Source organism: Rattus norvegicus, chromosome 5, assembly GCF_021556685.1.
Source record: "Rattus norvegicus strain SHRSP/BbbUtx chromosome 5, alternate assembly SHRSP_T2T, whole genome shotgun sequence".
NCBI lineage: Eukaryota > Metazoa > Chordata > Mammalia > Rodentia > Muridae > Rattus > Rattus norvegicus.
The window spans coordinates 129,515,481-129,622,220 of record NC_141538.1 but is presented as its reverse complement, the minus strand read 5'-3'; the positions used below and the strand labels follow the sequence as shown (position 1 = coordinate 129,622,220).

Below are 106,740 nucleotides of genomic sequence, written 5' to 3'. Positions count from 1 at the left end.
CGGGTGCTCCTCCACCAAAAGCCCATGTTGGAAAGTCTCTACCTAGCAGGGATGGTGACTTTCCCACAGCAACATAGAGGAAGGTGCCAGTCTTCCTTGGTGCATATACTCTAGCCCCTCCCCGAGGTGACAAATAATTAGGAAAAACCGAGGCATACAACAGATGGTATGAAGTGTCTGGAAATTCAGGTGACCCTCCTTGCCCCTCCAAGAGGAGATGTAATCGGTCAATGAGCCCTGCTGGGATGATCCACTGCAAGTGGGTACAGCCAATCCTCCAAAGATGGCAGCTGTTTGGCTCAGAGAATAATCATGTGAAACAGTTATTTTCAATAGGAGGCTAGATCAAAGAGCATTCAGTGGATAGTCTTTAATGGTGTGAATTTCACTTCCACTTGGAGACGCTCTATCATGTGATACATAGAATATGACTACATTTACAAAAGATACCATTAATCCACTTGCTTTCCCCCACTCCTCATTCCAAAAGTCAGTGGCAGTTTTTGTCTACACTCTGCTCATAGGACTGATTTCTTGTCTTTTAAAGTCTAATTACCTATTCAAACGCATACTTGGAGTTGCCCCCAAAGAAGCTTATGTGATCCCAATGCAAGTAGGTTTCCGAAAAGTCTGACTTGGCATCCTAGGATACTAAGGACAAAGATAAGTTTTGCTAGTCTTCAAAGGATCACTCTGAAGGTATATCTGGTAACCTCATTAAAAACTGAACTCTCAGGCTAGATGGTGGTGGTGCATGTCTTTAATCCCAACGCTTGAGAGGCAGAGGCATCTCTGCTAATTCAAGACCAGCCTAGTTTACAGATTGAGTTCCAGAACAGCAGGAAAGCTAGAGCTATTCACAAAACCCTGGGGGGAAAAAAGGTGTGTGTGTGTGTGTGTGTGTGTGTGTGTGTGTGTGTGTGTGTGTTTTGAATTCTTACATTGGGAATGTACAAAGAAACAGAGAGAGATGAGGGAAAGAAAGCAGTAACCCCATCATACCTAGTGTTTACAATGCCTAATTTACTAAAGGGTATAAAGATATTATCTCATTTAGCACTTACAGTATCCCTGTGTATGGAATCTGAGATAGAGAGAGATCAGGTGATTTTCCAAAAGTCACACTTCTGGTAAGAGGCTGAGCCGGAATTCAAATCGACACACTGTTCCCAAAGACTGTTCTCTCTCTTTCTTCCCCTCTCTCTCACTCCACTCCCCTTCCTTTCTTTCTCCCTGCCCCTCTCTTTCTGGAATCTAACTGATTAGTTCAGTAGGACAGGCTGTCCTGGGACTCACTATGTAGACCAGGCTGGCCTGCTACTTGTAGTCATCCTCCTCACTCTGCTCCCCAGATGTTGCAATTACAATTTCACACCACCACACCTGGCTTCCAGACACTGTTTCTTAACCGTTTTACCTTTCTTGTGAAGTTAGAGTTGATGCTGTAAACTGTAACTATATAGAGGGGGAAGTAGAGTCTAAAGGAATTGTCGGCAATTCCAGTATAATGTTGAGTATTGATCTACCCTGAAAGCAAACCAACCTTTTCCCCATTGGGTGTCCACATTATTTCTGATGTCTTTATGGTATATCTTTAACTCTGATACTAGATTTATTGGTTCTTCTCTTTCCCTTGCCTTAAAATCACTATCCTTGTTACTACCTGGTAAAGCACACGCTAAGCTTAATATTTGTTGAATGAATATTAAGCTAAGCGACTAAGTGACTCAGGATTCCTGTGAAACTAGGTGTAGTAGCAAGCATTTGCAATCCTAGAACCTGGGAGGTGGAAACAGGAGGATCAGAACTTCAAGGCCAACTCAACTATAGGAAATCTTGTTCCATAGGTAGATAGGTAGGTAGGTAGATAGATAGATAGATAGATAGATAGATAGATAGATAGATAGATAGATAGGTGGGTGGGTGGGTGGGTGGGTGGGTGGGATGGGATGGGATGGGATGGGATGGGATGGGATAGGATAGGATAAGATAGGATAGAATAGATAGATATTCCTAGGGAATTATGCCCTGAGTTTTGTGTCAATCCACCCTGATAAAACTTACACTAGAAAATTACTTTGCTGAGTAAATGGTGTCAGTGCACACCTTTAATCCCAGCACTCAGGAGTCAGAGGCAGTTGAATCTCAGAGTCCAAGGACAGCGATGTCTACAGAACAAGTTCCAGTACAGCCAGTGCTACACAGAGAAACAAACAAAGTATTCTGCTATTTAACTGATCACCTGTGTCTTATTTATTCACAACACCTAATGTGTGCCCCACGCTTAGCAGATATCTCTGAACCAATGGATGAACACATCCACAGTACACTGACAACCTTGCACAGTGCAGGAGGCTATGGAGTCAGAAAAGCTGAGTTCAAATCCCGGCTTTAGTGCCCTGGGACAGCATTCTCCATGAGTCTAAATTTCTTCTTGTGTAAATTAAGGGCAACCCAATCTTTCTCATAAACATATTGTGAGAACTAAATATGATAACACTGCCTGACTCACAGTGAGTGCTTGGAAGTGTTATCTCTGAAGTGATGAGAGTGTGGAAGGTACCATACACTCGTTATATCATTTGTTTTTAAATGTGTGGGAGGTTGTCTAGTGCTCAGACTTACCCAACACAAACCGACGATGAGGTCTTCAGCTCTAGAAGGCATAAGAAGCTATTGGGAAGATGGTTTACAGTAAACGTAGCTTTGGAAGCCGTGTTCTGAGGAGTGTTGATGATTACTTGACATTGCAACCCCGTCTTTGACTTTGGGAAGGGGCTTTCTTTCCCTAGAACTGGTCGCACAGTTTCCAGTGCTTGTCATCTGATCTGCATCAACGTCTAAACCATTCACAAGTTCCTTCTGGGATCAATCCCCAGATTAACATCTCCATTCTCATTCTCACCCTTCTTGTCTTCTCAGCCTGAAATGCCTCTTCTTTTTCTTACTCACTCCTTCCCATCCATCAACACTTAGCTCAAGTCTATGCGTCCCTGGTTCTCTCACAAGCACCTGCTTAGAAACTATCTTAGCTTTTGAAGTGACAGCTCTTCTTTGGCTCTGAGGAAAGCAACTTTCTCAGCACTGCTTCCCAAAGGAAATGATGTTCGTGAAAAACAGGGTCTTTAACAAGCTGAGATCCCCAAAAGATGTCATCTTAGTAACCTGGAGGGCTGAGGTCACTAATGTCCTGATTCTGATTCCTGATGCTGCGTATTGTGAGCTTCTGGTGTTTATGACCCTGAGGACTTTATGTGGTTTGGGTACTATAAATGTACAGTGTAGCAGTGTTGGGAGTTCTGTTTGTTTGTTCAGGGCTGCGGGTGTGCGTCTGATTCTTCTCTTCTCGAAGGGCTTCATTCAGCGAACAGACACAGTTTGAAGAGATTTATTTAACATAGCAGCAGATGTTAACCTGTAACGCTAGGCACACCAGGTGCTACAAAGAGGACCGAGGTGGGCTGCCCCACAGGGAGCAGCATCAGGGTGGCTTCTGCGTTGTGGATTTTAAGGAGATTATATAAATATTTATGAGGTGGGTAGCATATTCATGTGGTAAGGTGATGCTTACCAAATCGTGTCCCAAATCGTGATTGACCAGTTTTTTTTTTTTTCTTTAAAATATTTTTCACCATGATTCCTACCAAGGGATGTGTCTGTCGAAACCCTAACGAAAGTGATAGAATAATGACCTCAGGTCTTTTGAGGATTCCCATCGTCCTTAGAGTGAAGGGAGAAAGAGAAATATGTGCAGAGAGAAAAGAGGAAAAAGAAGAGAAGTAGGAGGAAGGAATGGGGGAAAAGAGAAGGAAAGGGAAGAGGGGGAGAGAGGGGGAGGGGGAGGGGGAGGGAAGAGGGAGAACACCAAAATCTCTGGATTATATGTAATGTGGGTGAAAGCTCTGGTGTCTTAGTTTCTGGGAGAAGAACTCAACTATCTTCAGGGATGCATAACAAAGGGACACTCACTCCTCTTAGCAGCCATGTCAGCAAGATGCAACCAGTTTACCTCGGTTACCTCCTACCTTCCTCAACTCCCTGTCTATTCAGACAGGGACAGTCTCCTTCCTGGAATGGGAGGAGGCCTTCTTGGAAGCTGTCCTTGCAATTTAGCTGTGATTAGCTGTAATAGATACAATCGTACACTCAAGGACCACATGTCTTGCAAATGTGCCTGGGCTTGGAGGAGGGGGCTGTCAGGGAGCCAGTCAGAGCCTGCCAAGATAGGTGGAACAATCCTCTTCTCTGGCCAGCTTGGCTGTCTCACACCTAGCCCCAAGCCTTTTACTTCTCACCCCTGCTCTCACCTGTATTAATCTTAACATTCCTTTGAAGCGTAATCTTTTGTTTTCCCTGTGTTCTCCTTTGGTTTCTGTTGAGAGGGGAGAGATGGGTAGCTTAGCTTGACGACTTACAAGGAAACATATACATTAAGCTAAATATATTTTTGCAAGTCGTCAAGGAAAGCCAAGGCAGGAACCTGAAAAACGTGAACTGAGGCAGAGACCATGGAGGAACACTGCTCTGGCTTGCTTCCCTTACCGTGCTCAGTTTGCAGTCTATTTCTATACAACAAAGGACCACTTGCCCAGGGGTAGCACCACTTACAGAGCCACTCCCAAACTAATAAGTAATCAAGAAAATACCCATGGATTGGTCTGTAGGCCAATCCGATGGGTGTAATGTTTCAACCCGGGTTCCATTTCCCCAGGTGACTCTAGTTAGTGTGGAGTTGGCAGCACACAAGCTAACCTGCACACACAGGCTAACCATACACACAGGCTAACTGCACACACAGGCTAACCCACACACAGGCTAACTGCACACACAGGCTAACCCACACACAGGCTAACCCACACACAGGCTAACTGCACACACAGGCTAACCCACACACAGGCTAACCCACACACAGGCTAACTCACACACAGGCTAACCCACACACAGGCTAACCCACACACAGGCTAACCGAGCACACAGGTTAACCCCCACACAGGCTAACTGCACACACAGGCTAATCCACACACAGGCTAATCCACACACAGGCTAACCCACACACAGGCTAACCCACACACAGGCTAACCTACACACAGGCTAACTGCACACACAGGCTAACCCACACACAGGCTAACCCACACACAGGCTAACTGCACACACAGACTAACCCACACACAGGCTAACCCACACACAAGCTAACCCACACACACTAAACTAATAGGGACACACATAGGGACAGTTGCCCCTGAATTTTCTATCCACAAAGGGGAAAAACACGGACCAGTCAAAACAATGGTTTATGAACAGTTTTGATTGTTTCATGTGGTTCCTGGAAAGGGACCTCATTTTTGAGTACTCGGAGAGTACTCAAAAAACCCCGTCAAAGGGTTTTTCACTAAGAGTATACTCAGTTTGTGTCTTATTGAATCTCGGCCAGCTGATGCCTCTTGATTTTCTTGCTGAGGGAGACCTGGGGCTTGTTTACCCGTTCCATTGTGATCACTCACCAAGTCTGAGGCAATAAGAATCAAGGACCCTGTGACCCTGCTGTGGACTGAGCTGAGCCACCCACTAAATTCATGGGTATGAAAGGAGAATTATACGAATTCTAGGTTTGGAGATACAAAATTAAAAGAATAAACCCCAAAAGGCCACAGACCGAGGGCTAAGCCCTACAGCCAGGACTAGCAGGCCATAAAGATAAGGGAGCACAGGAAACACTGTCTAGGCAGGACTGGCAAGCCATAAAGATAAGGAAAGGAATGCAGAACAGACCAGGAGTACCGGATCTGACTCACAGGCCACCTGGCAGGAAGAGATAAGCCCCAGCCCCCGACATCCAGGATGCCCCAAACCTGCCAATGTGTGTAGCTATACCTTATTACCTCATCATGTGAAATAGCCAATCATATGTGAACATGTCTATGTGCCTCGTTTGAATCCACCAATCCCCGTAACTATGCATCTGCTTCTGTATGCCCGCTTCTGCTTCCCCAATCCCTATAAAAGCCCCATGCTGGGAGCTGCTGGGCGCGCAAGTCCTCCGAAGAGACTGTGTGCCCGCAGGTACCTGTGTTTTCCAATAAACCCTCTTGCTGATTGCATCCGATTGGACTCGGCTCGGTCATTGGGCGCTTGGGACTCCTCCTGAGGGAAAGGTCCTCTCCGGGGGTCTTTCATTATGGGGGCTCGCCCTGGGATTTGGAGACCCTCCGCCCAGAGATCACCGACCACCCACCGGGAGGTAAGCAGGCCGGTGTTTGTCTTGTCTGTTGTGTCTTGTCCTGTGAACGATCGATCAATAGGCTCAGATCTGGGGACTATCTGGGCGGGCCAGAGAAGGAACTGACGAGCTCGGACTTCTCCCCCGCAGCCCTGGAAGACGTTCCAAGGGTGGTTGGAGGAGAGGGAGATCCGGATCCGTGGCTCCTCCGTCCGTTTTCGGAGGGATCCGCACCCTTGATGACTCCGTCTGAATTTTATTGGAGTAGAGGATCCAAGACCCTCGCTGACTCCGTCTGAATTTTTGGTTTCAGTTTGGTACCGAAGCCGCGCACCGCGTCTGTTTGTTACTTGTTTGACTGTTGGAATTGTTTGTCTTCTTTGTGACCTGACTGTGGTTTTCTGGACGTGTTGGTGTCTGTTAGTGTCTTTTTGACTTTTGTTTCGTGTTTGAATTTGGACTGACGACTGTGTTTAAAATCTTGGACTGACGACTGTGTTTGAAATCATGAAACTGTTTGCTTTGTTCGTCAAAGAGTTTTACTTGGTCCTGTTGGTGCTTAAGTTAAAAGTTGAAAATAATTTGCTTGAGAGAAATTGTTTTCTGCCAGGAGTTTTATCTTTCTCTCTTGAGCCTCCTCCCCAAGGAGAGATGCCCCAGGTTGGGGGGCAGAGAAGCCCCTAAAATAGTTTCAAAAAGAATCTACAACTGTGAAGAACTTTGTTTTGCCAGTCAGGATTAATGTTTTCTTTTCCATGGGCCTATATAGCCCACTGAGACAGTTTGGTAAAGGGCTGCTACTAAAGTCCTGAAAGCCCCAGGTGAACTGGTTACAATTCTTTTGTCAGCTGCTTAGTATCTAGCACCCAGGTTCTAACCATCTCTCCATCCTTTTGTTATTAGTTCTTACTGGAAGCCTAGTGTCATTTGGAGGCTGGTTCTCTTGAGAGGCAAAGCCACCAAGCTGACACTGAAGAGAGGTACTCCTTAAGGGAAAATCTAAGTCCAGAGAGACAGCCGGTAACAGACAGGCTGCCTTTTTTGGCCTTTTTTGTCCAAGAAAGCCTCCTGGTTTAGCTGTGTGACTAAATGCTGTTTGCCTTCTTCAGTGGACCTCTATTCTCAAGATTCTCTTGTTTTCTCGCCATCCCATTTGAGATGCTTGTTAGTAACTGTTACAGGTCTTCTTTACCACTGAGGAAAGACAGAATCCTGCTAGAGGCCAGAAAAAATGTTCCAGACATGGGTGGAAGGCCCTCACTCCCGACTGACTTCAATACGCCTGAAGGTAGGGAGTGCTCCGGGTCTGCCCCCAGGCTCCAAGGGTGGGTCTCCTAGGGGCTGGAAAATGCCCCACCAATCTGGCTAAGATAAGGAAAGGGTATGAAGAGAAAGTTACAGAAATTTGAAGGGTTAAGCTAAGTTGCTGAGAGTTAGTATAAGTTACAGAGAAAGTAAGGTTAAACAAAGAGAAAGAGAAAAGAAGGTAAAAAGAGCAGGAAGCTAGGGAAGAAAAGAGACTAAAAGAAGAGGAAGCTAGAGAGCTAAAGAGAGATAAAAGACAAGAGAGGAACATATACTGGCCACAGTAGTTAGGGAACCTAGGAAGACAGTACCTGGCAACAGAAGAGAATTCCTGGCTAAAGATCAGTGTGCCTAATGCAAAGAAAAAAAAGACACTGGGTCAGGGACTGCCCCAGAAAGAACAAGAGGGGACACTGGAGAGCCTCTCGGTCCTGGAGTGCTGGCTGTGTGCAGAGATAGGAGGGAAGCCTGCCCAGTTGTTTTATGGATACAGGGACCCAATGCTCTGTGCTCCTATGCTCCAGTGAGCCAGTATCCAAAGACCTTGGGTACAGGGGGCTACTGGCAACAAACAATACTTATGGACTGCCCGAAGAACAGTGGACCTTGGCGTGGGCCGGGTAACCCACTAGCTCATGGTCATCCCTGATTGCCCCTATCCCTTGCTCATGAGAAAATTGCTCTCCAAAATGGCTTGCATGGGGTAAAATGGCTGGGTGAGGCCATGTGTATGCATATCTACAGACTGTGAATGTGGAGCTTAAGACCTGTCTCAGTGCACCAGTACCTGATGCTGGGAGATGTGTGGATCAGTGCTTTTCTGCCTGGAACACGTCACTCCTGCCAGCCGGGCACTAACAATTATCACCCAATCCAGGACTTAAACTGTGATAGAGTGGCTGATGTTTTGCCTTTGAATAGAACATCCCAAAAGATGGGACCACTGGTCAGCTGCGATGGACTAGATTCTCCACTGGTTGGGGACAATCTGGTCACCTTGCTGCCCAATCCTGACCTGGAGCCACTGCAACATGAGTGTCAAGCACTGGCAGAAGCCCATGGGTGGAGGAAAGACCTCTGCGACTGGCTGATTGACCCCTGCTGAAAGCCGAGGCTACCTTGTCTACAGACGGGAACAGTTCTCTTCATGAATGAAGGTCAGAGACAAGTGGGTGCTGCCATGGTGGACAACACAATGTCATCTGGGATGGCTGAACCTCAACCCCCCCTCCCCCGTACATCAGTGCCGCAGATGCCTTTGCCATCTCTTGGATGCCTTGGTGAAGCCAACAACTGTGAGTACTATTCATTGCCCAGGACATCAGGAAGGAAGAGATTCAGTGGCATGGGGCAGTAACAAAGCAGATAAAGTGGCTCGGGAAATGGCTATGCAGGAGCCTATCCTGGTTGCAGGCCTGCAAGAGACAGCCACTGGGAACTGGGATTGGACTAAGGGATGGCCTCACTTAGAAAAGGCCCAAATTGCTTAAAAGATAAAGGACAATGGCACACTTGAGGGGAAAGCTATACTCCCCAGAGAACAAAGAAAAGACTCACTTTGCCAAATACAGAAATGGACTCATTTAGGAGATAAAAAGTTTGTCCAAGTAGTTAAGTGTATGTAATAGACTTTAAGATTTTAGCCAGAGAGGCAGTAGAAAGTATAAGGTATGTCAATAAGTGAATGCTTAGCAAGCAAACAGGGCAAAGAGACCTAGAGAGTTTAGTGAAAAGTCGAAGTGAACTTCACTGAGATAAAACCAGAAAAATATAATCACAAGTATCTCCGAGTGCTTGTAGATACTTTTTCAGGAATAGAAGCTTTCCTCACCAAACGAGAGACGGCCTCTGCAATCATCAAGAAGATACTGGAAGAAATCTTCCCCCGATTTGGAATGCCCAAAGTAATCTAGTCAGACAACGGCCCTACTTTCGTTGCCAAGGTAAGCCAGGGTGTGGCCAAGTATTTAGAGGTCGATTGGAAATTACATTGTATTTACAGACCTCAAAGTTCAGGACAGGTAGAGTAAATAAATAGAACTCTAAAAGAGACCCTGACTAAATTGACCATGGAGACTGGCACAGACTGGGTGGCACTCCTTCCCTCTTGCTCTCTTCAGAGCAAGAAATACCCCTTCCAGATTCAGCCTTACCCACTTTGAGATCTTATATGGGGCCTCAGCCCCCCTGACTGTATTAGATGATGTTACTGAACCAACATGTCATAGTGCCATAGTAATAATGATTTGTGTGCCAGGCTAAAAGACCTACAGGTGATACAGAAAGAAATCTGCTCACAGCTGACAGCAGCCTATGCCCCGGAGGCCCCTGAGTTCCAGGTCGGAGACTGCAGCTACACTGAGCCCAGACATTCGAGCCTCACTGGAAAGGACTGTACCTGGTGCTGCTGACCACCCTGACAGCTGTCAATTCTCAGCCCTCACCAGCCGTGTACTAGCTGTTGGGGCTGAGAGCTGGGACCTAGAGGGAAATTCAGTCATGTTTGTCCTGGGTTCTATCAAGATAGGTGTGGGATAGGCTTGATTTCTATTACAAATGATGTAACATTGCATATGTTAGTACTCCTAACACTTCTTGGGACTGTGCCTCAGGAATCACAATCTGTATAAGTTTAGAAGTTCTAAAAGCTAGTCATGACCTTGGTGTGTAGGTTTAGATAGTGTCCAGATTGGAATCCTGATGCTAAAGACTTAGTAAGAAAAAAAAAAGAGTTGAGAATTACTTAAGGCTATCTAGGTGCTGCAAGGGCAGCACAGGACATCTGCCATTGCCCTGCAATGCAAGGCTTATAGAGAATTCAGAACTGCCATTGACTCAGATATAAAAAGAGTGAAAGACTTTTTAGCTGACCTCCAAGAATACCTAACCTCCCTCTCAGAGGTAGTCCTTCAGAATAGGAGAAGATTAGACCTGATATTCCTTAAAGAAGGAACCTGTGTGCTACACTGAAAGAATGTTGCTTCTATGCAGACCATTCAGGAGTAATTAAAGACTCCATGAATAAACTTAGAGAAAGGTTAGACAAAAGACAGAGAAGCGTATCAGGGATGGTTCGAGAGCTGGTTTAGTAGATCTCCTTGGATGACTACCCTGATATCTTCCCTTATCCTTCTTAATTTTGCTTCTGCTTCTGATTATAGGTCCATGTGTGTTAGAGAAACTAGTTAATAGGTTTGACTCCTACAAAAAGATAGAGACGCTCAACAAGGTTAGTTTGAGTCTTGGTTCACTCGGTCTCCCTGGATGACTACCCTACTCTCTGCTATATGGCTGGGCCATTACTAATAATTTTCTTGGTTTTAGTTTTTGGACCCTACGTGACAAACAGGTTAATTGCTTTTGTTAAAAATCGAGTGGGTGCTGTGTGGTTGATGGTTCTGAGACAATAGTACCAGTCAGTTAGGACAACTGGTGAGACCAAATACGAGACTAGATATCAAAATTCTAAGATTAGAATTATTTAGTAGAAGGAGAAGGGAATGAAAGGAGAATTATACGAATTCTAGGTTTGGAGATACAAAATTAAAAGAATAAACCCCAAAAGGCCACAGACCGAGGGCTAAGCCCTACAGCCAGGACTAGCAGGCCATAAAGATAAGGGAGCACAGGAAACACTGTCTAGGCAGGACTGGCAAGCCATAAAGATAAGGAAAGGAATGCAGAACAGACCAGGAGTACCGGATCTGACTCACAGGCCACCTGGCAGGAAGAGATAAGCCCCAGCCCCCGACATCCAGGACGCCCCAAACCTGCCAATGTGTGTAGCTATACCTTATTACCTCATCATGTGAAATAGCCAATCATATGTGAACATGTCTATGTGCCTCGTTTGAATCCACCAATCCCCGTAACTATGCATCTGCTTCTGTATGCCCGCTTCTGCTTCCCCAATCCCTATAAAAGCCCCATGCTGGGAGCTGCTGGGCGCGCAAGTCCTCCGAAGAGACTGTGTGCCCGCAGGTACCTGTGTTTTCCAATAAACCCTCTTGCTGATTGCATCCGATTGGACTCGGCTCGGTCATTGGGCGCTTGGGACTCCTCCTGAGGGAAAGGTCCTCTCCGGGGGTCTTTCAGGTACGTATTATCCCAAGCCCCCAAATGACTGGAGTGGGTGGTGGGACCTTTGAGGGCACAATCAAGGTAAACGAGGTCATAAGAATGAGGCTCCAGTGCCCTTGCAAGAACAGACAGAAACGATTCTGACACTAGAAACTGAACCCAGCATATCCACATAGTCAATAGATTACTGAATTAAATCTCTAGCCACCCATTCTGGTAAGAGGTTAAGCTTTTCATGGGCAGGCGTTTATGGAAAATTGCTAGTAGACACTCCACCCCTAGCCCCTACGTGCCTTTTTTTTTTTTTTGAAACAGGGTCCTGTGTGTCCCAGGCTTGCCTCAAACTCCCTATAGCTGAGGCTGGCCTTGATTTTTCAGGCTCCATCTCCTAGTTTATAGAGTGCTGAGGTCCAAACCCAGGATTTCCTAATTCTAGGTGTTTGGTTTTATATCCTGGGAGAAGGAAATGAGGTGCATATTTTACCTATCAAAGCAGCCCGAGCATCCAGGTTCTCTCCCAGCATTTCTCAGTCCCTACTTGGTATACCCCCAACCCTGAACTTTCCTGCCCAGAGGCTGGGCTACCCTTCCCCCAGAGGCTCTTCCCTATATAATCCGGACATTTTGGTGTTCTCTCTCTCCCCTCCCCCTCCCCCTCCCCCTCTCCCTCTCTCCCCCTCTTCCCTTTCCTTCTCTTTTCCCCCATTCCTTCCTCCTACTTCTCTTCTTTTTCCTCTCTTCTCTCTGCACATATTTCTCTTTCTCCCTTCACTACACCCTGCCCCTTTCCCCATGGCAACTTCCCTGGCCTTGGTCCTTGGGGGCGGTGAACTTGCTTCAGGAAGTGCAGCTTCCCAATAAACCTGCCTTTAATATAATCTGAATTGGCTCAATTCACCAGCAGCGAATAAATAACTTATCACTGGGTACACACTTTACCAACTGAGCTACACTCCCAGCCTCTTATTTAAAATGTTTATTGTAAAATATTTTTTTAAAAGGTCTGGAGAATGGCTCAGTGGTTAAGAGCACCGACTGCTCTTCCAGAGGCCCTGAGTTCAAAGCCCAGCAACCACATGGTGGCTCACAACCATCTGTAATGGGATCTGATGCCCTCTTCTGGTGTGTCTGACAGCTACAGTGTACTTATATATAATAAATAAATAAATCTTTAAACAAAAAAGAAAGAAAAGACTGAGTCAGGAGGATTGCTCTGATAGTTGGAGGCCAGCCTGGGCTACATATTAAGATCCTGTCTCAAAAACAAAACAACAACAACAAAAAAGGGATAAATCTAGAAATTAAACATTCTGAAATTTAGAAAATATATATATATATATGTGTGTGTGTGTGTGTGTATAAAAGTATCACACACTTGTAAACCCATCACTAGGGATAAAAGACAGAAAATAAGGAGTTCAAGGCAAGCCTCAGCCACATAGGGAGTTCTAGGCTAGCCTAAGCTACGTAAGACTCTGACGCAGGGGAAAAGCTCATAAGGAGTGATCATAAGACAAATATGTGTCTATAAAGTGTTGGTGAAAAATAGGATATTATCATACTAATGGAGTCTCCCACGGGACTCATTTTTCCATATTATATTTCCCTTCCCACAGAGTCAATTCGTGCCCTGATTTTATAGTAATAATTTTCCTGCTTTTCTTTATATGATCTGTGTACCCCAAAACAATATTGTATTAGTCAGGATCCTGGCCAGAGACAGATGATACACTCACATTAGGGTAATGTTAAAGAAACTACTTACAAGCCTGCCAGCAGGATGTGATAAGATCATAAGAATAAATTGTTTTTCTGAGCTGACAACAGTGTTCTTATCTCTTATTTCAAGGGGAGAGAATAGGAGACAGGGAGGCAGGGGGAGGGGAGGAAGTAGTTACTGGCAATCAGAGACATTTGTGGTAGGAGGAGGAAGGGAACGAACCACACTACACAGGGCACAATAAAGCACCGGAGAGTGACAGCCACCTGCCATCCTCTAGTACTTCAGCCTTCCTAGGTCCCTCCCAGGAAACAAGCCTCACCAGAGTCAGAAATCAAAGGAGGCGATTGGCGAAATCTCTGCCTCCCTGGGCCCAAAGAAATATGGAGAGTGAATCCAGAGACAAGTGCAGGACAACTAGCAAATACATTGATTTCTCAGGCCAGTTGATGTTTATATAAATGGAATTATATAATATATGCTTCTGTGACCTGCCTCTTGGGCTCGTTCACAGTGGGAGTTCAGACATACAGCTATATAGTCCACTCTCAGTTCAGAATAATAGTCCCCTATATGAACTGCTGAGCCATTCTATAGCTGAAGGACTTTTGAGCCCCTTCTAGATATTTTAAAAAGATTTATTTATTTTATTTATATAAGCACACTGCAGCTGTCTTCAGACACCAGAAAAGGGCATTGGATCCCATCACAGATGGTTGTGAGCCACCATGTGGTTGCTGGGATTTGAACTCAGGACCTCTGGAAGAGCAGTCGGTGCTCTTAACCACTGAGCCATCTCTCCAGCCCTAGCTTTTTAATATTTAGAACTAATATTGCTGTGGGCTTCCTAATGTAGATCCTTTGGTACAAGAGTATATGTTATGTATACAATTGTTATGACTGCGAAAACATACTGAGATAAATCTCTAATACAACCACAATTGATATCTCAATATGCTCTAACGTTGGAATGAAAGCTAATTTTTTCCCATACTGGTAATCAATTATTATATAGCATTATCTTTTCACAATTACCTACGAATACCTTCTACAATGCAAATTTTGATCTTATCTTGCAGCAGGATTTTTTTTCTTTCTTTTTTTTTTTTTTTTTTTTCGGAGCTGGGGACTGAACCCAGGGCCTTGCGTTTGCTAGGCAAGCACTCTACCACTGAGCTAAATCCCCAACCCCAGCAGGCTTTTTAAAAATAGATTCTTTGTATATTTTTCTATACTTTTGACAAAAAGTGGGAGGTCGGAATTATTTATAACACACTTTGATATCTCCCTTCCTACTTCTTGTGTAAGCCCTTGTCTTGGCCCTTCCAGGAACAAGCTAAGCTCCATGAAAGAGCCTATTTGAATTTAATGACAATCAAACTGGATCTAGGCATACATTCGAGGCTATTTGATATTTATAAGTGTTTTTATTTTAAAGTATGAAGGCACATTATTTAAAAGTAAGAGGACACAAAAAAGTGAAGGTAAAAAAAATATTGTGAGAATATATGTCACTATTACCACCGCCATAGCAGAATATGGCCTTTTAGACTTTTTCCCTCCTCTTCTGGTGGGTTCTGGGGATTGAACGTAGGATCTTGTGTGTGCTGAACAGGTGCTATACTATTGAGCCACATCCCACACCCCTAGATCTTTCTTCTGATCTTATAATAATTGACAATTTATAACACCAAGTCCTCATCTTAAATGATGGCCCAGATTTCGCCTGTCTAAGCTCTGAATCTCTTTCTGTAAATTTATATCATGTTCTCCCTAATGGAATGTACGTCCTTGTTAGATCTAATCCAAGGGACTCTGTATCTTTTGTTGCTTCGTTGAGTTATCTATTGGTTTTTGAAGACAGGGCTTTTCCTGTGGGACAACTCTGACAGGCCTAGATTTGTAGACCAGGCTGGCTTCAAACTCGTAGAGATCTACCTGCTTCTACCTCCTGGGATTAAAGGCCTGTACCACCATGCCTGGCTGAATTATATCTTTTTAAAAATTGCTTTTGACCTAGCAGTGTGTGATGGCTTGTATATGCTCTGCCCAGGGAGTGGCGCTATTAGAAGTTGTGGCCCTGTTGAAGTAGGTGTGGCCTTGTTGAGTAGGTGTGGCCCTGTTGAAGTAGGTGTGGCCCTGTTGAAGTAGGTGTGGCCTTGTTGAGTAGGTGTGGCCCTGTTGAAGTAGGTATGGCCTTGTTGAGTAGGTGTGGCACTGTTGAAGTAGGTGTGGCCTTGTTGAGTAGGTGTGGCCCTGTTGAAGTAGGTGTGGCCCTGTTGAAGTAGGTGTGGCCTTGTTGAGTAGGTGTGGCCCTGTTGAAGTAGGTATGGCCTTGTTGAGTAGGTGTGGCACTGTTGAAGTAAGTGTGGCCTTGTTGAGTAGGTGTGTCACTTTAAGACCCTCATCCTAGCTGCCTGGAAGCCACTATTCTGCTAGTAGCCTTCAGATGTAGAACTCTCAGCTTCTCCTGCACCATGCCTGCCTGGGTGCTAGCATGCTCCCACCTTATGATAATGGTTTGAACCTCTGAACCTGTAAGCCAGCCCCAATTAAATGTTGTCCTTTGTAGGACTTGTCTTGGTCATGGTGTCTGTTTACAGCAGTAAAACCCTAACTAAGACATGGAACAACTCAGAAGTAAGCCACTACTTAGGACATATGAGACCTTGAGTTTCACATGATCCCCAACAATACAGAAAATAAAGGAGGAAAGGAAATTTGTTTCCTTATTACATCCTTAGTCTCTAACCCAAGGCCGAGCATGCAGTGTGTGCTCAGGGAGAACTAACTAAACGGGGGAGTAAACGCATGTGTCACTGCAGAGGGAATTAATGAACTACGCACAGGAGACATTCTTGCTATTTTGTTCTATCTTACCACAGTCTTTGGCTCTCAAAGTCTTCTTTTTGAAACATATCCCCTAGAGGAGTGGCAAATTAGACTATAGTTATATTTCAAGTATCTCAGTAGCAAGATTAGCTTATTAGTATCTATTATGTTGTAGGATCGATGTGAGCATGTGGCAATTTTTCCCTTTATTTGTACATGAGTATTACCTGCACGAATGTTTGTGTACTGTATGCTCGCAGTGCCTAAAGAGGCCAGAAGAGGGCACTGAAGTCCCTGTAATTGGAGTTACTGATAGTTATAAAGTAACTGCGTTGGGTTGACAGAAGCATCTCTTCCGTTCCAGAGTGTGCAAATTTTAATGCTGGGGAATGAATAACACTCTGTAAGATTGCATAAACACCAGTTATCTGAAAAGTGATGATGTGTGCACGTGTGTGTGGTGTGTATGTGTGTGTGTATTTGTGTGTGTGTGGTATGTATGTGTGTATGTGTGTGTATATGCGTGTAAGTGGTGCATATGTGTGTATGTATGTATGTATGTGTGTGGTGTATGTGTGTGTGGTGTGTATGTGTGTGTATGTATGTATGTGGTATATGTGTGTATGTATGTATGTATGTGGTATATGTGTGTATGTATGTATGTGTGTGGTATATGTGTGGTTTATGTATGTGTGTGTGGTGTATATGTGTGTATGTATGTGTGTGTGGTGTATATGTGTGTATGTATGTGTGTGTGGTGTATGCGTGTGTGGTATGTATGCATGTGTATATGTGTGTGTGTGTGTGTGTGTGTGTGTGTGCGTGTGCGTGTGCCTTTGTATGAATGTGGAGTTGTTGGTCCTCACCTTCCACTTATTTGAGATGAAGGCCTTGTCATTAAGTCATGCAAAGACAACCAAGTATTTACTTGCTTTCTTTCACCTTTATCAACATTTCTTCCTTCCTCCCCTCACCTCTCTTTCTTTCTTCAAGGTTTCATGTAGCTCATGCTGGCCTTAAACTGACTGATATTCCTGCCTCGGCCTCCTTGGTGCTGAAATTACAGACATATGCCATCATGCCTGACTCCATGAAACAAAATATATATGGCAATGCAATATCATGGAAATATCTCTTATATTCTAAGACTCTGGAACTTTTGCTGGATCTCACAGTCAGAGTTAAAAAATACCCTCAGGTCTCTTAAGACTAGCACCTTATTGTATATTCAAACTGTGACTAACCTACTTTTAAGAGAACACACTTTCATCTCCACACTTGGGAAATGGAAGCAGGTAGACCTCTGAGTTTGAAACCAGCTTGGTCTACATAGTGAGTCCCAAGACAACCAGAGCTACATAGTGAAAGGGGCAGGGAGGGGAAAGAAGGGTCAGGTTGGGTCAGTTGGAGTCAGGACCTATACAGTCTGGGGCTGACCAACAACTAATACACTCTCCTCTGACCTTGCTTCTGTGAGTGTCAGTGACAAGCACGGCTAATCAGTGCATCTGTCACTTTTCTGTTTCTGTGATCCATCATGTGCACCATGACCCAAAGCAACTTGAGAAGAATGGGTTTATTTGGGCTTACAGTTCCATAGGGATCTGTGAGTCCACTGAGGAACCAAAAGCTGGCAGTAAGAGATGGGCCTGGTTGTAGGAGCCGGAAGCTGAAAGATCCTATCTTCAACGTAAACAAAAAGCAGAGAGCAAACCAGAAGTAGAGTGAGGCCGTGAACTCCCAAAGCCCGCCTCCAGTGTGGTGCTTCCTTCTGGAAGCTTCTGCATCCTAAAGGTTCCACGGTCTCCTCAAAAAGGTCCTGGAATTGGGGGGCATTTATCATTCAAATCACCACACTGAGCTATCTAGCAGCTTGTTTCTTGAAAGATGTTCCAACAATATCAAACAAAATAGTGTGGTTGCCAAGTCAAAAGGAGCTGGAACCTGAACAACTGAGAGGAGGGGAGTATTCTGTTGTTTTTCTTACTGCCGGGATGGCAGTGCTTGGCCCTGGGCGTGTGTCCTGGTTATTGCAAAGAGAGCTGGGTCTCTAATGGCAGTGTATGCTCCTAGGCTCCTCAGCATAGGGAGGAAAGATAAAGCCCAACCCCAGCGCCAAGAAGTACCTCTTTCCTTGCTGCTTTGTAATTGCTCTCCACAAACACTTCCCCGAGTGCTACCCTGCTGAATAGCTGCAGATTTCACTACCATGCCTCACTGACCCCAAACCAGGATAGCTCTTCAATAAGTGCCTCAATTCCTGACCCAATCCATTGGAATTAAATTAATTCAGGGAGGATTCATATCAACTAGTACACTAACTGTACAGATTAAGGGAAGAGATTCGTGGGTTTCAAGTTCTGTATTTTCTATGTGACAGGGCAAATTAAAAATCCTCTCTGGATCTGAGGGTATGGCTGAGTTGATAGGGAGTTTACAGAGCACACACAAAGTCCTGGGCTCAGTCTCCTCTAGCACTGCATAAGCCAGGCCTGGGGACACCTGCCTGCAATTCCTGCACTTGGAAAATGGAGCAGGAGGATGGCCCTACATAGGGATCTTCTCTGTTATTCCTCCTAAATGAGAGTAATAATAGTGCCTATCTCCTAAGGATAATAATAGAATTGATCTCATCGGGTTACTGTGATCTTAAAGTGATGTATAAGTGAGAGACTTAGAGTAGCCTGGAACCTAGTGAGCACATTCGTGCTAACTAAAGCTGACTGTGGAGTCTGTGCCAGTCACTCATCTGAGAACTGACATAACCTAATTTTATCCTAGCAGAGGTATCATCTGAAAGGTAAGTGGCTTGCTCAAGGCTCAGCATAAACAGCATGAACACACAAGGCAAGGTCACTGCTACCATGAAACCTTTATGAAGCAAATAATTTTTTTCCTGGTGGTAAATGCAGTGCAGCAGCCAGAGTAAGATGGGGGGATGCAGCAGAGACAAAGGATTCTCTGAGGGAGCACTTCCCGGTCAGTGCCCTGTGCTCAGAGCTATCTTGGTTTACCTTGACACATTTTAATGTCACTCAATATTTTAGTAGAGCTATCAGATCCTCATTTCCTTTGTTCATGGGGCCCCCAGACCCTTAGGCACATTTGTCTACTGCTTGTTTGGTTTATTACAGGAGGAAAAGAGTGTACCTTGCAGGAAATGTGTTCTGCATCATTAGAAAATCCACAGTAACCCGGCAATTGCAATCTAGAACAGCAAGTTCTTTGGCTGTGAGCTAGAGGGACAAAGGGGTACAAAGGACAACATATGCTGACGTTCGGACCTTCAGTTTATCCTGTTTATCCTGATCAACAAGAGATTGTCCCTCCCCTGTTCACCGGCAGTCCTCAGTCTTTCTACTACTATTATTTAAATAATATTCTCCCTCCCTCCCTCCCTTCCTCCCTCCCTCCCTTCCTCCCTTCCTCCCTTCCTCCCTTCCTCCCTTCCTCCCTTCCTCCCTTCCTCCCTTCCTCCCTTCCTCCCTTCCTCCCTTCCTCCCTTCCTCCCTCCCTCCCTTCCTCCCTCCCTCCCTTCCTCCCTTCCTCCCTCCCTCCCTTCCTCCCTTCCTCCCTTCCTTCCTTCCTCCCCTGTTTCTCAAACTGATCCCTGGGGAACGACCCATTCCTGTGCGTCTCTGTCCAGGCTTTAAGTATATTCTGTGGAATAACCTGGCTACACAGCCAAGGATGCTCTTGAATTTCTGATCCCCTTTCCCTCCCTTACAAGTGTTAGGATTAAACGTATGCATCACCATACCCATCCTATGAGGTGCTGGGGATTGAACCCAGGGCTCTTTACATGCTAGGCAAGCACTCTACCAACTAGGCTACATTCTCTCCAAGCCCAACACTCTTCGTCTTCTGCACACAAAGGGCCTTTTCTGTTCTGTAGACTGAGGCTAGGATCAAGATATCCACAAGGTTGTCTCCACCAAAGGCTTGTGGTGGGGTGGGGCTGGGGAGTGTTTTCTCTCATGCACATCTCCAAGCTTCTGGCATTGGCAGCCCTGCTTTGCATTCCTTAGTTTGCTTTTCCATCACTCCAGTCTCTGCCTCCATCATCATACGCCATCTCCCTTGTTCTGTGTCCTTGTACATGAAGAATCTTTTTACTTACTCTGATAAACACCTAAGTCACCTAACTTGGTGATTATATATCCACAAATAACTTCTTTCCAAATAAGGCCGCACTCTCCAGTCCCAGGAATTAGGACTTACTAATTTCTAAGATAGCACACTTTATTTTTCTGCACAGTGAGGGATATACTTTTGCATGAGAGCACCTTTCTGCAAACTGGGGACATCCCCTCTGGATGGATACTGCCCCTCTGCTCATGGCTTACTGACCTGAGAACACCTATGTGTGAATTATACAAATATCCATTGTCCTAGAGCAGCAGTCACCCACCAGAACATAAGGTTTGTGCCTACAGCCGAGGCTAGATTTCCGTCCAGCCCTCTCCCACCTTCTTGACAGGATCTCATCTATTCAGCCATATGTACCTACCCTTGCCTGCTCTGCTTGCTCTGCCTGCTCTGCACTCAGGTGGCTGCTTTAGTCAACCTTCCCTCCATATCTCCTTCCAGTCTTACATGCAGTGTGGGAGAATCAAAACCCATTCCTGTTCTCCGTCTAGTTTTTGGCTGTAGTTTGTGGAATGATCTGATTCTGTAACTCCTAGAACCAACTGATTTTTTTTTCCTGTCTAACACCTGTTCCCTTCTCTTCTGGAACCCACGCCCTGGTTCCTCTGTGCCAGCCACTCCTCTCGTGTTTGAAGTTCATCCTGTTTGGATGCAACTAAACCCTATTCCAGTCAGAACAGCTCATCCTTCAGCATGGTGATCGATCCTAGACTAGTCATCCTAGTCTATTGATTCTATCCTACCCCATGATCTATAACTTTCGCTCGAACTGTGAAGCAGAGGCCCTTTGTCTCTGTGCAGATGGCTATATTGGTGGGGTGCGTCTGGAGCAATAGACAAGAAAGCTATGCCAGACGAGAGCGGAGCCGAGACACAGATAATTGTTACAACTTAATCGCTTGGTTCCAGCTATGCGCAATGCCAGATAGATATGCCTGCTAAACTGTCCATGAACTGACTGATTCTCCGTCTGTTGTGATTGGTAAGCATGGGTTTACATCTCTTGTAATTAAAAATTGTCTTTTTATTTTTATTTTATTTTTGGCCTTTTGAGACAGGGTTACTTTGTGTACCCTTGGCTGTCCTGGAACTTGTTCTGTATACAAGGCTGGCCTCTAACTCACAGAATTTGCCTCCCAAGTGCTGGGATTAAAAGTGTGCACCACCACACCCAGCTTTTTAAGTTATCTTTTTAAAATAAAAAAGTATACATATGTTTGTGGGCACACATGCCACAGAGCACATATAGAGGTCAAAGGGCAACTTTTGGGAGTCAGGTCTCTTCTACCTTGTGGGTTCCAAGGATTGAGCTGAGGTCATCCAGTTTGGGGCATGTAGTTTATCACTGAGGCATCTCTCCGGGCCCTAATTGAAAGAATTGCTACTGACTACAATATCCAGTGCGTCCATTGCCTGTACTCAATCCTTCTAGAGCCCCCATGTCCATCTGGGCGACCGAGGTCTACTTAGTGAGGAAGCATTAATTAGGCTAAGGAAACTCCCCATCACACCATTGGAGATCGGAATGAGAAGCAGGTGGCTAATGGGTAAGGAGAAAGCACCTTCCACATTTTTCTGAAGTGACCAGTTCTGTGGTTTTGCTTCACTTTCCTGTGAGCTTCACCACTTTTCCTGCTCAGGGTCCCCTCTGTGGGAGTTAATACTGATCTAGGATGCTGGAGGCAGATATGGATCCTTACTCTCTACCTCCTCTGCTCTCCTCAGCACTGGCTGTGAGCAGCATCCTGGCCGGCTCTCCAAGTGCACTTGCAGCATGAAACCTTTCCTAGTATTGTATCCTGACCACCACTGCCCCTTTCTGAGTCCATCAAGATCTTCTTGTGTTGCACTGTACTGAGCCTGTATCTATAATCCCCTTTAAGGTATCTGAAGAAAGCAAGAGTCTCCTTCCAAACTTCTTTTAGAGATTTATTTATTTGTGTGTGTGTGTGTGTCTGTCTGTCTGTCTGTCTGTCTTCTAGAATGTATGTGCACTTGTATGTGGGTACTCTCTGAAGCCAGCAGTGGGCATCACATCTCCTAGAGCTAGAGTTTCATGTGGTTGTGAGCTGTCCAACTAGGGTGCTGGGAACCAAACTGGGATGCTCTGCCAGAGGAGCAAGTGAGTGACTCTTAACTGCTGATCCATCGTCTGCCGGACAAACAGACAGAGGTACCATCCACAGACATTTAGAAATGGAAGCCTCTGCTTTCATACTGTGTGTGGCACTGTATGTCTATCACCTGTTTATATTTGTACTGAGAATACAGTGTGAGATTACACATTTCACAGTCACTGAAGAGAGGTGACAGTACGTAGAACACAGAATTTTTTTTTTTTTTCCTGGAGCTGGGGACCAAACCCAGGGCCTTGTGCTTGCTAGGCAAGCGCGCTACCACTGAGCTAAATCCCCAACCCCGAACACAGAACTTTTTAAAAAGATTTTTAAAAACTTTTAATTGGTTCTTTGTGAATTTCACATCATGTACCCTGATCCCACTTAACTCATCAATACCCCCTTGAACCTCCCCTAAAAGAAAAAAAGTCTCATTGTGGAAGCTATAGTATTCTCTTTTGTCCATGCTTCTTTGCTTGTAAATGTCCGTGGCAATGACTTGTTGGTCTGGCTTAAGGCCTCTGGTTTCTGCTACTCTATCAATACTGGAACCTCATAGGGATCCCTCTCAGATATCCTGTTGCCCTGTGTCATAGAGATCCTGTAGAACCTGCTCATTTATGCACTCTAGGAGTTCATCAATGGAGTAGATGTTGAAGTGGGCCAATGGAGCCCTGGATTTGGGTCTGAGAGATAACAGAGATGGTCAGTCCACCAGCTCTCATGCCCTTGGGGCTGGCTCACCCACAACCCCCACAGCTCTTCCCTGCTGCCCGGATGAGGTGCACGGTCTGCTCTCCCAAGTGCTACAGTCAATGAGGGACATGGCCAGTTCCCCCACTCTTTTAGTTCTGAGCCTAGCTCTCTCATCTGCCTTAGAGCAGGTGAGGAAAGAGGGAAAGGAGCAGGGTATCTCTCCCTTGTCTGCACTACCACCCAGCAGGCAAGAGGCAGGGCCAGCTCTCCTATGCACACGTCCTGGGCACAGCTCACCTTCAGCCCCCACATCCAGGGCCAGCTCTACTGTGTCACCAAGGCAAGGGGCAGGGCCGGCACAGAGTGCAGAATTTGAAAAGCAGCAAACATCTGCTTAGCTAGCGTCTGAGGCAGAGAGACGTGAGGGCTAATATTCCTTTCTCTGCTTGTTTCTATACAGGAACGACTCCAGTTTTTGCTAATTGCTCCTCCTGAGGAATTCTGTTCAGCCTGTTGTGGTGCATCTTCTAAGCCAGCACGAGACCAGCCTGGTCCCTAGCTGAATAAATTAACAGTGAAAATCAGGGGAATTGAAGATGACATGTTCTAGGTGAGGAGACATCTCTCTGTGACCAGTGTGGCCCCCAGTTCTGTGATATGAGGAAACCTCTGTGGCTCACTTCTGCCTGGGGATTTAATTTCTAGGATGGTGGAATTTTTCCCATGAGCACAGAGGAAGCAAGATGTAAAGCATACATGATATGATATGATGCCTGTCATCTCCGGCTCATCCAATAGGCAGAGTTTAGGGCAGGGCTACCTACTTGTATGGGGGAGACTCCAGCTTGTTCTGAAACCACTCAAGCAATTTACTACCTTCCATCAGTTTTGAGTAGGTTGTTTCATGGATACAGACCTCGGTTTTCCTCATCTGAGTACTGGGCTCAAAAAGCCTCCACAAGGTGGTGTCAACGACCATCAGGGTAACAAAGTGTTCCAGGCACTTGTGTGTGTGTGTGTGTGTGTGTGTGTGTGTGTGTGTGTGTGTGTGTGTGTGTGTGAGAGAGAGAGAGAGAGAGAGAGAGAGAGAGAGAGAGAGAGAGATTGATTTAGTCTAACTGTAGCCACTATGGAGTCTCCTGTCTGCTCCTTCACAACAGTTCACGGCACTGCTCACCTCTAGAACATGTATCAAGTTTCCATGAGGCAACTCACTAGGAGGAAGAGGGTCCTTCAGCTGCTTCTGCTGACTTTTATTCTTCCTCCTTTTCTTCTTCCTCTTCCTCATTCTCTTCTTCCTTCCCTCCCTCTTCTTCCTCTTCCCCCTCCTCTCCCTCCTCCTCCTCCTCTCCACTTTTAGCTTCAAGATACTTCTCTGAAGCCAATCAATGCCAAGATGTACTGACCCTGACAGTTCTAATTTGGTTTCTATGGCCAAACTATGTATTGGGAGTTTGCAGGGTGGCTTGAAGAGGGTGGAAGGACTCATTGGAAATGGGTTCTATGAGGAATTTGCTCAGTTTTTGTTCTACAGCGAATACTCCCTCCTCAACCTTACAGACCATGTAAGCCATTACTGTTTATTTTGTTCTGTCAAGACTGGATCTCATGCAATTTTATTTTTTTAAACATGGGTTCCTGGGATTGAACTCAGATAATTAGGCTTTCATTGCTAAGTGCTTTTACCTGCTGGGCTATCTCAGCCACCTGAAAGAGGATATGTTTGTTGTACCATTCAGTCAGGTGCCTGGTGGTAGTCCAGCCCTTCAGGGAGTCCAACAATGTCAAACAAAACAGCTGTTTATTGCCATGTTCCTTGACTCTTCCTTTTCCTGATTGATTCTTCTCCCATGACCCTGATCTAATTCCCGCCTCTACTTCCTACTCCAGGCTCTACTTCCTGTATTTTCCCTTCACATGTGGGACTCTCATCAGCCCTCTCTAGACTATGGTCCTTAGTGCCCTTGGGGAGATACCACATTCGATTTGAAATTGGATTCATCTCCCCACACTGCCTGACTGGGATAGCATGGTATAGTCAGCATCACACGCCTGGCACCTGTGTACCACATTCTGCACTAAGTGATTTTTGAGGAGTGGCAGTATCGGACTGTGTGGTTTTGTAGGAGGAAATGTGTCACTGTGGTCTTCTAGGCTCAGGCTCCACCCAGTGTAGAACAGTCTCCTTCTGCTGGATCAGGATGTAGAACCCTCGGCTCCTCTCTAGCACTGTGTCTATCCGAGTGCCTCATTGTTTCCCACCATGACACATGACTAGATCTTTGAACTATAAGCTAGCTCTCAATTGTCTAGCCGGGTCTCCTCTCTGATATTAAATTTAGATTTGCTATTTGAGATGTAAGGAAAATTAAATATTTTTCTTTATAAGAGTTGCCTCAGTCACGGTGTCTCTACATAGCATTGAAACCCTATGACATCATTCTGCCAGCCCTGCGAGGTGGATATTATTTTCATCTTACATATGAAGTAACCAAAACTCACAAAATTAGTGATTAAAAAATCAAGAATTGAATCTGTGAGGCTGCTAGCCCTCTCTACTTAACTGTTCTTCCACAGCACCTCCTTGGACCCATTCCTGTGGTCTGATGTTTAGAGAAATTGAAAGGTAATTTGCCACGTGCAACTATCTACTTCTTTGGTTTTCAGGCTTCTAGTTGTCCTCAGAAAGATTGTTCCGGACTTTGCGTGCCACACACGTATTGCTCAATATATTAAGTCTTCCTTGAATTGGAATGTATTTCTGGTTCTTAAACACAGCTGCCTGCTGCATCTTCTCAAGCATGGGAGTCTGTATTCCAATTTCAATGCCACAAAGATTTCTTTTCTCTTTCTTTGCTGCCCTTGAGGCACCTCTATCCTAGGTCAGTCAGGCCTGAGTCCCTCAGCCCCAGGAACCAGACCCATTAGCCTGACTGGGTGACAGAAGGCTGCACAGCTTTACATGTTTTTACCATAATATAGACTCAGGAAGGCTTTCATAATGAAAGGATCCTGCCAAGATTCACTTTTCTACTTGCAGCTCTTACAAAAAAAATGGGCATGGAATCAAAGTGCATTGGTGCCAAGAGGGCCCACAAACACCATCTGGTCCAAATTCCTGAAGCCCAGAGATACGGAGTGACTTAATCAAGGTACCCCAGACTGTTATCATCATTATCCAAATCCATTGTTGGACCTAGGGAAAGACACATCAGGAACCAAAGGGTGCCAGGAGTCCAGTCCTACTCCTCAGGGACCTGCTAGAGTCCAGTCCTACTCCTCAGGGACCTACTGGCTGCTCTGCTCTCTTTTACCACTTCTATCCAGGTCTCCTCTCTGAGATTTCCTATTTAGGGATTTGCTATTTGGCCACTTCAAAATGGTAAATGTAGGTAGGCTACAAGACAGACTCTACATACCCATTCTGGTCAGTGGTGGAGTCTCACAATGGTGGACGTCTGTGAGATGGAATGAAACAGGTACGGAGGAGTGGTGGTGGTATAGAGAACAGGTGGTAGAGATGGCAGCCATATTTCTTATTCAGATTATAGTCTTGATCAGAATCTCACCTGTTAGATTTCTTGAAAGACCTAGGTTTGTTTTGTTGCTTGTTTGTTTTTGAGACACAGGGTCTCATGTATCAAAGGTTGGTTTGTGATTCAACATATAATGGGGGATGACCTTGATCCTCCTGCCTCCACCTCCCTAGAGCTGGTGTTCTGCCACTACTACAAATTCCTGCAGTACTGCGGATAGAGGCTCTGTGCCTGCTAGGTAAGCACGCTACCAACTAAACTATAATGCCACCCCCATCCCCCAAACCTAGTTTGAAAAATTAGAAATTTGTACTTTCAAGTTGGGAGGATGTATGGGGAAGGGGGTTGAGAACCAGAGAAGAAACAATATACTTTTAGTCATAAGTTAGTAAGAGCCTAAGGCAAGGCATATTACTGAGGGCTGGGGAGATTACTCAGTTGGCAAAGTGTTTGATCCATAAGTATGAAAACCTGAGTTTAATCTTTAGCATGCGTGTAAAAGCTGGACACAGTGGTGCATACCTGTAAGCCCAGAGCCTTGGAGGATGGGGGCTTGCAGGGGCTCATTGGTCAGCTAATCTAACCAAAGGTGAGCTAGGCTCAGTGAGAGATTCAAAAGAAAGAAGGGGGGAGGAGGAGGAGGAGGAGGAGGGAGAAGGAGGAGGAGGAGAAAGAAGGAAGAAAGAAAGAAGAAAGAAGAAAAGAAAGAAAGAAGAAAAGAAAGAAAGAAGAAAGAAGAAAGAAGAAAGAAGAAAGAAGAAAGAAGAAAGAAGAAAGAAGAAAGAAGAAAGAAGAAAGAAGAAAGAAGAAAGAAGAAAGAAGAAAGAAGAAAGAAGAAAGAAGAAAGAAGAAAGAAGAAGAAGAAGAAGAAGAAGAAGAAGAAGAAGAAGAAGAAGAAGAAGAAGAAGAAGAAGAAGAAGAAGAAGAGCGATTGAGGAAGACACCTGGCATCGATCTCTGGCCTCCCTGTGTGTGGACATAGAGGCACACCCCCATATATATACTGAGGTGGGGGTAGGGGTGAGGGTGAGAGAAGGTCTCTGAAGCTGTCTGATACAATCAAAGGATGATATAATGACCAAATCTAGAAGCCTAGACAAGAGGCCTCTTTCTCTTTCTTGCTGCCTCTTCTCCCTCTCGCTCTCGCTCTCATTCTCGCTCTCGCTCTCGCTCTCCCTCTCCCTCTCGCTCTCCCTTCCCCTCTCCCTCTCCCTCTCCCTCTCCCTCTCCCTCTCGCTCTCGCTCTCGCTCTCCCTCTCGCTCTCGCTCTCGCTCTCCCTCTCCCTCTCGCTCTCGCTCTCGCTCTCGCTCTCCCTCTCCCTCTCCCTCTCCCTCTCCCTCTCCCTCTCGCTCTCGCTCTCCCTCTCGCTCTCGCTCTCGCTCTCGCTCTCGCTCTCGCTCTCCCTCTCCCTCTCGCTCTCATTCTCGCTCTCTCTCATGGCTTGTTCCTTCTTCATACAGACTAGAGTTTACGCATGTCGAGGGCAGGATACCACGGTCTTAGACTGTACATCCTCACATATTTGCCACTCGGAAGAAAAGCTAACAGCACCAACTTAAAAACAACTTTAGGGAAGCATTCTGATTGGCTTTGCTTTAATCACATGATCCACTGACAGGTTTTGCTAGAATCACGTAGTTTGGGTGAGGGAACAGTTGTACTTCCTAAGGCCAGACTGATTTTTCCAGAACAACTGAGAGACACCAAAGTTGACTATTATAGAAAGTTATTTATTAGAGGTCCTGTATCATATAGATTCAAGACTAGCAACAGAGTCAATTAAAAAATATACTATCTTTAATAATGGAAGTCTCTGGATTGCTTTTTTGTGTAATATAGAAACCTTAGTTGCACTCATTTGGGTTTTTTTTTAAAGATTTATTTAATTTTTAAAATTATGCATATGTATGCGTCAGGGAGGTGGGGTGTGCACACGTAAATGTGATTGCTCACAGAGGCCAGAAGATATCAGATCCCCTGAGAATGAAGTTACAGGATACTGAGCTGCACAACATGTGTTGGAAACTGATCTTGGGTCCTCTGGAGGAGCAGTGTGGTACTATGAATATGCTTGGCCCAGGGAGTGGCACTATTAGGAGGCCTTGTTGGAATAGGTGTGGCCTTGTTGGAGGAAGTGTGGGGGTGGGCCTTTAGACCTTCCTCCTAGCTACCTGGAAGACAGTCTTCTCCTGGTTCCCTTCGGAGCAAGAAGTACAAGTCTCAGCTCCTTCTCCAGCGCCATGCCTGCCTGGACACTGCCATGCGTTTTGCCTTGATAATGGACTGGACCTCTGGAGCTGCAAGCCAGCCCCATTAAATGTTGTCCAGGTTTCTCATTAGGAATGCCAACTCTGCTACAGTGAGCCCTACAGATGGTCCATGCCTCAGGGACAGGAAAGCAGCGACCTGCTTGATAAGGATCAAGACCCCTCTACTTAAGTGTCCTCTTCCAAAGTAGACTATTTGGACAACTAACAAACGATGCCTGCCCCATCCTGAGCCATTCTGACATTTCTCTTTGGGGATAGCTATAGAGAGACTGAATTTAAGATCCCAGGGTATTCTCCAGGCTTAGTCCTGGATAACTTAGAAAAAGTCCATGTATTAGATTGAAAATTTTCTGGCATTATTTTATAGCTTCTCCCAAAGGGGGTTCTCAGCCTTCCTCATGCTTTGACCCTTTAATACAGTCCCTCATGTTGTGCTGACCCTCAACTATCAAATTATTTTTGTTGCTACTTCATAACTGTAATTTTGCTACTCTTAAGAGTTATAATGTAAATATTTTCTATGTGACCTCCAGGAAAGAGTGGTTTGACCCTCCCCCCAAAGGGGTCATGACCCGCAGGCTGCATTGGGAGATGACATCTCTGTCTCTACCTCTTAAGACAGAGCTTAGCCGTGTGGTGGCATTAACCAGCCAGTGCATGCAGACAGAGGCTTGAGAGGCATTTCTGCATTAGAATATAATCTCTTGCTACCCAGAAAGCGTCTGCCCACCGATGGGCAAGTCTGGATTGATTTGTAGAAGATGAGACTACCTGGAGAGAGACCTTACCTGACTGCCATAATCATTTAAACTGGGACCCTAGACCCCCAACCCAAAATAAATCATAAAACACCCAGCTTTAGCTAACACAGTTTGTCACAGACATTAAAATGTTTGTTCTCTTAAGCCATGAAGTGTGTGTGTGTGTGTGTGAGTGTGTGTGTATATGTGTGTGTATGTGTGTTTTTTATGTGTGTGTGAGTGTGTGTGTGTATATGTGTGTGTATATGTGTGTATGTGAGTGTGTGGGTGTGTGGGTGTGGGTGTGTGGTGTGTGTGTGTTGGCGGGCGGATCAAACACAGGACCTTGATATCACTCTATTAACTATTTCACTGAGCTCGCATCAGCCAAAGCCATTAAGATTTTGTTTTGTTGTTTCTGTTTGAGACAGAGTCTCATTCTATAACTCAAACTGGCCTAGAACTCACTACGAAGCAATCCTCCTGCCTCAGCCTCGCACTTGCTGAGATTATAGGTGTAAGCCACTATTCCTAGATGCCAGTCAGTTTTGAAGTGATTGGTTATGTTTCTCAAAAATGAACAAACAACAACTGAACAATGAACTCTCAGTCATGTTGGGTACTCATCCCTCTCAATGTTTAAAAGGTTTGTATTCGATCATCTACCAAAGCTATAACTAAAAGATTAAAACTGAATTGAGGAGTGTAAAAGCAGCCCTCCATGGGTAGTGGAGAAATTTGGAGAATCTTTCCTGAAACAGCTTTGCAAAGGTGATTCAGGTTTCCTCATCGCCTGTTCCCATAGCATCACGTGCCTTTCCTTCACAGTACTTAATAATTTTGAACACCTCCTTCCCTCCCTCTATACATACATACACACTCACACACATGCATACATACATACATGGTTTTTCACTGAGACAAGATCTAATATAGCTTAGAATGGTCTTCCATTGCCTTTGTAGCCAAGAATGAGCTTGACCTTCTAATCCTCCTGCTTTCTCCTCCTAGTGCTAAGATTATAGTCATATGCCATCATGCTCAGTTTATACCGTGCTAGGGATCACATGTTCCATGCATGCGAGGCAAGCACTCTACCCACCGATCTACAGCCCTATAATTATATTTGAGTGATGGTTTGACAGTAGCTAGACTAACCAGGGAGCTACATACTTTACGAAGGCAAGGACTGTATCTAATTTGCCAGGGACATATTAAACATTGAGTTGCTTAATGAGTACTTCATGTAATAGATTTAAGTCTTTAAAAAAAAAACCAACTTAGCAGCATCTCTGTCATGGCCCAGTCTTTTGTCTACACTAACAAACCACAGGATGTTCCTTGACCCTTCAGCTGTGGCAGGAAGTCGGGTTTAGGCTTGGGATGAGGCATCTGGAATTGATAGGTACCAACCAGGACATTAACTTGCTGTACTTCCTTGTCTCTCTTCCAAACCTTTGGCAAAGTCAAACAAGCATTTCTTAGGTACCCGGGAAGCCTAGTACCCAGGGAAGAAGCCTAGTACCCAGGGAAGAAGCCTAGTACCCAGGAAGAACAGGGGCAGGCAATAGGAGTGGTGGGAGAGTCAGGCCTGCGGGATGCTTATTTTTTCCCATGCTTTAAAGCTAAATTCACAATGGAATTGGGGCACAAGGGTTTAACCAAAATACCTTGGGAGCTAGTTGGTACCCCTGCCCCTTCTGTTCTTCATGTGGGGTAGTGTGAGGAAGACAATTGTGAAGGGTATGACTCAGACAGAGGTAGTCAGATTCAAATGGTTCCAGGGGCTGCCTTGGGTACGTCGTCCATTTCCTTTCCTGACAAATGGACACAATGATGTCCCAAGATAAGATCTTCCAAGTGTCACCATATAACTACCGGATGAGCAGATGCTACTGGTTTTTATCTGTGACAGCTGTCCAGTGTTTAACATTACAAGGCCCTTAGTAGGTACTTGAAAGAGGTGAATTTCTTCTTTGAGCTGATCCAAGACCTGGCTGTGGCTCCATTACTCAGGGTGTTTAGAGGAAACTTAATCTTCTCGTCTGTGAAATAGGAGACTGGACAAGATCCCCTCTGAGCTACTTTCCGTATCTAATATTTGGTGGATCTGACTCTACAAGGTGCACCGTATCTAACTGCTGCTAGGACAAATGAACAATGCTACACTCTAATGAAACAATTAGAAGTCATGAATCCCTTTGTGTTTGCAGACACATATGCATTTAAAAGACATTCTATGTACTTCTGGCCCATTTTCACCTCCTTAAAGGACAATGATGTCTTAAAAAAAAACAAAACCCTTCTTTCCTTTAGTTTGTTTAGGAAGATAAAATCTGGGACAAGTTACCACTAACACATTTTATGCAGCTCCTACCTCGGTGGCTAATTGTGCTATTACCGTGATTGATGAACGCTGTGCTACAATCAGCAGGAAGTGGCTGCCTTCCATGAAACAGAAATGAGGTCATGGAGCAGGGCTAGGGAATTAGCATCTCGAAAGCAGGCCTGTTTGTCTGTCGCCTGTAGAAGAGCTTGTGCAAAAAAACGCTTGACTCTCTGTTGGGTGTGAAAAGGTGCTCGCTCCCTTGAACTGGCCGCTCCCTTGAACTGGCTCCTGAGTAATTTCTGAAGCAGAAGATTCAGCCTTTTCATGGGTACATAATACCGTTGAAGGCGCTAAAAACGCTCAGGCATTATGAAGACTCTGGTATGAATATTACACAGAGAAAACAGCTTCCATGACACCCTCTGCAGCCTTATAATGTATAAGGCATATGGGGAGCCTTGAGAAGGGACCGTAGTGGTTTTGTTTTTGTTGTTGTTGTTTGTTTATTTATTTGATTGTTTTTTCCCTTAGTCAAAGATGCCAATCAAGTTACATGTTGGAACATGGAGACTGTTCAGATCACTGCCTAGGAGCCAGACACGTGTTCAGGCACTGATTGAAAGTCAGCGCATGGCTGTAAGGATGATGGGCATTTCTTGCTTAAGCCCATGGGATCTGGTTGCCTCAGAAACTAACTCTGCTGTACACTGGATATCCATCACCTCAGATTAGTCCGAGTAGCTGAGCAATTTGTAAACACAATACAGACACACATCTTTTCTCAGGTGGACTTGGTCCTGACAACCTTGGCAGGATTCCAAGCGTCGGGATCACGTTCATCGAAAAGAACTGCTGTGCAGAATGTTGGTCAAAGCACAGACGTAGGGATGCACTCCCCACGTTTGAGCCCCCAAGCCACCGTTTGCTCATTATGTGACCTTATGCAAACCAGAGAGCCTTGTTTCCACATCTTCAAGTGAGGTTGACTAAAGTGTCTCCCTCACAAAAAATGTTAGGGAGATAAATGAGTTAATACGTGGAAATTGCTGGGAACAATGTCTAAGTGTAATGTCTAACAAAAACCCTGGTTAAATGGCAGACGTCCTAAATCTCAAACCTAAACTCTCTCTTCTACAGTTTATCAAAGAATGCAACACGTCCATGGAACTCATTCTATTTGGCCCTTTCATTGGGTCACTGGACCTGCTGTCAGCTGGTGTGCCTTTCCAGTACAAAGAGCTGCATTTGAATCACAGAAAGCTGAGGGACACCCCCCTTCAAACACACACTGACTACTGAGGTAACACATTAGCACAGGAGGCTGTGGACTCAAGCTATGGTCAGGAACAGAGACCTTCAGAGATGGTTCCATGTCAGTATTCCCACTAAAATACAGATATGTTCCAGTGTCCATAGCAGCTAGAACCAAAAGCTAACCAACGCTGGCCTCAGATTAATTTTTCTCTCCCCACTCAGGTTTTTTGATGAAGGGGCATTTACTAGAAGTTATCTATCTCTTTGATAGATGCTAGTTCCAGGATAAGAGGAGAGAGGTGTCACACCTGGGAATACAATTTTCCTCGTTCCCCGCCTCCCCAGGACTATGTCCCCTTAGATTAGTTCTTCCTGATCCCCCTCTTCCAGTTGGGCTGCTGAGGAGTACCTGGCAGGTTAGAAGAAATGAGCAAGTTGGGGGAAGACACTCTGCAGAGTGGCAAATGGATTCACCGGGAGGTCTGACCCTGGGAAAGAGTAGGCCATGGTTCTTGTTCTTAAATCAAGGAGACCCTGAGTAGGGATGGAAAGACTGCTGGCAGCAGATCTAGTTCAAATGGGGTGGGAAGATGGGGGATTTCCACACGTCCATTTTCAGTTTGAAGCAAAGAGAGGTCTTGGCTATGAACAGCTCTGGCACCCGCCCTGGAGACATGGTTGCTTTTTAAATAAAAATTGGACAGGGATCTGCAGCCCAGGCTGCTCTGGAACAGTCAATCCTCTGCTTCAACCTTCAATATGCTGGGGTTACAGGCCCGAGCCGCCACTCCCATCTGATGGAAGGTGTGCTTTAAAAGAGTTTGTGGGGAGCTAATGAAGTCCAGAGTGAATGTAAACTGTTGAACTAACCCAACCATCTCAAAGACCACAATGCTTTGGGGCCCATGGAATAACAAAGCCTTTCCCTGGTCCACTAAGGAAGTTGACAAGAGTGTGCTCATAGCTGCTAAGCCTGCTTCCCTACAGAGACCCTTCTAATGAGATCAGCTAACCTCTCTCCTCATTTGGCTGAGTACAATAAACCCACCTCCTTGTTCAGAACTGCATTTTCAGGTTGCTGGTGATAGTCTCCATCAGAGCCCACGCCTACCGTACTCCAACTTTTTTGTACTTGTGTCTGTGGGTTCTTCATTGCCAGTCACTGTAGGCAAGTCACGCAGGTCACAGCAGAAATTTGGTGGAGAGGACTGACAGCCACCTGTCAGAACTGGAAAGTCTGGGTAGGGTTAGACTAGATAGATTGGGGAATGAACTCATCAGCTTCAAACTGCAGATTCCAGGAGCCCAAGAATCAGTGTCAAATTTTATGACAGTCAAGAACCAGCTGGAGAAGCCGGGTGTGATGGTACACACCTGTATTCCCAGCACTGGGGAAACTGAGGCAGGAGATTAGCTTCAAATTCAGCCTAAATTAAATAGCACATTTGAGGCTGGCCTAAGGCTACACTGTGAGACAAAGAACAGACTAGAAAGGTGAGACCTGGGCCTGTCTGTGTTGCCTTTCCCCCTTCTGGTCCTGGTCTTTTAAATGGCAGGAGCCTTTGACATTTTGCAGAAGATAATCCTTTTCTTTTAAGTGTGTTTCTGACTCAGCCTCTGCTCCTTCTGCATCACTAGAATCTGAGCTCTCCAGAGATTAGCACTGTCCTGTCACCACAGCAACTACCCAGGCCCTGTGGGCATCCGTGGTAACAGGCTCCGGGCTTTGCAAACCAAAGCTGCGCTTGGGTTGAGAGAAACCCCACAGGGAGCCTGAGAGGAAACAAGCAGGTTATGCTTTGAGACATTTTCTTTAATAGTATCAGCTGTGCAGGTGGGCCTCACTTTACACACTGGTCAACCCCTAAGGAGTGCGTGTGGGAGTTGTATCTTGGTAAATGAAGGGAATTTTATTTTAAGGGCAGAAAAGGTTCTTTCCAAGTCTCTATGTTGAACCTCCTTCCTAAGAGGGAGTTTTCTGTTGTAAGAGGAGTCTTCACCCACACAGTAACCTGCAGTTAGTATCTGTAGCTGGGGCCATCTGCAGAGAACCACAGGGGCTGGCAAAGAACTCAGCTGGCTTGGGGTTCGGGGAGCAGACAGTAACAGAGAGAAGCAGAGGAGAAGTGGGCATGACATGGGGGGAACAGCAGGGCGGGCCTTGCCTAGCAAGAGCAGTTCTGCTGGAGCAGCGGCGGGGTGTCCGAGAGCCGTGTGGTCTTGGAGGCGCCCAGCACGGAGGGGTCTGTGTCCATTGAGTCAGACATCTTATCGCAGATGGCGTCCACCAGACGCTCGAAGGCCTGCCTCACACTGATGTTCTCCTTGGCACTGGCTTCAAAGAAGTCAAACCCTAGGGAGAAAAGATGATGATAAATACAGACTTCCCCATCTCTTCTGCTGGAACCGTTTTGTGTCCCCAGCCGAGTCCTTGCGATCAATAAAGCCAGAGCTCAGACATGAAGCAGGGAGGTCTAATTCCATGCACAGAGGGCTGTGCCTCACAGAGACACAGAGGACAGGTCAAGGGTTGCCCACACACGTTTTAAAACCAGGTAGATTTCAACTCTGCCAGTGATTATTCAATTCTGGGCAAATCGTTTTGTTCTGCTTACAAATTAACTTGCTAGTTTATAAGTGGGAATGCTCTTCTCTCTGCCTTATAGAATTACTTCAGTGTGACCTGTGAGGGACACAGCCCGGTGTCTGAGGAGGAACATGGGGGACCTCAGGTGCTGCCTGAGTGACGTGTGGATGGAATCAGAGAACTTCACATGTTCCAAAACGCTTAGCTAATCCATTACCTCACTTTCTGTTCAGGTGGCGGCCGGGGGACAGAAGGTAGGGAAGGAGTGGCAGTCAGTCACATACTCTTCAAATCTCCAGTGCTGGCATTGTGGCTCGGGGAGTAAGCTGGTGTGCCATTGTGCTTGAGGGTTTTTTTTCCCCTCTTCTTGGTTTTGTTTTGTTTTTAAGACAGGGTCTCAGTATAGCTCAGGCTAGCCTGGAACTCATGATCCTCTTCCCCCGTCTTCCAAGTACGCGGTGATCACAGGCCTGTGTCACTCACTATACAGAGCTTTCATTTTCTTTCTTTACAAATCTGCTTGCTTTTCTATCTGCTGGCCGTGGAGTCTGAATCTGGGCAAGCCACCATACTTGTCTGAATCACTTAGCCTCTCTGACTCTCAGACTTCTTGTTTGTCGGCGGGGGCGGGGATGGGGGGATAGCAACAGTCTCCCACAGAGAACAGTTTGAGGATGAAGTGAGACAATAGGTAAATTGTTGTACAAAGCTCCTCCTTCCTACTCTGCCAGCTACAGCAAAGCGTGAACCCCAGGCACAAACGAGGCTCCTTTCCCCTGGCCTCACAGCTTGAAGGCTCCAACTCCTTCTGCCAACCCCCTGCAGCTGAAAGCCTCTCCTGTGGCCTATTTCCTGACCCGAGAAAGGCAAGCCAAAGAAGCTCTTGCTAATTGCAGACATGTGATGAAGAAAGACACAGCTGCTGGCTCATTATCCCCCTGGCCTCAGGAACCCAGCCGCTTCAGAGACCCTTCAGCATACCGTTCTTCCTTAATGAATATCACACGAATAGATTCCTTGGTCCTTTGACTGGCTTGCCTAGGAAAGGGGCTAACAGGTAAAGGAGGAAATGAGTTTTCACCATCAGGGTGGATGAAGAAGACATGGTCAAAGCTAGGCCACACAAATCCGTTCTGAGGAATTAACGCTGACTGGGGATGTGCCACATTCTGCAGGTGGGCAGTGGGAAGAGGCCTGGAAGCCAGCCTACATTTCAGTGTATTTCTATCAGCGCGGGCAAGTAGCCTAATTGCTTCTGTCTTCTGCCTCACATGGCAGTATGGACGTGCTCAAGGCATGTGAAGTGACTGCAACGTGGATGAATGGCATCGTAACTCACCTTCCCCTATGTCCCCACACACTTTCAGCCCTTCCACTGTCTCCCAACTGTTGGGGAACCCCTCTTCCTCTTCAGCCTCTGGGGTCAACCAACACAGCAAATTTTTATTGACCACTGACATCTTGCCAAGTCTTTTGCTAAGTACTGGGGACTTGGGGAGAGCACACCTAGTTTTAGAGCTCACCAGTAAGAGTTTCAATCATTGCATATCTGCACAGTTCTTAACAGTTCGTAAACAGAGTCCTAAAACAACCCTCTGAGGGAAGTAGGTTATCACTTCTGCTTTAAGGGAAGGGAAACCAAGACTCAGAAGTGGGAGAGAAGCCAGGGATCTATCTCATGCCTCCTGGATTTACCCTCGCTTGGAACAGTGAAAAACACGCTATTAACATTCCTAGTCAAAATTTTGACCTCTGAAACCAGAGGTCAAAGGGGGATGCAGGAGAGGGAAGACATAGTAAGGGAAATAGTGGTAAAGCAAGCTATTAATGTTGGAACTGAACAAAATATATCCAACTTTTCGTTCTGCAGGACTTTGACAAAGGCCTCCCATTTCCCTCCACCATAATGCCTGCTACCATATGTGCTGGAAATCCATCTAACTGGAAGAGATGGAGAAGGGGCTGGGCCATTTGTTGGAGCTCCAGCCTGAATGATGGCTGAATGAAAGAGGTAGGATGGATCCTTGGAGGTGTGAAGGGTGAGATGCACCCAGCAGGGCTCATGATACTTCTGCCCAGCAAGCGTGCAATGGCACAGGCAGACAGACCTGTGCTGTCCCCCAGGAGCACTGCAGTGAGGCACATACAGTCCTACACTTGACAAGCTCCCATCCTGTGTAGAAGATGGATATAGTGATCTCGTGGTGGTAGGTGTTGGAAGAGTGGGAAGCCAAAGCATGCCGAGGCCACAAGGGAAGAACCTACCCAAGGCTGAGGCCCAAGCTAGACTCCTTGGAGACAGTGATGTCAATGCTGCTGTCAGCTCGACAAAGACATAGGACCGTGAGTGTACACATGCATGTCTGAAACAGCAGACAGGACAAATCCATGGGAACACAGGAAAGGGAGCTGAGAACCCTTTCTGTATTCGAAAAGGTGCTTGACAGCTTTTTATCCATCATGGTAGGACATGGTGAACAAGAGACCAGACCTGGTATGTCATGCCTAACAGTGTCTTTACTGTTATCTCAAAAGTACCCAAAGTCTGTGAATTCTACTTCAAGTTACCACCTCATGTGCCTAGTCAGCTCAGAACAACTCCCAGTGCACTCTCAATTACTGTCAGAATCCTGGAAGGCTCTTGATCAGTAAGTCCAGGTAGTAACCTTTTCCTCCGGTTCATTAATAAAGTGTTTCAGGAGCTGAGAGTCTAGTGTGGCAAAGGTGACAACCAATTAAGCAGACTGGTCAACCCTGGTCCTTTCCTCCCTCTAATTGGCTTCAGAACAATGGAATTTCTGCTGTCTTAAATGAAGTCCAGTTCTCAACTTAGTCTGAAATGTTTCCCATTTCCAAAATGATAGGTTTATCCAGATTGCCAAAGCCAGCATCAGAGATCCACAGACCGAACCCACACCTGCTTCTAATCTTGACCTCAGATTCTATTTGGAAATTCGCAACCAGCTAAACTCACATCATATCACAACCCTGCTCCTGAATGTTTCTTCACAACCATTATGTTCAACTCTCTTCTCCACCCCAGCTGTCCCTCTGCATCCCCATCATTTACAACCTTCATCTCATATACTCTTGCTTCTTCAGTTTGCTGAGAGACTTCCTGATTTCCTTCCTATCCTAGGCTCATTCTCTTTCTCAGGTATTTTGACTTGTCATAGGAACAATTACCCAACACCATGGCTTATTAACGTAGCTCAGGCTAGCCCCCAACTTGCAATCCTCTTGGTGCAGTCTCCCAAGCTCTGGGATAGCAAGCACTAGACACTAAAGTTAGACGCATATTTGCCTGTTTTGTTTTGATTTCGTGGTATTGAAAACTGAACTTGAGGCCTCACGCTAGACAGGCACTGTATCACTGAGCTGTATCCCCTGGTCTGTTAATCTTCTCTTCTTTTATTTCAGCTACACTCTTACATGAAACTTGAACTGTTTTGTCTTGGATTTGTGTCACTGGAACTAAAAGAGGTCTGAGCAATTTCATATCAGCCTCACAGGCTTAACACCCAAGGCTGTATTTTTTTTTTTTTTTTTACTTTTTATCACTGTGTTAACACCTGATTCAAACTACTTGTGAAGAAAACGATTTGTGTGGGTTCCTGATTCAAAAGATTTGAAGTTTGAAGAGCACACTCTAGGCTCTGTGGTAATGGCCGCCCTTTAGCTTTAACTGCATTATTTCATAGCCTCTGCAGATCAGGAAGTAGAGAACTGGGAAGGAACAGGTTTACTACTTTTATATCAACCTTTTCAATACAAGCATAGTGGTCAACACCTGTAATTCCCAGCACTTAAGAGATGGAGGGAGGAAGACCAGGAGTTCAGGGCCAGCCTTGGCTACATAGCAAAGAGCAAATTTGTGGCCAGACTGGCTATCTAAAATAAAAAGTTACCACTGTTTTAGAGCACAACCCTAACCCAATGGCCCAATTCTTCCCACATGTGTACTTCATAACAGTTCTGCCATTTCCCAACACTACCACCAGAGGACAAGTCTTTCAGCCAAGGTGAACATCCAAGCAACCACAGCAACCCGGAATGGCATGGATCCTTTTGCTGCTTTAGCTTCCTCTTCTTCCTCTTACCATGCCGCTGAGACATCAATGCTCTCCCATCCGGGCCTCTGCTCCCGATGCATCTCTCGCTCCCACTCCTGATCATCTTCATTATTCTGAAGAATTTCTGAACCCACACAGTCTTCTCTCTCTCTTCCCTATCCTATTTCACTGCTCAGAACATACAACGTTCCTCTCCCCTGCAATCCCATGACACTCGGCAGAATTCTTTCAGTTAGATTTCCAACCAAGAACATGGGAATGGTTCTTCACAGTCAAATAGGAAGCTGTTGGCTGTGAGGATGGTGACGGAATTGAGAATAGCAGAAGGGAGGTAACATAGAGCACACATCAATAGTTGAGAATAGTTATAAAATTACTAGAAGCAAATGAATTGAGGCCGTAGGAGCAAAAATCAGGAGGCGCAGACCCTGCTGATGTAGCCTGCTAAAAGAAAGGGTGAGATGCCCAAACTTCTGCCCTGTAGCTGGGCTCAACCAGACACCACATTCAGAGGAAACACATTAGTCCTCCCTCCCCAGAGGGGGACGCAGGGAAGTTAAACTTGTCAAAGATGCTGACATTTCCTTTCTATGGTTTTGTTTCTTGGGTCATCTTAGAGCAGGAAGCCCATTTGATTCTGTGCTCAGGACCCATCAAGCACTTATGGGCAAGAGCATCAGAAGTTGTAGGAGAGAATTCTACAGCCATTTCTACAAGCAATTTTCCATCTCTGTCCATTGCCAACTGGCTTGCAGTGTCTCGTTGTGGGAGGAGTATACCTCCAGTTTCTCCAACACTGGGCTTGATCATGTGACTTGCTTCATCAGATGGAAATGGGTAGAAGTCACATGATCCAAGTCCTGACGGACACTTTTTTTTTTTTTTTTTTTTGGTTCTTTTTTTTCGGAGCTGGGGACCGAACCCAGGGCCTTGCGCTTCCTAGGCAAGCGCTCTACCACTGAGCTAAATCCCCAACCCCCTGACGGACACTTTAAGAAGCTTTTTTACCCATCTTGGACTGGGTCCCAGAAGATTCCAGGAGGAACACAGTAACAACCAACAGCTGACTTGAAAAGTCATTGAGAAATGGACCTTTCTCCCGAAAGCTGACTCAAGTTGTGCATAACCACGAACTAAAGAAATCTCATGAGTGCTCCAACCAATGGTGCAAACATGAAGAGACATTATGGCAGGCTTTGGGGAGACACTGTGGTAGAGTGTGATAAGAGCATTATGAGTTTGGGTCCCAGTCTTTGCTAAGGGTCACACTAAATGAGCGCTGCTCCAGGGCAGTCTTTAAGAGTCAGCACCATGGTTGAAAACATCAAGACTAAAATCAAGAACTACAAAATTTCCCTGCTTTGACCACTGCTTCCCAAACTAGAACCAGGCAGAACGATCTGAACTTTCACCTCTGGGAGAAGGCAATGACCGCAAGAGGGTGATGTCTCTGTGTGTGAGTGGTACCTTTGTGTCATAGGTCTCAGCCGGGGATGCCTATAGAGCAGAAGATACATTCCCTGGGAAGATCTGACCTGGCTCTGCCCATTTCTCCTCTGTCCTTCTCCCCAGATAGTAAAGGGGTATATGATAGGGTCTTTAATCATGATGTAACCACTTATTAAAAGTCACTGGAAAAGTTAAATGAGAGTTTGAGCCAAAGGCTAAATTTGAATACCGCACCTGTCACCATTGCCGATGTGGCTTAGGAAGGTTTTATTGTCCTGGGGCTGGAGATGGAGCCTAGGTTGGTAATGTGCATGTCTAGCATGCTTGAGCTCCTGGATCAGTCCCAGCACTGAATAAAACCGGGAAGCGTGGCGCATGCCTGTAGTCCTAGCACTTGGAGAGTAGAGGTAGGATCCCTGGCTCTTTAGCAAGTTCAAGACCTTGGGACTTAGGAGACCCTGTCTTAAAACAAAAACAAGCAAGCAAGCACAGCCCGACACAAAACTCTCACTCCTCTGTAGGCATATCTACCTCCCTTAGTTCTGTCAAACATCATCCTAAACCAGGAACAAGAAAGGAACCGAGAAGCCCTCTTCTGAGGGGCACACGGAGTCAAACACCCTATGATGTTATACTTCCTGGGTAGGGGAAGAATTCTCTGTACTCCTAAAGATCTGCTTTCTTTGGTGTTTCTGAAACCTCATCCAAGTCCTAGGAGCTTGGAGAGTACAGAGGCCACAAACACCTTGGTTGCTGACCTTAGTCTTGGCTGAGTGGGCTGAGATAGGAGAAAAGAAGCCCCACAGGACAGAGGGCCGTGCTACTACTGGCCAGCAGACCACTGAATTACAATCTGGGAAGTCCAGCTCTGGACCAGACTCAGGATGCCACACACCCTCAGGCATCCTCCCAAGCATCCTCTTACAGCCAGATGCCATGTGGAGACTCAGACCAGAGAAGCCCCAGATTCATAGACCCTCAACTCCTACAAAAGACACTTCTCCCCTTGGGTGTATACCAAAGCTTAGCATTTAATCCTTAAACTAGGTGAGCTCCCGAGAGAGAGAGAGAGAGAGAGAGAGAGAGAGAGAGAGAGAGAGAGAGAGAGAGAGAATATAGCTGGGCAAAGGATGTCAATCAACTGCTCTACAATGAGCCCCAAGGATGGTCCATGCCTCAGGGTCAGGAAAGCAGCGACCTGCTTGATAAGGATCCAGACCTCTCTACTTAAGTGTCCTCTTCCAAAGTAGACTATTTAGACAACTAACAAACGATGCCTGCCCCATCCTGAGCCATTCTGACATTTCTCTTTGGGGATAGCTATAGAGAGACTGGGTTTAAGATCCCAGGGAATTCGCCAGGCTTTGTTTCGAGTGTCTTAGAAAACTTTCCTTTGATTTAATAAGTTCAAAGGGCCTCAACTCTAGACCAAGATCTACAGGCAACTAAGGGAAGGGGAAATAGTCTTCGCCAGAGACGAGCACAGCAATCAGTTATTTAATATCAAGTGACCACCCCTAAAGACACACCTACAAGTCACAGTATATGGACAGCAGCTCGTATTTATATGTTTGAGGATATATTTACATATATATGCATTTCAGAGAGAGCAGGAGGGTACATGAGAAGAGCTAGGAGAAGGTAAGGAAAAGGGAAGATGTAATTATAGTAAAAAAATTAATTTCAAAAGCTATTCTAAAAGTTCTATTTTTAAAATAAAATTAATTTTATTTGTTGTTACAATCAGATTATTAATCAAAATTAATCATATATAATAGCTCCATTGGGGCACAATTCATATATTGTCCAATTCATGCACACATGAAATTTTTATTTATCTGTATAATTATTTGCTTACTACTTCTGTCCTTGTTAGTTCTCTGACAGTAGAAATCACATGTGCTCCCATGAATTATAGCCTCAGTGCCAGGGCAGAACATGGCTCAGAGTACATGCTCAACATATATTATTCTTTTAAAAATATTTGTGGTGTGTGTGTGTGTGTGTGTGTGTGTGTGTGTGTGTGTGTGTGTGTGGTATGGTATGTGTGTGTGTGTGTGTGGTGTGGTATGTGTGTGTGTGGTGTGTGTGGTGTGTGTGTGTGGTGTGTGTGTGTGGTGTGTGTGTGTGGTGTGTGTGTGTGGTGTGTGTGTGGTGTGTGTGTGTGGTATATGTGTGTGTGGTGTGTGTGTGTGATGTGTGTGGTGTGTGTGTATGTGTGATGTGTGTGGTGTGTGTGTGTGGTGTGTATGTGTGGTATATGTGTGTGTGGTGTGTGTATGTGTGATGTGTGTGTAGTATGTGTGTATGTGTGATGTGTGTGTAGTATTGTGTATGTGTGATGTGTGTGTTGTGTGTGTGTATGATGTGTGTTGTGTGTGTGTGTGTATGGTGTGTGTGTATGTGTGTTGTGTGTTGTGTGTGTATGTGTGTGTGGTGTATGTGTGGTGTGTGTGTGTGTGGTGTATGTGTGGTATGTGTGTATATGGTGTGTGTGTGGTGTGTGTGTGGAGGGTTTGAGTGTGTGTGTGGTATGTGTGTGTGTGGTATGTGTGTGTGGTGTGGTGTGTGGTGTGTGTGTGTGGTATGTGTGTGTGTGGTGTGGTGTGTGGTGTGTGTGTGTGTGGTATGTGTGTGTGGTGTGGTGTGTGTGTGTGTGTGTGGTATGGTGTATGTGTGGTATGGTGTGTGGTGTGTGTGTGTGTGAGTGTGTGTGTATGTGTGTGTATGTATGTATGTGTGTGAGTGTGTGTGTATGTGTGTGTGTGTGTGGTATGTGTTTGCTGGAGGCCTCCACTCCAGTCGTCAGGGTTGATGGCAGAGCCTTTACCTGCTGTGCATCTCACTGACTCTCAATACATACTTTTTGATGAATAAATGGATTATAGGAATATTTACCCTAAGCTAGATCCTCAGTAAGAAACAAACCATACCCATTTCCTGTCCTCAAGGACCAGGAAAAGAGACGAATAGGTAAACAGACATCCTCAGGTAAACAGTGGGGCAGACTTGGGCTTGTGTAGCATAGAGAAGGGTTACCTTGCTCTGTGTAATTCACCAAGGCTATCTTCATGCCTCCTTATTCTCACTCTTATCAGCTCGTAAGGGACTGTAGTTCAGAAGCACAAAGGGATGACCAGAAGGCGCCCAAGCGTGGGCTTCAACACCTAATTGTTCTGTGAACAAAGTTAAACTTTCTGCACAGGAGATCTTCTTTGCTAGAGGGACAACAAGACCCCAGATGAGCCAATGCTCCTACTGAGCACTTAGGGTTTACTCTTCTCTGGTTCAGACTATTTTACACCCGCACACATGAATGCACATATATGCACAAGCACACACAGAAGCACACATAGCACACACGCATGCACAATACAAATACAACACACAAGTCCCACTTGCGTATCACAGAGTTTACCCAGCTACAAACCCCAACATCTATGCTCTAAAACTGTCAGAGCCTATCTTTAAACTCTATTCCTCAACAACAACAACAACAACACTTAGAGTGAGAAATTTATAGGAAAACCACCCAAAGGCCCATCTAGTCTCTAGAGAAGACTGTAAACTTTCTGTACCGAGACATGCCTGGTCATCTGGGCCTCAAGGGAACACAGGGGTCAAAATGCCTGCCCCTTGGGAAGAGTCCTAGCAGCACTGAGCTGCAAACCAGCTGCATGGTTTTGCCTTTTCATATGCTGACTTTTGTTGTGAATTGTGTTTTTTGTGAGAGGCATCCATTTACATGGGAAAAATGGCACGGAGAGGCCTATTGTGTTCGGCAGTCTCTGAGAGAATGCATGCTATTTTCTGGCCATGTTCTGCACAGAGCCTGTTCTACAGCTGCCAACGAAGAGCAGAGCTTCCTGGAATAATAGGCCTGTTTTTACAGTAAGGACACGCTGAACCACACTACAGATTGCGCTTTGCTCTTTGTAGTGGTTGCTAGGAAGCCCAAAGACAATATTTGGCCTACCTCTTGCTGATTCCGGTGCCCAAGAACTCGTGATATACATATCTATCTGACTCTGGTTTTCTCTTGTTGTCCTCCTACCCTTACTAAAACTTTCTCACTTATTTTTTTTTATTCCCACACTATGGTTATTTTTAATGAGCTATCTCATCTCAACTCCTTTGTGGATAGACCTGGTTTAAAAACGGCACTCACATATTTAAATTTTAGTGATATATTCACCATAAGGAAAAATATAAATGATGAATTCCCTAGACTCATGAGCACGAAGCCCATATGCATATGACTTAAATAAAATCGATAAACATAGCCAGACGGCAACAGTATTTATAATCACCATCTACCTTAATGTCACAAATAAAAGCTCGCTCTCGGTCCCTATGTGGTTCACTTCGTGCATGGACTCGTACACGCACAGATACATGCACAGACACGGACACACATAAACACAAGTACATGCACATACATACATGTGTACGTATGTGCCGTGTGCATACCAAGTTGCTCTGCTAGGAGCCGGCCCTTCTCAGTCGGGATCACCCTTTCCTCTTCCATATCACATTTATTCCCCACGAGAATGACCTGTGCGTTGTCCCAGGAGTAGGTCTTGATCTGAGTAGCCCTAGGAAGAGACAGAAATAGAGTGACCACGTGGTGAAGGATGTTCTGGGACACTAGCCAGCAGGCATGGTATGGCTGCAACCATCCTAGAATCAGAGCCCCTCTGATTATCTACACATCACTCACAGAAGACTGGACCTGTTAACATTCCCTTGGACAGGACCTAAACGTATCTGTTTAAGACTCCTTTCACCCGGGGCTGGGGATTTAGCTCAGTGGTAGAGCGCTTACCTAGGAAGCGCAAGGCCCTGGGTTTGGTCCCCAGCTCCAAAAAAAAAAGAACCAAAAAAAAAAAAAAAAAAAAAAAAAAAAGACTCCTTTCACCCGAGAGAATTTTAAGTGATCTCAGATATGTAGGTATTTAAAATAGATAGACAAATCAGACGTTTACTGGTAATAAATCACAAGGAAATCTATTGTAAAACAGTTCTTTGGCATGTATAGATGTATACTTTTACCATTTATTAGAGAATGTAGTAAATTGCATATCGGGATAGATTAGTCTGCATTTTAAAAGTTTTACACAAACAAATCTTGACTGAATATTTGGTACTGAAAGATGATTGGTTTTTAAAAGATTGTATTTATTTATTATATATAAGTACACTGTCGCTGTCTTCAGACACACCAGAAGAGGGCATCAGATCTTATTACAGATGGTTGTGAGCCACCATGGGGTTGCTGGGATTTGAACTCAGGACCTCTGGAAGAGCAGTCAAGTGTTCTTAACCACTGAGCCATCGCTCCAGCCCCCAAGACAGTGTTTTTAACATTACAAAAAAAAAAAAAAGTTGAGCAGTGTGTGGTGGCTCATGACTTTAAGTCCAACACCCAGGACGCAACGGCAGGCAGATCTCTCTGAGTTTGGGTCCAGGCTGCTCTGCAGTGTGAGTTCCAGGACACCCAGGGCTACAATGAGAGACCTTGTCTCAAAAATTCAAAAACTCAAAAATAAATCAAAACAAAATAAAAAATTGAGTCAGGGGCTAGAGAGAGAACTCAGCAGTTACAAGCACTGGTTGCTCTTAGAGAAGACCCAGGTTTGGTTCTCAGGACCTACAGGGTGTTCATAACTCCAGTTCCCCGGGATCTGACACCCTCTTCTGGCCTCCACAGGCATTGCATGCAATGCTAAAACATTCAAACACACCAATTACAAATATATAATTTTGAAAAACAGCAATAAAAAAAGATGTGGTAGTGTTTTACATCCAGGACCTCGCTGTCCTGGAACTTACTAAGTAGACCAGACTAGCCTCAACTTGCAGAGATCCCCCTGTCTCTGACTTTCAAGTACTGAAGGATTTTGCTGTGTCAGAGCACAGCCTGTGTGCTGTATGATCAGATCAAGGCCATACTGAATGAAACAGAGTGATGCACTGTCAGAATCATCTTGGATTCATGATATGTTCGTCTTTGAACTAAGTTTTGGGTATTGTGTGTTCAGATGTCTTTTGCTATTTGCAGGGTTGTTTTTTTTTTTCAAGATCCCTGTGTTCAGTCATGTGAGCCCATATAGAATTGCAACTCACTAAGAAGCTTTGCCCTTGGAGGAGTGGAAGGAGGGTCATCAGACTGTGACCTGAGCTTGTAGCAGCTCCCTCCCTCTGCTCCTCAGCACCCTGTCTGTCTGTCTGTCTGTCTGTCTGTCTGTCGGAGGTGCTAAGTAGTTCCATTCATATAGGATGGCTAAAAGATGGTCTTTGAGACTTTTGGCTTTGAGATAGAGTCTCACTGTGGCGCAGGCTAGATTGGACCTCAGTATGCAGCACAAATTGGCCTCAGATTCAGTGATCTTCCTGTTTCAGGTTTCCCAGTGCTAGGACTTCAGATATGGGCTCTTCATCCAATGAGATGTTTGTTGGTTGAGACAGGATCTCACCGTGTAGACCAGTCTGGCTCCCAACTCTTGAAGATTCTGCTGCCTTAATCTCTCAAATGCTATGATTCGAGGTGTGAGCTACCACTGTCTGGTTCTATCCTAAGACCTTAAAAAATACTTTTCAAATGTTTTTCTTGGCATTTTAAAAAAGTGGACAGGCCTAATTTCTATAATTAGAAAATTTTTAGAAGAATAAAATAGGATCCTGCACAGTAGACATTTGGGGGGGAGGGGAGTGGGGAATGGGCCTAATGCTCTAACTCTCCCATTAGGCAAGCCCTTTTGGTCCCCTGCACCTCCACCATGGTATCTCTTCTACTGGGCTAAATTCTTTCCCTGAGGGCAAGGACAGGCCTCTTCATCTTTGGGATGCCAGCCTCCAGTGGGAAACAGAGCAGAGAGCGTGGCAGTGGATGTCAGGTGAATAACTGCTCTATGAATGGCTAATCCTGAGGCATAGACTGACTCTGTCGCTACCTGACACTGATACTTAGTCCAGCCGGATCCTCCCGCCAGCATGGACCTAGTTCTGATTCTGTTCCTCAAACCAACCCCACCACTGACTTCACTGGTTGAAAAATTCATTGTTCCCTTCAGAGACAGAATCACTTAGCCAGCAGGTGCTGCAGGCCACAAAGAGCCACTCTCGGTGCTGGGGCTTGGGTGGTTGAGACCAAGTTGCTTGGAAGGCAAACTCAAAGGTACCTGGGAGAGATGGACACTCAGTCTTCAGACTAAAGGCAGTACCCGAAACCAGCCCCGGCTCTGTCTTTTGCTCTCCCTTTCTCCTTCCCCCACTCCTCTCACCCCAGCCTCTCTCACCTCCCAGATTAGCAACGAGCTCAGGTTATTCTTAGAAACCCATCACCAGGTGTTAAAATCACTGTGTTCCCAAGGCAGAATGAGCAGAGACGAACGAGGGAGAAGGACAAGGGTCATGGCCCACAGGGAAGGAGCAGTGTGGTGACAGAGTGGTCACTCCACGGGAGGCGTGGTGACACAGAGAAGGTGGACGAAGATGGGCAGAAGGGAAATCATAACTGGAAAGACTAAAGAGAGAGAGGACACAGTGGGAGGAAGGGACAGGGAGAGATGGAGAAGGAAGATGTCAATGCAGTGATGCACAGTGATAGCCTGTCTCAAAACCAGACAAAACTATCAAACGAGGTAGGACCCAGTGGGAAGCAATCAGGTCCCAAAGGGGCCACACTTTGAAGGAATGGGTGTGATTCTTGAGCAGCCCTAATTAGTACTTATGAGAGTTATAAAAGAATGACCCTGCCCCCCCTCCCTGCTCCCTGTGGTAGCTTCCTGTATTCCCCTGTGATCTTCCTTCTTGCTTGTTCTTTCAGGATGATGCCGTCCACCATGATAACGACACAGCCAGGAGGCCCTTGCCAGACTCAGTGCCATGTTGTTTCCACTTTCTGCCTGCAAACCTGTGAGCTAAGCAAATATCTTTACATTATAAAGCCTCTCTCCACCTCGAATTTTGTTTTAGTAATAGGAAACGGACTAATAGAGTTGTTGTGGGCAAAAGGAAGGCAAGGTTGGTGCTGGTCAGCACTGTTGCTGGCTACCTGGCTCACTCAGCTCCTCTGATGTCAAAGCACAGTAATGGCACAGACACCCCACCTCCTCCTGTCCTCTGCGGACTAGGGATACTGGGCATCGGGGCCTCCTTCTCATGTCTTGCTTTTCCCTGTGCTTGATACCCCAAGAAGAAAGGCGCAGTGGCTCTGAGGTTGTATCTCTGGACCACTGTGATGATTTCCTTTGCAAACAGAACCCTTTTGAACATGGACAGATATACTCCAAGCCCAGCTCAGTGATAGATACTATGTAGCTCCATTCTCCACTGTAGCCAGAAGAATCCTCCTGAAACAAAACTTGGCAACTGGGGTTGGGGATTTAGCTCAGTGGTAGAGCGCTTGCCTAGCAAGCGCAAGGCCGTGGGTTTGGTCCCCATCTCCGAAAAACAAAACAAACAAACAAACAAAACAAAAAACAAAAAAACTTGGCAACTAGCTCATTTCCAACTCAAATATCATCACCTATATATCACCCACAAAAACTTCCCATGACCTACATTCTCTTCTCCTCTCACCTGCCTTCTTCCCCTTGCACATCTTTTCTTTTCTTTCTTTTTTTTTTTTTTTCTGGAAATTCTTACCCATTGCCCCTCAGGCTGACTCCTGTTTATTTCTCAGAACTTACCATACATGTCCTCAACACCAAGATGCCTTCCCTGACTCCAGCAGCCAAAGAGAGCCCCCTCTGGGTTCCCATGGCCCGCGTGCCTCTCTTCATCAATACCGTACTACTGCTGGCTAGTTTTCATCAACTTAACACAAACTAGAGCCATCTGGGAAGAGAGAGCTTCAGTCGAGGAATTGCCTCCATCAGATTGGCTTGTAAGCAAGTCTGTTGGGGAGATTTTCTTGATTAATGGTTGATGTGGGAGGGCGGTGCTACTCATAGCAAGTGGTCCTGGGTTGGCTAAGGAAGCCAGCTTGCTCAGCCATAGGGGACAAACCAGGAAGCAGAATTCCTCTATAATCTCTGCTTCAGTTCCTACCTCCAGGTGCCTGCCTCAGGTTTCTGCCCTGGCTTTCCTCAGTGATATATTGAGATCTGGGAGTTGTAAGAGGAAATAAACCCTCCCCTCCCCCACTGACCTCTGGTCAGTGTTTCATGGAAACAACAAAGAGCAAAGCAGGACAAACCCCCATCACCTAGCATTTTCGTGGCCTGCCTCCTGGTTTGATTTCTCCTCTCATGCAAGAGCATCTTGAAACCAGGAGCCACGGCTGATTTACCTAGGTTTCCTTAACACATAGCACAGGCTTAGCACATGCTAGGTTTTCATGACCAGTTTGGCAAAGGAATGAGTTTGATATGTACCAGTCCTGGACAGCGTTGAAGGACTCCTCGTTGGTGATGTCATACATGAGAATGAAGCCCATGGCCCCGCGGTAGTAGGCTGTGGTGATGGTCCGGTACCGCTCTTGCCCTGCCGTGTCCTGGGTGAGGAAAGGGAAGAATCAGAATCCTAGTAAGTCTGTTGCGTCCTCAAAAGTCCCCAAGGCAATTAACTGGATATTTAAGGCGCACTCGTAATGTTTATTGCATTGTGGAGTCTAAGTAGAGCATGATATTACCTCCCAGAAATTACTAAGAAAACAATTATCCCAATGGAGAAAGGGCAAGAGGCAAGAATAACTTACAGAAGAAATGTACGTGGGTGACCATTATACTTAAAAACCCTATACTGTCATGTTAACTAACATGTGGTGACTGCATATAATAATCAGATGCACCATGCGTTTCCAAAGATACACGTATTTTTATTATATGCATCCCCATTACCCTTTCCTGTCCTCTTCTCCTGCTCTTCTTGCTTCCCTTTCTCCTCCCACCCAGTTCCTCTTCCTCATTTATTTGTTTGTCTGTTTGTTTATGATGAGCAATGGGTTCCATCAGGGTTGCTTATAGAGTCCGGAAGAGTAATTGTTTATAGAAGTATGGGCTCTTTATATCAGTGGCTATGCCACTAAAGCAAATGTCTCTCCCATCCTCAGGACCCATCAAGTCCTTAGAGATGCTCAGGGAGGAGGGGTAGGGCCTCATGATCTTTCCCCCTACACATATACCACAGAGAGAGAGAGAGAGAGAGAGAGAGAGAGAGAGAGAGAGAGAGAGAGAGAATGTTCCCTCTCCTGCTCCCTCTCCCCCCCTCTTCTGTGTGTGTGTGTGTGTGTGGGAGCATTATCAGTCCATACATCCTGGTCAGGGAAAGGTCAAGGGCTCTTCTTCCTCTTTTGAGATGATCTTGACAAGTCTTCCACAGTTAATCTCAGTTTGTGTGAGATCAGAGGTGCTGCAGCAGGGCTGATGACCCGAGCTCGGTTATCTGGACCCACATGATAGAAAGAAAGAACTGATGCATGCAAGTTGATCCCTGACCTCCACACATGTGCCATGCATGAGTGAGAAAGAAGAGAGCATATGCGTGCTTACACATTAACTAATTAGTTACGAAATTAAAGTTAGTTAATTAATTAAAACCATAAGTGCAACAGCAATGTCACATTCCAGAGACAGCATTCTGCCTCAGTCGGCTCCTTCCTCAACACAGAGGTCCCGTTCAACAGTTTCCTGTTCTCAGCTCCTTTGCCAGTTGTCTCTGCAGTTACCACTACTCACTGCAAAGGAAGCGTCTCTGACCAAAGCCGGTGGTAACACTAATCCGTGGGTATGAACATAAATACTTGGGCAGCAATATGGTAGACACATCTTGTCCATTTAGCAAAATGACCTAGGGCATCACTGGCTGCAAGTTTTTAGTTAGGCTTGCAGTACCAAATATGGACTCCCTCCTGTGAAGTGAGACTCAAATCTGACCAAAGAGGTTACCCCTGTGACTGACTTGCCTCCATTGCACCAGGGAGAACTTCTTTTCTAGCGGGTGAATAGAGCAGTGCACAGATCCACACTTGATGGTAATTGTCACCCAGAAGCCTGGTGCTATGACATTAGACTAGCTGTCTAATGTCATGACTAGCTGTCGGAAAAGGAACTTCCCTCCTGGTTCCAGCTTGGTTTTTAAGTCTTGTGAGCAAAGCATGAATTGAGCAACAGGATCTAGTTCTGATGAGTGACCAATGACTGTGGCAAATGCCCGTATTGTTTTGGGGAACTTAAAGGTCTTCCTGATCAACTACTCATAGGGAAGGGATCCTCTGGCCCTGCTACAGGGTTTTCATTTAATAAACTTGTAGTTCCTGGGGACTGCTTTATTCATTATGTAGCATACTTATGTTCAAACTCTTTAAATTTTTTTATTTAATTTTTATAGACTTATTTAACTTTATATTTTGGTTTATTTTATGTGTTTGGGTGTTTTGCCTGCATGTGTATCTGTGCACCCTGTGCATGCCTGGTGCCTGTGGAGGCCAGAAGAAAGTGCTGGATCCTCTGGGACTGGAGTTACAGACGGTTGTGAGTTGCCATGTGGGTGCTGAGAATCAGACCCAGGGCCTCTGGAAGAGCATCCAGTGCTCTTGATTACTATGCCATCTCTCCAGCCCCTTGAGTTAATCATTTATTAGCTTATCCATTATCGGTTTTCCTTCTGGCATTCTCACCCACCCTTAGTTTACGTTGAGCCTCTCCTCTTCTGCGTCTCCCTGCCCCACCCCCTGGCACTTAACACCGTGCTCTGCCCAGAGCTCCCCACTTCTACCCCCACCTCAGCAACCTCTTTTCCCCTTCTCAGAGCCTCTGTGTACTTTCTAGGCCTTATTATACATCCCCACATAAATTCACACACATAACAATTTAGCAGGTAGAATCCTGCTAATAAGATAATACATATACATATAAGAGAATACATGCATTATTTTTCTTTCAGGCCTTGAGTTATCACTCTTAATATAGTATTCTCCAGTTTTATTCATTTACTACAAATTTCATAGTTTCACTTTTCTTTATAACCAAACAAAATTTCTTTCTTTTTTTTCAATAATAATTTCCAGGTCAGGTGAGATGACTTAGCAGGTAACGGTGCCTACTGCCAAGCCTGTCAACCAGACTTAGATCCCAAGAACCCATATGTTAGAAAAGAATCAAGACATTGTCCTCTGGCCTATACACTGTGGTATGCATATGTGTTAACAGCACATGACGAATATAATATAATAATGCAAAATAACAACAAATAACAATACAATTTTGTTGGGAGAATCTCTTGAGCAATGTATGAAAATATCACCTGTCAATAAAATACTGCACCCTATTAGCTTAAGCAGGAAATAGAAGGTGGACACCTGTTTGAGGAAGGTGATCACATGAAACTGAAGACCAGGTACAAGCCACATGGCAGAACTTAGAGTCAGGTAATGGGATTAGTGAGATATGAGCTAGTCGGGGAACAGAGCCCTAGCTTTTGGCTTAGGCATTCATTCATATACAAGAAGTCTCAGAGGGGCTGGAGAGATGGCTCAGTGGTTAAGAGCACTTATTGCTCTTCCAGAGGCCCTGAGTTCAAATCCCAGCAATCACATGGTGGCTCACAACCACCTGTAATGGGGTATGACTTCCTCTTCTGGTGTGTGTAAAGACAGCATATATATGTATATATACTTATTATTATTATTATTATTATTATTATTATTATTATTATTGGGAACAAAGTGGTCAGAAGGAAAAGCCTGTGTAGTTACAAAATTTAGACTTCAAAAACCTACAGCGAGGGTAAGTGACTTCCCCAAAGTCATAACAGTGGTGACAAAGAATAGCCTTGAGTCCAGGGCACATGCCACAACACCTTCTTTTTTTTTTTGGTTCTTTTTTTCGGAGCTGGGGACCAAACCCAGGGCCTTGCGCTTCCTAGGCAAGCGCTCTACCACTGAGCTAAATCCCCAACCCAACACCTTCATCAACGAAAGACTGCTTTATCTACAAGCATTTACTGTGAATGTCCATGAACATGAACAGTGAGGGCAGTATGCGTTCTAAAGTGTCGCACTGCACCAAATAACTCGACACTCAAGGCCTTGCAGAATACACGTTGGTACTCCAGTTTGTCAGGTAAGAATCCATGGTTTGGAGACACTGTCTAATAAGGGTTAGAACTTAGACCAAGTCAGGTCTATGTGACTTTATACCTATATAATATATTCCCATAGTCACGAACCATACTTTGTGTGATGTAAAGAAAAGATGGAGTAAACACCATCCCTGCTCCCAGGAAGCCACAGTAGAGCTTCCTAGCGAGGCTAAGACTTATCACTGAACTAGTAATTAGCAATAGGAGATAAAATGTCACCATGTCTACAGAAGTGGCACAGAGAAAAGGTGACCTGAGTTCAGCTGAGGGAGAAACAATGTTGGGGAAGTTACAGGACCTGTCAGAAAGCAGAGGTCGTTTTATCTGGGTAGGCTGGGCTCCTCCATATCAAGGGATCCCTAAATCTTAGCAGCTTGAACACAGTGTTGTCAGTTTTTCCCACCATCAGCTTGTACCTGCCATGGCTGGTGCTCTCCTTTGTGGCTTCCTTTGTCCAGGATAAAGACTGACAGAGAAGATAGGAAGATAGCACAGAATCATAGCCCATAGCATGGGTTCTTTGAGCTTCTATTTTCCCTGTTTCACTAGGTGAAGCATATCGTCGATCCAGACACAGCTCTCAATAGGGGAAAGAGAGACAATCCTACCAGACACTCAGGAGAGGAACAAGAAATGTATGGTAAACAGCATGAAGTTCCCACAGGAGGAATCTGCAGCAAGCCAGGAGCCGCACCTAAAGATGTGTGTGGGGAAGGTACTGGGGCCTTTCCTAAGGATGTTTTCCCAGTTGACAAGTGAATGAATCCTGAGAAATAGAAAGAGGGTTTTTAATCTTTATTTATTTATTTTTCTTTTCTTTTTTTCGGAGCTGGGGACCAAACCCAGGGCCTTGTGCTTGCTAGGCAAGCGCTCTACCACTGAGCTAAATCCCCAACCTCTCTTTATTTTTATCTATCTATCTATCTATCTATCTATCTATCTATCTATCATCTATCTATCTATCTATCTATCTATCTATCTATCTATCTATCTACCTACCTACCTACCTACCTACCTACCTACCTACTTACCTACTGTATGTGATGGGGAGGCACATTTGCATGGCACAGCCTATGTGTGGAGTTCGGAGGACATCTTTGTTTGGGTCGGTTGTCCCCTTCCAGCTGCAGGTTCTAGAGCTGGAACTGGGGCGGTCAGGCCTGCATAACAAGAGCTTTTGCCCAGAGTCATCTCGGGGGCGGTGGAAGAATTTTAGCCCATGAATTCTCAGAGATTTAAAGAATGGTGGGAAATGGGAAATGAGTAGTTAATAAAGCTAGAAAGGACTCTGTATGTTGTATTATGGGGGCAGGGCTTTATCTTGTGGATCAATGTTTTGGGACAGGAGACATAATTAGATCAATGGTGTGCCACTTGGATTGGCTAGAGGATTTTTGTTCTGATCCAGGTAAGATCTGATAAAGCTATTTTAAAATGAAATGATGAGGGGCTAGAGAGTTGGGTCAGCAGTTAAGAGCACTGACTACTCGTTTAAAAGACCCAAGTTCAATTCCCAGCACCCACATGGCAGCTCCCAATCGTCTATAATTCCAGTTCCAGGGAAGTGGATGTCCTCTTCTGACCTCAACACACACTTGGTGCACAGACATACATGCAGGCAAAAATGCCCCCACATATAAAGATATAGAATTTATTTTTTAAAAATCTAAAACAAAATTAAAAATGAAATTACAAGGTACAGTGACAAGTCAGATGAAAAGATATGAAAAACGAGTGCCTGTAGTCTCAACACGAGGAGGCTGACGCAGGAGGATTTGGAGTTCAACTCCAGCCTGAACTACACACATAGTGAGTTCAAGACCAGTCTTGATGACAAGATTCTGTCTTAAAGGAAGGGGGGAGTGGAACAGAAAGAAGGAAAAGAAGAGGAGGAGGAAGAGGAAAAAGAAGAGGAGAAGGACAAAGAGGAAGAGGAGAAAGGGGAGAAGGGGAGGGGGGAGGGGGGAGGAGGAAGAGGAGGAGGAAGAGGAAGAGGAAGAGGAAGGACAACAGCTATCCCACCAGGACTGTTTCTCCATGCTCTTAACCACTCATCTCTCTGGCCCACACCTGTCCAGCCTGGGTTAATAAAAGGAAGCCTGAAGTTAGCACGAGCATCTTCTAGATCAAGGCGTCACCTTCCTGTTCGCTGATGTCTTTGAGCGTCTTCCTCCTCCTCCCAGTCTGCAAGCACACACCCCTCAAGCTCATGGATGCCTGAGAGGAGGCACGGACGATGAATGAGTGTGTATGCTCCTAACCCTGGAAACCTAGGCACTAGTGAGGGGAAATTGCTATGTGCCACGTCTACATAAAGCCTGTTTCTCTCTGTGTGTCTCTGTCTGTCTGTCTGTCTGTCTGTCTGTCTGTCTGTCTGTCTCTCCCTGTCTCCCTTCTCCTCCCCTTCCCTCCCTCCTTCCCTCCTTCCCTACCCACCTCTGTGTGTGCACACCTAATAAACACTCTTTCAATATTTAATCAGCTTCTCCCATGCTTTTGCCTCTGCTTCCTGTTTCAAGTCAGTGCTGCAGGCTACCACTGATCTCAAGTTCAGCCCCTGAGTTCAGTGTTACAGGACTAGAATAAAGCCATTCTTCCTGATCCAGGGATCCCACAAGCTCTGGGCTCCTGCACCACCCCTAAATTATGTCTGTAAAAGTGTTTAGTTTCATGTCTTTGCCAAGCCCGATGTCCTAACTCTTATGATCCAGTTGATGTCCGACTAATTGGAAAACCTATTACGCAGTCTCAGAGGAGCTTGGACGTGGAGTCAGCCCCATCTCTGTTTTCCCAGCCTAACATGGGGCTACAGACAGCAGAGTTCCCAACTTCTGCTGTTTAAACAAAAAGCGTGGGGCCGGGCTGGAGACCTGGCTCAGCAGTGAGGAGTACTTGCTGCTATTGCAGAGTTCAGTTCCCAGTGTAAGGTTGTCCATAACTCTAGTCCCAGGGCATCCAACCCCTGCCCCCACCCCTGCCTCTGAGGCACACAGGTGGTTCACCTACATACAAGCAAACACTCATATACATAAAATAAAAATAAATAATTTTTTTAAAAAGCATGGCGTTCTGGTGTTTGTTTCTTTTGGGACAGTGGTGTCTCATGTAGCCCAAAATGATTTCAAATTTGCAGTGTGCCTGAAGGTGACTTTGAACTTTTGATCCTGCTGCCTCTACCGTCTGAGATCTGGGGTTCAGACATGAGCCCCTATGCTCTGTTTTGTGCAGTTCCTACATAACCCATAACATACTAAGTACTGTTTGCTTGTTTGTTTGTTCGTTCATTCATTTATCACTTCCCCAACCCAGTTCCCCAGATACGTCCAGCCCCCGTGGACATGTCTTGTGGCCCATGTCACTTCCCTCTCTATTCCAAATTATCAAGGCTGACTCCAGCCAGAGTCTCAATGTGAAAGAGTAGATGACAGACCTTGGTCTGACTCCCAGCTCTGCCATCCATCAGCCACGTGATTGTGGATAGATTGATTATTTCATTTCTTGGAGACTTAGTAGGGCTTTGGTAATTAAATAAAATGTCTGGCCCATAATAGGCAACTGAGTAGATGAGTATCTGTCATTATTATTTAACTTTTAAATCATTTCTATAAATAACTAATTTAATTCTTCATCTGTTTAACCTGGAGAGAGAAATGGAGCTGTTTAAGAACACTTGCCTCTCTTCCAGAGGACCCAGGTTCAATTCCCAGCACCCACAGGGTGGTGCAGCCTTCTATAACTCCAATTCTAGGAAGTCCAGCACCTTCCTCTGATCTCCTCAGGCACCAGACACACACACACACACACACACACACACACACACACACACACACACACACACGGTGCATAAATACATGGGTGGTACATTCATACATTCAAAATAAAACAATAAATAATGAATAAATCTAAAAGTCAGTTTCCTCATCTGGAAAGTGATGGTAACAGGACAAACTTAAGGTGACTGGGGAGGATTAGAGATGATGTACACAGAGCCTGGCAGGACACAGAACATATGCAGGGTGCTCAGAAAAGCTCATGGCAACCGCTACTCATACTGGCTGTGTCGTTGTGACTCCATGTAAAGACACAAAGTTAGAAACAAGTGGCCTGCAGCCAGCTCTCAGCGCTCCATGCTAAACGGAAAGTCGCCCAGAGAAACACTCTCCAATCCTCCTGTTTTTTATTTTTAAAAATCACACTGACAAACACTGATTTCATTTTCAGTGATGAGAGTCAGAAATAGAACCAAAAATGAGACAGGAAGGAGCAGAAAGAAAGACGAATGACTCACTGGCTACTCGAAGAAGGCAACTGTGACATCAAGAACAATCAAGCCACTTTCAGGCAACCGACATTCCGTGAGCTTTCCGTGAGAGAGCATTCTGTGAGCAAAATGTTATGCCTAAGAGCAGAAACCAGGCAAGCTGCTGCTCTGGCCTCCAGCACCCCGTCAGTGTGGAAGACAGATACACTGTCTGTCAAGGGAACACCTACACGTGTCAGGTGATTTCATGAAGCCCCATTCTAGGTATTGAGGCTTTCCAGTGGCCAACACATCTGTCTTCCTGGGCTCAAGGTTAGAAATCACCCTCAGAGCTTAAGTGAACTCAGGTGCCCAGCACCCAGGCCCTCGACTAATATTTGCTCCCACACGGTCTTCATATCCTGCTGATTGCTTACGTCACCATCACAAGCCACCCTCATCAGTGCTCCATGTTTCTGTTCATGCCTCCTTGTGCCACATGTGCCCTCTCAGCGTTTCCACTCAGTGCGACGCTCAGTTTGTTAGATTCTCAAGTTTGAAAGGAAACTCCAAAGTTATTTAATCTACACCGTCACTCAAAAATATCAACTGTACTGGCATGCTTACATTGAGTACACCTCTCAGGACATCACACTGACAGACATTTCTGATCATTTGCATCACCTCCTCCGTTTGCTGAGCTGAAACAGAGTGTGTAACTGTTCTCTGGAGACAGCGAGTAAAGAGAAATGTGGCATTTCTCCAAATGTCTAGATCCTGGTATATGTTAATAGGGTGTCCTCTATGACCTCAGCTAAATACCTGTGAGAAAATGATCAATATCTCCATCCTCTGGAGCAGTGGTTCTCAACTGCCTAATGCTGCGACCCAGTGACCTAGTTCCTCGTGTCACTGTGACCCCCAGCCATAAAATCAACTTCATTGCTACTTCATAACTGCAATGTTGGTACTTTTATGAACTGTAATGTAGGTACTGGTGTTTTCTGATGGTCTTGGGCAAGCCCTGTGGAAGGTTTGTTCGACCCTTAGGATGAGAACCACTGCTCTACCAGGACAGCTGAAACCTAAAGCAGCAGAAGACGGGCAATTGTGAAAACAGATTGCTTCAGGTAATTTTCTTGTTGTTGTTGTTACAAAAGCAATTTTGTGAAAGAGTTTATTCTAGATCACTGCTCAGAGGTTCAGGCTCCCATTCTAGATCGTTGCTCGGGGGTTCAGGCTGCCATTCTAGAGCACAGCTCAAGGGATGCTCCGCTGTGGCAAAGCAGTCAAGGTAACAGAGGTTGAAGTAGCTGGTCACGTCACACTCTGTTCAGCTCCCTTACTCCATGCATACAGTCCAGGATCACCGCCAGGGAAAACTACCGCCCGGAGTGAGCAGGCCTTCCCTTTCAACGTCACAGCCAAGCTAAGCCCTACTGGCACAGCCAGGGGTCGGCCTTCTAGGTGATTTTTAGATTCTGTCCTGTTGACAATTGACAGTATCACAGGGGTTTAAGTAAAAACAGGTCTTGTGCCTCTAAGACAACAGTGCTCTCTTCACAAGGCAACATCAATGACCTTCCAATCACCTGAAGTAGGACCTTGACAGTGAACAGACTGACCAGAACCCTGATGGGAACTTGAAACCCACTGAGAAAGATGTGCAGTTTGACCCTCAAGGAATAGTACATCTATTTTCAAGTATCTAAAGTGTCAAGGGAGCTTCCGTTCTCTTTTCAAATCTTTGCTGGAGGTTATTTGGTGACAAGACTGCTAAGCGGTGCTTACTAAGTCTACGGTATTGTTTTGCCACAATTGGACTTGGGCTCTGAAGCAAGTGAGGCCAGGGAAGGCCATGCAATCGGAGCCCTCCCAGTACCGTGAGGTTCACACCTTTCCTTCAGAGCTTGCTCAGCTCAGTAGAGGAGCTGTCCTGACCATCCTGGCCAATAAAATGCTCCAGAAACACGCTTTCTTGGGACCATGTGTATCCCATTTGTAGCACTCATCCCTGCTGTAATTTCATATTTATTTGTATAATTATGTGATTAGTGTCTGTCTCCCCTGCCAAGCTGCGAGTGCCATAAGAACAGGATGTCTGGTTTTGGTTACTGTTGTATCTCCAGTGTCTGGCCCAGCCCCTGCACTAGGGGCTGGAGTGTCCTGACAAATGCTGTTGGAGGGAGGGGTTTATTAGATGCCCTCAACATTCCGAATAGAACTCATGAGCACCAGATGGAATTCTAAAATTCAATTCTCATCGCCTTTCCCTGTGTCTAAGACCTTCCCTGGATTCTGAAAGCCCACAGCTTCTCAGAGGATACAGATCCTTTACAGTCCAGCTCAGACTTCTCCTTCTAGTTCCCCCATCCCTTTCCTTGACAGAACAGTGAGCTCCAGTTTTGCATGATTATTGTGTACACTTCGTACCCCTGGACTTTGCTGATCTTTGCTTAACCCATTCCTTTCCCCTTTCGCTCTTTTCTTTTTCTTTCTTTCTTTCTTTCTTTTTTTTTTTTTTTTTTTTTGTGATGGGGTACTGAGGTTTGAACCCAAGGCCTCATGTATACTAACCAAGTGCTCTCTCTCTACTGAACTATATCTCCATCTCTAAGCTTCTTTCCTTCTGTAAAAGTTTTCTCTGATGCCAGGTGCTGGTGGCATACACCTTTAACCCCAGCACTCAGGAGGCAGAGGCAGGTGGATCTCTGTGAGTTTGAGGCCAGCCTGGTTTACAAAGCAAGTTTTGGGACAGCCAGGGCTACTTAAGGAAACTGTTTTGGAAAAAAAAAGAGTTTTCTCTGAATCTTTCACCAAGTTTTAAAAGTTTTACACACACACACACACACACACACACACAAACACAGAGAGAGACAGAGAGAGAGAGAGAGACAGAGAGAGACAGAGAGAGAGACAGAGAGAGAGAGAGACAGAGAGAGAGTCAGAGACAGAGACTTTGTTCCCTGCCCACCTATAGTTTGGTACAATATCATGCATACATTATATTTACTGGAGCTGCTGATTTGTTCATCTGTTTCAGGCTATAGGTACCTTGAGGTCAAATCAAACATAGCTAAACCCTAGGCCCTGAACTATAGCATGTGGCATACAGTGGGCAATTAATAAGAATGCTAGTGAGCGAACCTCAGGGGCTGGCTAGGTACTGAATTAAGAAACTAATGTAGAAACTCATGTGAAAGAGTGTATGACATCATACATGCTACCTCCTCCTTCTGGTCTCTTTAGTGTTGCTGACACAAAAGCAGGAAAGAGGCAGGCCAAGCAGTGAAAGAACTGTGTCCTTACAGAGCTAGTGAGAGCATACCTCTGAGGCTCCCACCCCTGAATCCTGCCCTGCTGTGTACCTGTGTCCCCTACCAGAAGCTTCTCTCTCCCTCTCTGTCCCTCTCTCCTTCCCCCTCTCTCTTCTCTCTCCCTCTCTCCCTCTCCGTTTCTTCTCTCTCTCTCTCTCTCTCTCTCTCTCTCTCTCTCTCTCTCTCTCTCTGTCTCTTTCCCCCCTCCCTCCCTCTTTCCCTCCCTCCCTCGCTCCCTCCCTGTGTCCCTCCTTCTGCTTCTCTCTCTCAATTCTACATCTTGATCTGACTACATCTTGATCCAATGACAGCCAGGGGGAAGCTATCTTCCACACTGGGCATAGTTTGAGCATATATATAAGACCTCAAAGGCCACCTCCATAGTGACACACTTCCTCCGACAAGGCCACACATCCTAATAGTGCCACTCCCTATGGGCCAAGCATTCACACACAGGAGGCTAAGGAGGCCACACCTATCCAACCATCTCAAGCACACAGGGGTTCTTTATTATACAGATGAACTGAGACCCAGACATTTGGCAACCTTCTCAGGACCCCATAGCTACTAAATTGTTTTTTGAGACTTCATTTTTCTTTTATGTGTATGAGTGTTTGCCTGAATGTCTACCTGTACACCATGTGCCTTCTATGCCCTTAGAGGACAGAAGATGGCATCAGATTCCTTGGGATTTGAAGTTACAGATGGTTGTTAGCTACCATGTGGGTAGGAAATTGAAGCCAGGTCCTCTGGGAGAGCAGCCTGTGTTCTTATTCATTGACCCGGCGCTTCAGCCCCAGGGAAGTACGTCCTCATATTCAAAGGTTCTGACTCTGTGCTTGTTGTTCTCTGCTGATGTGACACAAACTGGAGTTACCCTGGAAGAGGAAAGCCCAGTTGAAGAACTGCCTCCATCAGAATGGCCTGTGGGCAAGCCTATGGGGGACTTTTCTTAACTGATGATTGATGTGTGAGCATCCAGCCCATTGTGGTCAGCTCCACCCCTGCACAGGTGGTTCTGGGTTGTAGAGGAAAGCAAGCTAAGCAGGCCATGGGGAACAAGCCAGTAAGCAGCACTCCTCCAGGATGTCTACCTCAGGTCCTGCCTCCAGGTTCCTGCCCTGCTTCAGGTCCTACTTTGGCTTCCCTCAATGATTGATTGAACCTGTAGACCAATAAGTCTTTTCTGGTCATGTTGCATTTGGTCATGGTGTTTATCACAGAATCTTACCATTGCCGGTGTTCTTTCTAGCACCACATCCCCTTGTCACTACTGATTACAGACAAGGATGTTGGATTCTAAGGAGCAATGGTTACGTCCTTGAGGGCAGAGGGAAGGAAAAGCATCACTGGAATCCAGGACTGAGCAGTAAAAAGTTCCCTGGTCTCTGTGAACAAGTAAAATCCTATCTAGGCTTTAAAGTTCAGGTTAGATGGAATCTATCCCTTCAGGATCTGGTTTCAAAATCCATCCTCAGTCTTTTTCTAATTTACATGAGCGCGCACGTGTGTGTGTGTGTGTGTGTGTGTGTGTGTGTGTGTGTGTGTGTGTGTGTGTGTACATTCATTGGTCTAGGTGGAAGTCAGAGAACAAGCTGTAGAAATCAGTTTTTCCTTCTTCTACATAGGTCCAAGAACCAAACTTAGGTCTTCAGGCTTGGCAGCAAAATGCCATTACCCACTGACCCATCCCACCAGATCTCATCATCCCTGTTCAGAGAATGCATGTGGGTCTTTATTTTAGCAACAGCACAGCAGACTTTCAGAGATATACGATCCCTGTTGAGAACATCAACTTCCCATACATTTACTGAGTTCACACTAGTGGAGAAAACCTGTGTGTCCCTACTCTCAGAACCCTCACAGGAGAGAGGGGAACTTGCCGTGAACATGGAAATCCTGTCATAGGTATGCCTGTGGCCAACTCCATCATTTTTTGATTAAAAAAATGAAAGTTCATTTTAGCCTTAGTCTCTGATATAAAGTCCTTACAACTCGAAAACACTGACAGATGTGACTGCTGATTTCTATTAAGATGTAGGCACCAATTTTCACCTGAAGCAGGTGAACTGAACCAAATGCCACAGGCTCCCTTTCATGTATCAAGGCATCTGGTATGTCTGAGATGTTCAGTAAATACATGTGGAGTGAACCAGTCAGGGTGCCCAGGTCGGGGATTTGCCTCCACTCCCACCTCGCATAGCCTAGGAGTGGAGCTGTGCCTTGGCATCTCTGTATCACCAACGTCAGGAGCAAAGCTTGGCACCTGGCAGCAAAAGATGAATCTACAAAGGAATGAACAAGGGAAGGGAAGGCAGTACAATGCCTCAGTTACCCTGAGTGGCATCCCAAAACCCTAAACCCTTTATCAAAACCCCTCTGCTTCATTTCCATGATAGATAGATAAGTTTCTGGTCCTTCCCTTCTATCTCCCCTGTGCTGGCTCTGTGTCCTAGACTGACCCCTTGTCCTTTCCCAGTTCCTCACTTTCCAGTTACAGATGGAAATTTCCAACTGTCAGCTGCGTATCTCCACTGGGTCTGAACCCTTCTGACAGGTACATGGTTAATTGGCTACTCATAATCATCCGCTTCATCTGTAGCTTCTTCATCAAAGAAGTCCTGATGAGCACTCACATATATCTGGGCACAAAGCACGGCTGCCAGAGATGTGCGTTGAATAAACCATCACCCACATGTAACTCCCAGCGTTTCGCATGGACAAATTTAACTTTAAGGCCTGCATTGCCTCTCAGCTCCTTTGCCTCCAAATTGACACCAGCATTACTCGAAGCATTCTGAGCAGTCTCTTTGAGGAATCCACTTGATTTGCCACCTGCTGCATCCTCTACATGACTCACCCAACTCCCTTTCAAGGCAGGAAGACACAGGGAGGAAAGGGGGCCCAGGAGGGAAAAGTTAAACTTGGAACAAGATTATACTTAATATCTCCTGAGGTCATAGCAAGTACAAGGAAATGAGGAAAGTCGGGTCTGGTGCTGAGAAATTGCAGGTGATAAAAATAGCAGTCCCCGTCACACAGACGATTACAGAAAGGAAACGGTTAATCAAGAGATGGCAAGTGTTCAATAAGCAATCATCGGGCAAATGCACTTAGAAACGAGGACGCTTGGTTGCTTTCCTGTATCGAACACACCAAACTAAAAATAAGAGAATATTAGCTGTCCACAAGGTAAAGTAAAGTAGGAATTTCCTTACTGAGAATCTGACTTGAGGAAGTAAACATAAAAAAGTAAACATGACAGAGATGATCATGCAACACGCACGATCAGGATGGAACCGGGTGGAACAGGATTCACAACAGCTCCTAGTTGGAAAGCGGTTAAAATGGTCAAAGATGAGCAAACACTAAGATTGCAGGGCCAGAGGGTGAGCTCCACTCCTTGACTTGTTCAGAGTGGTGGGCATGAGGGAATGATGAGCTAATGAAGTTACGTCCTTCCCATAAAACAATGAGATGATTACATGAATATATTAGCTATGCTTACGTCATACCAAATCAAAGAAAAGGCAGGGTATAAGATTGAACATCCATGTGACCTCAACTATGCTCAAAATTCATAGGAAGGATACAGAAGCCAATCAAAATACTAGTAGCAGGCCAGTGAGATGGCTTAGCAGGAAGCCACCAAGCCTAACAACCTGGTTTCGACCTCAGGGACACACGTGGGAGGGAGAGCGAATCGACAGGTTGTCTTCTGGCCTCCATGGGCGTGCCACGGCATGCGTCTCTTCCTCATAAAATAAATTTAAGAGATGCAACAAAGTATCAATAACTTTTTATGGTTAGCCATAATTTTAAAATATTTTGTATGTATGTAATGTGTACATGCATGTGTGTGTGTGTGGGCCACAGCATGTACATGGAGGTCAGGAGACAATCTTGCAAGTGAGTCCTCAGCTTCCACCTTGTTTGGCAGAGGGTTCCTTTGTTGTTTTTCCACAGTATACTCCAGGCTAGCTGGCCCTTGAGTTTCCAGGGATTCTTCTGTCTCTAGCTCCTGTCTTCCAGGAAGAGCATGGGAATTACAGTCATACTATACATCTGTTTTCCACGTGAGCTCTGAGGATTTGAACTTGGGTCTTCACATTTGCGTGACAAGTGCCTTCACCCCTCTCTCCAGCCCTCAAAATATTTTTAATGAGCATATATTACTTTTTCACAAGTAAGAAAAAAATTCCCTAACAAGAACTAGCAGTTGCTACTGTTATTAGTAGGCATCCAGAGAGGAAGAACATGGAGAAAAACATAGAGGGACAGCCATGTTATGGCTGCATGTTGGGTACATACTGAACTCTTATTATCATGGTCGCGTACTATTAATTCTCTCTATCTGAGTATATGTTCGAGTTTTTCCACAATAAACATCTAAAAAAAGAAACAACAAGAAGAGGTAGCCCTGAAATAGCACATCTGGGGGAGTGCAGGTGGTTAGTTTATGTTTATGGGGTTATAGGACACAATTTCATGGATTTTGGATGCTCACTTCCCCACGTTTACGCTCTGTGAAAGAGGGGCGTGTCTTACAATTGCTAGCATCTCATGTTCTCTGAAGCAAACGACTTAAAGGTGGGGAAGAAGTGGCAGGCAATGCTGAAGCCAGGGCTCTGGGCTCTTGAACACCAGGCCAAGGCACTAGGACACTGTCCTGAAAAGATCAGGACACATGAGGAGTTTGGTGACACCCAACACAGGGCCGTCGCCAGAGGACATTTTGGTAACTGTGAGCTAGCTCATAAGGTTATAACTAGAATGCTGCTGCTTAGATCAAGGACCAGGGGGCACCATTTTGTCGGGGAAGCATTTGAGTCCTTCCCCCATCCCTTGTCATCTTCCTAAAAACAATGATTCCCTGCACCCTGGAACCTAAGCCAGAGCCATTGCCATGACTGACAGCCTCTGCTATGATTTCCAAAGCCAACCCCACAGCTTGAGGTCTGGCCCAGGAACCCTACAGAACTCATTTCCAGAGAAAGATATAAGGAGTTATGTATACACAGCAGAGGAGAGACTCAATTGAGCTCCCCAGGACCTTTGGGACTTAACTAGAAAGAAAACTCCAGGGTCCAAAATCTCTAGCCTACTCTGAGCTGTGCCTTCCCTCCGGTCTCATCGTTGCTTTCTTTGGGGAGTTGGCCAGAGTCACCATAGTAGACAAATCCCCTGTGGGTCATTTGCATACAGGTGCCAGAGAAGTCTAAAAATAGGACCAGCATTCAGCTCCAGGAAGCACAAGCCTTGAAATGTATTTACAGGGGAAGGGAGACAACCATCTAAGGAGGGTGGGAGCAACCAACCTGTCGGAGGCAGCCTGAGAAGGGCTGGGAATCGCAGTGCAGGCGGGATCCAGGAGACTGGGTATGACTTAATCCCATTGTTCATCTGCTTGGTGCACTTAAGATCAACACCCTCTTCCCTGGACTTTGGAGTCTCTATCTTCAAAATAGGGGTATTAGACTGAATGGTAAATGTTAGAGCTGCTCCTGGCTCCCTGGAATTACATGGTATTATAATGTATCCCTATCACAGTGATAATTACAATCAAATAGACATTGCCAACATGTACTGAGCCCATACTGTCAGAAACTATGACAGGTAATTTCCACGAATTATTGCTGCCACAATCCTCACAAAGAGACTTTGAGTTGAGCAGTTAAAAAGGGGGGATGGGGGTGGGTCCAAGAGTACTTGCCAATGTTCCAAGTTGACAAAGGTGGGGTCTCAGGGTTTGACCTGTGTTAACCCTATCTTCCAGATCTTAAGCTACCTAACTTATGCCTGGCTTTTCTAACTTCAGGGCCCAAGGATCATGGGACCCCTCTCCCATCTCTTCTTCCTAGTTTTTTGTCACCCTAAGTTCCCAACAGTCTGTTTTGTTGTCATTGCTACTGTTTTTTTGAGACAATTTCTCTGTGTAACAGCCCTGGCTGAACTGGAACTCACTTGGTAGACCAGGCTGTCCTCAAACTCACAGATCTGCCTGCCTCTGTCTTCTGAGTACTGGCATTAAAGGCATGGGCAACCTCGCCCACCCTCAGCAGCCTATTCTGAAAAGTGTCTGTTTCCTTTGCCTGGAGCAGCTGTAGTCCCAGCCTTCCTAAACCAATCCCTGCTTGTCATTCAGAATTCAGTCTACCCACTTCCTGCTCTAGGATTCCATTTCTCCCCAATACCCACAGGCAGAGGTGATGGCTGAGTGCAACGGGTTACAATAGGGTGGGGCAGGCAGGTACTAACTCCTATAATTTCCTGGAGTTGTTTTTTTTTTTTTCACACTCTTTGTACAGATGACGCTGAGGTTAAATACCTTGCCTAAGGTCACACAGCAGATAAAGCCCCTACCCAGAGGGTCTGACCCGACAGCCTTCCTAACTCTCTGCTCTGTGAATTACTAAGGTGCACAGCAAGTAGTTCACACACTGGGCCATCTCCCCAGTCCCTATTTTAACTCAACACTGTAAGCACCATGAAGGTGCCATGAAGGGCAGCAGAAAGGCTAGGGGTTTGAGGACCAAGTGCATTTAAGTTCAAACCCCGTCTCTGTCACTTCCTAGCATGTGACCTTGGACCAGTTATTTGGCTCCCTGAGAGCTAGACTTAACTGCAAAATGGTGCTGTCAATAATATTCTTTTCTGGGCACTGCTGGGAGGATAAAATGGGTGTTGTGACAGTGCTTTGGCAGCTGGAGAGCTCTGTATAAACATGAGTCATGTTCATTCAACTTACAGTTTGCCCTCAATCTGCTGCTCTTTCCTTTGGAGCCAGCAAGTTTCAGATTCCTCAGGATCGGGAAGTGCTGGGAAGTGTGCAGAATGAGCGGGGAAGCACCAGGCTAGAAACTGCAGAACAAACTTCAGCCAGAAGAAAATTCAAACGCTAATTACACCTCTGCTGGTGGTTAATTTCCAGGCCAGGCTTTGGGCTTAATCACTTGACACAGCAACAAACACATTGGTGAGGGAGATTTCTATCCAGTGAGGGAGAAATCTATCCAGATTTCTAACTAGTCTCCTTTCTCTTCTTATGAAAAAAAAAAAAAAATGGCACCCCAGGGTGGCCTGAGCAGAAGGCATCTTCAGAATCATCTCAGGTTTTCTTTCTCTGTTCATGAGTTCTCCCTTTCATTTTTACCTCTTCCTTCCCAAGGCCAGCAAAAGAAACTGGAAGCTTAGAACCCTATTAAGAACTGTCACTTTGGGGGTGGAGAGATGGATCAGCGGTTAAGAGCACCTGCTGCTTTTCCAGGGGATCTGGGTTCGATTCCAAGCCCCCCCATGAAACTACAGTTTCAGGGGACCTGATGCCCTCTTCTGGCCTCTGTGAGCACCAGTTATTTACATGGTTTGGAGGTTAAGGTGACAAGATTACTTGAACCCAGGTTTAAGGCCAACCTGGTCAATATAACAAGACTTCATCTTAAAAATAAATAAACCAGCAATTTCTGCAGGGGAAGATGGAATAGAGGAGGTAGAAGACAGAGGTGGGTGTCGGATGTCCTCCTCCTGGATTTTCCGTTGAGACAGAGTTCTCACTGAATTTGCCCTCGTCGTATAAAGATTCATGATTCACTGAAGACTCAAATAGCATGTAAAAGCAAAGAGTGTTTTTTTCTGCAGAAGTCCAGCATGCTGTGGTCTCCCATTCCAAGATGGAGGCTCCCAAGCCGAGTGAGCTTGCAGGTCCGACTTAGGGGAATTCCCAGGAGGGGTAGGTGACCTCTACTCCTCCCCTTATCGTTGGCTCTATCTCTAGGGACGTTCCAGAACCATTGCTGGGGACGTCTGGAAACGACTGCTGACCCATTGTCCTTGCCTCAGGCCAGGTGGCAGGGCAGCTTCTGAGGCCTGGACTTGTCCAGTTCTTGGAAACAGAGATTTAGGCCTAGTCTCCTGACCTGCCAATTTGAAGCCTGTCATGGAGTCAGCCTAGCCTGTCTCAACTGATCCAGACGGACTGGCCGGCCAGCTCAGGGACTTGTACGCTTAGATTTTTCACAACCTACTTTATTCGGGTTTATAAACACTTTAACCTCCCTTCTAATCTACCAACCAGAGGCAGGGGAAAAAGAAGTTTAATAGCAAAAGGGTTTTGTGGGCCTGTTTAGAAGTAGTTCCTTGGGATGATTACAATCTCCATATCAGGATAGCAGCAGTCCAGTTCAATAGCAGACACCAAACATGAATCAGTAGCGGCAGAAAGATCCAGCAGAAACAGCAAGACTTTGCTGAACTGACCAGAATCAGCCAGAATACCATGAGAAGTTCTTTGGCACATTTCTCTCTATGAAGTGAAACCCAATGCAGACCAGAGAAGACTATCAGAGACCAGCGAAGAAGTGAGGTTTTACAAGGCGTAATAATGCAAGAGCGTCCTCTCACTGCTTGTGGGGTTCTATTTATATTCTTTCTAACCATCACTCACACTCTCGGGTCTGTTTTCAACAAAACATCACATGTCCTCTCACAAGACTGCTTCCAGAGAAACATCATGTGACACAACCGGTTGGGTTGTTAAAGAAACCAGAAATTTCCACTTTCAGCATGCTGTTGGGCCTAGCTTTTCACACAGATGTAGGGATCTGAACTTAGATTCTCGTGTTTACACAGCAAGTGCTTCACCCGCTGAGCCATCTCCCCAGTTCCCAGATCCCTTACTCTTCACAAGGCTGGGTGCTCCCTGCCAGAGGTGCAGATGTGAGTTGGACCCACCCTTCGCCCTGGGGAACTTCAGCCTGGGGAGAAGACAGGTTTGCTCTAGACTCGTGCAGAGCAGACTGAAGATGTGGAAGTTAAGAGGGCTTTAACCCAGGTTTGGGGACAGGGCCACCAAGAAGAGATGATACTTGGACTGAGATTTTAAAGTCAAATGAGGGTTTTTGGATAGAGAATGAGAGAAGAGGGGTGATCATGGGAGAGGAGAGAACAGCGTGGGCAGAACATGAAGGTAAAAAGTACATTGTCACAGCCAAGACGAGCCAAAGGGGATGGAACAATTAAATTAAATTTAAGTGGAGTTCTGGAGGAGATCTTGGAGAAGAAAAAAGAAAAAAAAAAAAACAAACCACTGAGTAAAAATGTTAAGAAACGTCTACAGGGTCAGTGAGATGACTCAGTGGGCAAAATTGCTAGCTGTGCAACACTGATGACCTGAGTTTGGTTCCCAGAATCCTCAACAGTGGAGGAGGGGGCACCAGAACAGGTGCGGAGGCTGAGTCTGTAGACCTGAGACTCCCGTGGTGAAACTGGGGGCAGAGAAAGGAGAGTTACGCGGCAATCAGCCCAGGGCCAGAATTAATGTCAACTGCCTCAGCACAGTGGGAGGAGAGAAGTGACTCCTGAAAACTGTCTCTGGTCACGTGTGCACCCATCCACGGACACGAAGAAGGGAGGGACGGAAGGAGGGAGGGAGAAGGAGAGATTCAGAGAGGATAGAAGAAAATGATACGAATCGTGAACCTAGTCAAATGTATTGACATTATAGCAATACGCCACGCCAATGTAAGACAGCACTCATAGGGAAGCGACTGGGACGGCCGCATTAGCTTTGCTGTGTGTGTGTGTGTGTGTGTGTGTGTGTGTGTGTGTGTGTGTGTGTGTGGCAGGGGGTGTTCAAGACAGGGCTTCTCTGTGTAGCCCTAGCTGTCCTGGAACTCTCGTGTATCCTAGGGTAGCCTCTTTGTGTAGCTCAGGATGATCTTGAACTCTTGATCCTTTTTCCTCCCAAGTGCTGGATTACAGGTTTTAAGACTGACCAGTTTAAGACTGTTTTATTTATATACTTGTAAGTATTTCATGTGCTGGGACTGGAGGTGTGGCTGGTAGGCTGCCAGAAGGATAAGTAAGTGAAGACGACTGGGCCCAGTATATTGACGAGAAGCCATGTTTTTTGCTGTTTTGGTTTTTTTTTTTTTTATTTTTAAGCACTGGCATGATAATGATCAGAGGTCATTTGGAAAGAACAAGATTCAGAGCAAGAAGCTCCCCAAAGGCTGCTGCTGGTCTAAGGGCGAAATACTCAGAAGCTGGCAAGGAAAAGGAAAGGCAGGACAGACAGGCTTAGAGTTGGCCCTCAGAAGAGAGCTATGGATGGGGGTGGAGTAGCACACGACGGTCATTTCCAACACTTGGGAGGCTGAGGCAGGAAGGTCAGAAATCAAAACCATCCTCAGTAATATGGAGAGTTCAAGGCCAGCCCAGGATGTACAAAACCCTACCTCAAAGAGGAAAGGAAGGATTCTGGAATGAAACTGAAGGAGGGTGTGGTTGAATGACAAAATTGACAAGTGAATGAGGAGAATACATGCCTTAGGGGAAGGAGAGGCATTCCCTGGGCCTCCTACCCAGCCGGGCCTGAGCTCAGAGCCTCTGCATCATTCACGGAGGAAGGCAAGAAGCGCAGGAGTACAGCTGAGTGTTTCCAGCCATTTCCAGTGGTCACCTGGCAACCCAGATGCGGGGCAATGGTGTGGGGGAAGAGGCAGCTGCAGAAGGAAGGCACTTCAACTCCTCAGCCAAACTGCCTCCAATACTCCTACCCCTGCCTTAGCAACACATCAGGCACGATCTGGGAGAGCTTGACAGCCTCCCATAGCAACTGGACAGAGCCCCACTTCGGTCTCCGTTTTCCATCAGCATGGGGGAAAAGCAGTTGGAACCCTGTCTAATTTCTAATTTCTCTGCTGATGACTCTGCCTAGTCAAACCCAGGGCTTGAGATCCTAAAAGTGACTGTGGCCACCTAAGACCAGCCACACAACACAGCACGATAGAGCGGTCAACCCTAACTATGCTTCTTGCCTTTGTATAGATTACTAAGCACCTGTTACAGATGTCCTTACCCTGAAGCATCTCATTTGGCCTTTACTAAAGCTAAGAAGTTTCCATTAGTATTTGCCCTGCCTTATGGCTGAAGTAACTAAAATTCAGACACTGCAGGTGCTAGCTGTCCATTCTGTTTAGATGGCTCTTATCATTGGACAGCTGTCTTATATTGGACAGCTCAACTAAGGAGCCCCATCTCTTGCTGGTCTTGTGCTAAACATTGAGCAACTTCTCAACAAGTGGATCTCAAACCCTTTGGGGGTTGAATAACCCTTTCACAGGTGTATCATACCATGGATCCTACATATCAGATATGTACATTGCAATTCATAGCAGTAGCAAAACTACAGCTAGGAAGTAGCAATGAAAATAATTTTATGGTTGGGGAATCACCACAACATGAGGAACTGTATTAAAGGGTCGCAGCATTAGGAAGGTTGAGAACCGCTGTCTTAAAGGCTACTGCATCAAGTGCTAACTTGATAAACTATACACTTACACACCAGGGTTGCTCAGGCTGTGGTGCTCACTAGAATCGCCTGTGACGTTGTAGGAGCATGGGAGGCCAACAGACAGGGGAGCCGAAAAGCCAACAGATGGTAAGGTGAGATGGGCAATGTGCCCTTTCCTGGGAGCATTTTCTTAGAGGTCCCATATTTTAGCCATGGCAGTGTCTCTCAGTCGCCTGTGAGGTCCCTGAGGTATCACCACACACTGAAAAGAGTTGGGTGTGAAAAGAACACAGGCTTTGGCAATAGACAGCTCTAACTTTGAACCCCAACTGTGTCATCTATTAATTTCTGTATAGTTCGGTGAACCCCCTTCTCTGTTTCTTTATCTTTCCTGAGCATCATGCATGAGAAGATTGCATAGGCAATAAAGTCGGGAAAAGCACCTGAGAAATCGTGGCTACACAATAAATATAATTTTTTTAAAAAATTGATTTTATTTTTATCTGTGTACACACGTGAGTGCAGGTGTCCACAGATCCAGGGATCCCCTAACAGCTAGAGTTAAATGCTAGTGTGAACTGCCTGATGTGGGTGCTGGGAACTGAACTCAGGTCCTCTTCAGGAACAGGAAACACTACTAGATGCTGAGTAAGCTCTCCGCCCTCAATAAATACAATTCTTAATATTTTTCATCACTCATGGAGTGCTTTACTAAAGCCCTTAGCTCTAAAAAAGAAGTGTGTGTGTGTGTGTGTGTGTGTGCGTGCGCGCGCGCGCGCATGCAGCGTGCACGAGTGAGAGAGAGAGAGTGTGTGTGTGTACATGTGACTGGGCGCCTGTGTACATGTGCATAAATGTATACATAAATATGTACATGTGCATGTGTGTGTGAATGCAAGCATGTGTGTGGAATCGGAGAACAGCTTCTGTGGTGATTTGAATAAGAATGGACTCCACGGGCTTGCTTGTTTGGATGCTTGGTCATCAGCTGATTAAACTGTTTGGGAATGATTGACATCTGTAGCCTTGTTGGAGAAGGGGTGTCACTGGGAATGGGCTCTGAGGTTTCAAAAGCCCAAGCCAGGCCCAGAGTGTGCGTCTCTGTCTGTTTCTATCTCTGTGTGCATCTCTTTCTCTTTCTCTGCCTGCAGCTTGCATTGTGGATCAGATGTGAGCTGCTCTCTTGCTCCAGTGCATGCCTGTCTGCTTCCCGCTGTGATGATAATGGAGTAACTCTAAAACTATAAACAAGCCCCAATTAAATGTTTTCTTTTATAAGAGCATGCTTTGGTCAGCAATAGAACAGGGACAAAGACAGCTTTGGTGTTGGTCTTGTTTTTTGCCTGATTTCTGTTCTGCACTCCCAGCTAGCTGGCCATGAGCATCTATGGATTCTCCTGTTTCCCACTCCCATCTCTCGGCAGGAATGCTGGTTACAGACACACAGTACTGCAGCTGGCTTTTGGGCATTCTCTGGATTCCATTTCAGGTCCTCATGCTTGTACGGCAGGCATTTAACTCCCTGAGCTGCCCCTTCAGCTCCCAAACCCCTTCCCTATAATATGTAAAGCTATAAAACAAAAGACAGAATTTAACATGGTGTACAATCTTTGTTGTTGTTGTTGTTGGTGGTGGTGGTGGTGGTGGTGGTGGTGTTTTTCATGACAGGGTTTCTCTGTGTATCCCTGACTGTCCAGGAACTCACTCTGTAGACCAGGCTGGCCTTGAACTCCTGACTGTTGGGATTAAAGGCGCATGTGCCACCTCTGCCATCGCTGCCCAGCTTTTGAAGTCAGACATACATTGGTTCAAATTTGGACTCTGAAACTTGCTATTACTTTTGTGAACTCAAGTAAGCAGCCTAACTCCTGTAGACCTCCATTTACTCAGGCAATCACAGCACCTGCCTCCAGAGACTGAGGATGAAATGAGCTGCTGGAAGCCCAAGCACAGGGCTGGCAGAGCGCCAATAGTCAGCCCACAGCAGTCTTGTGGGAAGCTTTACTGACCCCATCGTCAGGTGAGGGTATTTTACATAAACAGCATCTGCTGTGTATGGCCACAACAATTATGGATGCGTTACATGGAGAGGGACTGGCAGGCCTTTAGAACAAGAAGAGCACTTTTACTGCTTCTAGAGCCCAGAGCTCGAGAGAATAAACCCTCCCAGAGCTCATACACAACCAGTCCTGGGGTGTCTGTCTGCATTATAATTGGTTTTGCTTGGCCTTTTATCTGTCTGTCCATGTCAGCCATGGCAAAAAGCCCTAGTGTCCCAGGCCACCCCTTATCCCTGACTCTCCCACAGAGCTCATAATATTCTCTTAAAATCCTCTATTCTAGACACATCTCCCTGTCTCTTTTTGTCAACAACGTCATCTAAATGTTCCCTTCTCTTCCTTGCTGCCATTGAAACCAGGCTCTCTAAGGCCTTCCCTCAAAGCCTCCATATTGCTGATTGCTTCCTTTCTTATGCCCTCTTTCCTCAATAAGTCGGGAGGTAGAATAAGATGTTGCTTCTCTCTCCTGCTTGTAGATTATTCTGCTTCCCTCCTTCGCAAACAACATGCCTGCCAGTGTGCTGGTTTAAATATGTTTGGCCCAGGGAGTGGCACTATTTGGAGGTATGGCCTTGTTGGAGTAGGTGTGCCATTGTGGGTGTGGGCTTTAAGACCCCCATCCTAGCTGCCTGGAAGCAGTATTCTGCTAGCAGCCTTCAGAACAAGATATTGAACTCTCAGCTCCTCCTGCGTCATGCCTGCCTGGATGCTGCCCTGCTCCCACCTTGATGATAATGAGCTCTGAACCTGTAAACCAGCCTTAATTAAATGTTATCCTTATAAGAATTGCCTTGGTCATGGCGTCTGTTCACAGCAGGAAAGCCCTAACTAAGACACCCAGCTTTGAATCTCGTACTATGCATGAGTTATACCACCCACAGATCCCTCTGCCGGTCAACAAACAGGAACAGGTTCACATAATTCTCAGTGGTTGGAATACAACAGGATGTGCGATCCAACATCTTGAACTCTCATTATCTAGAACTTCAGTGCTGCTGCTCTCTAAGCCTACCTTAGCCACTCTTGGTCTCATTAATAGCAGGCATTTTAAGCCTCCTACCCTAAAACCACTAGGACCTTTCCTGTCCACTCCTCAATTCCATTTCAACCATCTTTATCCCCTACCATCTCTCTTCACAGTCTCCCACCCCTCTGTCTTTTCTCCCTCTCTGTTGGGCTTGAACCTGAGGTCAGTTTTGACAGTGACTTCTCTGCCCATATCCCTGCCCCCAGCCCCATGGGCCTTTTAATGGCTTGCCATATTCAACAAAACCACATTTTTTCCCTCAAAACCAACTCATTGCCTATTCTGTGCCTGTATCCATGGAACAAGGCACGTCTGGGGAAAAACATAAGTGTGCTTCAGATCTGTGAATACGTGAATGACAATGCTATCATTAATTTCAAGTGAAGCCTTAATGCTAATGGCAATCCAATTACACTTCCCTTGCTCGTCCAGCCCATTCACTCTCCCGCTTTCTTAGACAGTGTTCTCTCTCTTCAAATCTCTGATCTCTCTCTCCTACCCCGACTCTCAGATCTGATGACCTGCTTCCTCTTTAATCAGAAGAACCTTTACCGGCACATGTAACCCTTAACTGCACCTGTGCCCAAGCCCTTTGCTGTCTCCCTGGTTGTCATGGACACGGTGTATCCCAGCAAGAATGTGTCCTCTGCTCCTAAATCCATCCCTTCTCAGCAGTTCAGGGATACTGTTACAGACATTTTCTTTCCATCTAGGTTTTGTTTCTTCTCTTTCCATTTTTCTTCTCCCAGTCTTACCAGGTTTTAATCCCAACTACCAAAACTGGTTGTACGGAGGGTACCAATATCCTCCTCCATGTTCCTAAATCCAGTCCTCTGCCCTCATATGTCTAACCCTTCACCCATATTCTACACAGTTTGTATTTCCTTCCCCCTGTAAAACTATCTTTACTTGGCTGCCAGGGCACTACTTTTTTTTGAATTTTTCATCTTCCCAGCATTATTGTTATTATTATGGGTTTTTGTGACACAATCTCATGTAGCTCAGGCTGTCACAAAATATACCGTGTAGCTGAGGACAACCTTGAATGGATCTTCCTGCCTTCACTTGAGTGCTGGGATTACAGGTGAGCATCATCATGTCCAACTTCTGATCTTCTACGTCACTCCTCTGTTGATCTTCATCAGTCTCACAGTTTTAAACATGTATCTCTATCTGTCTGTCTATCTGTCTATCTATCTATCTATCTATCTATCTATCATCTATCTATCATCTAATCTATCTATCATCTATCTATCTATAATCTATCTATCATCTATCTATCTATCATCTATCTATCATCTATCTATCTATCTATCTACCTATCTATCATCTATCTATCTGTGTGGGGGTTTTGCCTTCTTTCTTTCTTTTCTTTCTTTCTTTCTTTCTTCCTTCCTGGGACAGGATCCAGGGCCCCTTGAGTTTCATAGTTTCAAATACTATCTATGTACAAATGACTTGTTACTTTGTATCTGCAGCCAGGACCTCTGTCTTAAACCACTGACTGATTAATTCAGGAGCTCATTTTGTATAACTACTTGGTTATCAACAGCTGAACCTGACTTAATATGAATGTTCATTTCTATGTTTTGGAGACACGGTTTTTCTGTGTAGCCCTGGCTATCCTACAACTGGAGCTATAGACCAGGCTGGCCTTGAAATCAGATCCTCACCTGCCTCTGCCTCCTGAGCACTGAGATTAAAGGTGTGGACCACCACTGCCCTCCAACTTATTATGGTCAGGCTCAGCCCCATCTTGTCTCTCCCTGGTCTTCCTATAGCCTTCCCAGCTCAGTTAGAGCTTTCTGAGACGACCTAGCTCAAGCCACCATTACATTGGTTTCTATTACTGAAAATCCTACCCAGTACTCCTGGCTTCTGTTGTTAGCTCATCCCAACTCACTCTTAAAACATACATAATACTCTCTCAGAGGAATCCGATAAATATGAAGATATAAATCAGGGAAGTGTGCTGGAGTTAGTGATGATAATCACGTAGCTTTATGACTATGTCAAAAATCACTCAATGGAACCTCAAAAGCTTTTGCAAGGTTGGAGAGATGGTTAAGAACACTTATTTTTCTTGCAGACAACCTGGTTTTCAATTCTCAGCACCCACATGGTGGCTCACAACTGCCCTAATTTCAGACCCAGAGGCTCCGAGGCCCTCTTCTGACCTCCATGGGCACCAGGCATGCACATGGTACACACATATATATAAAGCCAAGGCACTTGTAAATAAAAATAAAATAAATAAATCTAAAAATAAAAAGTTTTTTTTAAAAAAATAAAAAGCTTTCACAAATGTTTTTCTGCCTGTAAATCCTTTTCCTGGCACAGTCCTGAGATTCTTGTATTCATTTGTCAAAATGTGGTACAAATGAACCCCAACTGTGTGGCTTTCAGTGACTTTCCCTGGAAGAAATAGGTCTTTGTGTGTGTGTGTGTGTGTGTGTGTACCTTTTCTTGTGTGTGCACACATGTGGACTTGTATGTTGAAGTCAATGTCAGTGTTGTGACTTCCTCTGTCCCTTTTCACCATTTTTCTTTAAGATTGAGTCCCCCACTGAACCTTGAGCTCATGAGTTTGGCTAGGCTAACTGGCCAGCCAGCTACAGATCTCAATTTCTCTGGGGGGCCCTGGGAGACAAGTTGCTAGGCCCAGCCTTTACATAAACTCAGGTTCTCACGATTGCTCAGCAGCCATTTTACCCATGGGGCTGTCTCCCTGGTGCCAGCCTTCATCATGCCCTCGTCCCTTTTTTATTTCTATGTGTATTATTTGTAGTGCTTGTTTGCCTCTGTGCCCATGCTTAGTACATAGACATGCATACAACACATATTTATTGAATGAATAAATGTTCAAAGGAAGTTTAGATCACTTTCCCCACACTGGTCGGGGTGGATGAAAGGCTCAAAGCCGCATACCCTCCAGAGCCTGTCTTGGGGACGTCTCAAACAGCCAGGTGGGATTGCTGGTTAATCTGTTTACAGATTCCGAAGGTAAACTATGCCTGCAGTTCTGCCCTGACTTCCCACAGCCTTTGTTGTGATTGCGAGATCAGATTAAACCTTCTCCAGCAGCTGGCTCCTACAGGCTTGGGGGAGATGAAAGTGTCAGCATGTCTCTGTAGACACACAGAGAAGCTTGCTGCCTAGAAAAATCCATTTTGATTATCACAGAACTGAGTACAGGACGGTGCACCCAGCAACTGCCTCACATTTCCTAGAGCCACGGGGCTTGTGAGAGCCAAGCCTCCCCTCAGCTTCCTGACTCTTCCTTCTTTGCGCCCACGGGTCTTCCTAGAGGTCTCCAGAGTAGGATCAGAAGTCTCCTGGGGGTGGCAGACAGAGCCATGTCATCATGTGGCATATTGTGTGTATGTGTGTGTGTGTGTGTGTGTGTGTATGTGTGTGTGTGTGTGTGTGTGCCTGTGTGTGTGTGTGTCTGTCTGTCGCCTGTCTGTCTGATTGACAGGTTTTAGCAAGCTTGACTTTGCTAAAGCCTCTAATCACATGCTTCATCTTAGCTTTTATAATAATAAAAATTTCACATGACTCCCCATCCCTCTGACTCCTACATCTATCTCTAAATTGTTTCCAAATTTAGATGAAGAAGAAAGGGAGTACCATTTATTGATCTCTTTTGGACCTTAGTAAGAACTATTTGCTGTGTGTTTACTCTGAGCCCAGTATTACCTCCTTTAAAACGTCATCAACAGAGAAGTAATGGGGACACACACATGCCACGGTCACTGAGCACTGAGGAATGGGCTGAAAAGAAAGACAGGAGAACAGCAGGCCTGGGAGCAGGGACAGCAAGTGTTTGTGTATCCTTCAGGCATGCTGGAAGGGCTGTGATATGAGTAACCCCAGACAGATGAGACAATTCTGTTTATTAAGTCTTGGCATGAGAGCTTTACTGGTAGGGACAGCAGGGGAGCCATCTCTCTCTTTCCACAATGGTAGCTCCTCTTGCTGCATCATAAGGCATGGACCAAGCCTGGAATGATGGACAGGGTGTGAGGAAGATCACTGGGCGAGCTAGCTTTGAAAACGGTGGGTAGAGCGGAGGCTCACTCCTAGTTCCAAGCCTGGGGATGAGACTTACAGCACTGCTTGACATTTCTCAGCTCCGAGAGTCAGTCCCAGGCCTGAGGTTGAAGCAGGCTCATTCTACTCTTCAGGACCCATCGGACAGATGAGACGCCTGTCCTGCGGTTTGGTTCTATCTCCCCCACTACCGTAAGAATTCTAGTGAGCAGGAAGGACACCTCCTCAGACTAGCACAAAGTCCTGCATAGAGTCCATTAAATGAATTAAACAAGCAAGCTTGCCACTGAGCTCCGCACAGGGAACCTGCCATCTCTGTTTGGAGGTTTTGGAGACAGGGTTTCTCGGTAGCCCTGGCTGTCCTGGAACTCGCTTTGTAGACCAAGCTGGCCTCAAACTTGCCCGCCTCTGCTCCCCCAGTGCTGGGATTAAAGGCATGCGCCACCACATCCAGCCCTCTTTTTTTTTTTATAAATTATTTATTATTGTTACTTGTATTCTAGAAGGGGCGGGTTTACATGCACCGCTGAATGCACATGGAAGTCAGAGGATAATTCTGTGGAATTCTTTCTCTCCTCCACCTTTTTTTTTCTTTCTTTCTTTTTTTCGGAGCTGGGGACTGAACCCAGGGCCTTGCGCTTGCTAAGCAAGCGCTCTACCACTGAGCTAAATCCCCAACCCCTCTCTCCTCCACCTTTACATGGGTTCCAGAGGTGACACTCACATCATCAAAATTGATGGCAAGTACTTTTACCCACTGAGCCAACTTGCCAGCTCCAACAAGCCTCCTCTTAGGAATGATTACATGGGTTGGAGGGAAGGTGTGAAAGACACAAAGAATGCTTTAAAGCAAACATAACAAGCAGAGAGATGGCTGAGCAGGTAAGGGCACTTGCCATGCAAGCCTGAGGACCTGAGTTCCACCCCTGGAACCCACATAAAGGTGGGAGGAGACTCCATAAAGTTGTCCTCTGACGTACACACAACACACACACACACACACACACACACACACACACTATAACACAGGTGTTCACATCTGTATCATACAGACACATCCACAAATAGTGACAAATTTTAAAAACTTTAAGCACATATAAAATGACCTTTCCTGGCTGACAATGTCCACAGTTCTTCCTGAAGGCTCTTCCCTTCCTTTTTCCCCACTTGCTTTTCACAACAACCCATGAATCAAGGACAGCAAGAATTGTTTCTCCAGAATTGGGGAAGCAGGTGAAGGGAGGGGACAGGCCACTCACATCACACAACAAGCAGGGGATGAGATGGGACTAGAACACAGGCCTCTAGTGTCCTAGATTGATTTTGTTCTCCCAGACCTGTGGGTTCTTTCCCTGACCAGCCGCAGACCAAACAAACAGGCCATGCAGAGAAGTGGTGGGAGTCCTTTCTGCTCTCCTCTTCCCACAGGTCTCCTGGGGTTGCTTGGCAACCAGAACCAGCACTAAATGGGCTCTCTCCACTTGGGTCTGTTGCCATGAAGGTACCAGTCACATCTGTGTACACTTTGCTCCCTGTTAATGAGGCTTTACCCTTAAGCATACCTCCTCAGTAAGATTTTCTCCTCTGATCTTGTTACTGGCCTCTCAAGAAACAGAGGAGACATGCAAAGACCTACGTGACAAGAAATCCAAAAGAACAAGGCGCCCAATGCCATCCTCATCCTTTATCCCCAGAGATAACAGATCCTGCTGAGTGACACTCCTACCCTACCCTTTCCTCTCTACTCTCTCCATGTTCCATAGAGAACAACTTCTGGGGCTGGAGAAACCAAATAAATGCCGCATACCACACTGGTGAGTCACTGGCTGCCACTTGAGCATTTCTGCAACCGAAGATGGACAAACTTGCAAGGGGACCCAAGAACCACTTATATATGGACCAGAAACCAGAACCTAACATCTTTTATAGGTGCCAAACACTGTGTTCTGCAGTTGTATTAACACACCTCAAAAAAACCTGTGAAGTAGTGTAATAGGAAATACTAGGTGTTCATAGACACAAAGTGACCTCCTGAAGGCCACACAGCTTTAAAAAGAAAATCAAAAATGTTTGTGTAAAAAGTTTAGACTCTGTGTGTGTGTGTGTGTGTGTGTGTGTGTGTGTGTGTGTGTGTTCCTCCTTCTATCTTTACAGTAAATTGGTCATCGAATCTAGTGAATTTCTGAGTCTCTCTCATTTCTAGCTTCTATGTCGCTTTGATCAAAGTGCTATAGACCAAATGTACGTGTCCTGAAATGCATATGTTGAAATATTAGCTTGCACTATGGCTATATTTGGAAATGGGACTTCTAAGAATTAGTGTCTCGAGAGATGTCAACAATGGGGGATGGGGAACTGGGGTAGCAACCAGAAAGTCCCAGACGCCAGGAAAGCAAGAACCTCCCAGGACCCCACAGGGATGACATTAGCTGAAATACCCTACAAAGGGGCGAAAGAACCTGTTGGGACCATATTCAGAGGTTAGGCATGGCCCCCCAGTTTAGGGATGGGGCCACCCACCCATCTCCAAAATTTTAACCCAGAATTGCTCCTGTCTAAAGGAAATACAGGGACAAAGAATAGAGTAGAGACTGAAGGAAAGGAAAGGCCATCCAGAGACTGCCCTGCCTAGGGATCCATGCCACATGCAGCCATCAAACCCAGACACTATTGCTGATGCCAAGAAGTGCTTACTGACAGGAACCTGATACAGCTGTCTCCTGAGAGGCTCTGCCAGATCCTGACTAATATAGATGGGGATGCTCGAAGCCAACCATTGGACTGATCACAGGGACCCCAATGGAGGACTTGGGGGAAGGACTGAAGGAGCTGAAGGGGCTTTATCTGGTATCGATGGGAGGGGAGGCCCTTGGTCCTGTGAAAGCTTGATGCCCCAGTGTAGAGGGATGCTAGGGTGGTGAGGCAGGAGTGGGTGGATGGGTGGAGGAGCACCCTCATAGAAGCAGGGTAAGGGGGGGCAAGGGATTGGGGGTTTGCAGAGGGGAAAACAGGAAAGGAGAGAACATTCAAAATGTAAATAAATAAAAATATCCAACTAAAAAAAAGAAGAAAAAAAAGAACCTTTAACGCTGTTTCTCCTGCAGTCGTGCAGATGGAAGGGCTTATGGGAATGTAGGGAAAAGGTCTGCCTGTTCCTGATCTTGGACTTCCTGTAGAACCCAGAGAAAACAATTTCTGCTGCTAAAGCCACCTAGTCTGTGGTACTTGTTACTGCTGCCCAAACAGACCACCACACTTGCTGGTCTAGTGACTTTTTAGTTGCTGTGACAAAACACCATGATGGCCACAACTTATTTAAAAAGTGTTCAACTTGGGGATTGCAGTTCCAGAGAGGTAGAGTCCTTTGCCATCATAGTGGGGGACATGGCAACAGGCAGGCAGACGTGGTGTGGAACAGTAGCCTCAGGTTTGCATCTTCGTCCACAAGCACAAGGTAGAGAAAGATAATGGGAAATGTGACGCTTCTGAAACCTCAAAGCCCACCCTCGTTGGCACAGCTTCTCCAACAAGGCCACACTTCCTAAGCCTTCACAATCAGCTCTACCAACTGCGGACCAAGTATTGAAACAGATGAGCCTATGGGGCACAGTCCCATTCAAACCACCACGACTTGCCTTGAAGTCTTATTATTGTCACCAGCATTAAAGCTTTATTGTAAATAACTTGCAAAACCACCACCCACAGTAAGATTGTCCAGACCCAAAATCTACACACCCCAATGACTTTGATACAATTAGGATAGCAGTTCTAAAGCTGTTGGATGTTATATTTTTACTATCATTTATATTTTTATACCCCTATCAAATACCCCCCACACATACACACACACCCTGAAAAATCCAAGACAGAGTGAAAACTAGAAAAACAGTTTTATGTCTATTTTCCTGACTCCTATATTCTTTAGGTTTGGATCCTTAAGAAATATCCAATCTACTGGTTGACTTTAACTTTCCCTTTCTTTTATAGCTTGGTCAATATCTATTATTTTTAAAATGGTTTCACAATGTATAACCAATGCATTAAAGTGCATTTAATGCACATGGTTTGATGATACAGTTTGTATCTAAACCAGTTTCTTTATCTCACTTTCATCCATCCTTTATCTGAAGCCAGAAGTTTCTCTAAGATGCAAATCCATCTTTGTGAAAACTCTTCTGTGCCCCTCCCTCATGCTTATCACCCTGCTCTCCAAACATATCCATCTAAGGAAGAAAAGATTAGGCACTGCATACACATAGATTATATATACATACTCCCATGCACAAAATGTTAAGAGACATAAAAATGAAATCGGAGCTAGGGAGGTGACTCAGTCCGTAAAGTGCTATGCAAGCCTGAGGACCTGGTCAGATTCCCAGCACTGAGTACAAGCCGTGTGTGATTATACACCCCACGATCTTAGCTTTGTGAAAGCAGACACAGCATCCCTGGTGCTACCCGGACAGCTAACCTTGTCGACTTGGTGAGCTCCGGGTTTAATGTGAGATCCTGTTCCAAACATTGAGGTGGGGGTGCGTAATGGAGGAAGAAGCCCAGGCTGGGGTTACAGATCAGTGGGTAAAGCTGCTTACCCCCTAATGTTTCAAGCCTGATGACCTCAGTGTGATCCCCACATGCAGATGGAGAAACTTAGGGCTGGAGAGGGGGCTCAGATACCACCCTTTCAATAAGACCCCAGTTTGGTTCCCAGCACCCATCTAGGATCTCTGAAACTGTCTCTAACCCCAGTTCCAGGGGATCTGACTCCCTCTTTTGGCCTCCTTAGAAACTGCATTCACAGGAACAAACCCACACAGATAGATAGATAGATAGATAGATAGATAGATAGATAGATAGATAGATAGATAGATACTTTTTTTCTAAAATTGATCTGTTCTCTACATGAACACACACACACACACACACACACACACACACACAAACACACACACACACACATTGGTAGGCACTCACCCCATCCACACATATATAGACACAGTAAGAATGGAACATTTAAAGTTTAATATAAACAGTACAAAAGTTTTAAAAAAATTAAGCAAAGCAATGAGATTGACTAAGTTGGATCTTCTCTGTCCTCACTGATTTTACCCGGAAACATGACTGACAACTTGTGCCAGGAAGTTGAAGACAAATCAGTCAGCCACTTTCTTAAAGTCAATTGGGGGTCACTATACTTAGCAAAGACCAAGAGGAGGTTTCTCTACAGGGCTCTTTAAAAGGCACACACCACTGTGGGGGGTTCGTTCAGTTAAATCTACATAGCATAATTGGTAAATCTACTTAAGCCAGGGACAGCAATACTGCAAAAGCTCTCAATCCAGGAATGTGTGAGGGAGCCACTCTTGCCAAGTCCTTAGAAGGGCACAAGACTTTTCAGCTGGAAGCTGCATGATAATCTGTATAGAAATCACAGAAGGAGATCAACCCATGCCAATCTACATAGTAAAACAAATTTATTTTATATTAATAGATTTTAAAAACAAGCTCTAGTATTTTCTTCAGTTCCCCGAGGAGTCATCAGACGCATGCCATGTGGCCAATGGCAAGAGCTGTCTGTGTTTCTCCCACAGTCTTCATCTAGTTTCAAAGGGTGGATCATCACACCCTACTTACATGTGCTCTCATGCATTCCTGAGCTGGAGTTGACATCAAATAATACAGGTGAAAGCACACAGTAGGTGTTCTCATATATCCCAACTCTCACCCCAAGGTGTTAGACTACCCCAGCCATTCTTCAATTCTAGCCTGCCTTAAAACCACCAGCTACCACAGGCTTTTGGGTCTTGCCTCCAACATTTTGGGACCCTTATGCTTGTGGTGAGGCCAAAGAGTGGATTTCTAACAAATCCCCAAGTGTTGTTGGTGTGGTTGCACCACAACTGGAGGACCAATAAATTAGAGGACCTTCATAGCTTCTCCTGTTTCTAATCATTTATGATGTTTCTGTGTCTTTAATGGAGAGTCAAAGGACACTCATCTCTCTAGGAATTAACATTTAACACTCTAAATTGAAATGCCTAAGATTTCAGGTACACAGTGTAGAAAAAATGCATAATTCAGAATGTGAAGATCCGAGTTCAAATGTCACTTTGTAGCTGTGTGGTTGACCTAAGACAAGTTAATTTCTGAGTGTTTTTTTATTTCTTTGTAAAACAGAGCTGCTATGTTAAAATACTATAGGTGGCATAACCCTTTAATCCCAGCAATCAAGAAGCAGAAAGAGGTGGATTTCCACAGGGAGTTCAAGGCCAGCCAAGGCTACAAAATGAGACACTGTTTCAAAAAAAAATGCTATGTCCCTCATAACATTTATGTATACTAATATATGAGAAATAATTTTTAAAAATAGATGTAGATTCTTCCAATATATTATTATACACTTAGCACATATAATATGCAACGGCACATTACGTTTTGAATACTTTCACAAATTTTCAAGATTCCTAAGTGCAGCGCTAAATACTGCTAAGTACTCTGGCCAGCTTCTGAAATAAGTAGGTATTTTCTTAGTGCCATTGGTAGATAGCAATAGCAGAGTCTCCCACTTCCAAGACTGCCAGTCCTCCATGTTCCTGTCCTCCCAGGGTTTGGACCTCTGGATAGCCTCTTTCTACACTCAGTGACCAAGAGAACACTCTCAGGCCATATGACAGACGTTGCCATTTCTCCTTTGGTTTCTTGGACCTCCCCCTAGGGGAAAACCAGCGACCATACAATGAAGATGCTGAAGCAGCTCCATGAAGACGCTAAGAGAGCCCGACAGGCCAACAGCCAGCACCAGACATGTGAGTAAGACACCTTGGAAGTGGGTCCTCCAGCACCAGACCCTTCAGCTGCCCGCAATTCAAGCCAATATTTGGCTACACTTCATGAAAAGCCCAAGCAACCCCTACTGTTGGACCCACTGCAACTGTGAGCTGATCAATTATTGCTCTTGGTTTATACCATGGAGTAATTTGTTATGCAACAATAGATAATTAATCCATAACTAATATCTATGGCACGTGTACTATGTCCCAGAAACAACACTAAGTAATTTGATGAGATCAAAATCCCCTCTGAAGGAAAGGGTGGTCCAGAGGGTTAAGTAACTTAGGCATGTTTCCATGGCTTTTAAGTGGGAGAAGTAGAATTAGGGTCTGTCACCCTCATGTCTGGTTTCTTGGTCACTCTTCTATAAAAGCCACAATAAAGTTTTTTGGACAGCTAAGCAGTAGCAAGTGAACCCCAGCCCCTGAGGAGAATAAACATGTAACATAAACGTGGGACAGTGGAGGCCCAGAACTGAAATGGCGTTGATCTCTGATGCTGTAAGACCCAGAGGTCACAAACCAGCCCCACCTCCTAGACCTTTTATTGATAGTGAGTTCTACCTCATTCTGCCCACGGTGCCCAGCACTCACCCATATCTGCAGCTTCACACGCTTCTCATGACGGTAAACTGTCTTCACTTTGAAGTCGATACCCACAGTGCTGACAAAGGCAGGGGTGAAGGTGTCATCAGCATAGCGGAAAAGGAAGGAGGTCTTCCCGACGCTGCTGTTGCCAATGATGAGCAGTTTGAACATGTAGTCAAAGTTCTGGTCAGAGGCATCTCTGATTCCAGTGTTACCATCAGTTACTGAGGCCATCTGTAAGAGAGACCTGTGGTCACTCTGCTGTGACTTAGTGACCTTCTAATGGTCACCGGTCATTGCAGAAGAAATACTACACAGAGCTTCCCCACCACTGTTCCTGCCTCAGATGTTGTCTCAGGATTGGGGTGGAACCCAACTCTTCCCATTCATTCTTTCAACAAATATTTACTGAGCCCTTTGCTCTGGGGTGAGCCCTGTGCTGAGCACCGGGTGGGGGGTGTTCAAATATGAATCACACATGGTGACTGATCTCAAGGTTGCCACAGAAAACAACGGAAGAATGGAAAACATGACTAGCAGAACAGCAGACAGATAACAAGTCGGGTAAGCCCTAGTGTACTCTGGAGACCTGGTGATCACAGAGTCTTCTATTGGAGGTCAGGCTCTAGATTGAACTATTGTTCTCTGTTCGTAAACCATTTTATGTGACTCACAGCTCTACAGCTAAAATCTGAACAGTTTTTAACAGTTCCAATTTCACAAAGAACCAACTGACTAAACACACCACTCTTTTTTAAAAGAATTGTTTTATTAATTTACATTCCAAATATTGCCCCCTTCCCAATCCTCCTCCAAGAGTTCTTCACCCCATATTCCCTTCCCTTGGCCTCTGAGAGGGTGATCCCCACCCCATACCCTGCCGACCTACTCCCATCTCACTGTGCTTCATGAAACTGAAAAGCTCCTGTAAGGCAAAAGACACTGTCATTAGGACAAAAGAGCAACCTACAGATTGGGGAGAAAAATCTTCACTAACCTTACATCTGATAGAGGGTTAATATCCAAAATATTTAAAGAACTCAAGAAGTTAACCTCCAAAAAATCAAATAACCCAATTTAAAAAATGGGGTACAGAGCTAAACAGAATTCTCAACAGAGGAATCTTGAATGGCCAAGAAGCATTTAAAGAAATGTTCAACAGAACTGCAAGTCAAAATGACCCTAAGATTCCACCTTACATCAATCAGAATGGCTAAGATCAAAAACTCAAGTGACAGCACATGCTGGCGAGGATGTGGAGAAAGAGGAACACTCCTCCATTGCTGGAGTGATTGCTAATTGGTATAACCACTCTGGAAATCAGTCTGGTGGTTCCTCAGAAATTTGAAATAGTCCTACCTGAAGACCTAGCTAACTGCTCCTGGGTATATACCCAAAAGGTGCTCCACCATACTACAAGGACACATGCTCCACTATGTTCATAGCAGCCTTATTCATGATTGCCAGAAGCTGGAAACAACCCAGATGTCCTTCAACTGAAGAATAGATACAGAAAATGTGATTCATTTACACAATGGAATACTATTCAGCTAAAAACAAATGAGGACATTATGAATTTACAGCAAATGGTTGGAACTAGAAAATATCCTGAGTGAGATAATCCCGACCCAAAAGGACATACATGGTATGTATTCACTGATAAGTGGGTATTAGCCCAAAAGTACAGAATACCCATGATACAACTCACAGACTGAAAGAAGTTTAACAAGTAGGAAGGCTCAAGTAAGGATGTTTCAATCCCACTTAGAAGAGGGAACAAAATAATCTTGGGAGGCAGAGGGAGGGAGGAATCAAGGTGGGAAAGGGGAGGGGGAGGGCAAAAGGGGAACAAGATCATGTATGGGTGGGGGGATACAGGAGAGAAGCCCAGAGGGTCAGGACAATGAATGGAAATATGCAGCTGAGGGTGGTGGGGGCAAGGGATGGGGGGAACCTCTTGAAAGTCCCAGAGACCTGGGATGTGAGAGGTTTCCAGGACTTAATGGGAATGACCTTTGCCACAATGCCCAACAGTGGAGAGATAGAACCTGAGGATACCACCTCCAATAGATAGACATGGCTTCCAGTGAAGGGATGGAGTCACCAATGCTCAACTCTTCAAGGTTTTCTCCTCAGTCATTTGCCCATCTACCTGTGCTATCTTTATATCCAAATATGCCGGTGATTTCTCTGTAATCCAAAGACTTCTGTCACAGGATGTTTTCCTTTGGTTCCTTCTGCCTGGAGCCCTCTTTCCTTCTGATTGCCCACTCACACCCATGGTGTCACTGCCCCTGAATGTGGCAGAGCCATGCTCTCTGCTCCCACAGTGCTCTGCTGCCCTGCATCATTGCACACTTCTCTACTGCCCCTCCATCAGAGTGAGCATCTGGAACCTAGTGTATTCTGTTCCTGTGTCCCTGACCCTGGCTTTAAGCTGAAATCCCAGCCTATCACAGAACTCTGAACATACGTGAAGGACTTAAAAAGTCATTTTGTCCCTCTGGGCACTCAATCTCTTTGTCTGGGAAATGGGAAGAACAGTCTCTTGTATTTTCTCAGAAGACTTGAGAGAGATTAAAACAAACAAACAAAAGACTGGCATGCTATTTGTCTGCTTTCTGATACTGTGATACAATGCTGACCAAAAACAACTTGAGGAGGAAATGGTTTATTCGGTTTACACATCCCAATCCACAGTTCATTGAGGGAAACTGAGGCAGAAGCTCAAGGAAGGAAGCAGAAGCCATGGAGGAATACTGCTTACTGGCTTGCTCAGCCTGTTTTCTTACACACCCAAGATCTCCTGTCCAGAAATAACACTGCCCACAGTGAGCTAGGCAGTCCTACATCAATCATTAATTTAAAAAGTACTAATGGAGGCAACTCCTCAATTGAGAGTTCCTCTTCCCCCAAATATGTCAATGCGACAAAAACCAACCAGGAAAGACATCTTAAAAACTGGTAAACATCACAGTGGTGTAAACATTTCTGGTAATTCTGTCCTTTGGAACCTTGATTCTTTATCTGTTCGTTCCCTCATTCATCTATTCAGAAAATATGTACTACATATCAAGTCTAACACCATCGTCTCCTTCCATAGAACGCCTGAATCTAAACCCCATAATCCAGATCTAACCCAACAATTTAACACTTGGTCTTATGACTTCACTCATCTTCTTTTAAAAAAAAAAGTTAACGTTTACTCTGTGGTGTGTGTGTGTGTGTGTGTGCTTCACTGCACACATGTGAAGGTCTGAGGACAGCTTGCAGTAGTTGGTTCTCTCCTTCCACCATGTGGATTTCAGGGATTATTTTAGTCACTGTTCTATTGCTACAAAGAAACACCGTGACCAATACAACTATTATAAGAGAAAGCATTTACCTGGGGGCTTGCTTACAGTTTCAGAGGCTTATAGACCAGGTCCAGAGAAAGATTCTGGACCTAGCATAGTCTTTTGAAACCTCAAAGTCTACCTTCAGTGACACACTTCCTCCAAAAGGGCCATACTTCCTAATCCTTCTAATCCTTTCAAATAGTGCCATTCCCTAGTGACTAAGCATTCAATTATATGAGCCTATAAGGGCCATTCTTATTCAAACCCTCACAGGGATTGAACTCATGTCAGAATTTGTGGTGAGCTCCTTGACCCTCTGAGCCATCTCACCAGCTCTAGTCTTTTTGTCTTTTGAGATAGGCTCTGCAGCCCAGAACTTGCCTAAGCTTTCCAAGCACTGGGATTAAAAGTGTGAGTGAAATCCAGATCTTTGTAGTTGTTTCTTCTATATCTTGGAAGCCTCTCTTAGAGGCTCACATAGTACCCTGCTTAGAATCCTTTAGCCTCTCTTCTTCCTGGACACAAGACACGGGTGAGTTAAGTGGTCAGAGGAGGATGGAGTCACTCTATGTGAACCAATGTTCAGGTTCTCATTCTTTTTTGGGGAATTCCTGAGGGTTTTGTTTTGTTTCTCAGTGAAAAAAGGAGGATCAGTGGCTCAGTGGGAAACAGCACTGGATTGCACCTGATGACTTGGGTTTCATCCCTGGAAACCTACGTGATGGAGGAGAGAACTGACTCCCCTGAAAGATGACCTCTGACCTCCACACATGTTAAGAGCACAAACACACACAAAATTTTAAATAAATGAATGTTAAAAGAAAGAAGGTGGGTTGGGGATTTAGCTCAGTGGTAGAGTGCTTGCCGAGCAAGTGCAAGGCCCTGGGTTCGGTCCCCAGCTCCGAAAAAAAAGAAAAAAAAAAAAGAAAGAAAGAAAGAAAAAGAAAGAAGGGGGAGCCTAGTAGATTTGGCTCCATGAACCTCCCGGATCAACTATAAGGACAAGAAGCCAGTGAATGTGAAAAGATAAAGCTCTCTTAAAAATCAGATAAGTGTGCTCATATAAATATAATAAATCTTTAAAAATGGGGGGGTGGGACTGGAGAGATCAGTGGTTAAGTGTGGGGCGGCAGGCAATAGCTCAGTGGTAGAGCGCTTGCCTAGCAAGCTCAAGGCTCTGGGTCCTCAACTCCCGAGTGGGGTGGGGGGAGAAAAAAAAGAAAAAGAAAAGTATCCTGGTCTAGGTAGGTTGAATCCCTGGGAGACCCTAAAAGGGATGGCAGGTGCATTCCCAGTCTCCCAGAATATCAGGGCCTCAATAGCTGTGCCCCCTAAAGACACCCCCCCCCCAAAGAGGTTTTGAGACAGACCAGTTATGTAGGGCAATGCCTCAAGCCCCTCCTCCACAGGTGAGGACGTGACCACAGGTCATGTAGGCTCAAGACAGATCAGTCTTAGAGACAGGGCCACGCCCCTGAATATGTAGATGAGGTCTTCCCAAGCTCTCAGGTCAAACCAATAGGAAGTACCTGCTGTCAGACACTGACCCGTCCAAAACTGTATTTAAGAATCATGTTCAGAATTAAAGGTGTGCAGGAATTATTCCATCATCTGAGAGCTTCTGTCATAAGAGCTGTAACACTGTCACTTGGGGAAGAGATCTGCTCTCCCGAAATCGCTGCTAGAAGCTCTCTGCACCCCTCGATAGCTAGTCAGTCTCCTGCTGGCTCAGCCTAGCCCAACAACCCAAGTGGCGGGACACACACACACACACACACACACACACACACACACACACACACACACACACACGACACCAGAAGCAGTTTCCCCTCCCTGCCTGAGTTCTTTCCCACACACCTAGCCGGGCCAGAGATCGCTGTGAAGAGTCCCCACGCCCCCACCCCACCTACCCCAGAGCCAGAGCCCTACAGTTAAGAGCACTGTCTGCTCTTCCAGAGCTCCTGAGTTTAATTCCCAGCAACCACATGGTGGCTCACAACCATCTGTAATGGGATCTGATGCCCTCTTCTGATGTGTCTGAGGACAGCTACAGTGTACTCATATACATTAAATATATAATATTTTAAAAGATCAGATAAATATGTAAGGCTAGAAACAACCCTTTAATAAAACTTCCTCCACAACATTACTGCTGGCCTCCCGTGGGCTCTGTGCCCACTGTGCTTAGCTCCCAGCTCTCAAGTCTTTATCCAAGATTGATCTTTGAATCAATCTGCCACCAGGAAATGGCTCCCTAGGTGAGTATGGACCATGCCCTGGATAGCATTTACAAGGAAGGAGTCAGTGAGGTTGGAAGAGACAGATGGGCACCACTGGATACCTAAATTGTCTCGTAAACTTTCACTTTTAGTTTTCACATCCTACTTCAAGAACTGGTGATTCAAACCGGAGAAATGACTCAGGGGTTAAGAGTGCTTGTGTAAACATGAAGACATGGATTTGGATCCCAGCACCCGCACGACAAGCTGGGCATGGTCTCATGCATGCCTATAATGACACTACAATAGTGGAGACGGGAGGATCACTAGGCCTAGCTGCTTGCCAGTCTAGACAAATTAAAAAAAAAAAAGAAAGCAAGTTCCAAGCTCGGTGGATAAGGTGGATAAGGTGGATAAGGTGGGCAGTGGTAGAGAAGGACGCCTGATGCTCTTCTCTGGCCTTAGTGCACACTTACCTGTGCTCATCACACACACACACACACACACCCCTACCTTATATTCACACACACACACCCCTTATACACACACACACACACACACACACACACACACACAAATAAAAGCTGTTTTCAAAGTCCTCAGCTTTTAAAGTACATTCAAAAGTACTGATACTTTATAATTCTTCATAAATAATATTTCAGTGACATTTATAGCTATACCCAACATGTGTTGTCTGACCAATCCTTTAATGTTGTCTTCCTGCTTGAAAGATGGGTGTTTTGAATTTTAAGTGTTTTTGTTTTGTTGTTTGGTTTGGTTTTTTATTGTTGTTGCTGCTGCTGCTGTTGTCATGGTTTTGTGCATTTTTTTTTCTTTTTTTTTTTTTTTTTGAGACAGGATCCCTGTCCTTGTGTTATAAGACACAACTCCAGCTGGCCCAGAGATCCAAGTGTTGGGATGACAGACATATTGCTACCACATTGACTAATTTTGTCTTAAAGGTTGTTATTCTAGTCTTTCAAAAACTAAGTTACATTTATTTACTTATGAGGCGCTCCGAGGGTAACTTTTAGGTGTCAGTTCTCTCCTTCCGCAACATGGACTCCAGAGCGTTAGGCTTCACCCTCACCTGCTGAGTCTTCTCTCTTGTCTATCACACAACAGTGCAGTGGACATTTTCCACATAAGTCCTTATTGGTTTTATTCATTTTCCTAATTAGTTCCTGGGGATGGAGTCTGAGAAATAAACTTTCTGATGAGAGAGCAACTTTACTAAAGCATAGCTTTGATTCTTAACTCAATTTCAGGCCCTTTACCATATTTTATGCTCTAGGTAAATCTGGAAAAGAAAGTTAGGTGGATGCAAATCATTATCCCGTTTGAATTAAGGGATTTGGAAGGCCTCAAAGCTAGCAGCAAAGACAGGATGTAGTATCTTGCAGCATTAGGGGAGGTTGAGACTGGCTGCTCTAGCCATCCGCAGCATTCCTGAACGAGTCACATACCTTCTGTAAGCCAGAGTATTCGCCCTAAAATCAGGAAATATCACCTACTTCATAGAGTCATGGTATAAACACAGTCAACAAACTACATCTAAACAACATAGTGCTGATTTGTGGTTACAGTCTTTATTATTTTATTGACCCCTTTATTTCACCTCTCCTCTGTCTCTATCTCTCTCTGTCTCTCTGTCTGTCTCTCTCACTCTCTTTCAGTTTTTCGAGACAGCACTTCTCTGTGTGGCCCTGGCTGTCCTGGAACTCACTATGTAGAGTAGACTGACCTCAAACTCACAGAGATCTGCCTGCCTCTGGCCTCCCAAGTGCTGACATTAAAGGTGTGTGCCATCATGCCTGGCTTTTAATTCACTTCTGCAGTCAACTTTTTCAACTGTCTTCCTGGTCCCTTGGGCTCTAGTATTTTGCCTATTGTATGAAGAACTGTCCCCGCCCCTGAATTCTGGGTGGCTCTGGCCATCTCTCACCTGGCAACTTCTATAGCAATCCCTTAGGGAGTGTTACTTCTTTCAATAAACATTTATCAGACTAACAATGTAAATTCCTATTACTTTTTTTCCATTGTATAGCCAGAGTAATGCTTTCGAAATATTTTTAAACTATTACTTCTGTGTAGGTGTGTGAATCTGCTTAAATGTAAGTGCACTAAGTGGGTTCAGGAGCCCTCAAAGGCTGGAAGAAGGTGTTGGGTTCCCTAGAACTGAAATTACAGGTAGTTATGAGTCACCACCCAGTGTGGGTACCAAACCAAACCTAGGTCATCTGCAAGGGTAGTAGGTGCTTTTAACCTCTGAGCCACTTTTTTTTGGTGGGGGAAGGGGTAGAATATTGCTTTGGAACTCACTAAACAGCTGACCTTGAACTCATGACACTTCTGCCTTGGCCTCCCAAAGACTCAAAGTACAGATATGTCCCACATGTCCAGCAATTTTACATTCTCAAGTTGCTAGGATTAAAGGGCTCTTGAAACTGGGTATGTTGGTACAGGGCTGTAATGTTAGCATTTAGGAGGTAGAGGCAGGAGGATCAGGAATTCAACATCATCTTCAGCTTTATTTCAAGTTTAAAGCCAACCTAGGTTACAGAGGATCTTGTCGATAGATGAATGGATGGATGAATGGATATATGGATGGATAGATAGATAGATAACAGATGGATGGATGGATAGATAACAGATGGATGGATGGATAGATAGATAGATAGATAGATAGATAGATAGATAGATAATAGATAGATAGTTTCAAAAGGTGGAGCTTGGGGCTTCTTTTTATCTTAACAGGAAGCCGAATACTGGTCCCAGTTTCCCCAGAATCTCAGTGCAGGAACCTGGGAGTTACTCAAGCTCTAAGCCTCAGCGTGCTGACCCGAGGATAATATCATCCCATGAAGCTGCTGTCAAGTTTATATAATAGGATGAATATAAATGCACTTCATTCACCATGTTGACAAGTTGTGTGTGTGTGTGTGTGTGTGTGTGTGTGTGTGTGTGTGTTCACGTAGAACCCTCAGGAAGTGTGCCGGCCTTTGGTTATGCTAAGGCTAGGGAGTGGGGAGGAATGGGAAAAGTGAAAGTTTCATTTTATTTTTTAAAGATTTAGTTTTGTATTTTGTGTGTGTAGGTGTTTTGCTTGCATGTGTACATGTGTACTATCTGTGTACAGTGTCCACAGAGAGGCCAGAAGAGGGTGTTGGATCCTCTGGAAATGCAGTTACAGATGGTTGTGAGCCACCATACCCAGGTCCCCTGCAAGGGCAGCAAGTGCTTAACCAGCAAAGAGCATACATTTTAAATGCTGACCTCATTTAAATATCTGATCTCCCTGCCCCCTCACTTGCCAGGTAAGAAACACGGAGGCTGCACAAAGAACAGCGATTTGTCCAAAGTCACATGACAAGCCAGTCGGTGGCCAGGACGTCTGTTACCTCATGTCTCCCAGATTTGGCTGGGCCTAGGGAAAATAAAACAGTAACAAGTTTCAGGTAAGCCAGTGTTCCCAGGGTGGAGTGTCAGGACGCCCGCCACATAGTGTTTGCCACACTGTGCTGTCAAGTCTGCTTATGTGGACACAGTACAGCTACCCCAGCGGGTTGTGTGAGAACAGAGACAGAGAGCAGAGTGGAAATGTTCAGATGGAACCCCCTGAGGGCATCTTCTCAGGTGGGGGCAGGAGTGACACAGACATCTGGTGGAGAAGCAGAAAGCGGCTCAGCAGGCAGCCGCCCGAGGCAGATCTGAGCAGACAGGTCACTGCGCAGCAGTGCTCACAGAACCGCGTTTGTGCGATAAGCATCGATCAAACCATCCCTCTCTTTTGTGACAGGCACATAAAATGATAACGCTGGGTAGCTCACTGTGTCCGTGACAAGCAATACAGATGAAGGCCCAGGAATCATCTTGGGAAGCCATTATTGGTCCCAGACTTGAGCTGGGTGGGGGTGGGGGTGGGGGTGGGGGTAAGGGTCCTCCCCAGAAAGCTGTTGTGAAAAATAAGTAACCCTTTCAGTCCCGTAGGCAGCAAGAAAGAGCACTTAAGGAAGAAGCTGATGTCGGTTAAAGGGGTGAATGTGGAAAGAGCCCTGGAGTTCAGCAGGAAGAGACCAACTGGGTGAACACAGTGCAGAGGGAATGGATGTGCTTTTTTGATGGAGTCAGAAGACTGACCATGGCTTTAAGTCTCAGAGGCTCGGGTGGAGCCCGGCAATCTCAATAATTAATTATGGAACTATAGGCAAATTATACCCTCAGCCTCAGTTTCCTCTCTATAAAATGATTGGCAAATGGGTCCCTGGGACAGCTGTTATGGCATTAAAGTCAGTATGGAAGTACTGACACTTTATAGGGTCTGGGGATGCACTCAGTCAGTAAAACATTTGCCTCGTAAGCACACAGACCTGAGTTCAATACCTGAATCCAGGTAAAAATGCTGGACGAGGTGACATGTGCCTACAATCTCAGCACAGGGTAGGCAGAGACTGGGAGATTCTGCAGGGCCTACTGGCCTGCCAGTATAGCTTTAAAAGCCTCTTAATTAAAAAAACATTTGCTCTGTGTGTGTGTGTGTGTGTGTGTGTGTGTGTGTGTGTGTGTGTGCGCGTGCGTGTACATGGGTTAATGTTCTCGTGTGGAAGAGGTCAGAACACAGCTTAATGGAGTTGGTTCTCTCCTTCCACCATGTAGGTCCCAGGGATTGACCTGGTCATCAGGCTTAGTAGCAGTCACCTTTACCTTCTGAGCCATCTTGATATACATATACATATACATATACATATACATATACATATACATATACATATACATATACATATACATATACATATACATACACATACACATACACATACACATACACATATACATATACATATACACATGCACGTGCATCTTAAATGCTGGAAGTAGTTTGGGGTTTAAAATCAAACCAATTAGATTTAGTGTCCTGTTCTACCACACGTTTATTACATAGATAAGGAAACACAGTTTCCCTCCTTTATAAAGTAAACTTTGTTGGGAAGATTGTAGACAATGTGGACAATGTACCTAACATAACACATGGAACTTAGAAGACAGTCAATGAATGTAACTCTCTGCCCTCCTCAGGGAAACATTTATTAGTGGAGCAAGAAGGGAGGCAGAGGCCATGAAGACGCTCAGAAAGGAATCCCTGGAAGTGAAAGGGGAAGGAGGGGACTAACTCCTCCAACTGGTCTTCTGACCTCCATGCCTGCACAAGGCACACTCACTGCCAAAATACACCTTGTATGTGTACACACACACACACACACACACACAATTTTTACAATTTAAGACACTTTTAAAGGAAGTTGGATAAATGTGTGGAGCTTGTTCAGTTGTATGCATTCTTCCCCCAAATCACACTTTTACAATTTACTCCTCCTTTAGACCATTCCTGGTTGCCAACCTAACACCACCAACCCCGCCCAGCCTCCCTGCCTTCCCAGGACTCTCATAGTCACAAACACTCTCACAACGGCTACCATTTATTGAGCACTTGCTAAATGTCGGCTAGCATTCTACTAGTTGCTTCGGAGACATTCTACCTTCCACGCAATCAAGACTCGATCCGTGCTGGTTTTCTTCCTTCTGATTGGAAGCAGGTAGTCAAGGACGCCACGCCAGGCACACCTGCACAGCCACTCTGGCTTCTCTGGAACAGTGCTCTACTGTTTACAAAACTCTTGTCAACCCACGTCATTCTCCTTGATTCTTACAACCATGGGGCAATTTCCCACTCAATCCACAGTCACCGTGCACCTACAGCACGCCAGATGCTCTGTGAGCTCCTCAGGGACCTCGGGAGCTCATTCTCAGTCACTGATGCTTCCTTTCCTATCGTGTTCCTTCGCCTTTTCCCGTGCTATGTCTTCTGACAGGAGCATATTTTACCCCACTGCTAGCTAAATCTTTCATGTTTAAGAGACTTCGCTGACCCATCTGCCTTCTTCAAATCACTCTTCTCCCAACACACTATGGCTTCTGACTCCCACAAGTGGCCTTTACTGACTTCCATGGTCTTCCTCTGTTTTTTTTTTTAATTTTTATTTTGTGTGCTGTGTATACATGTGTGTGTGGTATTGGTGTGGTGTATGTGGCCTGTGTGGTGTAGTGTGTGTGTGTGTGTGTGTGTGTGGTGTTGTATGTGTGTGGTGTTAAATGTGCATACATGTGTGTGGTGTGGTATAGTGTGTGCACGTGTCTGTGGTGTACACACAGAGGCACTTTTACCCCGTGTGCATATGTGTGTGGTGTTTGTGTATATGTGTGTATGTGGTATATATGTGTGTGTGGCATGTGTGGTGTGTGTGTGGTGTGTATGTATGTGTCTGTGTACACACAGAGTTACCCTGCATGCATGTGTGTGTGTGGTGTTTATGTGTATGTGTGTATTTGTGTGGATGGTGTGTGTGTGTGGTGTAGTGTGTAACGTATATGCTTGTGTCTGTGGTGTACCCACAGATGCACGTTTACCCTGTGTGCATGTGTGTAGTATATGGTGTTATGTGTGCGGTGTGTGGTGTGTTTGTGTGGTGTGTATGCATGTGTATGCATGTGTCTGTGTGTCTGTTGTATATGCACAGAGGCATGTTTACCCCGTGTGTGTGTGTGTGTGTGTGTGTGTGTGTATGTGTGAGTGTGTGTGGTATGTGGTGTGTATGCATGTGTCTGTTGTGTATGCACAGAGGCATGTTTACCCCGTGTGTGTGTGTGTGTGTGTGTGTGTGTGGTGTGTGGTGTGTGGTGTGTGTGTGTGTGTGTGTGTGTGTGTGTGGTGTGTGGTGTGTATGCATGTGTCTGTTGTGTATGCACAGAGGCATGTTTACCCCGTGTGTGTGTGTGTGTGTGGTGTGTGTGTGTGTGTATGTGGTGTGTGTGTATGTGTGGTGTGTGTGGTGTGTGTGGAATGGTGTGTGTGTGTGTGTGGTGTGGTGTGTGGTGTGTGTGATGAATCTGTGGTGTATGCACAGAGACACACTTACCCTGTGTGCTTGTGTGCCATTGCACATGCAGAGGCTAAAGGAGGGCACTGGGCATCATCCTCTTTTGCTCTCCATCTTACTTTTTACTCCTAGATTTAGTTAATTTTTAATGTGTATGAACGTCTTACCTACATTTCTGTATGTACAGACACCACACTATTGCCTGGTGCCTGTAAAGATCAGAAGAGGGTGTCAGATTCCCCTGGAACTGCATTGGGATGGTTACGAGCCACGTGCTGTTCCCAAGAACTGAACCCTGTCTTCTACAAGAGCAACAAGTGCTCCTGACTGAGGAACCATCTCTCCAGCCCTGCCTTTCGAGACTGTCACATTTCAAGCTCCGGGGGTTCACCCTGACTATGTCCCTACAACTAGAGTTACAGGCACAGAGATGATGCCAGGCTCTTACAGGCTGAAGATTTGAATTTAGGTTCTCAGACCTGAGAAGCAAGTGCACTCCTCTTCTTCTGTTTCGGGATGTAGAAGGGGTGTGCTCCATCTGCTTGCACGGGGGTACACACACACACACACACACACTCATTTCGTTTACAGCCTACAGTTTATCATGTGGATTCTGGGAAGGTGGGATGGAGAACCCCACTTCCACTCCACACCTCTTTTGGCTTCTAGAGGCTGTTATCCTGCCTTCTCAGTCTTTTCCATGCTTGACTCCAAGATAGAATTGCATGTGGATGATTTTTTTTCTGTTTGCTATTCTCTTCTTGCCCATGACTCCAGTTGGCACTGTAGTCTGGTCCAGTGTCTGCTGTCCTCATGCTGTGAGGAGCCAAGATGCGGCTAGTGCCAAGGCTGTACTCAACCCTTATAACATTTCTCACCTCACACCCCTCATCCCTGCAATCTCACTCTCCAAGTTCCCTCAAGGTTTCTCTGCTTCCAGCTGCAAGGACCCTGCTCCATTCCAGCGCCATCTCCTCCTTCCTGACCAGAACTTAGGTGTCCTTAGCCTATAAAGACGGTCAAGACCCTCTCCCCTACCTAGTTCCCACCCCTCCCTCTGCGGGCGGAGTAGACCCAGCTGGCTCCCCACATTTCCCTTCTTCCAAGCCCATCCCCTTCAAGCCCCACCCCTATGTCTCTATCCACCGAGACCCTCTCACTGGTACTAGCGGGGGCTAGGCTCTGTACCCTTTGACTCCCAGCTAACCACACTCATCCCGGAAGTCCTGATCCTCAACCCCACCAGACACCGTTCTTGCCCTGAGCCCCTTCCTTTCAGCCCTTGCTCTTCTGCTTGTCTCAAAGACCCTCGAGCCCACCCCAGCTCTCCGCCTTCACGCCCCCTTTCGCTTGCCTCCCCTCCTTCCTTTTAGCATCCCTCTGCTGCCCTAAGATGTACCCAGCCACCCCTCACTGCCTGCAGTAGCTGTTCATCTGCCCCCAGCCCCAATGGTTCCTGCTTCCCAGCGGACCTGGGAATCCCAGGGTGCGGAGTGCGAGCCAGCACTCCTGCTCTGCTGCGATGCGGGTCCCTGGCAGCCTCCTGCAGCCCCTCTCTGAGTCCCCTAGGCTGCCTAGCACTCGGTCCCCTGCTCCCAGGCAGTGTGGAGCCGGGTCGGGGCCGCGCCCCTTACCTCGGATAAGAGCTGGCTCGCGGCACACTGCAGCCGGACTGTTGCACCTGGCAGTAGTGGACGAGAGGCAGGCGGGGCGGGTCTGGTTCCCACCTCGGCTACGGAGGGTTGAGGCTCTGGCAGAAGATGGGTTGGGTTCCCGCTGGGTCCAGGCCCCGCCTCTGGGCGGAACCCACGTACGATCCGTCCTGCCCCTCCGTTCCTGGCAGGTGTAGGAAATCCAGGACTTCTTGGGAACCCCCCAGACCCTGTATATCTGGGTAACTATATGATCTGTCCACATTCACCTACAGGGTGTTCAGAGGGCTTTGACGATGATGTAGATGATGATGGCGTCAAATTTTGCTATTTCCAAATGCTTTTACTCCATTCCCATAAACTCTCAAGGAGGGAGCACAACCTGTCTACAAAGTGAAAACTGAGCTAGGAAGCTGGGTATTATCCTCTGCCCCGCCCACCACCCCTTCATGGTCCATGTCCTTTGAGACTGGTAATCCCATCTGAACAAATTCAATCCTTCCTCTTACTTTCCTTTTCGCTGCAAAAGTATCCTGGTTCAGGACTCACAGCTTCTGGCCTGAACCAATGCAAGAATTCCAATTCCTGCCTCTCTTTCCAGCCTTTATACCAGGGGCCCGAGTAACCTTTTGAAATGCCACCGACCTTGTTAAAATAACCCTCACTGCGTCTCCATTAACAGCAGTAGCATGGGGATTGCCAGCTGCGGTGGTAAATGTTCTTGTCTGAGGCTTAGCAGGTCCCAGATCTTCCACGAGTGGTAGGTTCAGGAGGTAAATAGCACCCTCGACTTCAAATCTTTCTGTGGATTTCACTTTCCATTGTCCTGAGGTCCCTGGGATGACAGTTAGGGTCTAGTGTTCTTATTCTTTCCTTCCTTCCTTTCTTTATTTCTCTTAACGATTTATTTTTATTTCATGTACATTGGTGTTTTGCCTGCATATATGTCTGTGTGAGGGTGTAACTAGAGTTACAGACAATTGTGAGTTGCCCTGTGAGTGCTAGGAATCGAACCCAGGTCCTCTGGAAGACCAGCCAGTGCTCTTATCCACTAAGCCATTTCTCTAGCTTCTCTTTGTCCTTTTCTATAGTCATCCCCACCCCAGATCATAGAAACATGAGTCAGGTAACAACGCCAGATTTTTCTCAGTTCCATTATGACTTGTCTGTTTCTTTCCAGCCTCTCTGCCTCTGCGTCAGAGTCCTCATCCTCTCGATGTTTGTTAGAGCTGCATTCCAACCCCCTTTTGGTCAAGTTCCCACTGCCCATTTGGCTTCCAGCTTCCCCCATGCTCCGTCTAGAACCCTGGTTCTACCCCCTGCACCTTTGGAATGCTCAAGTTACCTCTTTATCTTTACTGAAACCTTACCCTCCCCTGGGACACTGCCTCCGTGGTAGCCCTCTGCAGAAAGGTTCTTCATTTTCTTAACCTCCAAGTATCATAACACCAGGAGGCAGGCGGCGTTGCCACGCCCACCGTCGTAGGCGGCACTGCCACGCCCACCCTCAGACAAAGATTTGCTCTCCTTTGCCCACCAGCCATATCGTTCTCTATGGCTCCCCACCACTAACACTGGTGCCTCACTGCTCCTCATGCTCGGATGCTCTCGGTCCCTGGGATGCCATCCCCTTCACTAGCTGCTGCCCTGCCATGGATGGCGACTTCAGTGATGTATGGGGTCTCCTGACTTCCATCCCTTTGCCTCTGCTTTGAATGGCTGTGTCATTAACACCCACAGCCACACCTGACCCTCCTACTCATCTAGAACTTCTGGAGAGATGGCTCAGTGGTTTAAGAGCACTGACTGCTCTTCCAGAGGTCCTGAGTTCAAATCCCAGCAACCACATGGTGGCTCACAACCATCTGTAATGGGATCTGATGCCCTCTTCTGGTGTGTCTGAAGACAGCTACAGTGTACTTATATATAATAAATAAATAAATCTTAAAAAAAAAAAGACCAAACACCCCATGGCTTGTTTCAAAGGCCAAGATGGATAAGAGTAGCCCATTCTTCACAGGAACAATGAGATAACATAAAACAACCCTTTCAAAGTTGGGAAACAATAGAGAACAGATGGCATTGCTTTCCTTTAGCCTCAGGTCTGATTGCTTTCTCCTCCCTCCCCTGAAAGGCCATTACCATAGGAGAAGGAGCAGAGGCTTAGACCCACACAGGTTTTTTTCCTAATCCTTGTTCTGCCACTTGCTGGCTGAATGACCACAGGTCCGTTACCTCATTTTTCTAACACATGCACCCATTTCTTATCGTTAGGAAAATCAATAACAAAAACTGTCTCACTGTTGTTGTGAAGATCAGATGAGAAAACGACACTGGACAGTACTTGATAGAATGCTGGGCACACAGCAGGCACTCAATAAATATGAAATACTGTGGTTATTAGAACAGAAAAAAATGCCATTTTTATCCGCAACTGCCTTCTTAGAAGCATGAATCACAGTGCACAGAAGAGCCTTTTCTTTGATGCTGGGCCTTGATGAAGTTTGGGAAATTGGCTGACCAAACTGCTTTGTTAAAAAAAAAAAAAAAAAGAGAGAGAAGAGAAGAGGAGTTTGGAATTCACTCAGCAAATTAAGAGGAGGCAGTAATAGAGAAGAGAGAGGACAAAGAAAGTGATGAGTAAGGAAGTCAGTGGCTCAGTGGGTAAAGCACTTGCCCCACAAGCCTGAGGACCTTAGCTCAGATCCCCAGAACCCATGAAAAGCCAGACTCAGTAGGACCAGTCTGTGATTCTAGTGCTTCTACATGGAGATAGGAAGTGGAAACAGGAGGCTTCCTGGCTTATGCAGCCTCAAGCAAGAGACCCTGTATCAAAGCAGGGTGGAAGGTGACTGTGTGTGATACACACACACACACACACACACACACACACACACACACTTTTTAAAATCAGCGCTAGGAAGCCAAAAGAGGCTCCCCACTGCTCCACCCCTTCCTAGGAAGGTAAAAAGAGTACAAGTATTGAAACAGCCAAAGGGAGATGTGTAGATTGCCATGTATAGGATGTGACCCCTCCATGACCCTGAAGGCTTTAGGAAAGACTGTCAGACCCAGGTCTGCTTTCTGGAGAGGGGGATGTGAGGACGTTTGAGTGTGGCCGTAGAGCAATGTTTCAGCCTGTCCTGATTGAGAAAAAGACCAGAGGTGGAGAGAATACAGAAAGCTCACAGAATTCACAGACACCATGTGGGGACGTTTGCGATGACAAGATTTATGAAGTGTGAACATGAGTTCCAAGCCCATTGCACTTTGAGCTTAGAGGAACAAAAGGACGATCCTGGTGTTCGGGTCTGTCACATATGCCCCCCCAGCTCCTCTGTAACCTATGTCCCTATTCACTAGTGCTTGACCAACACAGACAAGAACATACTGAGTCAAACGATTTTTGATGGCCATTGTCTAGATCCAAATGCCCAAGTAAGAACGGGAAGAAAGACAAAATTCTGCCTTTTGCCTTGAATCAAAAGTATTGCCTACTGACTATAATGACAAGAATACATTCATCTTCAATGTAACCATACAAGGCACCTGTTTGTATCCACATTTTTTTTCTCAGCTCGGTTTACAGGTGAGCCTACACTACAATCGGCTCCAAGGGAGTCAACTCGCTTTAGCTCACACAGTTGGCAAATGGAAGAGGCAGGTGTCAGGTCTTTGTCTGTGTCTGGGTTCAGGACATTTTCTTTTTTTTTTTTTTTTTTTGGTTCTTTTTTTCGGAGCTGGGGACCGAACCCAGGGCCTTGCGCTTCCTAGGCAAGCGCTCTACCACTGAGCTAAATCCCCAACCCCCAGGACATTTTCTATTAGATTCATTGTAGTTATTCAGTGGGTACCGTCCACGTTAAGATTTCTACAAACCAAACTGCCTTAAACATCTTCTAATTGTTAGGGTAGGGAAATCGGTGCTCCAGGGCCTTAGTTTTTACACGACATAAAATGGATGCTTTTCATAAAATGAGAGTAACAGCTTAGAGTAGGTAGTAGCATGAGTACACGCTATTTGGAATGAACACAGAGTTACTCCAGTCACAGGGAGCTGCTCCCCGAATTCAATTGCTTGGAACAGGGCTCATTTATTATTTATCACAGTTCTGTGGGTGGCCGGATGGCCCCTTCCACGGTGTCATCCGTGCTCTGTTGTAAGATGTGTTCAGTTGGAATGTCTGGCTATAGGCGCTGGCTGAGGACTGGGCACCACAGCTCTTCTCCATGTGGTTACGTCATTAGTCTAGACTATGGATGCAGTATAGACTACTGGTATAGTAGCCCCATGATGGCATTCATTCACATTTGCAGCTATGAGCGAAACCAAGCCCCATGCCCAGCCAGATTCAAGAGAATGGAGAAATAAATCCCACCATGATTAGGGTGAAATCTAAGTCGCAGCACATACATGGGGGAGTGAAGAGCAATGGCCTTTCCTGCTGTGCATCAGAAGAGGAGACAGATCTGGGTGACCATGCGAATGATGAGTATCTCCAGGGCCACCTCTCAGGTTCACTGTTCTGCTCCTTTCCTCTGCACTTCAGCTTCTCACCTTGACAAATGAATGACCACGCAAGTCCCTTCTCCCCACCTGAGTCTCCTTATGAAGTGAGCCTGACTGAAATGCACAATACGAGCACTGCCCCATAGCCAGAACATCGTGGCTGGAATGTGAGACACATGCAGAAAATATTTGCCATATAGATATGCAAGTGACCAGAACCCAGCAAACCCGTGA

At 45.6% G+C, this 106,740-nt stretch overlaps 1 protein-coding gene and 2 long non-coding RNA genes across 5 annotated transcripts; 2 read left to right on the top strand and 1 right to left on the bottom strand.

Moving 5' to 3' along the window:
- Positions 1-6,012: 6,012 nt before the first annotated feature.
- On the top strand, positions 6,013-11,540 carry LOC148005974 (uncharacterized). 2 transcript variants are annotated; one of them, XR_015621051.1, is made up of 4 exons: positions 6,013-6,238; positions 6,368-7,505; positions 9,335-9,465; positions 9,780-11,540. It is a non-coding gene; the product is annotated as an uncharacterized LOC148005974 (long non-coding RNA). The 2 variants fall into 2 exon arrangements; XR_015621050.1 differs by lacking the exons at positions 9,335-9,465; positions 9,780-11,540 and having other exon boundaries at positions 6,368-7,699.
- A 23,501-nt stretch (positions 11,541-35,041) lies between these two features.
- Rab3b (RAB3B, member RAS oncogene family) lies at positions 35,042-102,090 on the bottom strand. 2 transcript variants are annotated; one of them, NM_031091.2, is given in 5 exon segments: positions 35,042-35,599; positions 45,826-45,950; positions 50,736-50,854; positions 87,856-88,083; positions 101,979-102,090. In NM_031091.2, coding segments are annotated over 4 exon segments (660 nt in total). In that variant the 5' UTR covers positions 101,979-102,090; the 3' UTR covers positions 35,042-35,411.
- Positions 48,730-56,385, top strand: LOC134486965 (uncharacterized). Its single transcript, XR_015621049.1, has 3 exons — positions 48,730-48,998; positions 49,184-49,272; positions 54,991-56,385. It is a non-coding gene; the product is annotated as an uncharacterized LOC134486965 (long non-coding RNA).
- Positions 102,091-106,740: the final 4,650 nt, after the last annotated feature.

Excerpts from the sequence above, each read along its gene's own strand:
- Rab3b (XM_087551329.1), bottom strand. The coding sequence starts at position 88,083 with ATGGCCTCAGTAACTGATGGTAACACTGGAATCAGAGATGCCTCTGAC. Across the intron at positions 50,855-87,855 it reads GTGTGAAGCTGCAGATATGG|GACACGGCAGGGCAAGAGCG; the intron begins GTGAGTGCTGGG and ends TTCCTCACCCAG. Across the intron at positions 35,600-45,798 it reads CACGGCACATACGTACACAT|GGTTTGACTTCTTTGAAGCC; the intron begins GTATGTATGTGC and ends TTTTCTCCCTAG.